This window comes from Mustela putorius, unplaced genomic scaffold (assembly GCF_011764305.1).
Source record: "Mustela putorius furo isolate JIRA1106 unplaced genomic scaffold, ASM1176430v1.1 tig00537301_pilon_pilon_pilon, whole genome shotgun sequence".
Lineage (NCBI taxonomy): Eukaryota > Metazoa > Chordata > Mammalia > Carnivora > Mustelidae > Mustela > Mustela putorius.
The window spans coordinates 481,180-625,358 of record NW_025422439.1 but is presented as its reverse complement, the minus strand read 5'-3'; the positions used below and the strand labels follow the sequence as shown (position 1 = coordinate 625,358).

General features: G+C 46.0%; 1 protein-coding gene across 9 annotated transcripts; it reads left to right on the top strand.

Moving 5' to 3' along the window:
• The first annotated feature begins 35,045 nt into the window (after nt 1-35,045).
• Nucleotides 35,046-127,913, top strand: TNC (tenascin C). 9 transcript variants are annotated; one of them, XM_004774059.3, is made up of 29 exons: nt 35,046-35,603; nt 63,128-63,721; nt 66,451-67,860; nt 69,136-69,399; nt 70,644-70,759; nt 71,439-71,595; nt 75,445-75,714; nt 76,945-77,130; nt 77,395-77,484; nt 79,135-79,398; nt 87,064-87,336; nt 87,904-88,176; nt 91,540-91,812; nt 94,167-94,436; nt 95,591-95,863; nt 98,333-98,608; nt 101,906-102,178; nt 103,762-104,034; nt 109,618-109,740; nt 110,847-110,990; nt 113,051-113,170; nt 114,923-115,066; nt 115,835-115,965; nt 119,381-119,513; nt 121,005-121,156; nt 122,073-122,169; nt 123,077-123,238; nt 125,124-125,287; nt 127,161-127,913. In XM_004774059.3, exons 2-29 carry the CDS (start codon nt 63,265-63,267, stop codon nt 127,269-127,271), a joined length of 6,879 nt encoding a protein of 2,292 aa, XP_004774116.1. In that variant the 5' UTR covers nt 35,046-35,603; nt 63,128-63,264; the 3' UTR covers nt 127,272-127,913. The 9 variants fall into 9 exon arrangements, with proteins under 9 accessions (XP_004774116.1, XP_004774117.1, XP_044929955.1 ...); XM_004774060.3 differs by lacking the exon at nt 91,540-91,812 and having other exon boundaries at nt 35,053-35,603; XM_045074020.1 differs by lacking the exons at nt 95,591-95,863; nt 98,333-98,608 and adding an exon at nt 88,791-89,063 and having other exon boundaries at nt 35,053-35,603.
• The last annotated feature ends 16,266 nt before the right edge of the window (nt 127,914-144,179 follow it).

The following is a 144,179-nucleotide window of genomic DNA, read 5'->3' as shown; positions in this document are numbered from 1 at the left end:
TATTATGCCCACACTTCTTTTTACTGACATGTTCTACTCAGATCTTTGATGTCTGCTAGGTGTCCCCAACAAATCCATTCTCTCTGGATTGCACATTATAAGCTTTCCCCCAACAGAACTTGAGTATTTCTTCTATAAACTGCAAGAAGTTTGGCTAAAACCTGAGGCCAACCTGGGACACCAGGCCAGCAGCTAGATCTTCTGTGTCTATCACGCCCTCCAAGTTACTGGTTATATTCAGTCTCCAGAGATGTCTGTGAGGATGGGTCTTAGTTGTTGTACCCTACTGGCAAATTCCTGAATATTTCCCTAAGAATCATCTCTCTTCAGTTCTTCCTCTAAGCATGGGCCTGGCACTAGATGTGCCTTCTTTGTGGCTTCTGCAAAAGCTCTAGATTACACTGCCCTCCACCTCAACAGATCCTCTCCCAGCTGAATCATCCCAGGAAACCAAGACACATCTCATTGTGTAAAATGGTCTTGGAGAAGACCTGGGCTCAAGCTCTACCACAGTAGATATAGAACAAAGAAAGGAGTGGCACATCAAGGAGGGGGTAGGAGTATAAAGACATCTTCCAGATCCTTGTGCACAGAGATGATGGTGTATAACCCAAGGCTAATAGGCAATCCATGGACTCAGATAACCAGGGCTTACATGTTGACTCCACCACTTAATAGCTATGACCTCGGAGAAGTTAACCTCACTTGGCCTCAGCTGCTTATCCAAAAAGTGGGGATTATAACAGTATCTACCTCATAGGTTATAGTAAGAGGATCAGTTAAGCCAACACTTGCAAAATGTTTTGCACATTGTCTGGTGCATCATAATTGCTCAGTAAATTCTAGCTGGCATTATTAAACTCTAAAGGTAGAGGTATATTGGTTGGTGTCTAGCATCAGAGCTGACAGTTGCTGTGGTCCTTTGGAACATGAAAAATGCATGCAAACAGACAACCAAGGAAAGCAATCAGGGAAGAGGGAAACATAATTTCAATAAAAATTAGATCAGTCAGAAGACAATCCTGAAGGCCAGATTGTTAACTCATAGGAAATGTCTCTGGCAGGGGACCAAGTAACCCAATTTGGAGAAATAATTAGACGGCAGACTGGAAACAAAAATGACTAAAAGGAAAAGGGGGTGAGCTCAGTGTCGTAGTTAAGAGCACTTCCTCATCACACAACGTGCTTTCCCTGGGATGAGCTCAGTTTGGGATTAAGAATTTGGTTCCATCCACAGAGATGCTGAACAGCTGCAATGCATTTTCAATTCCTGTCAAAGCAGTTGGACGCAGGAAACTGGGGCAGAAGTACAAGGATGTGACTCCGATAGAGGTTGTGTTCACCAGGGGGCCAAGAAAATGATGTAGATACAGAGGCATCCATGTTTTCCAGACTGAAATGTAAATTAGGAAATCTTCAATGTGGTAAGATGAGTGGCTCCAAATACGCATTTTCTCTGCTCCAACTTGGAAATGGGTAAGGTGCACCATGGTTGTGTTGGCTAGATTTGTGGGTCTGATCCCACAGCTGGGAGACTTCTACCCCCAGCTAACTTGCTAAGTGACCTTGAGTAAAAGCCTTCCCCTCTCTGGGCTTTCAGTTACCCAACTGTAAAGGGAGGGAGTTGGATCATTCCAAATCTTCTCCCAGCTTTATACGGACATGGTAAGTGACCATATAGAAACCAATAAATAAACCAATAAATAACTGACTCTTGTTGCAGTTTTAAGGAGCCCAATAAACAACACTCCATCCCTCTCTCCAACTCTTATTATAGTCTTTGGCTTAAAACCTAATTGGTCAGCACCCCCTGCATAATTGAAATTAGAGTTATATTTAAATAAGAGAATCCCAATGTCAGCTTTATTAGATAAATGTTTGGTTGGAGAACATGGTGTAGGTATGTGGCATTATTGGCTTCCTAACTCTGCACCTGAAATTAGCACATGGAAACCCTCAGTCATGGGCAACTCTGCTTAACTGCATGTCCTCCCCCAACCCCACTGACAGACTCGCTTTTTTAACCAACTAGTAGAAAGCAGACCAGAATATAGCTCCTCTGCAAGCAGGCAGAACCAAAGAGAGAAAGGAGAAATCAGCTAACCTGAGGTCCTCAAACTTGAGAGGGCATCACAGTCATTCCACGGGCAGGGAGCTGGTTAACTGACAGAGGGATGGGCCCCGCCAGCAGAGTTTCTGGTTCAAGAGTGGTTGTGGGGGTTGGAGCTGAGAATTTGTTTCTAGTATGTTTTCTAATGATATTGATGCCGCTGGTCCTGGGACCATATTGACCAACTCAAAGCTAAGTGTGATCAGCAGCCCTCTTCCAAGATCATCAATATGATCAGCTAGCTTCCCCACTGCACTGGGAGTCAGAGAGGAAGACAGTCCCTAGGAGCTCTAGTAGATATTTCCACATGCAGTGAGGGGCAAGTGCCCCCCAGTACTAACTCCTGAGTTTTTAATGAGAACTGTTCAAGTAGTACTTACTGATTTACTGACAAAAATAAAGAAAAAACAATGCTATTATAATTGTGCTTTATTATATTAACTATAGGAATTGACAATTCATTAGAAGACTGGTATACTTCCTAAGAATAATTATATTGCTCTTCCAATTAAAATTAAAGTTAAATAATTTTTAATGTGTTAGCCTACAATGGAACAGTAGAATAAACAGACAGACCAGGAGGAAAATTCATATAATTCTTGTCTTTGAAATTACTGCAGTGTTGAATTAGATATTGCCCTAGACCTTACACTTGTGTTATTGATTCAAAAGATTGCAATCTTTGGGGCACCTGGGTGGCTCAGTCAGTTAAGTGTCTGCCTTTGGCTCAGGTCATGATCCCAGAGTCCTGAGATTGAGCCCCCCATCAGGTTTCCCCCTTGTCAGGGAGTCTGCTTCTTCCTATGCCCCTCCCCTTGCTTGTGCTCACTCTCTGTGTCTCTCTTTCAAGTAAATAAATAGTAAAAAAAAAAAAAAAAAATAGAAAAAACACAAAAGGCTGCAATCTTTATTAAAGAAACATTAAAGTCTTATTATAATCTGGTATGCTGTGTGCAGGCAAAAATCATTGTACCAAAAATTACAAGATCAGGATTTACAGTACCACCTTGGTTAACTTTCTTAGTTGGGTGACCTTGGGCGTGTCACGTCTGCCTTCTGACTCTCTTCTTCATCTGTAAAAATCACAGATAATATCGGTAGACAACTGAAAGATATGCATACTGTTTACTTTGTTCAGCCTTGAGTGTTTTCTATTTTTGTATGATCAAATATGTAACTTCATTTGGTGATTGTTGATTGAGAGCCCTTAAAATCAAGCAACTCATCTCACTCAGTAAAGCAGGAAAAATTATAGCTGCTTAGAGAGTTAGCATGCTAGCAAAATGCAAGCTGCCAAGTTGGCCTTCTTTTCAGCCTAAATTGATTTGATTAAAGGAGAAGATAAGAGTTCTGTCACCCCCAGGTCTAGAGAAGAGCTCTTGATGCTGAAGAGGCAGCTGGAAGGAGTTTAAACATTCCCCCAGCTTTGGAATTTCTCTCAAGGTTGAAAATGTTAAATTAAATCAAAATGTGTCATCATCAAACATTCAAGAGGAATAATTTCCATCATGCAATTACTAGGAGAGCATGGTTTCTCTGCCTTCTTAAGGAAATATCTACAAGAGGATTTGGAAACAGGTAAAGAAGAACCAGTAGATGAATATTCTTACATCTAATGAGGCTGACATTGAGTTTCTCTTGCTTAAATATGACTCCAATTTCAATTATGCACTTGGTTCTGAATTTGGGGAGAGGGATAGGGTGTTGTTTATTGGGCCTTTTAAAACCACGATAGTCAGTTAGTTTTTTTGTCTCATCTCCATCTAAAGCTGGAAGGATATTTGGAGTGGTTTAATTCACTCACTCTACACTTGGGAGTATCTGAAGCCCAGGGAGGGGAGGGCATTTACTCAAGGTCACTTACCAAGTTAGCTGGAGGGAGAAAGCTCCAGTCCTGGAATAAAAATAAAGAGGTACATCAGGGTCACTTTGAAATCTCTTAATCAGATGAGAGTGTGGTTTGGCTACAGCTTAGGATTCTAGGCCCACAGAGAGGAGCTGACAATTAAGTCTCGGCAAAGCATAGAGGTGTGGAAATTTTTAGAACCAAAGCCCAGGCATGGATGACAAGCATGGTGGCAAACGAGGGTGGAGCTAGGGAGAGAAGAGTGCCAAAGACACACTCCATGGGAAACCAAAAATTTGAGAGAGAGAGAAGAAATGGTTAGCATTGTTTAAGCAGAAGAGCGGAGCAAGCCGATGCCAAAAGGAGATGTATGTTTCGGAAAGAACCAATTAGCATGATCCATTCAATGAAAAGTTCTAGTAAAATAAGAACCAGAAAGATGGACACTGGGCTTAGTAATACGAAAACTGGGTTGACCTCAGTGGGAGCTGACTCAGAGAAGGAGGGTGGGGGAGGAGGCTGATTAAAATGAATTAACAGGTGACTATGGGATGAGAAGAGGTAGTGGGTATAGACTCCACAGGGATAAGTTTAACAGAGCCTGATGCACAGTATGTGATCAGAAACAGGAGAAGAGAGAAGAAAGAGAAGGATACAAAAAGAAAGAAAGAAAGAAGAATGTCTACCCCAGGATGAGAAGAAAATGCCATGCCCAGCACAGCAGAGGGACAAAGGCTAAGGTTTCTATGTAACACTTTTAGGTTAATTGATAGTTATGTATTATTCAAAGACATGTATCCATGAGTTAAATTACAAGCCTGAAGAGAACAAAGAGAAGGTCTGTTCTCCCTCTGGACAGATTCTTTGCATCTTTGGCACATTTTCTATTCAGTCTAAATATTTATGGACACAGTTTTAGTTGGAGTTGCACCATCTCCTTTAAGGGATGTTAGCAACACGACCAAGAACCAGAGAGAGAGAGAGACGATCAACGTAGGATGCATGATGGGGGGCTTGGGGTTAGGAATACTGGGGCCAGGAATTGTGAGCTCTACATTTTCCAGAGAGATATTTTGATGGAATCTGACCTATGGTGGGAACATATGAGTCATAATCACAGGATGGGCATCGGAAGAACTCCTTTGCTATTAGCTTTACCTCTCTCTGTGTTAATGTCATGGCATTGTCAGTGATGCCTACCAAGAAGGAAAAGATTGGAAAGTCCTTTTCCATTTGACTGCCATCCATTTACCTATGACCTATATAGTCTCCGATCTGGTCCTTGCCTACATCTCTGTCCCCATCTCCTCGGACAGGAACTCTCATCAACTCCACTCTACCCATACTGGCTTTCCCTATTACTCAGATACAGCAAACTCCTCCTGACTCAAGACATCTGTCCTGTTTCTTCCCTCTGCTTGGGAAGCAGTTGTCAAAGGTAACTGAGGTTCTTCTCCATTAGTTCCCTGATCAAAAAACATCTCTTGAAGAGGCCTTCCCTGGCCACTTTTTTTTTTTTTAAGATTTTATTTATTTATTTGACAGACAGAAATCACAAGCAGGCAGAGAGGCAGATAGAGAGAGAGAGGGGGAAGCAGGCTCTCTACTGAGCAGAGGGCCTGATGCGGGCCTCAATCCCAAGACCCTGAGATCATGACCTGAGCCAAAGGCAGAGGCTTTAAACCACTGAGCCACCCAGGCGCCCCCTGGCCACTCTTTTTTAAAAGATATCCCCCAGCCCTGTATCATTCTCTAGACCTTTGCCTTATTATATTTTCCTCATTACTGCTACTTTGAATATTTCATTTATTTGTATGTCTCATTTCTCCCAGAAGACAGAAAAATATTTTGACTTTCTTAGTGCTGTATCCCCTAATATCTGGATGAAGACCTGATACAGAAGAGGTACCAAAAAATATTTGGTGAATAGGTGAAATCATTAATCAATTTAATTCATTAATCCTCCAAGAAACACCCCCCCCCGTTTCCCCTGAGGGAAAGGTGTCCCTCATCTCTGCTTCTATAACCCCAAGATGATGATATAATGTATTAAAATGAAATCTTCTCATGTCTGGCTCTCCCCCTCGTTAGTAAGTTCTTGAAGCTCACAGCTGATTTTTCTTTGCCTCCCGAGTGTATCCAACAGTGTTGCTGTCCACTGGACTAAAGAGGAAAGATTTTGTACGTTAAGTGCTGATAACCACCCAGAAAAAGAAACATGGGACAGAAGGTGGACTTTGGGGAGTTAGCAAGGACCTGCCTAGAAGGAGAGATTGTGCTGTCATGAATTACACCTTTTAAAAGACATCCAGCAAAATATATTAAGTACCCATTTAGACTGATGTGCCTGATCAGGAGAGAGATTTTGAACTGAGTCAGCCAGCTTCTATTCTGGCCGTGACCTTTATGTGAGGATGAGTAGGGATGATACACTTTCCCCTCTGTGCCCATTCCTGTCTCTACTGTGAGAAGATTAGACCTTGGGATGTCTAAAAGTGCTTCTCGTCTTGACGTTCCAGGAGTCTACATACCTAGGACAGCAAATATTGCAACCAAGTACGAAAAATATGTAGAATGCATAACACTGCCCTCACGAAAGGCGGCCATACGCCATTTTGGAGTCAGATACACTTGAGTTTGAACTCTGACTCTCAAATTTACAAACTTGTTTAAATATGACTCTAATTTCAATTCAATGAATTTAGGAAATTTGAAAAATCAGTCTAAACCTCTATAAAATTGAAATAGTAATTCCCAATTTATAGTCAGTAGACTGTATCTTTCTTTGTATTTCTTCATAGTTCCCATAACTAGTCTTTTTTTTTAATTTTTTATAAACATAACTAGTCTTTTAAGTGGAGATGATTTAAGAATCAGAGATTTTTTCAAATATAAATGCCATCCTGGCAGGTTGGGTATCTCCAACACTCCTACAGCTTCAGCTCACCCCAGCACTAGAGTAGACAACCTCCTTCATAAGGCCAAAATCTTCAAGGTATCCTTTGGGGCCTCTGAGCAGACTCGGTCTGTATACCCAGAAAGTTCCTTAAGCCATTTCTTTTGCTAGAATTCCATGGTAAATGTTCTTACAGATGATTTACCATCTGTCACAACACTGCAGCTCCCTTTCCAGAAGGAATTCCTACAGAATGAGGTCAATCACTTACTAACCATGACTTCCATTTTTTTTTTTTTTTTTTTTTTTTTTTCTCCTTTTGGTCTTGCTGTTAAGATGCTGAGCAACTCCTCTGGCTACATCAGTGGGTCTCTTCCAACAGCTGTGGGAGCAAAATGTTCTAGCAGTGTAAGACAGAGTGCAGAGAAACCAAAGAGACGAAGCACAGACTCTGGGTCTGCGAGGGGAAATTCCAAGTTAGTAGATCCAATAATTGTGAAGTAGAGTTAATGAGAAGTTCTTAGATATGCTTCTAGAGAATTTGGAAATGGGTAACATGTGAACGTATTTATCCTTCCATAGGCATTCTTCATTCATCAGTGGCCCCATATTGCCAGGGATGATGTTTCTTCTTACTATGCTTCAAAAATGTTGGAGACTCTTTAAAGAATTGAGCTAGGCACACTGTGGAGTACGTGGAACTTCTTTCTTGGCAGATGTCAGCAACGCCCTCTCCCCCCGGCATGTGGGAGCACAGGCCAGGGGCCTTCAGGTAAGCATCTTCCACTACTCTCTTTAAGAGGAGTGTGAATGTCTCAGGGAACATCAGAATGTGTGCACAGGCATATGCTCACCTCCATGCACTCATATTGCTGGATTATGAATAAATTTAATAAAATACTTTATCTTTCATCTCACATAGTTAATGCTAATGCTGATGGGTGCAGGAGTAAAGGTTGAATAGATTGAAATAAAGACTCTTGGCCAATCTAATTTAAGAAACTCCTATTTCTATCTCTAGTGGATAATTTCCCTATGACTTCTGATTAAAACAACATTTCAGAAGCAGCAATAGAGGAACTCAACTTCATTCAGTCATTCAACAGAACTTTACAGAGCCCCTAGAAAGCTCTGAAGCTGTGCTAAGTTGCATTTCGGCCCCAGCCTCTTGAGCAAGTTACTTAATCTGTCTGAGCCTCAGTTTTCTACATCATAAAATGGAAATAACAACAGAACCTGTTTCCTCGTCCAAAAGAGTGAGTGAGTCAATCACATAAAGTGGTGCTTGACATTGACTAGGACCTCTGCAGGGATTAGCTATAGTTTCTGGGAGTAGCAGTAGTAACATAGGAATAGTAGTTGCTAAGACACAAAGGCAGCAGAGAGCACTAGGTATTGAGGGCTTTAGCTTTCTCATGCGGTTGGAGGAAAGTGGATCTGTGTGGGTTTGAGTGGGGAGATAGCAAGGGGGGATTCAGAGATGAATTTCAGATGTCCCTCTGCTCCACCACTGGAAAGAATCCTGGAGGCAGAGGAAGAGGACCGGCCGTCAAGCCCAAACTCGGACAGTGACGCTTCAGGGAATCACATGTAGGTGGCCTCCTTTTCCTTGACCTTAGTTTTCTCGCCTCTCTAATGTGGGCTGTGTGCTAGACGGGGAATGAGATGGGAAGAACAAGGGTTCCAGAAGGGAAGAGCTATTGAAGAGGGACTCACAAAGTAGGGGTGCCCAGCAGGGAATGCTTTGCAGGCCACAATTCTCAGCCAGCCGGTAATCAAGAAACCATGAGCTCCCAAGAAAGAGGTTCTGTCTGATTTATACCATGTTTTTCATTCTCAGCACCATGTCTAACACGGAATAAATACTTAATAAGAATTTGTCAAATGGTTGCTTGAATGAACAAACAATGAATAAAGAACTCTTTGGAGGAAACTCCTACCTTTTTTAAGGGTTTCTATTATTTCAGATGACCATTTCATCTCCAAATACTGCAAGTACCTCTTTGGGGCTGACTTTTTCCAAAACATAGTCTCGAACGCTTTTTTCTAAGAAGTTTTCTGAAGATTTTAAGTTTCGGGGAACCAAACTGGGGACATGTGTTTAGCATTCTGTAGATGGGAGGGGAGAAAGGCAAATTCTGGGGAAACATCAAGCTGAGCCCAAGTGATAAGAGAAATGGCTAGAAAAGGAACAACATTAGAAGAAACTTTTTGAAATTATAAGGACATAAATCATCCCATTGCCATGCTGTCCTGATTAGAAGCCCAAAATAGAAAAAAAAATCATTTTCTTCTGTGCTAATATTTCATTATAACTGCCAGCTCAAAACCCCTGGGAGCCTGGAGTTTGTGGATCTTTGAGTCGGGAGCTGGAAGAACTGATCTCAGAACATTACCTTACAGCCAGCTCTCAGAAGAAACCACAGCACTGAGTGTGGGCTTCCAGAACACTTGTAGAGACCTCTCATTCCAGCACAGCGCTCCAGGGAGGAGACAGGGCTCCCTCAGGGGGGCTGGCCAACAAAAGAAACAGTTAAGGGATAAAGTCATACCAGGCATGATGCCAAACCCCAAGTAGCCCTGGGGGGGTCACTGGCTGAGGACCAGGCTGTTGGGGGCCTGCCAACAGGTCATTTATGCAGCACCCTCTGTGCCTACCACTGTACTTAGTCAACTGAGACCATAGTCTCTGCCCAACACTCAGGGGCATGGTGAGGAGAAAGAGAAGAGGCTCTGGAGATAGAAAGCTGTGCATTCAAATGTTGGTCCTACCATTAAGTATTACATACCAAACCTAAATATCCAAATGCTATCAATAGAGAGAAAGAAAGAGAGAGAGAGAGAAAGGCGGAGTGGAAGAAGGGAGGGAGGAAGAGAGACAGAGAGAGAAAGATAGAAAAATGATGTTATAAGAACTAAAGGGAATCACATATTTAAAGCATGATTCCTTGCACACATGACTTTTTAAAATATTAGTTCCCTTCCTCAAACTGACTCACTGTTAACATAAGGATCCCTTTGTTACTTAGCTCAGAGGTCCCAAATTTGTGTAAATTCACATAAATTAGCCCTACTATTGTCCCCAAATGAATATAGATCTCATAAACACTTAACTTGTTGGGAATTAGTCACTGTGGTGAGGGCAATGAGGAGTATCTTCTGCTGAACACATCATGTTCACCTGCAAATGTCTTCGATGATCATGTCCCCCATTGCTTGCAAAAGCCTTTTATATTTTTGACTTTAAACTCTCAAATATCAGAATCCTAGTGCCATTGAAGATAAGGCCATAGAAGTCAGGCCTAAATGAAAATCTCAGTTCTACTAATTACTAGTTGTGTGGTTCTAGAAGTGTTATTTCATCTCTGAGACCCAAAGTCCTTATTCCTAAATGAAAATATCGATACTGTATGAAGTTTAAATATTAAATGACATCACATATTTGACATTATCCAACACAGGATGTACTCATTAGCTTCATTCATTCATGAATGTATCATGAATGTATCAAGCACTTTGAATGGCCAAGAGGTACTCTGGGAACAGATGATACAGTCATGGACTGAACAATCGCTTGCCTTCTTGGAGCCTTCACTGTAGTAGGGGAGCAGGCAACAAAAAGATAAACAAATAGATTTCTCTCAGCTGGAGCAAGTACTATAGGAAAAAAAGCAGCAGAGTGATAGGATGAACAGTGATAAGACGGTGGTGCTCGAATAAACACTAGATTCTTTCCCCTTTTGCTGACATGGTTCTCTTTGTGAACCCCAAATTCTCCCACCCACTGAGCACGGGCCTCCAGGAAGGAAAAACAAGAGGTTATAGTCTATTCAATAGAGTCATCTGACATCCTTTAAGTAAAGTTGTGGACACCAATAGAAGAGTCTGTGGTCAACAGGATGGACAGATTGGGGGTCGCTTTGGAGACCCTTGGAGACTCGTAGCTGTCCTGTCTCTGGGCTTGTCATGGTTGACACTACAGAGGCCATTCTTGGGGAATAACGCTTCCCCCCAAAGGAGGCAGTCCTCAATAATGCCATCTTTGTTGCAGCGGAACATCAGTGACCTTGTTCTGAGCTGGGTCCAAGCTGAAGGGAGAGAAGGGAACGGCCAGCTGTGAAAAGATCAATTTGTTTCCAATCCACTCTTTCTTACCGTCAGAGCGGCTGGCTCCCCACATTGGCTGGGTCTGTCAGGGACAGATGCCAAGTAGGGCACAGACTGAAGAAATACCCCCTGTTCCCACTGAAGCAGGAGCATTCAGCCTTCTGAGCAGAGTCTATGGCATCAGCCATCACCCGGCTGTCTTGCTTTGGGGAGACCCAGGCTGCGGCGGCCAGGAGAGAGTCTTCAAAACTTTAACTGTCCAATTCCTCTTGTTCACATTTGAAAATACCTAGGGTTGGCTGTTTGTAAGAGAGTCAGCCCTCCCATATAGCATAGTTTGGTGTAACCTTCTCCATGTGACAATATCGATGGGAACTAAAACCTTTGTTGCAACCAGTCCACTTCTAGGAATTTATCCTTCAAATAAATTCACAGAAGTGCACCAAGATGAAGTCACAGGTATATTTACCACTGTTTTGTTTGTACTAGCAAAAACCTGGAATCAACTGAATGTTACCATACAGCTTAAAAAAAAAAAATGAGGCACATGTAGATTTATGTAGAAAGGAGACCAAAAGAAAAAAGAGTAAGGCAATATGGATGGTAAAATCCATTTGTTATATATGAAGTTAATCCCTCCATCCGTGTGTATGTCTCGTTGTATCTCTGCTTAGACTTCTGTCTAATCCCACTCCAGTTTTAGTATCTGATAATACTCAGGTGGCAAAAGGACTCATGTAGGGTGCTATGAGTGTGCAGGATGTTAGGGATGAGTGGAAACCATCTGTAGATGTAACAGCATAGTAAGAGGCCTCGCAGGCCTCTGCTAACTCCACTCTGTGCATCTGTTTTCCTGGACCGGGATGATGTCAAATCCATAGCCAGGTGAGTGGAGAATTGCTTATATGGTTTTGGCTTTTCCTGAGCTCTTTCTGGATAAGTAACTAAGACCACCCAGTATTTTCAGCATCCTCATAATGGTTGACCCATTTCCTTCTCTCAGCAAAGAGCACAGAGAACAAATGTGAAGGAACCTAAAAGCTCTCCCTAAAAGAAAGAAAAATCCATATTTGTACCAAAAGACTTTTCTCCCTTACAGCTTTAAAATATCTAAACACTTGCCAGTTGCAAATAAGACCAAACTCAGAATGAGCACCAAATGTTGAAGAACAAATAATCCTTCCCACCCTGCCACTAATCAGCTATGGAATTTTGATGGAGTTTCCTGCTCTCACTGGGCTTCAGTTCTCCCTGTGATCCCTATGATATGCCAGGCTTATACAGAGGACCCACGCCACTTCTAGCCCTGCTTCCAGGGCCAGAAGACAGACATGACTCATCAATCACAGCATTCTCTCCTTCAGATCCCAGAGGATTCCTCCCAATCCTTCCTAATATAGAACTCTAAATAGTCATAAACGATTAACACAAGCCAATATTAAAGATAACGTTTCATTGCCTTCTCCAGACTAGATGATCTTTAAACTTTATTCCAGATTTAACATACTGTTTCCATAATTGAAGGATTCATAGGACTCCAAGCTTGCTCATGAGGTCAAGCTGCATTGCAGAGACACAAGTGAGTTTTTCCCTCTTCTGAGTTATAGAATCTGGTCCATGTAAGGTCAATATGAACTTGACTTCTAGCGGCTTTACACTGTTATCTCCTTGTTATTACCTGTACAACCTTGCTGCCTGTCTGGGGATACTTAATTTCATTATTGAAAGGATATCTCATAACACAATTTTCAAACTCCAGTGCACTGTGCCCACAGAGGTACTCAAGGGTTTTCCGAGGTCCCCAGATGGCGGATAGTTTTAAGGGAATTTTTAGATTCTCAACTTTCATTTCCACTCTTTCTCAAGAATCTGAGGACAAGAATACTCTCCTTTTCATAAATGCCTTTCACCCACTTTAAAAAAGGAAGCCATACTTCTCACTCATCTTGACTTGCCTGGGGGTATAAATTTGTCTGAGAGACCAAACAAAGGTACTATTCAAAATTCTGTTGTAATTGTTGACAAAATGAATGACTGATAATCTAGTAACAAATAATTTTGCAAGTCAGATGACTCCCAATGCTTTGGTTACAACAAAACTAAAGGGGAACTTAATTAAAATGTCAGTTAAAATCCATTAAGAAGGCTTTTTAATGGTTATTCCTAACTGATTTTTGGCATACAACCTGTTAAAAGATTATTAACGCTGCTATAACAAAAGTCCTTCTTTTCTCATCTGTTTATTTCTGTGAATGGGTTTCTCAGGGCTTACAACCTAAACATGAAAACTAGGAATAGAATTTATATAATACCATCTCATCCTAGCAATAATGTATATTCCTTAACAGACATATGATCTAAGCGAAGAAAATCCATCTCATTCAGAAAGCACTTCCAGGGGCACCTGGGTGGCTCAGTCAGGTGAGTGTCAGATTTCAGCTCTGGTCACGATCTCAGGGTCATGGGATCAAGTTTTGTTTTGGGCTTCACACCAGGTGTGCAGCCTGCTTGGGATTCTTTCTCTCTCTCCCTCCTACCCTCCCCTGCTCCCTAAAAATAAATAAATACATAAATAAATAAAAAGAAAGGGGAGGGAAGGGGAGGAGAGGAAAGGAAGGAATTTCCCATAAAATCTTCTTCATGTCATAAATACTTATCAAAATTTTATTAAGTATATAGTGAATTTATCAATTGAATACTTCTTTTTTTTTCAATGGCTTTCAAATTTATTAGAGATCAAGTATGCATTTTATTATACTAAAAATATTTTAATTTCTATATACATTTTATCTTTTTTTTCCTTTTTTTCTTTTGAGTATAGGATTTCCTTTAAATTAGATTTTCCAGCGGCTGGTCCAAAATGAAACAAGATGGGATTGGGAGGGAGACAAACCATAAGTGACTCTTAATCTCACAATACAAACTGAGGGTTGATGGGGGGAGGGGGTTTGGGAGAAGGGGGTGGGATTATGGACATTGGGGAGGGTATGTGCTTTGGTGAGTGATGTGAAGTGTGTAAACCTGGTGATTCACAGACCTGTACCCCTGGGGATAAACATATATGTTTATAAAAAATAAAAAATTAAAAAAAAGTGCAGCAATTGAATACTTCTAATAACTGTTACTATATTCAATCTAGAAGAAATTATCTTGTGCTGGAACCCTATTCCTACAGAACATTAAAAAAATTAATATTAATTTATATACATCTTTTGTTTTAAAGGAGTAGGATAACAAAGAAAGACTTTCAAGTATAAAAATACCCTACATATGATAAACTCCTGTGGAGGAAATTGAACGGGAAAAGACATTTAAGGAGGAAAACAAACTATGTAAGTTTTCAACTGTTAAGAAAGATCTTATTCATGTATTTCTTAATGGATAAATAGTACCAAATCAGTATGGAATTTAGATTTTGTGAAATCTGTTTCAAAGAGTTGTATTCAAAAATGATTATTATATTTTAATATACTTGAAGTTACAGCCTTTGCAACTACTTAAACATACAGTAACAGCATTTGTCAACTTTAAAGGTAAATGGTTTTCTGAGATTATTTTGGAGGTACAAAGCAAACTCTTAAAGATTACTATATTCACCACCTGAAGATTTACTGTATTTACCACTACTGTATTTTGCCATCTCTTCGATCATTTTAACAGGGTAGATCAAATGGTAGGTATTTAAAGGGACCCTACGTGTTGATAAACTAATCTGTGTAAAGGTGGGGAGGATGACACATTTTCTAAGTATAAATGTTGCTTGTCAAGTTGGGCTGAGATTGGACTAGATCTGGTTCTCTTTGTCAATCTTAGTCCAGTGTTCCTACACCTGAACCCATGCTACCCTTTGTAACTGGTCAACACAGCTTACGTTAGGAAATGGAAAGATTTTCAGCTCTGGGCTTTGTTGAGAGATTTAAAAAAAAAAAAAAAAAGGAAAAAAACAAAAAAACTCTTCAATTACAAAATATAATGCTGGCACCTTGGAATCAATGCCTCATCTGGAGAACACAAGCAAAGCGATAAATATTTTTTTTAAGATTTTATTTATTTATTTATTTATTTATTTATTTATCAGCAAGAGAGAGCGAGAGTGAGCACAAGCAGGGGGAGTGGCAGGCAAAGGGAGAAGCAGGCTCCACACTGAGCAAGGAGCCCAATGGTGGGCTCAATCCCAAGACCCTGGGATCATGACCTGAGCTGAAGGCAGACGTCTAACCAACTGAGCCACACAGGTGTTCCACAATAAATATTTTTTAATCATTTTTTGGGATACCCTTTCCTTCTTTGGTCAATTCCAGATGCTTTCGCTTCTGGGAAGATTGCCAAACTGGGGTAAAGGCCAGTTAGGGGGGTAGTAGGAGGAAATGAAGCATATCATCTATCTACTGTTGCTTCAGTTTTAAGTGGGTTTATTCATCCATTGACTCACTCAGTAAGCCTTACCTAAACACCGGTCTGTGCCAACTGCTGGAACTTTCAAGTCCAAGAAGACACAGGTTCTGCCTTGAAGAGGTCACAGTTTACTAATAAGGGAATGATAAACTCATGGACAAAAAATTAAGATACTCTGTAGTAAGCATTTTATTAGAAGAACCATCAAGGTGCTATGAATCAGAGAAGGGTGGAGAGACCTATCCTGTAAGAGCTGGTGCTGTTTGGGCAGGTTTTAAATCAGCGAGAAGACAAAGCAGTTCCAGCAGGAGACCCAGCACATACTTTGACACGGCAGCAGATTCCATCATCACATTTGAAGAATGGAAAAGAGACTGTGGTTAATGCAGTGGGTGGAATCAGCGGGTCGGAAGTGGGGACAGGAGATACGCTCAGGAAGGAAGTTGGGGATAGGTCACAAAGAGCCGGGAAAACCTTACTGAAGCTTGATCCTTTGAGCAGTGGGAAGAAGCATGACTAGATCAGGATTCTAGGTTGATGATCCTGGATGCAAAGAGATTACTCTTAGCTGACCTCTCAACAATGTTTTCTCCCTCAAAAAAAGAAGGACTCTGAATCCATGGCCTTCAGTGTATCCAGTCTACATTTTATACTAAGAGGAGGAGGGAAGGAACCAAGAGGAAGATAGTGCCTCATTTGCTTTATCAGTATTTATCAGGTGCCTCCTCCCTTATATGTGCTTCTACACACTTTTTCCTCTCTACGATAAATTTATCAAGCAGGAACTATGATTCCCACCTTCCTAATGTCTACCTCGAGTTACAGATGGGCTGAGTAACTTGGCCAAGGTGACTCTGCTGTAAGAATTAAGACTATTTGCAAACCCCAGCAGCCTGGCTTACATGAACTATTTCACTGTTCAGGACCGTGACAATAAAAACACAGCAAACCAGTGAGGAGAGCCCTTCAAGGGATGAATTTGGTCTACCCTTGGCTCCATTGCAAGTGAGGGGTTCTATGTATATGAGCTCACAGGCCAAGTCTGGAGATGGATGGAACATGGACACTACATCCTTCTGAGGCCAGGGTCACAGAGGAATCTTTTCACAGCTATGGCTTCTGTTGCTGAGCTGGAACTGTCAGGTCCAAATGGTGGTCATCTCATTCTCCTAATCCCACTTTGGTAAATAACATCACTATCCTCTGGCCTTGCCTCCAGCATGCTGCTTTTTTCTATTTCATTCCCCACATCTGATCAATCACCAAACCCTAGCCAGCTTGTTCTTAAAATCGCTTAAACCATCCACTTCTTCCATTCCCACAGGTCCAGCCCTGGCCCAAACCACCATCCTCTGCTAAAATGACTCTGATGGCCTCTCAGTGGTCTCCCTGACTCTAGTTTGCCTTCTTCTGAACCCCACTTCATCCTGCAGTCAGGATGATATTTCTGTGGCTTGAATCTATCCTTGTCCCTGCCTTGTTGACATCCTGGAGTGGCCTCCCATCACCTAGCTGTAGGAGAGACTGAAATCCGTTACATGGCTTTCAAGGGCTGCAGGGGAACCTACCAACCTTGCCTTTCTCACCAGCCCAACTCCAGTGATCCCTCTGCCTCCCACCAGCCTTTCTAAAATGCAGGATGCTGTTTCCCATTTCCACATACCAAAAGGGCAAATATCCCTGCCCCTTTCCAACTCCTTTCCTTCTTTCCTGTCCCCTTCTCTGTAACCCAAAATCATGTCCAAGACACTGCTCAGGTGTAACACTCTCTAGCAAGCTTCCCCCAAACTGACTCCCACCCACATAGATCGTCTACCCACTCTACCATGGCACTCGTCACGTTGGATCACAACTGTGACTATACTTGTCTGTCTCCTCCCTGGGCTATAAGCCTCGTTAGGGCAACCCCTGTGGTTCATCTAAATAATGCTAAACATAGAACTAGTGATCAGAATATATGTATTAAATAAATAAATATCTTCATTGTCATCTTCGCCTCATAATGGACACTGTATGTTCTCATAGTAGATGCTGTATTTGCAAACAGAGTAATTGCAAAAGTTAAATGAGCTCGAACTTTGCCATTAACTCATTAGGGCCACCCCCAGCCTCCCTCTCCTGGGGATGGTAAAGATGCCTTTATCATCTCCATGAGACCATGTTCCCCTAGCAGGGGAACCAACTCATCCAGCTAATTGGAAACAGAGGCTAACAAATGCTTTCTCCACAGTTTTAAAAGTCTGAACAGGCCTTCTGACCATGGATGAGAACATAATAGCTTTTTCACACCTGCTTTTCCAAAAACAGAAAGGAATCCACTCCAAGCTCTGCAAAAGAAAGGCTCTTGTAACATTTCCTTTTTTGGGGAAATTTTCCAATACTGTAGGCCCCAGACTACTGAGTGGAAACTACTTCCTCACTTTTGCCTCCTTCCCAACACACACACACATACACACACACACACACACACATACAGAAAGAGAGAGACTGAAGCAGGTGTTTGAAGATTTCTCTTAACCGGGAATTGACCCTAGGAAGGGTTGTGTCCCGTAAGCTCTTTCAAGGGAAAGGCACACTGGGCTTGCTAAAGGTCAAGAAAGAAGATGAAAAAGGGAAGGACACAGGGGTGGTCCAGATGCCTAAGCCCTTTCCACACTGTGACACACAGCTGTTTCAGCAAAGTTTTGCAAATCTGATCCTAAAATATATCGCAACGTCACTGAACGTTGTCTGTATCATGACGAAGCGCAGAATAGATGTCCTGTGGTGTAAATGCCTGTGGCAGAAGCCCAAGGTTTACTGCTCTGACTCCTTGGTTACGCCACTGTTGAGCTTTCCTAGTATTTGTTTTCTAATATAAAGCAAGCCTTGAATGGATATTGTATTGCTTGGGGAGGGAAAAGAAAAATTCCAAAGATATTTGTTCCTATCATTAAAACAAATTTTTTTTAAGATTTTTATTTATTTACTTATTTGACAGAGATATCACAAGTAGGCAGAGAGGCAGGCAGAGAGAGAGGGGAAGCAGGCTCCCCGCTGAGCAGAGAGCCCGATGCGGGGCTCGATCCCAGGACCCTGAGATCATGACCTGAGCCGAAGGCAGAGGCTTAACCCACTGAGCCACCCAGGTGTCCCTGTTCCTATCATTTTTCGGAACTGTTGTTATGCCATACCGATGGACTGTGCAGAGCAAGATAAAGGTGTAGATTGTTAAACCCTCCAGGACTTAGCATCTAAGAACTTCTACCTACTCACTTTTAATATGGAACTAGTAACATCTGCCCACACTCAATCTGAGAAGATTCCATGAAAAAAAAAAAAGTGTCAAACAATTATCCCAGTGCGTGGCACATGCAGGCACATAATAAATGTTACCTTATTTTATAATCTCATGAGAGAGGCACATATGGAAGGAATTATTTATGATCCTGGCAAAGAGAGTAATCAAGGAACAGAGACACAAGTAAAATATAGAGAGGCGTTTGGAGCGGAATATCGAGGAATGACTTACAGAGCAGGTGGCACTCGGGCTGAGTGTTGGGAGATGAAATGGCATTTTAGATAAGATGACAAGGCTGTCTTCCCAGAAGTCTGTGTAACTGAAACTCAGCACTTGAGTGAGGAAAGAAACATTTCCTGGCTCAGCTAGTGACTATTGTGTCATTTGTTAACATTATCAAATCTTTTCCATGTGTTTCTGCTTCCTATCCAAAAATAGATTACAAACGAGAGACTGAGATTCTAGTTCCCAGCGCATCCTCTAATTTGTCTCTTTCATGAATGCCAATGACTACGGGGTGTTAAGTTGCTGTAGAGTGATGATATGATGACTCGATCTTTTTCTCTGGAGACTGGAAACAACTATCAGTCCCCTGGGGCTGGAAAGAGGGAGGACATCATTTTATTGGAGAGTCCTTGGAAAAACCAAGAGTGGTACCCAAGTGGGTAGAGAATCAATGCCGTCTGTTGCACACATTATTGCTATAAGAGGCTAGAAGGTGTAGCAGAGATTGTGTGTGGACAACAGCTCCAAGGGCAAAGCAACTAGAGGAAGTCCCTGACCTAGTGAGCTGCACGCACATGGTGAGCTGGCAGTGCCCCAGTCATTAGGGACAAGCAGCAAGTTCTCACCAGAGCCAGCCATGGGCAGTTCCCTTGTGTTTCATGAAACCCCCTATTTCACCTTGGACACTGTCCTTTCCAGAAGGTCAGAAAAGCTGAATAAATGCATCCTCCTCTGCCAGGCACACGGTAGTCATCATGATCTAGTCCAGCTGCATCTCTCCTTCATGGATCCTGTATCCATTCCTTCTGAATTATTCACTGCTCCAGAATGTTATTCTGTGACTCCTTGCCTTGCACATGATGTGCCTTTTATCAGAACATCCTTTCCCAATTGCTTTGCTCTGAAGATGTTTTAAGACTCAGTTATTTTTCTTTCCAGCCTAGGTTAAATGATCCTCATTTAGTTTGTGCCTACCTCTGCCACAAGGCTCATTCTACCCCATTCGTCATCTTTTCCACACTTGAATGGAAGCACCCCAAGGGCAGAGGCTGGATATTTAGGTCCCCACCACCTAGCATGCTCAAATGAATGTTTGTGGAATAAATGAGCCAATGAATTACTCACAATATGGCTACGCTCACATGGAACAGGAAGATAAGAGGCCCCACTGATCCTTCTTCCCAAAGAGTTCTATTTTCATCCTATAAATTGTTCCACCCCCCCGGGGAGTGTTGCTCACCATCTTGTCCCTGTTTCCACCCAGGAGGGAGGTCTTTACATAGACAGAATTAGTTGTCAACTCAAAGGTGAGCTCTGAGGGATACGGCCGGATCTCTTACCTACCAAAATTTCTTCCTGATCCCTGACCATCTCCTCCAAATTCAAGAACAAGTTCATTGATCCCCACTTTGGCAGGGATGGTCTATCTCTTCATCAAATTTGTTTCCTCACTTTCCTAAGTCTCCCAGATAAACTTGCAGTTGAGTGCGGTCCTGTGATTGGGTTCTAGCCCATAGAATGTCGCTGCTGCCTCTGCTCCGTGATCCCACCCTTGCAGTCCTCCATTTTCTTTCTACCGCTGGCTCACTGCAAGTAAGCATGATGTCCAAGGAAGTCATGGAATGGCTTCCATAGATGGAAGTATTCTGGTGTGACTGCTTGATGGAGAGTCAGCCCCCTCGTGGGGATCTTCATGGCCAAGATACAAATTTCCATTGTGTTAAGCCACAGAAATTGTGTAAGGATTTTTGTTTGTTTGTCTTTGTTTTTTCCTGTTACAAATTTTTACTTCCACCTACAGATGTGTCACGATTGAGCCAATGATGCTATTCATCAGATAAACCCAAGAGCAAGGACTCTGGGAGGATGGGCTACGAAGAGAGCAGAAAACACCCTAAGCTTGAGACAGAAGGCAGCAGCGGCATGGCCAGGTGAGAAACGTGTGCCCAGGGGGAGACCGGAGCCTTACAGACACCTGTTCTACCTGTTTGCTACAGGGCAATGCCAAGAGGAGTCCTAGATCCTTCCATCACTCCTCATGTAACTCCTCTTGGGTAAGCCATGCCTTCTGCACTAGTGGGAGGCATCTAGCTTGGTGAAGACCGAGGCCTTGAAGGAAGTGAGACCTAGGTTGAAATCCTGGCTTTGTCACTTAGTGGCTCTGTGCTCGTGGGTCAGCCAGCCTCACTCGTCCTGTATCCTGACAGCTCTCAAGGGGAGATGCTAATCGACACATCACTGTTTCAGTTACATGAAATAATAGTTGTTAGGCACATAATAGAATCTGGAATATTATAACCAGTAAGAATTAGTACTCATTCTTACCCTTTCCTAAGAAATAAAGCTTCTACAAGATCTCTATCACTCGTCCGTTTTTTTTCTTTCTTTCTTTCTTTTCTTTTTTTTTTTTTTGAATTACAGACTTCTTGCCACTGGTGTGGTAAGCGCAAGAAATACACACAGAGAAACACCCAGTCCCTGCCCTCCAAAGAGGATACCAGCATCCTTTGGCTTATTTCTGTTTCCCTCCTTTCTCTCCTTTGATAAAGCTGCAAACGAACACCTCTCCTTGCCTGTCTTGGGATCCGCTTGAGTTTGGAAGGTCATAGGCCAGCCCAGAGAGCACCAGGCCACTGTGGGTCTCTCAGAGCCAGAGCTGCTGTGGACATAATCCAATCTGACCACAGAGACTGTGACTAAGCGAAAGCCCATCTGCTGCGAGGCTTCCCATGTTCTCAGGAGGGACCAGAGCAGGATATGAGGCGGCGGCGGCGATCTCGAGGTGAGGGCTCTGTGCGGAAATGGTGAGATCCCCCACGTGTAATGTGTCTCACCGCAGGCCCGTGTGGGTCTCCCCAGCATGACCTCATCCCGGAGCTCAGCACGTCTTGGATCCACACACACTGTTCCCTCCATGTGCTCAGGGGACATGGGGGTGTGCATAAGTGTGAGCACGTCTGTGTGCAGTGCATGGTGTGCGTGTGTGCGTACACGTGTGTGAGGTGCTAGAGGGGATAAACCAGGGCTGCTCACTCTCAACACCATTGACGTATTCATGCTATCTAAGCCTTTGGTTTGGGGGTCGGGCAGAGGCCCATGCATTACAAGGGGCTCCACAGCATCCCTGGTCTCTGTCTGCTAGTTGCCAGAAGCGTTCCCACCCAGGCTGTGACAGCCAAAATTATCTCCAGTCGTTTCCAAATGCCCCCTCGGGAGGAAAACCCCTTCTCTCCCAGGTCCGAACCATGGGCATAAACCATATATCAAAGCAGAGAAAAATTCAAGAGGAAAGTAAAATGCAGTAAGTCCCCAGCTCTTCTAGTTTTAGAGATGAAGTAAAAGCTGGTAAGGAAGTTATGTTCAAGTTATATTAGTTCAATAAAGAGAAAAATCTAGAAGCAATAATAATTACCGGTTGTTTAGCATTTCATGTGTCCTGAGTATGATAGTAAGTGCTTCATCTCACTGACTTAAGAACGTGAATGTAGTGGTTTTTACGTCCATTTCATGGATGAAAACACAGAGGCCCAGGGAGGTGACCAGTCTTGCCCAGGAGCATGCAGTCTTGAAAGTAAGAGAGCTGGGATCTGAACCCGGGTCCCTGTGACTTAAACCCCAAGCTCAGAACCACTGGGTTCTCTTAGTGCGTTACTTTGGAGTGTGTATGCAACATCGCAAAAATGTCAAAGTCCGTGATTTAAACCAGTGAGTATTTAATGAGAACGTCTACATTCAGCCTCAGCCTAGACAGAGGTAGGTGGGTTTGAGTGGAGGAATCAGACTTCCTGTGCCTTTACGGAGACAAGACTAACCAACTCAAGTCTGTAAATCAACATGAGAGAGCGCGCATATAATTAACCCCTAAGGGGGTGGTACATTTTAAGGCATATAAAGTAAAGGGCAGGCTGAAGAGAAGGAGCATGTTTCAGGGACTGTGTTTCTAGTATTCTGCCCCAGAATGGGGCGGCCCCTATGCTGTAAGACTCCTAAGTGGTGACGTGGAGCTGAAGGCTTGTCCTTGGCGTTGGACGGTGCCAGGATCTAATTCCAGCTCTGACACTTACCAGCTGTGTGGCTGGGCAAAGCACTTCACAACGGGGAGCGTCGGCTAACTCTCCAGCAACAGAGAGATGGAAATGCTCAGTTCTCACGCCATTAGATGGGCACATCTAATGGCGTGAGAGTTCATTTGCTTTGGGAACTCCTCAAGGCGCAGCAGTGTAGTGGTGATAAGCAGGGATTCTGGGAGTCGAAGAGGCAGGATTTGAGTCCAGGCCCTGCCATTTACCAGTCGTACCGCCTGAGACATGTTATCTCACCTCTCTGAGTTCCTGAGCTATTTCCTTAACTGTGAAGTGGAAATAATAGTGATGAAAATAATATGTCTCCACTAGGTTAGGAGGATTAAATGAGTTTGCCACCTGGGACGCACTTAAGTCCATAGCACAAAATAAATATTATATAAATATGTTTTAAATGAGTCAAGTAAAAATTCACATTCCCATTCTGCAAACTGCAAAGGAAACCAGTATCATTAATAAAGAAAAATAGCTTATGTTATTCTTTTTCAATCAATAGCAAGGTATTTTTAAATGGCTAAGTATTTTCTGCAGATATCAGTTTTGTCTACAAGGAGTGACTTAATTATTTTTTAAAAAATACAAACTTTAAAAAATTCTCACTCCTCAGGATTGAACTAAGTTTGTCCAGGAAATGGGAACCAATGTAGAGCCTCTCACAGTGACTTGGTTCTTGTTTTACCACACTCATCACTGTTTTGTTTGTGAGTATATGCTTTTTGGTGTACTTATGTGTTTTGTGGTCACCTCACCATGAACCTGAAAGTTCAGTGAGAGTGGAGACTATGCCTTTTACTGACTGCCTCTCCAGCACCTGACTTAGTACATGGCACATAATAGATACTCATTTTGTGAGATGCTGAGCGAATAGAAAAGGTCAATGCACTCTTTCTGTGTTTTCTTGTTAAAATAGTGAATCTCCTAATACGGGAGGTGTTCGAGCAATGGGAAAAATTTGGTTCTCTGTACTTCTGTGTCCCTATCATAGCCTCATACAGGGACTTTCACTACAACACATATCACGTTGTTCTGCAGTCACCCATTTCAGGATCTGTGTTCTCCCATGAGGACTGTGAGCACCTGCAGAGCTGGATGGATCACCTTTTAATCCCTGTCACATGGTCCCATTACAGGTAGGTATCCAAGGTGGGATACACGTCTGAGTCCAGTAGATAAAATCTGTAACATGAAAACATTGACGTCTTAGAGGGAAGGCACTGTCGACCAAACCACAACTCAGACTAAATTACCAGTCTGATATCTTCCTCCTCAACTCATCAATACTAGGCTTCAGCAGTTCTAACTGCTGCCAACTCTGTTCATGCAACATCCCACAATGAGGAACAAAAGATTGCAGTCATTGTTTTTATTGCTGCAGGAAAAACATAGACAATCAACAATTCCATACTAAATTAAATTGGCTGTTTTTATAAAGAAAAAGCATGAGCCAGATTTTCACATCCAAGCTTCTGTTTCAAAGATGATGAGATTCAACCATTCATAAAACAAATATCTACAGAGTGCTTGCTCTAGGCCAGTCACTGTTCAAGGTGCTAGTTAAATATTGTTGGATCACTCAAGACCTAGAGAATGATTTTGCCATTGGGCGTTCTTCCAAGGTACCTAAAGGAAATTAGGTGTTTGGGATAGAGAGAACAAAAGGACTCAGAAGTCTGAGAGACAAACTCTCCATCCTCTGACCTCAGCACCTTTGGAGAAGGAAACAACCAATAGTTATTAAGTTAACTAATAACTAATAGTTATTAAGCCACAGACAATTCTTAGCCAGAGAGTAGCCTCCAAAGCAGATGTCTGGGCATTGAGAAGTCTGGCAGAATTCTAGGTCTCATCTCTCCAGCCATCATGTAACTAACTTCCCTTTAAAGCAACTTCTTTCATCACTTCATTTGTGATTGTTCTCCATGGGAAGAAAGAAGGATTTCTATGGCTGGCCATAAGCTGGTAGTTTTATGTCTATAGCCCTGGAGTAAATCTAATACTCTGCAACGTTGGAGCATAAGAAGCATAGCATTCCTTTATTCCTATTTATTCTTTATTTCTTTATTGCTTTGCTCTTTATTTCTCTTAACCCCGTCTTTCTGCTCTATGTGATCACTCAAGTAACTGGTAAAATGAAATAATAATAATAATAATAATCACCAACCATCCAGTAGAATTCAGTCTCAGCTCTGGTGGGGAGCTGTTCCTGGTTCATTCAGGCACTCAAGGATTTTACATGTCCTAGAATACCTGGGGACCACTGCTCTCCTCCTTTGGCTCTGGCCATGGCAGATAGCCTCACTGGGCAAGCCTGCATCCCTAGCAGTGAGCAGCTGTGCTCTGTGCACACGCAGCTGTGGTGCTGGGATCTCAGCAAGGCCTGAGATCACTAGTTGAACTAATATGTAAGTGCCAGCTTTGTAGGTCAAAGGTAGTCGAATACCAGCAGTTTCACATAAATCATCTGTGAGATTCACTGTGTGCAAACAAGACTGCAACTTGCTGAAGAACCAAAATACTTCCACTTCCTTTGAAAGCATGCATTCACTACTGAGTTCTGCTCATGGAGCCAGGCTCCCAGAAGATCTCTCATTGGCAACAGGATACTGACACAGAGGAGCTACTGGCAGAATGTGCTTCAAAGTGAGCCCCCCTCTGCTGGTCTACAATGCAGCTGTCGCACTGATTCATTCCGGCTCCACCCCCTCCTGCCCATGGGGATTAGCAAGGCTTCTCCGGAACTTCCTTATAAAGTGCTTACAGGGAGGAAGTCCCCTGTCATCTGCTTCAGACCGTGAATCACACATCTATACTTGCGCTAGCGCACCGCCCTCGCCCGTGTACCATCCTTCTGCGAGTCGGGTCCATTCCCGGCCTAGGCAGGTGTCAGAACAGGATTTAGGAAGCCTTTGAACTTCCCCTACAGAGGTGGGTCTCTGAGACGGGGTCTGAGAGCCTGGCTTGGCATCTCACTATGAGGCTCCTTTGGTCCCCAGATACCACAGCTCCAAGTGATGCGGTCACTGGGTGAGCTGGAAATCTGAGGGAAGTCCACGAGAGAGGACTTGTGGATTGTGCACAGAAGCCGGGAGGCAGAGCTGTGCCTGGCAAGTGACCCTCGCTCTTCTCAACCACCCTCTTACCTCTTTTCTTTCTAAGTAGAAGAAGCTCTGTGTGAGCGCCTGGGTGGCTCAGTGGGTGAAGCTTCTGCCTTCACTCAGGTTATGATCCCAGGGTTCTGGGATGAGTCCCGCATTGGGTTCCCTGCTCTGCAGGGAGTCTGCATCTCCCTCTTGTGTTCTCACTGTCCCTCAAGGAAACAAATAAAATCTTAAAAAGAAGAAGAAACAGCTCTGTAAAGGATTTTTTTTAAGCTTTTATTTATTTATTTGACAGACAGAGATCACAGGTAGACAGAGAGGCAGGCAGAGAGAGAGGAGGAAGCAGGCTCCCTACCAAGCAGAGAGCCCGATGCAGGGCTCGAAACCAGGACCCTGGGATCATGACCTGAGCCAAGGCAGAGGCTTTAACCCACTGAGCCACCCAGGCGCCCTGTGAAGGATTTTCTAAGAACTCAACTCCTCTGGCTTCTGCGAGTCTCACAGAAACTCGACAGGTCCCTTCCTCCCTATGATCCATTGCTTGAGAATCAGCAGCACTGGACTTTAGCCTCAGCTGACCACAATTCACAGTGTGTGGGCAGAGCAGGCCACGACTCCGAGCCTCCTTTTCTTATCTCTTCCTTGAGCACAGGGATCTCTTAGCTCTTTCAGCTTGACAAAGTGTGCGGCAGAGGGGTCTGAGCTCAGAGTTGCAGATGAGCGGCTGCCTAGATAAGTCTGACACTTATGAGGGCCAGGCTGCCCCTGGAATGATAAGGACGTGATGGGTAAGTCCAGCTTTTCCCCTGTCTCTGGACTAAATCACTCAACACTGCAAAACTCCCCCATCCAGAGGCCACTTCAAAACTGTCAGGCTCATGGGGGAGGTGGAGCTCCCTCCAGCTTCCATGCCTTTCCCCATCTTCCAGATGGTACCTAAAAAGTCATATCCAAGGAGCTGCAATAAGAAGATATTTGAGAATCTACTGATGTGGAATGACCAGTTTTAAGGCCTTGCTCTGCACGATGCAGAGACATCATCTCATTGAGTCCTTGTCTTCGTTTCCTATGGCTACAGCTACTATAAGAATCTGCACCAATTCAGGGGCTTAAAAGAAAAAGAATTGGGGCACCTGGGTGGCTCAGTGGGTTAAAACCTCTGCCTTTGGCTCAGGTCATGATCCCTGGGTCCTGGGATCGAGCCCCGCATCGGGCTCTCTGCTCAGTGGGGAGCCTGCTTCCTCCTCTCTCTCTGCCTGCCTCTCTGCCTACTTGTGATCTCTGTCTGTCACATAAATAAATAAAATATTGAAAAAAAAAAGAACAAGAATTTATTCCCTTGCCATTTTGGAGGGCAGAGTCTTAAAATGAGTTTTATTGGGCTAAAATCAAGTAGTCCATGGGGCCAGTTCCTTCTGGAGGCTCCCGGGGAGAATTGTTCTTTGCTTCATTCAGCTTCTGGTAGCGGCCAGCAATCCTTGGCATGTGGCCACAACCCTTCAATCCCTGTTCCCCAGTCACTCTGCCGTCTCTCCTGCAGTCACATCTCCCTCTGCCTCCCTTTTGTAAGGTCACTTTGTGATTGCATCTACAATAATCTCCTTAAGACACCACCCTTAATTTAATCACATCTGCAAAGTCCCTTTTGCCATAAAATACCTTTTAGAAGTTAAAATACCATTTAGAAGTTCTGGGGAATTAGGTCGTGGCCATCTTCCGGAGGGTTGGGGGTTGCTTATCGGCCTACTGTAGTCCTCGTGTCCACTGAACAGAGTGAATAGTCTCAACCCCCATTTTATAGGCAGCAACCCAGACGGAGCTCACAGCAGTGACGGCATTTGAAACATCACACACTATATAAATGACAGAACCCAGATGATACCCAAGTCTGTCCAGTTTCAAGCAATGGGCTTCTTCTGTTATGTCACCGTACCTCATAAAACTGAGGAAATAATACCCATATAGACAGCTTCCACAGTGCAAACCAAGGAGCCCAGTATTTTACGTGCGGAAAACCTCTGTCAACCTACACACTGGCTATGTGACTTTAAGTCCCTTGACCTCTCCTCACCTCAGTGTCCCCCCACCCCCTTAATGAAGGGGGAATGTAGGCATGAGAATAGAAGTAACATTAATGCTTTGTCATGTTATTAACAAATATAAGTGGTCTATTTGCTGCTACTCCTGCTGTTGGGAGACTGCGGCATAGGGAAAGATTAGAGGTGGGACCGCCCATCAGGACAAAGGCGAGCCCACGGTGCTCCCCTAGGAGGAGAGTGACCCCGTACCCCATACAGTCCATCCAAGGGAGCTTCCAGCTCTGAGGCAAGTGATACCTTCCAGCTGACTCCAAATAGGGGAGAATTTTCCAGCATCACTAAGGAAAGAGAATGCACAAAGGCTTGGAAAACTGTGGCAGGACAGAGACCTTAAAGCCCGCTACAGGAGGGATTGGAAAATGTATTCCACTACTCCAAGGAAGTTAATGCTACTTCTTCCAGATAAATCATCTCTCAAACCAACACTAAACATCCCTGTGGGAAAATACTCAGTGAGGTGCATGAGTATGCACGCATATGTGCATGCATGCCTGTGTGTGTGTGTGTGTGTGTGTGTGTGTATGTGTGTGTGTTTTGCACATGCTTAGCAGGATGGAAGGGAAATCTGTGTGGGCTATTTCAGTGAACTCAATTTGGCCAACCTGGGAATTTCAAGGTATGTCTCAATGTCTATACATTCTTTTTGTGAACATTTTTATTTTAGAACATGGCTCTGAGATGATCTTTTCTGTCATTTAAGATGAGAAATTAGAGGCACCTGGGTGGCTCAGTGGGTTAAAGCCTCTGCCTTTGGCTCAGGACATGGTCCCAGGGTCCTGGGATTGAGCCCCGCATCAGGCTTTCTGCTCAGTGGGGAGACTGCTTCCCCCTCTCTCTCTCTGCCTGCCTCTCTGCCTACTTGTGATTTCTATCTGATAATTAATAAAATCTTTAAAAAAAAAAAGATGAGAAAGTAAAGGCCCAGAGTAGAATAAATGACTTGTCTGTAAGAGTCAATGACCACCATTTTGAGATTACTCAGAGTGTGGCAAGCATAAACATTTGACTGGGTATATTTCCTTTATTCCTGAGAGCAACTCTAGGATGTATCGGTTCATACTGGGCCCATTTTACAAGTGGGGGACCTATAACACACAAGTTAAGTAATATGGCCCAGGTCCTCCTTCTTCTCATAACTGGTTAATGGTTGAATTAGGATGGGAACAAATCCATACCAGATCCATTCACAACTCTAGTATTAGCATGGACGGATGGGGACTTGTCACTGAGCTCTGTAGTTAGAGCACCCAGAAACACCTAACCAAAGCCCTTCTTTTTTTTTAGATTTTATGTATTTATTTATTTGAGAGAGTGAGCACGAGTCGGGGTAGGGAGAGGGGCAGAGGGAGAGGGACAAATAGGCTCCACACTTAGTGTGGAGCATGACTTCGGGTTTGATGTCACGATCCTGAGATCATGACCTGAGCCAAAATCAAGAGTTGGGTGCAGGCACCCCCACCAAAGCCCTTCTTGCCTCATTAGATTTTTATGCACAAACTCCAAAGTCTGTCCGGTTGGTCCATCTGGGTTCAAGCACGTCATCTTTGCCTCTGGGTAACTGTGAAATATGTAAGGAAGCACCCCCCAAAAACAAGAAGCCAAGGTTGGAGTTTACAGACTGAGTCTGGATCTTCTTCTTGCTGCCATTTGTTGCTCATGGGTCTGGCATGATGTACCTACTAACATCTCTGTACCTCACACTCCCCATCTGAAAGAGGGCAATAATAAGAGTGTCTACCTAGGAGGCTCATGGTAAACATCACAGAACTGAACACAAGCCAACAACTTAAAAGATGCCCTACATGACAGGGACCACTCAATAAATGTGAGCTACTGTTATCTACCATTGTCCACCAACAAAAATCTAAAAAAAAACCAAGGAGAAGGGACAAGTTAAACTTCCTCACGAGCATCTAACTCAGCTGCAACAAATCAGTCAAGATACCCAATCTGCATTAACTTCAAAGCTATGCATTCCCTCTGTGACCTGCATTAAGCCCCAAGATGGCTTGACTCACTCATATTTGTCATTGCAGCCTGGGCTCAGACTAGTAAACATGCCCCAGACCACTTCCCCAGCCATCTGGAGGGAATCCACAACTTCAGACCTTCCAACTTCTCATGGGCCAGTGTTAATCTTTTGAATCCTCCCTCTTCCCCTTGGGCCTCCAGCTAAGAAGCCTTCTTTGGAAAGTGTTAGAAGACAAGACAGCACCGGGTGGCTTCAACTCCCTTTTCTCCCCTGTTAAACCTGCAGAAGTATTTTAGACAGAACCTGGGATTCATGCTTCTCTAAGTGCAATTCAGTAATGCAAAGTGTGAGCATTTGACTGGAATTTTAGGGGGAAAAATCATTTATTATCCCCCAAATCTGTATAAATCATCACAATTTCTCTTCTACTCTCTTCCTTCATCTTTAAACCAATGTTTAGAGGTACTAGGGTTAGGAATTTTTATCTGTCTCACTAATGGGGAATCTGAGTTTCAAAGAAGGGACATGATTTCCTCAAGGTAATTCACCTTGTAGATGGTCAAGCTGATGAAACCCCAAACTACCAGTCTTATGCCTTTTCCATCATCTAGATAATCAGTTAGTCAGTCATTTCATGGGAACATTAACTGACTTCTCAGTGCTTTGGGATGGGAAGCAGAGTTCTTGTCTTAAAGGAGCTCTCATAGTCTCAATGAGGAAATAGATGAGGAAATCAGTGATAACAATGAAGACTCCAATCATCTAATAAATCATTCCAAGAAAGGGTTTTTTTGTTGTTGTTGTTTAGCTTCAGTATCTACTGTGGGTCTAAGCCATTCTAAGAACCATGATGTGTAGGAATGATATTCACAATAATTAGCAAGTGGCATAGCATAGGAACCAACCATGAACAGATCTGTTAATAAGCCAAGGAAAGGTATGGTGCCTACCCTCATGGTCTACTGAGGTAAAATATATAATGTGCTAAAAATGAAAAATGGAAATCTGGATGAGAATAGAAGAGGGGTCCTTCTCTCTTAGTGGAAGGCCATGGAAATGTTCTTGGAAGTATATAAAGTAAATCTTGAGAAATGACATAGGAACTTGCCATGCAGACAAAGAAGAAGGAAGGTTGTTCTAGGGACAGATCACTGAATGTGCAAAGTCTCAGAGCCCTCTAAATTATTTCTTTGATTATTTTACTTAAAATTTTTAAGTTGCTAAGATCCTTAGGGGTGACTTGTTTGGTAACCAGTACCCTGAAAACCAAGGCAAGGAAGGGATTTGCCCCCAAGTTACCCAGTAACTTGTCCCACTCTCAGGACTTGCCCCACTCTAAGCCAAAGCTCCATCCCTTCTGCGATGCTGACCAGTCTACCTATCGGTTGATTATGCAGCTGATTTACCCTATTCCATCAAGAAGGAAAGCTGTCCTCTAGCTTGCAGTTCATTCAATGACGCCTTGAGCTTTCTCGTCCTTTATTGTCTCAGGAAAAATGAGAAGAGATGGCAAAAAGCATCGAACAAAGACTTGTGGACCGCAAATTGGGGAACCTTGACTCCAAACAAATGCGTCTAATTGAATGACTAGCCCATTGTGTTGGGTCCGAGCTCCTTCGTTGCTCTGGGAGAGATTTCTGGTAATTGTAGAGTCATGTGGGATTTCTGGAGTTAGCACATTTCGGGAGTTAGCACACTAGATGAATCCCAAGAAGAGGAAGAGATTGGGAACAGTGAAGGAGTGGCTAAGCAGGGGGGAAGCAGGGGGTCCTGTGGGAAGGGGGTGCCAGACTTCTCAAGGAAATGAACGCCTGACTGCCTCAGATAGAGGTAGTCCTGACCGACATTCCACTCACTGGCTGATCCATCTGGAAAAACAAAAAGAGCATTGCATTTCACAGACCTTCAAGGAAATGAGAATGATCTCACCTGAGGCAAACCCTCATGCTCCCTCTGGCCTTCAAACCACAGCCTCCACCAGCAGCCAGTGAGGGAGGATTGCAAACAAGAAACAACAGGATCAGCCTTTGGCCCACTCTGTGCAGAGGTGTTTCCAAGCACTCACTCCATCCTCTCATGTGGAAGAAAGAGCTTACGGTACGAAGAAGGACAAGACCGTAAGAGATCGGATGCCAAGAGGTGTAGCCTCTGCCAAACAGGAGAGTGAGTGGTTATTAATTCTATAAGCATCCCCTGCTGTAATGTCTAGAGTGGAAAGCCCCCATGGTGGCTTTGAGCAAGTAATTTCTGCGAGTTCCCTTTCCTCATCTGTGCAATGGGTATGTTGGACACGATAATCTAGTTTCCCTCTCATACTCTATGAAAGAACAAGGACAATGTTTAATGATACAGCACAGCATGTCAAACATTCACTTGTTCCTCCATTACTGTATTCATCCATTAAACTCTATTTCCTGAGTTTCTGCAATGCCCAAGGCTCTGTGCTCGACACAGAAAAAGCAGGCGTGATCCCTGTACTCTGGAAGCCTAGAGTGTAAGGGGAAAAAACTAGACATCCATCTACCATGTACAGATAACGAATGTCCTAACGGAATTCCCACATACTAGGGTGCTTGGAAACACTTTTTGTGGATGAAATCTAGGAAGCTCTGTGGGGAATTTGGATCAGAACTGGACGATAAGGTGATGTGTGGAGGTGGAGGTGAGAGTTCTGGGTAGAGTACAGCATTAGCCAGGGTTCAGTTGTTGGAAAGTGTATCCAGACTCTAAATTTGCCTGGAACAGAGGCAGCAAAAGGCGCACAGATCGATGGAAAGAAGTCCTTGTCTGGACTACTCCTTACACAGAAGCCAGGGTGTGGTTCTCAAGATGCCACATGGGTTTTAGAGAAACTTCCTAAAATTCCTGTCTCTTCTAAAGATACATAAATAAAGCTAGCCATCTCTTTCATATGTTGCCAGAATATACTTCCATGATAGTAACTGAATGCTTACTCAGAGTCTCCTGTGTTTGCTCCATTGACTTATTCCTGCCTTGAGGACCAGTCTAGTGATATCTGGCTTTGTTTTCCCTCTGATTGTCCAAGCCACCTGTATTTGACCCCTAGTCTATCCTGTGGAAGACGGGGAGGACAGGAGCTGTCAGGTTTGGGATGTTCCCAGAAGTCATATTTATTACCCTGTTTTCTAGCATGCTTTTTTTTTTTTTTAAGATTTTATTTATTTATTTGACAGACAGAGATCACAAGTAGGCAGAGAGAGGGGGAAAACAGGCTCCCTGCTGAGCAGAGAGCTCAATGTGGGGCTCGATCCCAGGACCCTGAGATCATGACCTGAGCCAAAGGCAGAGGCTTAACCCACTGAGCCACCCAGGCGCCCTCTAGCATGCTTTCTTATTGCAGTTAAATACACACATAATCGCAAACGTATACTGATTACATGCTATATGTAAATGTAGCCTATACACCATGTGAAATGTAGTACATACTGTTCTAATGTTTTACTCCCTAACCCTGAGAGATAAACTTGGTCAAATCTGGGAAACCAAGAGGCCAGGAAGCATTCACTGCAAGTTGAAAGACACAGTCTCGTGCTACTGCAACATACTTTGGCTGAAACACAGAATTAAAAACTTCCAAAACAACCAACATTTGAATCAGCCAGAATGTTCAAAAGTTCAAATGAGCTGTTTATGACATGACTATTTATGGGCTTTCTTGCTGTCTGGGAGGGTCACTTAAGCAGAAGATCCTAGAATACAGAGCCATAGCAACCATGGGGATGACCTAACCTTGTCCCACTTTTTCCAGACAGAGAAACTGAGGCCCACAGCAATAATAATAAGTGTGGGAATTACATCATTCATTATTAAAAACATTCATTATTAGTAATGAATCAAAAAAACAAAAACAAAAACCAAGGATCTCCCCTTTAGCTCTTATGGAACAAAGAAATATATTTTCTATATTTAAATAGAGCAGTGATTTTTGTACAAGCAGTATTATGATTCAATAGGGCATAAAACATTTAAATATCATCTGACAATGTTCCTGGACAGTGGCGCACATTGGAAAGAACTATGGAGTCCCGTGTTGTCATCTAAATGCTTCCCAGGTGTATTCCCTAAGTGGACTGAATTACTTCCCTAAAACTTCCTTTCTTCATGTGTCAAAAGGGGTCGACACCTGCTTGGCTTGAGCAAGCCTGTAATGAAATAATATCCATGAAGTGCCTCGCAGAGCACCTACTATAGACTTAATAAGGGTGGGTCCAACCATCGCCACAGGTTCCATGGGCCTCATTTCCCTCCATGATCACAAAACTGCTGTGCGTTGTGACAAGCTGAAATGTGGGTGCTGTGCCCTCGAGGCTTCCCGACTGCCTCGCATGCCTGTGTGTGCCCTGCGGATCCTCAGTGCATGCTAACCACCGAGTGAACGGATGACTCAGAGCTTGGAAAGAATCCACAGCACGCTGGAGAGCAAAGGCGCAGTTTATGTCTCAAAAATTAAGTTGTTAACCTTTTTTTTTTTTCTTTGTGCTGGATACCTTTCTGCACTGAGAAGAAAACTTCAGAAAGGTTTTCCCCAGGAGGTGCTACTTAGAAGACGGGCCCATTCACGGAACATGGGCATTGTCCACAAAGCTGCCCCTCATGGGGGGGACTGGGGGGGCTGCTGGGAGGGTGAAGCCTCTGGGCAGCTGGGCAGGCTCCCTCGCCCAGAAGACCAGCGGGGCAGATCTGCTGTTCCCCGCACTGCCCTGCTGCTGACAGCTAATCCTGGGCTATCTCTCTGCTGGCCCAGAGAAACCCAACCGCCCCAGGCTTCTGCAGGGCTTTAGGTCCTCTTTCCAGGAACTGGGCTCAGCCCCTTTCCTTTTGGAGGTGCCATTGAGCAGCTGCGGAGCAGAGCCCCAGCGCGCCGCGAGCCCAGGGTAGAGGTGGCGTTTCCAGCCCGCCTGAGCAGCAGAGCCAGAGCTGCCGGTCCTGCGCCCTCTCATTCCCTGGGCTTCTGTCTCACAATGAGAAAATCCGTTTGGGGAGCCAAGCAAAAATCACACCTAGCTTACAGCTGCTCTGGGTCTGGGTTGGGGGTGGAGAAGGGGAGGAGGCAGAAGAGGGAAGCTGGAATTCCTACTTTTGCCATAAATTGTATGCAAATGGGTTCCTTTCCTGGCAGGGAGCAGGGAGTGAGTGCGTCTTTCATGAGCTAACCCTGTTCCGCTGGGAGGGCTGTTCCTTTAATTCACCAACTGAAAAAGTAGGAAAGGATGTCTGGAGGCGAGGCGTCCCATTACAGAGGCAGGAGCTGCTATATAAGCCAGCCAAAGCTGGCTGCGCTGGCCACAGCCTGCCTACTGTCACTGCTCTCCTGCGAGCGCAGACTCACGCCGGCCTCTCTTCGCACAAAGACTGTGTGGCTGCGGGTGACGCTGGGGGCAGCGCACGTGGGAGCCCCGCTGCTCACAGCCAGGCACTGACTCCATGGAGCTGGTTCATTCAAGGATCTAGGTCCTTCCCAACTCCGGAGAGGTAAGTGTGTTTAACCCGCATCACCAAAGATCGTTATGGCGCACTGTTTGCATTCTTGGTGTCAGAGGAGCAGTGGGCTCATCATTATAAAACGTCCTCCGTGTCTTCGCCGTTGGCAAAACGGTGTATTTGTTATGATCAGATGCACCTTGACTGTCTTCTGCTTACCCCTCCCAGACTTGGAGGTTTGGGGGGGGCGTTGTTTGAGTTTTATGAGCAGTCGCACGTGGAGGGAACTTTCTGTAAAGTTTTTAGCTCTGTGTCCTCCAGAGGAAAAGTGGGAATCTTCTCTTAACTCCCTGCCTGGCTGATTCACCTGTGATTATTTTGGTCTGCGGGGGAGACTGGTAGAATTTGAAGGTGGAGATCGTTTGTGGTCTTGCTCTGGGATAGGTTAAGGGAAGGCTGATAGAGGATGACAGAACAATAAAATTGTATATCTAAACGGCGCTCACCTTGCAGTGTACAAAAGTTTTGTATCCATCCCTCATTCCACCACATCCTCCCTGTGTTTAGATAGAGAGAGGGAGGAGGGCTGAAGAACAGAAGGGAGGAGGGAAGTCCTAGGGCCAGATGAGCAGCTAGAATACTAGGTGGGAGGGGGGACCCCAACTTCCATGCATACCCACAGGCAGGGGGACTCCCCCTGGGTATTTCCTGATTCACTGATCCTTGGGCTGGGTACCTGTGCATGTCTTGGGGTGCTTAGAGCCAGTGGTACCCTGCATCTTTCTAGAATCACCTCCCCCTCCTCACCCCTCATCACAGAAAGCCCTGAGAAACCCCTTGCCCCCTGGCTGGGAAGATCTACCTGGCAGACTCTGAGAAGGGCACAGGGGGTCCTCTCTCTCTTCAGTGCTACAAGGGGATTAGGAGCTTGGGTTTTGAAGCCAGGCGTCAGTCATTTTGGTGTCCCCACCACCACTATCATAGATGTTACCATGATGAGAATCTGCAACCTCCGTGGGCCTCAGTGTCCACTTACCTAAAATGGGGACAATAACTTCTGTTGTCATTATGAGAAGGAAATGGAGCATAAAGCATTGGGAGAGTGAGTGCTCAGTAACCAGAAGTTTGGAAAAATCACTGTCATTTGTCAAACACTGCCATCACCTTGGAAGTTAAAAGAGGCATTTAGGCAATCTTGGACTGTTTCTCATGTGTTCCTCACCCCCACCCCGAGCCCCCTTCTTTTCATCTCCCTATTCTGAGGGCTTCTCACTGGGCTGGCAGGTCGGAGACTTGGCTATATTTCACAAGCAGGAGGTTGTTTTGGCACAGGTTAGGGGAAAGGGAACAGCCCAGGGCTGGATGTAAATGTCAGGTTCTGACTCCAGAATGCACAAGGTTTTGAGTTTGGGCGTTTGCAGATTCGAAAGCTGTCAGTTATAAAGTAGGATGCTGCGGGGGGGTCTCCTTGGAAATGCTCTCCGTCCAGAGTGAGAGCAGGACAGGGAGGCCCACTTGAAGAATGAATGCCTCTTTTTCATGTTTTGTGGACTACCCCCTCGCCACTTTTTATGAAGCTTTCCCATATGTTCTTTAGAAATAAACCCTGCTGCCCACCCCCGCCAGCTTTCTGCTTTGCCCTTTGGATATGGTCAGCCCAATGGAGGACTGGGGGAGGTTTGTTCAGCACTAAAGAAATCTGGGGGAAATTTGCTGGCATTGTGTGCATCGGAGCCTATTGCAATGGAGGTGATTGTGCTTTGACCATACGTGTTTCAGGTGGATGACGACATTTAGGGGAAGAAATGCGTACACATTATGAATATTCTCTGGTTTGCTCAGAAAAGTGTGAATTGGATAAGGATTAAAAGGGGTATGACCAACGCTACAGTCTTTAAAGATTTTTTTTTTCTCTGTGCTTTGTTTGAAAAACCTAGCTTCCCTATCTCATCTTCTACTAACGGCTTGTCTCCTCCCCCCAAAGAAATTACTGATCTTCCAACCCTCAGTTTTGTTGTCCATATAAAGAGGGTGACGATCTGTATCTCTCTGGGCTTTTGTGACGTCCAAATGAGATAGTATATGGCAGATTCGGTGCTTGACACGTAGTAGGGGCTCAATAAATGGAGGTTTTTCTTAGTTTTCTTGCTTCTCAGTTTATAAGGACTTATCTGAAATCCATGTTCTCAGACAGTGGTTTTCAAACTTATATTTAGTTGTGGAAACATTCATTAAATGAAATTGATGGCAGAACTCCAGTACGGAGGTAAATGTGGAACTGCTTTGGCTGATGTGGGAGTGGAGGGTCTGAAACTCACCCCATTGTTCTCAGCCCTTTGGGACATTTCCCCAGAACCTTAAGTGACACAAAATGCAGTTAAAAATCATGAAACAAGGCAGTGCACATTCAGGCTGCTGTTTTGCATTGCAGTTCGCCCCTTCGGGTCCCCACCTGGAACAGGAATCCATACGATTCCCCGAGTAAGACAGTAGACAAGAATATGGGAAACATAAAAGGCTTAACATGGGATGCTGATTTTAATTTATTTTAATGATCATGGAGAGCCTACTCTATTCTGTGCCTCTCTTGTGCACATCATCTCACGAAACATCCACACGACGTCTCTGAGAAATGGATCATGCTTATTGGATAAAGACTAAGTTGAAGAGTAGAGAGGATGAATAATTTTTCCAGATCCTAGAATGCAGGGTCATGGAGCCACTTTTCAGACCCAGGTCCCGGTGACCCCCAAATCAGAAACACATTTCACCGTGTGCTTTCTGAATGCTGCTGCTTCTCGTGCTCGCTGTCTTTAGAAGGGAAAAAAACTTCCTTTCTGACTAAATCTACCCCTCCAGCCAGACTGTGGCCACCCATAAATACGCAGTAGCCTGATCATATAACCAGAATGGAATTTGGGAAGGGAATTCAAGCTGACAGGTTGAAAAACATGCCCTCCTTAATTCTCCCCCTTCTGATGCTCACGATGAACTAAAAACACCTATTCTGCTCTTCCCCTGGGCTTCTGTAGACACACAGCCACGTTTTCTTACAAGGAAAGCAAAGCTATCTAACAGGTATAAAGCACAAGTCTCTCCACACTGAAGTCACTTCAGTTTGGAAAGTACCAGACATTCAGCTCACCCCAGATACACAGTTCCTTGTGGTGAGGATAAAACACATACACACAGTAATTAACAATGAGGCTAACTGTGTGCTAGAATTAGTCGTTCCTTATCTAATTCTCAGTGTAACACTGCAAGTTATAAATCACTCCCTCTATTTTATGGACAGAGAGTGAAAACCCCAAGAAGTTAAGTGGTTCACATGAGGGTTTTCCATAAGTCAGGAGCGGAGTTGGCTTTGAACCCACACTCTCTAAAACTTTACTCTTCTTTCCACCGTGCTTTATTGCTTCCTGACGTCAGGCAGGGCTGACCCCTTATGGAACCTTGAATGATCTCTTTCAGTCATTGGCCAGATGGTAGAGAAGCCCCGGCTGACATTGGTATCTATTGACTTTACAGAATAGCCCTGCATATATCATTTTTCATGGTGCCCAGAAAAGGTCAGCTTATAGTGGTGCAGTTCTCTGCCTAGAAACAGAAAAGTTCGAATTTCAGCCCCGAGAGAGAGAATGACACTAAAGGTAGCAGTCGGGTCATTACTGTTGGTTTTCTTCCCAGGAAAGGAGGCACATACTTTGCTGTGCTCTGCAAGCTGGAGCCCTGCTTGGAGAAGCAGGACCGCACCTGCCCCACACCCTCTCTGAGAGCCAGCTAAGCCGAGCATCTGGTGTAAAAGGGCTGATGTGGGGACAGAGTGAGATCAGTGTGCCCAGCCTTGGGGCAGTGAATCTGAAGACGATTGGGAAATAAAGGGTTGTAGGCTCCAAGCCACAAATTTCCCTGAAGTCCTAGAGATGAGGGTGATGTTCAGTTATTTCTCGACTTGAGAAGATCAGAGGGGATTCCCGTGAATCTAAACCCGGCCAATCTGAACATCTCCAACATGTGGGAAACATGAGACGAAGGCTCCCTTCCAACAGGGAAAACCCCATCAAACTCCTGCCATCTCCAGGCAATAACCCCATCCCGACAAAAGGCCTTACTTATCATAAAGGGCTGCGTGTACCACGTGACTTCTTGGTAGAGGGGAATAGTCTGTGTGCCTACCTGTTTCCAACCCTGGTAACCAGACTTTTCTTTCAGTAATGCCTCAAGCCTAGAATTGTTTTTCTGTTTCTTTCTGCCTTGTGTCATATCTCTGGCCTCTACTTAGTCATAACCTCACTGAGCTCTGTCAGTGTATCCTTTGACCCTCCGTGAAGGATTACGAGCAAAATGCCCACACTGAACGCAAACTGTGCAAGGAAATGTCCTTCCACGTGCATTTCTAGTCTCTTTGTGAATGGAAGTGGAAAAAAAAAAATCATGCCAAGTTGTTTCAGATTTTTTGCAATTTCCTGAAATTCACAGGTTCTTAATTCTGTAGCCATGGTAACTTGAATAGGTTTGGCTGGTCCTTTGACACCCACTCCCATCCCCCAAACACCCTGTGTCAAGAGCAGGAGAGATTTTGTAAGCTCTGAAAGTTAACAGCTTTGCCTCAGAGCAAAGCAGTGGCTAGCTCTTGCCCTGGAGGAGGTGAGTTGGCTGCTATGAACTCCTGCGTGAACAGGTCCAGGAAGGGCTTCTAGCTGGGGTGTGGGGGTGATTGTAATAGCTAACATTTCCTAACAACTCTACAGGCATTTTGCCTTTGAGTCATCAACTATCCAGCCAGTGTAACCACCCCCTGTTCAAACATGGGGATCCTGAAGCTGAAAAAGTTTAAGTAGCTTCCACACAGATAGTAAATATCGGAGCCAGAACTCAAACCCAGCTCCGAGTCCTGAACACATACTTAAAACCATTAGGATAGGGGGCACCTGGGTGGCTCAGTGGGTTAAAGCCTCTGCCTTCTGCTCAGGTCATGATCCCAGGGTCCTGGGATGGAGCCCCACATCGGGCTCTCTGCTCAGCAGGGAGCCTGCTTCCCCCTCTCTCTCTCTGCCTGCCTCTCTGCCTACTATGATCTCTGTCTGTTAAATAAATTAAATAAATAAAATAAAACCATTAGGATATGCACGTCAAGCTTGACACCTTAATTCTTTTCATTTTCTGGTAACAGAGAGGGCTGGACACCCTCTCTAAGAGAGAATGAAAAGAGAATGAGAACCCCAGTGTTCTTCTCTTCAGCGGGGCAGCCACTGGCGGTATCTCTGACTTGCTCCTTCTGGTTTCACTTCCTGTGGAAACTGTAATGAAATAATTAGTGTATAATTCCTGATGCAATGTGTTTCTTCTACTGGACTCTAAGCAGCCCAGGGTGAAGATTGATCCACACCTGGGGCCCTTCACCAGCCCGAGACCTGAAGCAGGTGCACACACAGAAGCAAGTGCAGCTTCGTGAAGCCATGCCTAGCCTGGGCTGGCTCAGCTACCCCTCTCCTAGTTCCCTCAGAACTCTCTGCTTCCCCGACTGACCTCTGTGCATTGTAAATACTTTGATAATCCCCTCCCCTGCCCCACCTAACTGCACACCCCTGACATCAAGGTCATCAGAGAGGCAGCAACTGTGTCTTGCTCCTTTTCCCCAAAGCCTCGCCACCTGCTGACAGGTACCAGGCCCCCAGTAAGTTATTGTTGAAGAAACTCTCTGCCGTCCCAAAGGAAATGGAACAATAGCACAGCATTGCCTCGCTTCTGAACTATGTTCCATGGCTTTTGAAGCATTTTTCTCTGTTGGGTTAGTTTTTGACCAAATAGGATGCACATAAATTTATAAACATATAAAATGACTTTCCCATGCCTCACTCCTAGATTGTCCCAGCAACCATAGATAACCTTACAGGTAGGTAAACTGAGGCTAGAAGGGTTGTCATTTGCACAAAGTGGAGAGTGGAAAGCTCCCACAACTATACCTTCACTGTGCCCCTCAGCCCTCAGGTTTTCTTCCCTTTTTCAGAAAAGAAGGAAGTTAAAGACAGCAGGTTACTCTCCAGGAGAATATTTACATTTTTAAAGGGCTGTTCTGTAGAGAAAGCAATGCTTAACTGATAAGAGAATTGCCAGTGTTAGACTTCAGGCCAGGGGATCCTTGGGAGGAGGAGGAGAACTCAAATTTATCATCCAGGGTTATGTTCAGGGGCAAAACCATACTTGGCAGAAAGAGAGATGGAGGGGACTGAATACTGAGCGCAAGTCAGTATGTTTCTGTTCAGAGCTCTAAGCCTACATGTGCAGCATAAGGAACTCCTGGCTCGTGGCAGTGCACTGGGGAACTTTCTAGGCATGTGGTCCAGCAGGAACACGTGGCCTCCCTGCAGAAGTGACACACTACAGCCAGAACAAGGGAGCCCGAAGCAGTCCTGGGCTCTCAGCCAGCCAGAGCCTCTCCCAAACACTGCATCCAGTCTAGGCACCAGGATACAAAATAACAGCAACAACAGCAATACCAAGAAAGCATGGGGATACATCCAGACAAGAAAGCCACAACTTTCTGGTTAGGAAAGAAACAGTCTGGGAGAAGCAAGTACCCAAGGAGCGGGAGAGAACCCACCTGCTAGGGAACTCAGGGAAGTAAAAATCATCTCATGCTGGGCACCGGCACCTTTGGTGCTGCCCCCAAGGGAAGCGAGCTGCTCTCTGGGAAACTCCAGCCCTGGGTCCTGGGATGGTCACAAGGAGGTGGCTTGATGTAGATATGTCACAGTAGAGTGTTCTCACTTAGAGAGTGTTCTAAATCAGAGGTGGTTTGTTAAAAATTTTTTCCGGAGAACCTAAAGGATGTTGACATTAAAAGGGCTCATCGGCAGCCTCTAAGCCAGGGCTCCACCTCCAAGGTGATCTGGGGGCTGCCGTGGAGAGATGGGGAGGCCAAGCAGGGGCTCCATTCAATCTGATTTTAACTTAAGCCCTTCACTTTTATCTGTTTTGTACACAGAGCTTCCTCATGAAATGTAATTTGGTCAAAGAGTTCTGTGGCAAAATAATAATAATAATAATAATAATAATAATAAAGTTTCTGTAAATTGCTGGCCTGGTTTAACTCCGCTTATTTGGATGATAGTGAAACTGAGACTCAGAAGAGGGAAAAGTCTCTCTAAGATCTCACGCCAGCTGGCAACAGGGTCAGGTCTCAGTCTGAGGTCTTCTGACTCTTGCTTTTGGAAGCTAGGGACAATATTAAAAAAAAAAAATGTCAGATTTAATATATTATTTAAAAAGGGAAAATTATTGGATTCTTATTCTCTGAACAGCTTTAGCACATATGGGTTGAGGCAAGAGGCCACTAGATTTGTTATCTCTTGCTGCGTAATAAATTGCCATGAAGTTTGGTGGTTTAAAGTAACATCCATTTGTTATCTTAAAATTTCTTTAGGTCAGGAATGTGAGCATAGCTTACTTAGCTGGACATTTTACTTCATGGTCACTCTTGAGGCTACACTCACAGTGTTGGCCAGAATTGGGGTCTCATCTGAAGGGTCAACTGGGGAATTAGTAGCTTCCAGGCTCACTTGCATGGTTGTTGGCTATAGTCAGTTTCTTGAGGTCTTTTGGCTCAAGGCCACCCTGAGTTCCTTGCCACATGGACTTCTCCAACATGACCATTAGTTTCTTCAAAGCCAACGAGAGAGAGAGAGAGAGAAAGAAAGAAAAAGAGAGATGGGGAGAGACAGCCTGCAAACAAACAGACATCTTGTACAGCTTACCTGTGGAAGTGATACCCATCACCTTAGCCATATATTTTTTTGTAAGAAATAAGCCACCAGGCCATCCCACACTCAAGGGAAGAGAATTGCACAAAGATCTGAACAGGAGGAGCAGTATCACTGGGGCCCATCTCAGAGCTTCTCTGCCATTCCAGCACTCCAGTGTCACCTATTTCTGACAACTTCTTATTAATAACAAGTTCACCCAAGCCACCTGCACTTCTGATTGGCAGTCAACAATTATGACAGCCACTAGAGTGGACTGTGTCTTATTTATGCTTTCCCTCCATGTATAAGATGGAGCCAGGTGTTTTGCATTAGATGTCCTAGTTCACTGGGGAACCATCATTCCTCTTGAATATCTCAGGATAGGATCATCCAAGGCAGTGACTTCAAATATATTTCATTCGAAAGCAGGATATTTGAAGTGACAAAATCTGAAACTCATCCAATTTCTCCCCTTCCCAACCTATTCCCCTCTCAGCAGATATAATGAAGGCTAAAATTTGGGATTAATTCTTTCTCCCTTTCCACTTTTTCTTTCCTACACCACCATATTCCAAATCTTGTGGATTCTATTGCCTTAATGAGTAAATCAGTTCACTGACTCCCCAACCCCTCCCTCATCATCCTAGTTCAGGTCATGCATCTCACAGGTGGACCATAGCAATAGTTTTCCCAGCAGCTACCATCCCACCAGCCTTTCCTTTCAATCTGTCCCTCAACCTGGGTTGTAGGTAAACCTTCCCAGTCTTAAAGACTCCCAAACGATTCTCTTCTGGCCACAGAAAAAAATTTAGATCTTCAACCTAGAATTCAATTTCTTTCATGGACTGGCCTCCAACCTCCAAACACATCTTGTACTTCAGCTGTAATCCATGCTCTCAACACCAACTGTTTCATGATTTTTATGCCCTGGAAAATGCCACTCCCTCTTTCCTATAATATCCTTCCCTTGTTTTTTTTTTTTTTTTTTTTTTTTTTTACCTATTCATAATCTCCTTTCAAAATTCAGTTCAAAAACCACCTCTCTCCTCTGGGTAGAGGAGATATCCTTTTATTGTCATCCTATTCGACCCTGTATCTTTTTCTGTCATCACCCTTATCATTCTGGAACTGGCTGTCTGCTCATAGATCAACTGCTCCTGCCAGTATAGTTCTTGAAAGGAGAATTTGTATCTGGTTCATCTGAAATTGAGCACAATTGGAATAAAATTAACCTTCAAACACAGACAGGAGTTCTTACTGTGTCCCAGATTTGGACTTCTCTTTCCTCACTAGAGTTTATTTAGAAAGCCCAAAACTTGAGGTTGTTTTCATGTCTTGCCCCCTGGGCTTCCAACTGTGTAGACTACTGTCTACTGTCTACTACTGTCTACTACTACTGTGTAGTCAACTGTCGTGACTTATGACAGAAGGAAGCCAGCCCTGTTCTAGGACAGGAAACTATCTCAGGGCACAGACTTCAAGGAATGCCCTTGCTTTCAGAGGAAGCTTCTGGATCAAAGCATGCCCTGCCTGGGGTTTGGAAAAACCAGTACCAAGGACAGAGGAGGCCTGTCTGGGGATTTGAGGCTGAGTCACAGGAGATCCTGTTATCTGGAGGTTATAACAAGGATCAGTCTACAGCCAGTAGGAGGAAGGAAGGACTCAAGGGAGGGATGGAGACAAAGAGTTCTCTGTCTTAGGACATGGAGAAATTCATCTCACAGGAGAGGATCAGCTAATTGTTCAGAGTATGGCTTTGGCATTAGTTCTGGGTTCAAGGGCTTGCTCTTTTCTTATCAACATGATCTTGGCCAAGTTACTTAATTTCTCTTACCCTCATCTTCATCCATAGTAAAGGCAAAATAGTAGCACCTACTCCAAAAGGTTATTGTGATGATTAAATGGTGTAAGGGCGAGTGCATTGCTTAGTACAAAACTCAGTCGGGTATAAACATTTTATTGTCATATTTGCTACCTGTTGTTGAAATGGTCATGGGGAATAAAGCTCCATTAGACAAGCAGTTACCAAAACTGTGGCCCGTGGAGCAACATTCTCATGAGATGCAACTCTAAAAGTGTTTTGTGGACAAAGGGGTTTAGGGAATCCTTTCCACTGCGTCCTGTTCTTGGGAATTCTTTTCTTTTTTTTCTTTTTTAAGATTTATTTATTTATTTATTTGACAGACAGAGATCACAAGTAGGCAGAGAGGCAGGCAGAGTGAGAGGGGAGAAGCAGGCTCACTGCTGAGCAGAGAGCCCGATGTGGGGCTCAATCCCAGGACCCCGGGATCATGATCTGAGCTGAAGGCAGAGGCTTTAACACACTGAGCCACCCAGGCGCCCCAGGAATTCTTAGCTCACATTCTAGAGGTAGAGATAAAGTAGATAAGAGGATATGCAAGATTCTTTTAAGCTCCTTGTGGAGCTTACATTATGGAGGAAGAAGATAGATGATAATAAGGAATCAAATAAACGTTTGAGTACAATTTCAGGCAACTATTTGCTAAGAAGAAACAGAAAACATAGTAAGGGAACAGACAATGAGATGGTTTTGAGTGGGGTGTCCTTTTCAAAGGGTGAGACATGGAGATGACATTAGGCAGAGATCTGAATAAAACAGAGAAATGAGCTCTGTAGGTACTCTGCTGGGAGTTTAGATTTTATTCTAAGTGTGGTTAGAAGCCAGTGGGAGATTTTGGGGAGAAGAGTACATGATCTAAAAAATCCTGTAGCAGGAACCTACTCAGCTTTGTTTAACCCATGTCCCCCAAGTTACTTGACCACAAATGCCATTTTCCACAGGACATGTACCTAAAAACATTCTGGAATGTATTCTGGTAAATTCTGCACTAGAGCACAAGGCTTCATAGATTTTTAAAAGGACTATAAATTTGTTCTCACTCATCTAGACCTATGGTAAAAGCCCAGCAAACCACTCGGGCTGAAACAGGAATGCCCAGAGCAAGAAAACCTAACTCTAGAGGTAAAGAGAAGTGGGGTGTCACCCTAATTAGCAGTTCTTTTTGGCTGAGATGATCAATGAGCACAGCCAGGCTTCAGCAGACTCTGGAATCCCATCTCAGGCCAAAGGAAACTTGCCAACAACTGCCTAAAAACTAATAAGTGTTTGCAAACAGTACACCTTGGCTTAAGCATTCTCCAAAGGGGAAGTGTACAAAACTTGAGGTCCAGCCAGAGGCTCTGGGAGAAAGAGGTCAAATATTCCGGTGCTTACACACAGACAGCCACCAGATTGCTGCTAAAGATCTAGGAAATGGAAGGTGAGGTGTCTGCTTGGGCTCTGATCTCTCTCTTTACCGAGCAGCAGTAATTTAAATTTTCACCTTATAGCTCTGCCTATTTGTGATGTCTGTCAAATAAATAAATAAAACCTTTAAAAAAAGTTTTTTTTTTTCACCTTATATAAACAGGAAGTTGCTTGATGAATCAGCCTGGGTAGTAATTGAGAGCACGCATTTTAGAGTCACAAGGTAGGGTCCAAATGCCAGCTGTTCATTTAAACCAGTCACTGAATCTCCCTGAATCTCAATTTAACTTTCAGATGTGCATAATAATACCTGTCTCACCAGGTTGCCATGACAAATGACAAGATAAATGATTGCATGTATAAAAAGCTTCTAGCATAAGGCATGGCACAAAACAGATATATAGAAGGCTCTCAACAAAAGGTTAGTTTCCTTCTTGTCCAGTTCACTCTGTATCTGGTTTTACAACTATAGTCCAGCAACCATCAGGAAGCCACCAGGTGGCAGCCTATTTTTATAAATAAAGTTTTATTGGAACACAGCCATCCTCATTCCTTTATGCCATGACCATGGCTACTTTTTCTGCAGTTGTAGACTTGAGTCTTTGTGACATAGATCATCTAGCTGCAAAACCTAAAATATTTACTGTCTGGTCACTTAGAAATGATATGGACTCCTGCCAGTGTGCTAACTTTAGATACCTAATTTCCAATCACCACAACCTAGCAAGGTGTATATTATTATATTTACACATATGAAACAATTGAAACAGAAATAAAGGCTCACCTAGTAAGTCCCCCTTCCAAAAACATAATACTGAAAGAAACTTCGAAGAATGACAGAAGAGTTATTCATTTTTGTGATTCACCCTCGATTTCCCCTGGAACCTCCTCTGTCTTCTATCTCTCCCAGGCTAAATTTGTTGACTTGCCTGACATATGCTGAATTAAATGCTGTTGTCCAGAAAGGACTCCCCCATCTCTACAAATTTATTTATTTATTTATTTGTTTGTTTATAAAAGTCCATTCTTTTAAAAATGAAAGTTGTAATTTCTAGACCCTCTGCAAGACTCTCATGCCTTGACTGATTTCTTGGAAACAGTACTCTTTTTTTTTTTTTTGGTCATACATAGCATGAGGGCCAGTTTTCCAGAAAGGAGAGATTTGTTAAGCTCCTCTGTCTGCTACTTCTCACTTTATCTTCCTCTCACTTACTCACTTTCTCTCCAGGCCAGACTCAAAGAGAGTAGGCTGTTTCCAGGGGCTTTAAAGATTTGCCTGAGACATAGATATTATAGCACATTTGGCTCTGTGCCTCCCCTCAAGTTCGAAACTGTACATAAAATGGCCATATGCACTCTGGCTCCCCAGCCCCGCCCTCTTAAGGGGCCCCATTTTAGGGATCCAAAAATTCTACTTACTCATGTAAGTAGAATTGTGTATCCCTGTGATATTTCTTGCATAAATATTATTTAAACCTAAGATAAAGTGAATCTTACTTAAAAAGATAACTTGGTGTAGCAGAAAGAGTATAGGGTTTGGAATTATAAGACTGAGTTCTTAATTCTAAATAACATAATTACTGGCTGGGCAAGCTATTTCACCTTCTGACGCTTTCAGCTCTCATAACAATAAAAGATGAACAGCACTTCCTAACGGCTAAGGTTGCCATCACCATTAAAGGGCATCTGCTGGGACCCCTGAGTGGCGCAGTTGGTTAAGCATCTGACTCTTGGTTTTGGCTCAGGTTGTGATGTTAGGGTCATGAGGCTGAGGCCCACTCAGCACTGAGTCTGCTTGACATTCACTCTCCCTCTCCCTTTGCCTCTCCTGCTCATGGTCTCTTTCAAATAAATAAATAAATCTTAAAATAAAAAGGGCGTCTGTAAAGTTCCAGGCAGAGAATACGTGTGATACTGTCTGCCTTACTCACGGTTTACGTTGGTGGAAAGTTTCCATCCACAAGCCTTGCACTCAGAGACTGGCCATGATTGAATATCGTCATTACTCCCATCGAACGTGTAAGGAAATGGAAGGAGGAGGGTGTAGATTTGTTCCAAATCTGCACTTTCCCCATTGTGTGCCACCAAACCGAATCCCGTGACATACTTCAAACACAAAATAATCAAGTGGGTTTGGAAAACACTATAAACTCTCCCCCTCTTGGAGATTTCCGATGAACACAAACCCATTAAAGACCCTGGAAAACCCTGAAGTAAACAAAGCTGTAAAATTTGTTTGGTTTAAAATAACATTTGGTTTAAAATAGCATTTTCCAAACATGTTTAACTAGGAAATCTTTTTTTCCCTTGCATTAATACCTGCCAACATGTTGTAGATTACATTTTACAAAATGCCACCTAAAGTTATACAGCTAATTAAACCCAAGTCAGGGGTTAAAAATATCTATTTTTTCAGGCTCATGCGCAACTTCTCCAACTCTTTCTGGAAGTAAAGGTCTTTTATTGTCAGTAGTTACCCTGGACCCTGACCACTGGGTCGTTTTGAAGTTTGCCTTTTTGCTTTGCTGTGCAGACCACACTTTGACATCAGTCAAAGATGGCAGCAAAGCCGAGGGTTAGGAATGGGCTCTCTAACACCTGAGTCTGTCCCTCTGAATTAAATCCCTGCTGACCCTTTCTCGCACTGTGAGCTGGAGCGGTGTGAACCTCAGTTTCCTCATCCCTAAATGAAAAATAAATAAACAAACAAACAAAGAAAGGCAACTACTTCATAGGCCTTGGAGAGGATTCAACAAAATAACCCAAGTAAGACAGGCAGCACGATTCCTGGCACAGGTGTGTTCAGTCGGTATTAGCTCCTGTTGAAGCATAGAAATGGCCCCATTTGAGAAAGAGAGAAGAGACAATGAACGTATGTTCCCTTGTGTATCACACAGATTAATTGCCAGAGCAGTGCTAGTTTTCCCTGAGAGTCCAGTGTCCTGCTTCCAATTTTGGAAGCATAGTTTCATTTTGGGAGTCAACTTCTATCAAAATGCATCAAGTTTTATTGCACTTGATTCATACCGGCCTTTATATCATCAGACACTCCATCTGGTTCCCTCTGTCTCAGGTCTCAATCGGCATTCCATTCATTCAAATATCAGCACATCGGCTCAGAAAAGATTGCCAAAGCCATCTAGTCTTGCTATGCCAAATATTTGGCACACATATCAATGCTCTCTCACTTCACGACCCCTGGAGTTCATTATTAAGCCATTGCAGCACTTTTACCCACTGAGTCCAGACGAGGCCATGGCGCCAGGTGGCCATATCAGCTCACTGAGGTTGACAAGAAAGCTGAAACTCAGCTGCATCCCAAACCAGTTCAACCTCTCAGTCGATGTTTGAACCACCTCTATAATATTACTATTTTTTCTTATGTCTGATGCTGAGGAGCTCCCTAATAAGGGAAGCCACAGAGGAAGAGGAGAGAAAAGCAGAACAGATACTAACCCTTAGGTAGCATTCATAACTCTATTATTCTAGTCACTGTCTCCAACAGTCCTGGAAAGATCCTGATTTTATAGCTGAAGAAGCCACCATTCAGAAACGTTATAGGTTTTAGTCCAAGGCTCCCCAGCAGTTAAGCAGAGTTTGATCTCCAGCTTTTCTGCTCTAAAGGCTATATTCTTCCCTATCCCATCCCAGTGCCTCCTTAAGAATTTCCAAAGACTTACAAGGCTACATCTCTGGCATTGGGTGGCTAACAACAGTTTCACAGGGGTCATCATGTCCCAGAGCCCTTTTCAGAAGGTCTCTTATATAACGTTGAGGTATGAGTCAGTCTGTAACCCATCCCTTCTAGACAAAGCTCTAATCTCTTTGCTTTGGCTCAAGAGCTCAGGAACCTACTTCCAGTAGAGTCAACTAAATTTCCTGAAATTCTGGATAAAGGCCAGAGGAGGTCATTGTTCCATTAGGAAATGAACTGAAATTTACATTTGGAGCAATTTTCCAGAATTTTATAAGAACCTATATTGTTGCCACTTGGTCGGACCCACTTTTTATTTTCCTTTCTGTCTAGGCAAGAAAGAGGAGAGAGAAAGCAAGTGCTCTGCAAAATTTTTATTTCAGAAATTGAAACCAGACCACACCAGGGCAGTTTGTGGTCTGAATGTATCAATGGATCTAGTCATATTTCATCTGAGCTTTTCTTAGGTATACTAAACCACAAATATGAATCTCATTATTGTGTCTGGATGGAAATATTTTATGGATTAAGACTTGTGAGTTTAATTGGGTTGGTAAGGAAACTTCTGTTTGGGGGATGGGAAGAAGGAACCCACAAAGCACCACCAGTCCTTCAGCCAAACAACAAAAGAAAGAAACATTTTGTGGGGAGCAGAGGGCTGTACTTAATATTGGCTACTTGACATGGGTCTAAAATGAAGTCCGAATTTAAGTTCAGCAGAAATATTACCAAATTAGTAATGGATCACAGGTCCTTAGAACCAGAGTCAAGGACTGGGGATGCACACTCTTGCTTATTTGACAGGAGAGTGGATGGGACCTGCCCAAGGTCCCACAGTGAGTGGTTGGCAGGACTGTGCCTCAAAGCTCATTTTCTAGCCCTTTGATCTGCTGCACTCTCCACTATGTGGTCTTAGTAGAGCCTCAAATCTCTGGGAGCTGAAAAATAAGTAGTGAAAAGTCAAAATTCAAAAGAAGAAAGAGTGACCTAGTCTAACCAACAACAAATACTGCCTTGAAATGGAAAGAATTGCTGACTAATAACGAAGGAGGCTTCATTCCCATTGAAACCAGAATTTTACACTGAGTATATCAGAGGCCTGGTTGAGTTTGTCTCCTGCTAAAGGTCTAGTTGAGTTTACTTTGTTCCTGTGGAAGGTCTGTCTCAACACAGACAGTACCAGGCTCTCAAGAACCCTTGAGGTGTTGCCTGGAATCTCATGGGAAGAAGCCCAATGTATCTTGGTCTCCCTGTGCTTAGTGTAGTGTCTGGCACATAGTAGGTACCCAGTGAACAGCTGAGTGAATTAAAATGAAGTAATTCCTGGAGTGCAGCTATAGTCAATTCCTTGATACATCTTGTCTTAGAAGAGATCACGGGAGAACTAATTCTCTGAGAGCTATCAGGAAAATAAGAGTATTTGTTCATTCAGTCGTTCCATGCATAAGTACCCCTGCTATGTGTAAGTTCAAAGCAAGAAATATATTCAGCTTTATTTCATGTAAATATAAACATATTGTGCCTTCACTATGTTGTGGACACTGAGCTTGGTGTTGGGTAGTAGGAGATGAATGACTCAGATATAGTTCATGTCTACATGGAGCTGACAGATTCCATTCAATCTAACTCCTTATAGTCCAACATAAATACAAGATAGAATTGGCTTGTGCTCTAAAAGAGAAAGATATACATATGTAATAAGTCATCCAAAATCAATTTTAGAATGACACATGATGGAAATCATATCAAGTCAAGAACTCAAGAGAATTCAGAGGGAAAAAATTACCAAAAAAATTCTAACAATAGATGACTTTTTTTAGCTCTATCTTGAAGGACAAATAGATTTGTCCACTCAGAGATGGCAAGGGGGCTCTTGAGCAGTCTTCAAGACATCTGGTACCCTCTCTCATTGATAACTGGGCTTTGACAGCATCTCCAGAGATTTTCCCAGTTGAGCCAGGTGTTTGAAAGTTATGGAGACAGAGCTTGGGACTGGTCTTGAACCACAACCTTTTCCCCAGCCTTCCAGAACTAAAGGCTGTGGAAGACCGTGGTTTAGGGCACATATTTGGATTCAGATGGACTTGTGTTCAAGTCTTGACTCCACTACTTAATGCGTGTCTGAACTTGCATAAGCCACATAAATATTCTCTGCCTCAGTTTCCTCATCTTCAAAATGAGAATAAAGATACTGCCTCATACCATTTTGTAAGAATTTAAAATTGGAAACTTAAGATACTTACTAGCAAAATAAGCACACACGGAATGGTCGTAGATGACCATTTTTATGGCTTTCATTAGCATTTTTATTATTTCATACTCTTACCTTCAAGGCCTTTTCAATCAACATTTGGTGGTTCTGAGCATTTCCTCCTCCAGGAAGCCCTCTGGGAGCTTACCTGCTCAGACTGATACTTTCTTCAATTCCTTCTTCAGGCCAGCACTGCTACTGAACCTTGTGTATGTTCTAGTTTCTGAGATTTCTGGAAACAGAATAAGTCCTTCTTCTGCAGAGTCTCCCTAGCACTTAGCACAATGTGCAACCCATAGTAAGTAAATAGCAAGTGTCTCTTAAAAGAATCTTCTCACTTAGACTCTTGCTGTTAGCCTGAGAGTGTGCCATGTTCGCAAATTGCAATGACACTTAAGAATATCACAAATATTGGGGCGCCTGGGTGGCTCAGTGGATTAAGCCACTGCCTTCGGCTCAGGTCATCATCTCAGGGTCCTGGGATCGAGTCCTGCATCGGGCTCTATGCTCAGCAGGGAGCCTGCTTCCTCCTCTCTCTCTCTGCCTCTCTGCCTACTTGTGATCTCTATCTGTCAAATAAATAAAATAAAATCTTTTAAAAAAAGAATATCACAAATATTAAATCTGCAGTACATGGACTTAAAATCAAATAAATTTGTGGGCATCTGGATGGCTCAGACAGTAGAGCATCTGACTCTTGATATCTGCTCAGGTCATGATCTCAAAATTGTGAAATTGAGCCCCACGTCAGGTTCCCATTTGTCCATTGATGGGCATGGAGCCTGCTGGAGAGTCTCTCTCTCCCTCTGCCCCTCCCCAACCCCACACATGCATGCACGCTCTCTCTCCCTCCCTCTCTCTCTCTCTCTGAAAAGATAAAAAATAATAACTTTTAAAAAACACTGCATTTGTAAACTTTCAGGAGGAAATTATAAGCTTTATGATTAGAATATGCTGATCTTCCTCATTGTTGTATCCTTCATGGTTCACTCAAGGCCAGGCAGATGGTAGGTATTTAATAACTATGTACTGAAAAGATGGTTGGTTGGTTGGTTGGTTGGTTGGTTGGATGGATGATGGATGGATGGATGGGTGGATGGGATGGATGGATGGGTGGATGGATGGATGGAAAACTGAAGAAAACTTACAGGACCAATAAACCTGGAAATCTCATAACACAGAGTCTCTCCAAGACCCTATTGCTGATACTTCTTTCTGAAGTATCTTTACAAAGACCCCAGACTAAGAATTACTAGAAACCTCTCAGATGCTCTTATTTTTGAAGGGCTTTCCGTAGCTAGGGGGAAAAGATAAACCTCAATCAAATTCATTGACCAAGAGGGAGGATCTCTGAGTTTTAATATCAACTTTACCACTAATTAGCTACGGACCTTCTCTGAGGTTTCAGTTCAGTAATTCCCTTTCAAGGCCTGTACTACATCTCCTAATTCAGATGTATCTGCCTGGAGGGATGTATTCATACCAACTGGAAAGCAGGGCTCTGCGGAAATGGATAGGTGCTGATTAGCAATGCCTGCCACGTATACTAGAAGGATGTGTTTTGGTGATACAAATTTGCCACCCCCCTACTCCATGATCTTCTACAGTTGCTTTTAAGCCCCACTCAAATCTGATTTTCACTCATGTCTGTCTGTGTCTATGGAAAGTGCTGAGAAGCTGAGCCAAATGTTTCCCGTCAGGAGTAGTGTCTTAAAAGAGTCAACCGCAAGTAGCCTCTTCTGAAGAAATCCCTGGCAGAGCGGCATGGACAACCATCCCAGGAGGAGCACTGCCTCTTGGCCAGGGTACTGACCTCCCAGAAAAGAGCCCCACCCTAGGCTCACAGACTTGCCTTTCTTGCTACCGACTGAGAATAAATAAACCAGGAGAAGAACCAGGGCTGTGACCTCTAAGTCCTCATTCCACTGTGGATTTCAGAGTATCCCTATCCCTTGACAAACTGAAGCACTAACAATGGTACACTTCCAAGGAAAAAGGAATAGTGGGCAAGAGGGGGCTTCCCCGCCATCCCTTATAAATCTCCCATCCTTCAGAGACTAGCCTTCTAATAACTGCCTTTTCCAAATCAAGGATACAAATCATCACACAATAACAACACGCACAGATTTCTGAAATCTCTCCCCCCTTAGGCACTGTCCTAAATATTTTTCATATATTATCTCATTTAATCTCATTTTCTGCCTCTTGCAGTTAGTTGAGAGAATTTTATTCTGAGGTTGATACTAGTGTATCATTTTGCAAGCAAGAAAACTGAGTCTCAGAGAGGCAAAGTTACATATCGAAGGTTGTAGCTACTAGAAGGAACCATATGAAGTTACCTTCTATCCAACCATTTCTGACCTACAAAAATGGCAATTCCATAGGGGTCAAACTGAGAGCAAGTGGCAGAACCAGGGTTCAATAGTACTCGACTAATTCTAGAATAGATATTCTCAAACACTGCAGACGTTCCCTGGATAATGGTCCATTTTAGCATTTATCGTTCTTCCCTGTAATTATCTGTTGACATGTCTGTTTCCTTTACTGGACCATAAATTTAATGAGAGCAAGAATGATCCATCATGGGTCTCTCAGACACCTCACTATCCCTTGGGCTATCTTAGCACTCATTCAACTTATCTGTGTTAAATGCGAGAATGAATAATTTTTCAAATGAGTTAATTCTCAGCCCTCTGGGATGATTGCTGGCTCCAGTAGCATCCGAGTTGGGCACCGGTTAAGTCACCATGCGACATGAATGGATAAATGCTTTTTAGTGCTGGAATTCAAACACCTAGGGCTTGGAGGTGCTTTGGTTTGGCAGTCAGAGTTCTCTTAATTCTTTTAAGACAGGTTGTGCTGGCCTCACTAACTGTAAGGATCAGATGTCCTCGGAAAAATTCCACCCTCAAGGCTGTTTCCTGGCTCCTCTCTCTTCCTGACACATTCCAAGAAGGAATTTATGGATGTTGGGAAGGACAAGGGGTGAAGAATTTCTAGAACCTTTAAGAATGCCCATGTAAGCAACTCCATGCTTAAATGACTGTGTGCGATAAAATTCTCTTGCCTGTAAGCAAGAAGAAAAAATTTGGTGTGAGCTGCCTCATGCAACAGAAAGAGATTCATCGGCATTTCTAAACACTAGGAATCCTCCTCGCTGCCCCCAACCTAGGATATTTCATGTGCGTGCCTAAGTCAACAAGATAGATATATTCTGGGAACCACTGAAAATGAAGTCATAAGTAACTAATTCTGAAATATGATTCTAGCCAGTTGGAAGCTTTATCTAAAAATGAAATTGTTTATTTTCCAGCTGTGACCAGGGAAAAATTCAAAGATTGTTGATTCCTTTATCCAGCAATGGTCTTTGTCCTGTGGCAAGGTGCCTAAAAATAACGGATAGTTTATGTCACGCTGCTTCCAAAAGGTGAGGTACAAAGCAGCTCTTCTTAGAGATGGGGTGGGCGCAGATCTGATCACCAGATAAGAGGCACCTTAAAGTGTAAAATTATTAACCAGAAAGCCCTTGGGGTATGGCACCACAATACCGACCTGCTTTCCTCACCTGTTAAATGAAGTGTCACCTCAGAGTAATGTTCTGAATAAAAATCTGTGATGCCAAGATCTGGGAAATGATCCTTCAATGGTAACCTCTAATACCGGAGAAGGTGAACCAAGAATTAATTTTTATCTTGAAACAGCCATGAAGTCCTAACAGCTTAATGCCCTCCCCAACTTAAAAAAAAAAAAAAAAAAAAAAAAAAAGTCTTCAGGACCATTATTTCCATCTCTTTAAATCTGGAGGGTGCAACAGTAAATATGCCAGTATTTGGAGACCAGGGACTAAAGACAGAAGCCTGTGTTCTACTTAGTCCTCTTGACAGAGGACACTGAGCAATTAGACACTTATCCTTAGAGAGATACAATGTTGCTTACTGGGCTCAGTGCCAGCTTCACCTTGACCTTTCATATACTCCTATTCCTAACTCGGGTTCTACCAACTGTGTGTGCTCACTCCTTTCCACTCCCCTGCATGTCTTTGACCCCTGAGTAGAACTAACCTTCAGTTGTCCATCCACGTGACCCCCACCTCTGCCTCTAGCAGGAAGCCACAAAAGGACATGTTTGTCATCTTCTTTATTCTCCACATCAGCCATGGACTCCAAGTCCCTTGCCTTTTCTCTGTTCCCTTTCTAGACTTCCACAGGCTTTGAATTCTACCCACATGCTACAATTGTATCCATCCACTTTCCGAAACTGCCACCCATCAGTTCAGGCCCATCCCAGATGGCACATCTCTCAACATGTTTTTCTTAAGCCCCTCAAAAGAATGCGGCCTCCTTCCACTTCAGACATACATAGACTTGGGTTGACCAGTCTCTGTTATTACCTGTTACATTGTTATTATAATCATGATGTATCTCCCTGATTCTCCCATCTCTTCTAGATGCAAAGTTTCCTTTCTGGTCCATTCTTTATTTGACCAGTGTTACTATTGCTTCTGTTATTATTAGCCACCATATATAAACCACGTGCTGTATGCCACATGCCATGCTAGTAGCTTAACATATATCTCACTTCACTCCATTCTCCTGAAACACCATGAAATAGATGTAGAAATAGCCATGTAGGGGAGTCCAGGCAAGTGGGACTCAAGGGGTGAACCCATGGCCACAAGAAGCAGCTACTAAGTGGAAAAGCTGGATTCTAACATAGGTCTATTTCTTTCCAAAGATCAGGCTCTTTCTCTCACACCCAGCTACTTTATCAACAGAATGGTTTATATTGCTAAAGGGAAGGGACTGAGTCCTCTCAAAAACTCTGGAGCCAAGTAGTATATGGGTCAACAGAAAGAGAGCCATAAGTTATCTCTGACAGGTTCTACCAGCTTCCAAGAGAAGGGTGAGGCCAAGCAGGAAAAGATGTTAGGCAAACCCAGAGTGCTCCTGGAGTAGCTTATCTCTCTGCTATGATTTGAGGAGAAGAAACTCATAGAGAACTTGGGGCTCTGAAGTATGAAGAAAGAAAGAAAGTGAGAGAAAGAGAAGTGAAGGAGGGAAGATGGGTGGTAGGGAGGAGGGAAGGAAGGAAGGAGAGAGAAAATATTTCCTATCCCAAGAGTAGGATGGGGAGCAGGGTTCAGGAAGGATGCAGGTCTGGGGCAAGATGGATGTACCTTCAGATTTGAGGAGGACAATAGCCATAAAGACCATTTCTTACCTGTACCTGGATTATGTTTGGACATGTAAGGTCCAAAAACGTAACAGAAATTATACTGCACATACATATTTTCTAATGTTTCGCTGAGTTACCATACAGACACCATCTTCTTACATGAGTCTCCTGCCATATGTACCTGAGGTACTCCCCCATTTTCACGAGACAGGACACTAAGCAACATCATACAGATTCTCTCTGACCTCTCTGAACTTCAGTTTCCTTGTCTGGACCATGGATTTAATATCACTAAACAGTCCTCTCAACCAATCCTGCTCGGTAGAATTTCCTGCCATAATGGAACTGTTCTTTGGCTGCATTAATGTTCTAGTCACTGTGTGCCACTATAAAACACTTGAACTGTGAATATTACAACTAACGATGGAGATTTTCATTATATTTAACTTTAATTCATTTTCATTTTAACAACTGCTCATGCTGCTGGCTGCCATATTGGACACTACAGCTCTAGACCAGTGCAAAGTTTTCTGCCTCTTCTTGAACCTTCTATCTCATGGAGGAATGTTTATGGTTTTTTTTTCTCTTGATACTAATTATGTTTTGGGAAATTCATAGGAAAGGAGGGATCTAAAGAATCTCAAAAAAAAAAAAAGCACAGCAGTTCATTTGGATCTAAAAATTACTTTTGATAAAGATACAAAGCAGAGTCCGCTCTGCACTACTTTTCTGCACCCAGAATATATGCTGAGACAAGATAAAGAGCAGGGCAACATGCAAAGCTTGGAAATAGCCCCTTTGTCCTAAGCGTGTAACCCCAGCAGTCTATGTGTTGAGCCAATGCAAAACTGTGTCTCTTCCTGCTGTTCTCTTTTACAAACACTGATACTCAACTAGATCCTTTAATCTTATCATAAAATATAGGTAGACCTCGATCTGGATCTACATCCATATCTTCAAAAGTGTATTTGTCTGGGAATGAAAGAGGAGTCTCTACTTCACTATAGAACTTTTATCTTTGCTTTAAAAACAGATCTGTATATGCCAAGATTTCAAGAGTTGGGAGAAAGAAAATTCTAGAAAAAATACTAATTGAAGGTCATACGTTTCACTACAAAACCTTCCCTTTGATGAGCTCCCACTGCTGACAAAGGCCCTGCCATCTTTGCTACCCACATTGTCTCCTGCACTTTTCACAACAATCTTCTGAGAACCCTTGTATCACATTTTAATGATGATGTGACTCTGGCTTAGGAGATAGCATTTTACCCAAGAAAGAGAAAGTTGAACAGTGACTCAAACCCAAGACAGTGTGTCTACAGAAGTTGTGTTCTTCAACACAAGTCTACATTCCAGTGCCTTGGGTGGTGCTGTGTTCTCAAAGAAGCTCTTTCTATTGGAGAGTTCCAAGTAGAAAAATATTTCTTCTGTTGTGCTGAAATTTGCCTTCTTGTAACCATCCCTCCTCCCCACCCCAACATAAACATGCATTGGCCCTTGTTCTGTCCTTTGAGGACATAAGGGACTAGCCAGATCCCACTTCCCTAGAATTTATACGTGGTCATCCTGTCCCTCTCAACCCTAGCTTTTTCAAATAAAGGCTAAACACACACAATCCACACTCATTCCTCCTGCAAGATAGTTTCCAGACCTTCCATTGCCTGGTCTCTTCCTATAAAGATAAGAATCTGCTTGTGTTTTTTAAAAGTCTCTATAGGATAAGTTGTTCATTCTGAAATTTTAAAAGCCCTACTGTCAGAACATGACCCTTCACGTCTAACCTAAATTATCACAACTACAGTCTAAAGTAATTATCCTTAAGTCTATCCTCAAGGGAGACATTAACCAGCCAGTTGTCTGCATGAGAATATTTTACATTTTTAAAGGTTATTATTTGCTCCCTATCTTTTTCCTCTCTGGTGTAAATATTTCCAGTACTAGAAAATTTATCTTCATGAGGTTTACCTCCTTCCCCATCAGCAGTTTCTACAGGGCCTCTTTCATCTAAATCCAGGTTGCTACAGAGTTTAAGACAGGACTCAGTGCAGAGGTCAAGTTCAAGCTTAAGCAAAGGAAAAGCTATTGAGCTGGACTCACGGCTACGTTTTGTTCTTAGGAGTACAACAAAACAGTAGTTTCTTTAAAAAAAAAAGTTTTTTTTTTAAGATTTTATTTATTTATTTGACAGAGAGAACACAAGCAGGGAAAGCTACAGGCAGAGGGAGAGGGAGAAACAGGCTCCACACTGAGCAGGAAGCCCATTCAGGGCTCATCCCAGGATCCCGGGATCAGGACCCAAGCAAAGCTTAACCAACAGAGCCACCCAGGTGCCCCAGCAGCTCCTTTTAAATATGTGCCTACTATGGACCTGTCACCATGCTGGATGCTTTCTGGACAAACTTCTAATCCATAATTCCCTTTGGAAAGACTTCCACTCACATTTTACAAATAAGGTCATGGTGAGAGAGAAGTCCCTTGTCAAAGTCACAGAGCTAGTGAGTGGCATTGAACCCAGGTGTGTCTAATTTTTAAGCCAAGGCACTTTCCTCCACACCAAAGATGTAATGGGTCTTTTCCAAAGTACAAAAAATATCCACCTGCCCTCAGACCACTGTGAGCCAATGCAAAATACAAAACCCTCAAGAATCACATTTCCTTCCTCCAAACAATGCAGCATTTGGCTGTGCCAGTGTAAGTCTCTGACATACGACAGTGAAAAATCCTCACTCAACCCATACTCTGGTCATTATTACCCTAGACTCATTGCCTCAGAGTCTCAACCAGCAGCTTTAATAGCCTTTTTAGATGGAAATTTAAGTCATTTAGCAACACACAAAAAAGTGTTGGATGAAAGTCCAAAAGCATTTCAAGCTTGGCCCATGGCCCTTCCTCATAAAAAAAAAAGAAGAAGAAGAAGAAGAAAGAAAGAGAAAACTAAGAATTGTTGGGAAGAAAGTGGTGGAAGGAAGGACTTTGTGGAAGGCAAAGAGAGTTGAAGTGATTGCAATAGAGTGTGCAATTAATGAATATTCGTCCAGTAAACAAATAAGATGGGTTATGCTGGCTTAAAAGAAAAGAACTTGCCAAGTTTCTCTTCTTCATAATAATTTTTTTCAATGGGCTGGCCTACATCGGAGATCCACACATTCTTATTTAGGAAACTAATTTGAATAAGAAAGCATACTCAAAAGAAGTGTTTGTTTCCTTTTCGTTGTTGTTGTTGCTGTTGTTTGGGGGGTTTGTTTATTTTTGCCTAACCAGGGAGTAGATGCCCAAAGTAGCTGTTGCATAGATAGATGGTAAAATCTCAAGTATGAATATAATTAGGACGTAATGGAGATGTGTGGGTAGGAATTGATTAAATGCACAGCCAGTGCTTTCTAGTCCCCAGACCTGTGCTCAGTCCTACTGTTTCAGTTTTCCCTACCATCACCCTGCTCCAGATTTCACCAAGACTTCCTGTTGTCCTGCAGGAGGCAATCACGTGGAATCATGTTGATACATTCTATCATTGGGATAAGATCTTTCTGGAGGAAAAAAAAAAGTTGGAGGACCTCTGTAGAATAAGCATTCCAAATACTGCATCTAATTGACATACATGGTCATCTCTGAAGAAGCAAGTGTAAGAATAACATGGGCATAGAAAAATGCCAATTTGCAAAGTGACCAATTAAAAACCAAATACATCTCAACTATTTTCTTGAACTATATTCAGTAGTATTTTCCAATTAAATAGGAGAATGAATGTATATGTATATGTATATGTATATGTATATGTATATGTACATATCATTACCACATGCATCCAGAGCATACTTAGGTCAATTTATAACCATCTAAGGTTTAGCCATGTCTTCCTATCCACTCAAGAATTTCCCAACCACCTTTGACAACAGCCCTTGCTCCGGCTACCTTGCTTGTCCATACAGATAAATAGTCATAAGACAGATGAATAAGACAATTTAGCAAAGTTAGGAACTGCCTCTCAATGACATAATCTCCTCCATACTCTGTTGGTATCTTATCCTCTCTCTTTTTAAGGCTTAGTTTAGATTCTATCCTTTCCAACTACCATTCTTCGACAATTCTTTTCATTTGTTTCACACTCCATAAGCAGTAGTACCCTATACCACAAAATCAGTCATTTGCATTCCTTCCTACTTTGTTCCTTAAGTATTAAATGTGTGATTCCCTTTTATTTATAATTCTAATGTTAAGACCTCTGAGGGTAGCCACTTGGTCTTGTTTATTTCTACCTCCACAAAACTCTGACTATTGTGGAAAACACAATATGTTTATTAGTCTGTTCAGGCTATTATAGAAACATAACACAGACCATTATTTTGGCTTAAACAACAAAAATTTATTTTCTTACATATTCTACAGGATAACACTTCCAATTCAAGGTGCTGGAAAATTCAGTCTGGTGAGGCCTCTCTTCTTGGCTTGCAGATGGCTGCCTTCTCAGTCTGTCCTCACTCGACCTCTCCTGTGTGCACAGAGAGAAAGAAAGAGGGAGAGGGGGAGTTCTGTCACATTGGTGATCCTCCTCTACTAAGGACACTAGCACTAACAGATTAGGGATGTACTCTTATGACTTCTTTCAAACTTAATTACCTCTCTACAGACCCTATCACCAAATATAGTCCCATGAGAAGTTCAGGCTTCATTCAGTATATGAATTTGGGGAAAGGAGAGGACAGGATTTAGTCCATAACACTCAGTGAGAATAGTGTAAGTACTTGCAGATTGGAGAAGACATCAGAGACTCATGGACATTCTTTCTGAGCCATCTCCTGCCCTCAATCATAGTTTGGACAACTGCTTTAGAAACATTCTATCAGGTTCTCCAAAACACCTGACTTTTTAAGGTTTTAGAAATAGATCAAGGAGAAGAGAAATTGAGGCTCAAAAGGGCTGTTCCCATGGTGACATAACAATTAAGAAGCAGTGGGCTGGAATTAAAACTCGCCTTGCCTTCTAGCATGTTCATTGTTTGAACCTCTGCCTCCCAGGGTGGAGGGGAACCAGCAGATGCTGCTCTGCTAAATTGGGACTGGAGGACAAATAATAAGAGGCAGGAAATACTGAACATCTACTGTGATTATGGCCTCTTGGCACTACAATGACTCATTCAGTAGGCTCATTGAGGAAAGACTGAAAGGATTCGTAAATCTATGAAAGATTTCTACTTATCATATTGTTGCTTATATCATTATTTTAACTCTGACATTAGCCACTCACTGCACAGAAAGAGAAATAGGACAAAAGTTACATGACTTACCAGTTTGTATCAACACTATAGGCAATACTGGAGGAGTATCAGGAAAACTTCCAACGCAGGAGATAGAACATCAAAATTCACTCAGAATGACAATATTCAATAGAGTCAATTAGCAATGGATACTAACAAGCTTGTTGTTTTCCCTCATTTCCTTGTAGAAGAGAATTCCTTTGAGAAGATCAGGAACCCACTCATCTGGATTCTCCTCTGTGCTTCCACATCCGCACTTCTGCCTGAGACTGAGACAGCCTAGGAGCGAAAGCACAAAAACCCCCTAGCCAAACTCACCTCCACCATGGGGGCCATGACCCGGCTGTTGGCGGGCATCCTCCTAGCCTTGTTCACCCTCACAACTGAAGGTGGGGTCCTGAAGAAAGTCATCCGGCACAAGCGACAAAGCGGGGTCAATGTCACTCTGCCAGAGGAACAGCAGCCGGTAGTGTTTAACCACGTCTACAACATCAAGCTGCCTGTCGGTTCCCAGTGCTCAGTGGATCTGGAATCAGCCAGTGGGGAGAAGGACCTGGCCCCACCATCAGAGCCCACTGAGAGCTTCCAGGAGCACACGGTCGACGGGGAAAACCAGATCGTCTTTACACACCGCATCAACATCCCCCGCCGAGCCTGTGGTTGCGCGGCGGCTCCCGACGTCAAGGAGCTTCTGAACAGACTGGAGGAGCTGGAGACCCTGGTGTCTTCCCTGCGGGAGCAGTGCACCATGGGAGCCGGCTGCTGTCTCCAGCCTGCTGAAGGTACACCCAGCCCCTCGCCGTCCACAAGGGAGAAATGATGAGCACAGCCAGCTCCCTCACTTTGTTTCCAAAAAAGGTTCCCTGGGGAACTGGCCTCACAAAGTGTTCATTGAAAAGAGATTTTATGGTCAAATAAATGTGGAGAAAGTAGCCCTCTCTGTTCTGCTCTTGGAGAGTCTGGTTAACAAATGTTTCTCAGAGGAGTTTCTAGACCTCTGAGAAGTCTTGCGTGGAAAAACCTTGTTATATTTTAATGACCAGTTTCCAACATTTATTTAACTATGAAATCTACACATTCTGTACCCCAAAACCTAAGAATATATTATGAAATTCCTGACCAAAGATCACTCTCTGAAAGGTGCCAATATGGCCCCATCACCTCATTGTCCAGGCAGGAAAACCAAGGCGCAGAGGGAGGGTGGGATTTTCAGGCCTGCCACAAGTGATCAAGTTAGGGCTTGAACTCACAAAGACACAGTCCTGCCTGTGGTGGTACAAAGTCTGGGAACCGGAAAAAAGGTTCCAGTTTAATGGCAGCAACAACCATCATCACAGTATGCATTGAGCCCTCTCTTATGCATCAGGTACTGTAATTCATTACCTCATTAAACCCTTCCTAGAACTCTTTGAGATAATGTTTAATACTCCCATTCTACAGATCTAACAGCTGAAACTCAAAGTTAACTAACTGGCATAAAATGACACCAGAGTAATAAGAAAAACAAGTTCTGAGTGCAACTGTGGTCTCCAGAGCTCACGCCCCCATCCCCCCCATAATAGCCTGTATCCGGTTCTTCCTTTTCTCTGGGATTTTGCCATTTTAGAATTGTCTTCATCTTCACTGCCTAGACTTGACAGGGCTACAGGAATTTTGGCAGCTTCAAATCAGAGCTGAACACCTTTATTTCTGCCACCCCACCCCCCCCCCAAAAAATGAGAAAGCACTTTGATAAGTTATTACAAGAGTAGACCTAATCACCCTAAGTGGAGAGGACTATAGGATATACTCTAGGTTTCCAAGGTGGGTAAGTTTCCTTTAGGCACAAATGACTTTATCTTCCACTTCCATCAACTCCCTGGCAAAATGCAGATGGAAGTTACATAATAGGATTAATGCTAAAGAATGGGTTGAAATAATTGTTGAATGCAGTGCTGTCCGGGAGAAATATAACATGAACCAGATAGTCTTAATTTTTCCAGTAGTCACATTAAAAAAATGAAAAAGAAACAGGTGAAAATAGTTCTAATGAAAGTAGTTTTACTTAGTATAACCATATTATCCACTTTTCAGCATGGGATCAATACAAAACTTATTAGCGGGTGTTTTATATTCCTTTCTTTAAACTAAGCCTTTGAAATGCCATATGTATTTGACATTTATACCAAATCTCAATCCAGAGTAGCCACCATCCAATTGTTTAATAGCTACTGTGTCTCATGGCTGCCATACATGAAAACATATGATTCTCACCTTTTGAACTCGTTTTTCTTTTTTTTAAGATTTTATTTATTTATTTAACAGAAAGAGAGATCACAAGTAGGCAGAGAGGCAGGGAGAGAGAAGGGGAAGCAGACTCCCCACTGAGCAGAGACCCTGATGCGGGGCTTGATCCCAGGACCCCAGGATCAAGACCTGAGCTGAAGGCAGAGGCTTTAACCCACTGAGCCACCCAGGTGCCCCTCAAACTCATTGTTTTCATTGCCTTCTTCCCTGCTGTTAGGAAGGAGCTAAAACATATTAATACAACTGTATTTGGGTGCAGAGAAAATGGAGCGAGCTTTGTTTCTTCTCCCTGGCTCCATGGAGACTACACCAGCCACTCCTGCAAGCTGAGCCAAGACATGAGGCAGACTTCAAAGAGTTGGAGGCATGTCAGCCCTGACCATGTCTTCCTCAGATTCACCCACCACTGCAGGCTTTCGGATGGGAAGAAAAAGCTAGACACACATGAGCATTGTGGAGGCAGAGCCACATTAGAAGCTGTACCGACAGAATTAGAAAGCCATTCCTAGGCTGCCTCATTTCAGTAATGGAAAATCAGAAAGTTCAGTCACATAAATCAACATAGTGACTTGAGTCAACCCAAAAAACTCTGCAAGAGAAGATCACAATGAGAACAACAGTAGGTCTGTAATGTCCTCACTTAACCCTGATACACCCCAGGGAAGCAGGCTGTTGGTCCCATTGACTGATGAAGAAACTGATATCCAGAGCATCTAACTCGCTTTCCAAATGCAGCACCGCTATGGAGCCAGAATCAGAATTGAGTTCAGTTCAACAAATATTTCTTGGGTGAAACAATTATTCTCTTATGTGCCTGACCTTGACTAGGTGCAGGAGAAATTACATAGCCCAGCCTAATACATTCCACGAGGCAGTGATCTATAATCACCAGGGTCATGGGTATATTTGAAAATTCGATAAAAACTACAGATCCCCTCCCCGAGGGTGGAAAACACACACACACACACACATACACACACACACACATAAGTACACAGTCTTTCCCCAGGAGCCCCAGTTTCAGAAAGTACAGGTGAAGAATTCACGCCTCCTCTAAGGGGATGTCAGTTCCCTCTGATTTCACACCTGAGGCAACTAGTTTTCAAGCTAGATGGGACCTGAGGGTGCCACCATCTTCTGGCTGTGTTGGAATCGGGGTCCCGTGGTGGTAACAGAGTAAGCCACTGCTTGTGCTCAGCTGCGGGCCTCTGTTCTCTGGTTGCAGGCCGCCTGGACACGAGACCCTTCTGCAGCGGCCGAGGAAACTTCAGCGCGGAAGGCTGCGGCTGTGTGTGCGAGCCTGGATGGAAGGGCCCCAACTGCTCGGAGCCCGAATGTCCTGGCAACTGTCACCTGCGCGGCCAGTGCGTGGATGGACAGTGCGTGTGCGACGAGGGCTTCACGGGGGAGGACTGCAGCCAGCCGGCCTGCCCCGGTGACTGCAACGACCAGGGCAAGTGCGTGGGCGGGGTCTGCGTGTGTTTCGAAGGCTACGCGGGGGCCGACTGCAGCCGGGAGCTGTGCCCGATGGCGTGCAGCGAGGAGCACGGCCGCTGCGTGGACGGCCGCTGCGTGTGCCAGGACGGCTTCGCGGGCGACGACTGCAACGAGCCGCTCTGCCTCAACAACTGCCACGGCCGAGGGCGGTGCGTGGAGAACGAGTGCGTGTGCGACGAGGGCTTCACGGGGGAGGACTGCAGCGAGCTCATCTGCCCCAACGACTGCTTTGACCGCGGCCGCTGCGTCAACGGCACCTGCTACTGCGAGCAGGGCTTCACGGGCGAGGACTGCGGCCAGCTCAGCTGCCCGAACGCCTGCACCGGCCACGGCCGCTGCGAGCAGGGCCAGTGTGTGTGCGACCCAGGCTTCGCCGGGCCTGACTGCAGCGAGAAGAGGTGCCCCGCCGACTGCAACCAGCACGGCCGCTGCGTGGACGGCCAGTGTGAGTGTGACGCCGGCTTCACGGGAGCGGACTGTGGTGAGCTCCAGTGTCCCAATGGCTGCAGCGGTCACGGCCGCTGCGTCAACGGGCAGTGCGTGTGCGACGAGGGCCACACCGGGGAGGACTGTGGCCAGCTGCGGTGCCCCAACGACTGTCACAGCCGGGGCAGCTGCGTCTGGGGCAAGTGCGTGTGCGAGCCGGGCTTCCAGGGCTACGACTGCAGCGACATGAGCTGCCCTAACGACTGCCACCAGCACGGCCGCTGCGTGAACGGCATGTGTGTCTGCGACGACGGCTACACCGGGGAAGACTGCCGGGACCTGCGCTGCCCCCGGGACTGTAGCAGCCGCGGCCGCTGCGTGGATGGGCACTGCGAGTGTGAGCACGGCTTCACCGGCCCTGACTGCGCAGATCTCGCGTGCCCCGACGACTGCCACGGCCAAGGCCGCTGTGTGAATGGGCAGTGCGTGTGCCACGAGGGTTTCATGGGCGCCACGTGCCAGGAGCGGAGGTGTCCCGGCGACTGCCACGGCCACGGCCGCTGCGAGGACGGGCAGTGCGTCTGCCAGGAGGGCTTCGCGGGCCCCGACTGCGGGCGGCGCTCCTGCCCCAATGACTGCAGCGGCTGGGGCCAGTGCGTGGAGGGCCGCTGCATCTGCAGCGAGGGCTACTCCGGGGACGACTGCTCCGAGGGTGAGTCCCGGCGCTGAGCCACCTGCTGTTGGTTCGGAAGCGGCGCCGGTGCGGGTTGAAGAGCTATGTGTCCTGTTACACCTGCGCCCATGCCCGGGAGCACACACACACCATTGCAGGGGCCCGCGTTACTCACCTGTCACAGGGCTGCCTATTAGAAGGCTCGGAGGCTCATAGAATTTTTCCCAAACACTCTTATCTGGTACATTCTAGAACTGTTATTTGAGTCTACCTATCTAGTCTACACGGAGTGTAACACCCAGTGCCCTGTGGGGAGGTAGATGAAATGAAAACAGCCTTTTTGCCAAATATGAACCTTCTCATCTACTCCCCACTGACACTGAGCCAAAAATAACCTAAATCCCTCTATTTGGATGAGAGCAAAAATTCAGCTCAATTGAATGGACAGTGAGATTACATAAAACTGTTCTACACGCACACTCAACTAGTGAGTAAATGCTAATTAATCACTTGCGAGGTAGACCCATCTCTTAACTCCTTTTTTATGACTGTCTTCAATCCCAAGGATTATAAGCTCCTTCTAGGAGTGCCATCCTGACAGCAAAAGGCACGGTATACAGTAAGAGCTCAATAAACCCGACTTGAGTGAAAATACAACAAAGAATGATAATGCTTGTGTTCACTGAGGGTCTTCTTTGCACTCCTATTAGCCACCCAGACTATACTTGTTGTAACAGAGAATTTCTGTCCCAATTAAAGGTATCATTGATATGAATAAATAAATGTGTTTAATGGGCCCAAGGCAGGGAAGCCTGGTTGGAAAGAACACCAGGCTGGCAGGGAGGAGGTGTGAGTTCCCAATTTGCTGAGAGAAGCAAAGTTGGGCTAGTCCCTCTGCTTCACTCATACCTAGAAAATGAAAGAATTGGACCAAAGGAGCCCCAGAAACCCTTCCTGCGCTAAAGATGAATGACCTCGAGTTCAGAGCAGAGAGCCAAGCTCAGGCTGCATGTGCCCATGCCAACGGCCCTAATCTGAACTAAGGTCCAGAGAGTAGAGAAGTTGGAAGGGTCAGATCACAAAGAAACCTGAAGGACAGCCTGCAGACCCAGCACTGTAGCCTGAAAGTCACCAAAGGTTTTCAAAATGAATCACAGCAGGAGGCTCTTGATGAGGATTTCATATTAGGAAATGGAAGCTGGACATTGGGGCTCAGTGACTGGCAGTGGAAGGGACAAACACACCTAGAGAGAGAATCTATAGAGGACCGTACTAACACTACCTGACCCAGCTATCTTTTTGCCTTCCTGCCAGTGTCGCCTCCTAAAGACCTCATCGTGACAGAAGTGACTGAAGAGACTGTAAACCTGGCCTGGGACAACGAGATGCGGGTCACGGAGTACCTGGTCATGTACACGCCCACCCACGAGGACGGCCTGGAAATGCAGTTCCGCGTGCCCGGGGACCAGACATCCACCACTATCCGGGAGCTGGAGCCAGGCGTGGAGTACTTTATCCGCGTCTTCGCCATCCTGGAAAACAAGAAGAGCATTCCCGTCAGCGCCAGGGTGGCCACGTGTGAGTTCACAGAACCCACCCCCACCTCCAAGCCCCAGCAGCGTCTGCGGCCCTTGTCTTGCCCAGTGCATGACCCACCCCCCAAAAGTCACCGCTTCCCCTTCATGCCCGAAGCAGCAGAGCTGTCCTTTCATCATTGCACAGATTAAGACCCTGGGATCCAGTTAAGCCCACTGAATTTTTTTTTTTTTAAAGAAACCCCTTGCCTACCAATTCATTTAACTCACGATAACCCTATGAGATCAGGACAATTATTAACCCTTTCTATAGATGAGAAAACTGAGACTAAATGTTTACCATCTCCTCCCAAATCAGACTCTTTATAAGTGGCAGAGATGGGATTTAAACCCTGGAAGTCTGGTTGCAGGTTTATGCCCTTACCCATTCTATTCTACTGTTTCCTTTCTATGGAGCTCACTGTCCACATATTAAAAAAAAAAAAAATAGGGTTCAAGTTCTTCCTTTAAGAATGCAACATCAGGGGCGCCTGGGTGGCTCAGTGGTTAAGCCGCTGCCTTCGGCTCAGGTCATGATCTCAGGGTCCTGGGATCGAGTCCCGCATCGGGGTCTCTGCTCGGCAGGGAGCCTGCTTCTCTCTCTCTCTCTCTGCCTGCCTCTCCGTCTACTTGTGATTTCTCACTGTCAAATAAATAAATAAAATCTTAAAAAAAAAAAAAAAAAAAAAAAAAAAAAAATGCAACATCAGTATAATTCCCTTCATACCTAAAAAGAAAGGCTAGAAATTGGTCCTTATTTTTGCTAACTATAACATTGACTGCCACATATTGAAATGTGCTGTGCGCCAGGAACCATGCCCAGTGGTCGACATGCAACTATCACTCAGTCCTCAAAATGTTCCCAAGAACAGGCCCACTTACCTCTTCCTCCCAAATGAAGAAGGTGAGGCTTAGAGCACTTTCTGCAATTCGCCCCTTCGCGCACAACTTGTAATGCAGAGCCTAGATTTGAGCCCAAGTTTCTCGCATTCCAAACCCTGGGTTCATATGGCTTCACCATATGAAATTGCCAGGATTTAATCCTATGGTGGGTCCTAATGCTAATTGTCACGCTGCCTCACAGTAAACAGCATCCCACAAGTAGTCAGGAATAGAATCCAGCTCTGACAGGGGTGGGGCACCCACCGGTGGGGTTCAGGGAAATCACCGCTTTGTCCACCGCCAACCCCACCACCACCACCACCACCGCCAACATTCAGCCATCCTTCCCTCTGCTCTTCCTGACAGACCTGCCTGCGCCTGAAGGCCTAAAGTTCAAGTCCATCAAAGAGACATCTGTGGAAGTGGAGTGGGATCCTCTGGACATTGCTTTTGAAACGTGGGAGATCATCTTTCGGAATATGGTAAGGGGCACAGAGGAGCGGGCATATTTGACCTCGAGGATCAGAAAGATCATCTGGGAGCTCTACGGACTTTTTATATCAACGCTATTGCCTTCACTTCTGGTGGGAGACAGGGGTGTGCTTACTTAGTCCCTGCATGTCTGCAAATACATTCTAAGTGATTTTTAAGAAGTCAGTAAGCATAGCCCTGAGGGCTGTGAGCTCAAACAGATGCTGAGCTGTCCCCTTGCTCCTTATAGTCTGGAAAACATCTACTCAGAAGAGAATAAATAAGCTCTGTCTCCAGATGCATATCTGACCTGCAGTATCCCTTCTCTCTGGGAAGTGGGTCCTGAGTCTGAGCCCAGGCTCTGGCACTAACCAGCCATTGGGACAGCCCCACAACTTCTCTGTTGCTCGCTTCCCAGACTGTCAAAAGAAGGATTGAATCTGTGGCGCTGGACTGCTTTGGCTCTCACATTCTGGCCCTTGACTTGAGTGTCCAAGGAGTGAGTACAGAGGTTTACAAGAGGCAGAAGCCAACTCGAGAGGCGTCCTTATCCTCTGTGCATCCTCTGCCACGCTGATCTGCTGGCTAGGGAGAGCTCAGCAAAGGAGTGGATGCTGAAGGAGTGAGCCACAGAGGAGAAGAGGCTGGAACCTTCTTTAGGTCTTACCAAGACTCTCTCCTGTCTTTCAGAATAAAGAAGATGAGGGAGAGATCACCAAAAGCCTGAGGAGGCCAGAGACCACCTACCGGCAGACGGGCCTAGCTCCCGGGCAAGAATATGAGATCTCTCTGCACATCGTGAAAAACAATACGCGGGGCCCGGGCCTGAAGAGGGTGACCACCACCCGTGAGTATCACCTTTCATAGCACGGACCCTGTGATAAAGCTGACCATGCCCCACATTGCCTCCTCTGGATAACATTCCCTCTTACAGAGCTTCTGCATCAACTAGGTTTTGCTATGTAAAGAACAAGCCCCAAACTTAAGTGGTTTGAAACAACACATTGCTGATTTGGGGTTGGGCTCAGCTGGTCAATTCTGTTTTGGAGTGGGCTTGTTTCTGCATCTGTGTGGGCTAGGGGCTGGTTGGCCTCGAGTGGCCTCTGTAGGCCAACCTGGGCCTGCTCACACAGCAGCTGAGCCCTGTTTCACTTCATCAAAGCACATCTCAAGGCCATTCCAGATGTAAGGAGCGGGAAACAGATCCATCCCTTGATGAAAGGAGCCTCAGAGTGACATATCAAGGCAGGCACAGGTACAGGAGGATCAGTAAGAGAGACCATTATAAATAACCTACCACATCATCTAATCTGAAACACCGGTCTTGGGAAAGAGGTTGGGCAAGTATTATTGTTATTTTTTTTCAAGAGTAGAAACTAAGGCTTAGGGCTTCAAAATCAGTTTAACAAATGCCACATGGTGAACACTTGGGGGCCACCACAGGGTCAAAATTGTCAGTGAGGGTCAGTTTTATAACTCTCACCCCCTTTTCCACTGGCACTGATGAGGCGCTGGTCTACGTAGAATGTTTATCCCGTATCTCCAGTAGGAACACACGTTAAATGTCACTCAATAATAAAGATTTCAGAACTTGGAGGTAGAATAGAATTTGGTACTACTAGATCCTTTGGTGAGGAAGAAAAAGAAAATCTGGATTTGGAGTTGTTCTACCAAGAAGCCAAATGTTGAACACCAATAAATAAATAAATAAAATTATTTTGCATCACCATTTGGGAAACCTCACCATCTTCTTTGAGATAGCATCTGTACCAACTGTTTAAGGGATTGATTCTTTTTGGCAGGAGGTTATTGGAAAATTTAAACCTATTGACTAATGACAAGAAAGAACATCTTGCATTTAAATATTTGCACACTTTGCCTCACTCAGAGCCAACCCCTAGATTGTCTCCTCTATAGACAAGTGTTTTCCATCATTCTGACACCATCCCTCTGTGGTAGGTAGAGAGCAGGTATCGACAGGAAAAAATCATTAGATCACCAGAAAGGCGTAGAAAAGATCCAGCAAATGCTTGCCTGCTGTAGAGAGGGCACACCAAAACTCCAAAACACATTTATCTGCCCCTCGTTTTTTAATTTACTTCTGGGGATTAACTGCTTTATTCTTCTTGCAGGACAAACATCCGAACACCTAAATTCCCTAGTCTCACATAAATATCAGCACTGAGGGACAGATATTTCCGTGTTCATTTCACTGCTGGCTGAACTTTATCCAGGTTTAAAGGATCTCAAAGTTTGGGTGACAAAGCATTTTTGGCTCCTTCACACTGGTATCTGTATAAGGCTGTATTACAACCATTTCTGGCACCTAGACGCTTTTGAGAGACGTTCATATTTAGAGGAGCAAGCGTATGGGCTTTGGACCCAAACAGACCTGAATATGAATTCCAGCTTCGAGGCTCACATTACCTTGCGAAGTTCTACTTCTTGAAGCCTATGACCGGCCATCAGGAACATAGGTTTATAGTGTCCTTGCAGGGTTGTCAGGAGAGTTAAGACATACAAGACAGAGCGCTGGGCTTGGCATGTAGTAAACCACAGCAGTACTAGGTCCCTCTGTTCAAGGATCCAAATCTGGGAGATGCGGGGGTGATCAGTGAGCTCGACTCAATCCTGACTTCTTACGAAAGGGCTGCTAAGGACAGGAGCAGGTGTGGTCGGGGTGCTTGCTAACACCCATAAGAACACGGGACAGGCAGCTTCACTGTTGAATTGTAACTTTGCTTTCATTGCGCATTCTCTGGGTTCATTGTCTGTAGGCTGAGACTGATGGATGAAGGCTTAGAATTCAAAAGATAGACTCTGCAGGTTTCTCCCAGTCAGATAGGACTTATTCTTCCTCGTTCCCTATATAACACTGAAATTCCTTTCATTGGAAAGGAACTTTCCTAATTGTTTCCTAAACCAGTGCTAAAAACACAAACGTAGCTCTTTTTAAATTGAAGAAACAAGGAAATTTTGACTGGATGCCTTCATATTTTAATTTTAGGCATTTGCCAAATTTTCAGTTTTAATGTTTGCATTGAAATTGTTTATGTAATTAGAAAAAGAGAATTCAGACATAAAGGACAAAGTCCAACATATGCTGGGGATGAAAAGGAGGTCAAAGACCCACTTTCCAAATAAATTAATTTAGACCCTATCTACGTTGAATAATACATAAACTAGAAAAATATGTTACAGAACAGTGAAAAAAGTGTATTAGGATTCTCTTATTTATTTATTTTTTTGGATTCTCTTATTTTTTTTTCCTCTTATTTTTAATTGTGCTAAGACCACTTAGAATGTGATTTGCTCTCTTCATGAGTAGCATTCCCTCCGGTCCCTTTGTTGTTGGGCACATCCCTAGAACTTACCCGTCTTACATAAACTGAACCTTTGTACTTGCTGAGGAGGGTGTATGTGCTCACCTGATTACAAGGGTCAAAGAGGAATCTCGTTAGGAAGTGACAGGTTAAGTGGGGTTTTGAGGGATGACTAAGAGATTTTTCGAGGAGGAGGGGTGATCTCAGGAAGAACAAGTGCAGAGGCCAGGAGGGGAGAAACAGCATGCCGCACCTGCTGTCACAACACAACACACACGCACGTGAGAGCACAAGGCTGGGTGGGACAGGAGGAGTCTGAGGTGAAGGCACAAAGATGGTGAGGCTTGGGACAAGCCATGGCTTTCTGCCTGAATTCTTTCCTCACAAGTAACTCTCCATACCCGGGTAAGCCAGGGGTGGCCTCCCATTTGAGCTCCATAATTCTGATCAGCCATTCAGGGATTTTTGCTTATTTAAAAAGCCAGAGAGACTAAATAAATGTTTTTTTGTTTTTTTATTTTTTTAAATTTAAATTTAAATTCAATTAACCTGCTTACAGTACATCGATAGTTTCAGATGTAAATTAATGTTTTTTTAACTGAAAAAAGCCCTAAGCTTGTTTCTTTTTTATTTATTTATTTATTTATTTATTTATTTGACAGAGAGATTACATGTAGGCAGAGAGGCAGGCAGAGAGAGAGAAGGAAGCAGGCTCCCTGCTGAGCAGAGAACCCAATGTGGGACTCGATCCCAGGACTCTGGGATCATGACCTGAGCTGAAGGTAGCGGCTTAAACCACTGAGCCACCCAGGCGCCCTCTTTTTTTTTTTTTTAAGATTTTATTTATTTATTTATTTGACAGAGAGAAATCACAAGCAGGCAGAGAGGCAGGCAGAGAGAGAGAGAGAGAGGGAGGGAAGCAGCCTCCCTGCTGAGCAGAGAGCCTGATGCAGGACTCGATCCCAGGACCCTGAGATCATGACCTGAGCCGAAGGCAACGGCTTAACCCACTGAGCCACCCAGGTGCCCCCCTAAGCTCGTTTCTTAACTCATGAGCATGGAAATGATAATAGTAACAGGGCAACGACCACTTATCATGTGACTGCCATGCTCCAGGCTCTGCGCTCGGTGCTTTGCAAATATTATCTCCTTTCCTGTTCAAAATAACAACAAGCCCTGCAAGGTAGTTGTCATCCTGCCTATCTAAAGTTTGTCAAATGGGAAATGAAGACTCAGAAAGACAAAAGAAGGTAGAATGGTTAGTAGACACTGATCCGTCCATGCATGGAGCTGGATGGCTGCAAACCCCTCTCTGCTCAGCCCATGCCGCCGGCCCCAGTCTCTGAAACCACTCTGCTGTCTGCCTGTCACAGGTTTGGATGCCCCCAGCCAGATCGAGGTGAAAGATGTGACGGACACCACAGCCCTGATCACTTGGTTCAAGCCTCTGGCCGAGATCGATGGCATTGAGCTCTCCTACGGGATCAAAGATGTGCCTGGCGACCGCACCACCATTGATCTCACCCAGGATGAGAACCAGTACTCCATCGGTAACCTGAAGCCGGACACCGAGTATGAGGTGTCCCTCATCTCCCGCAGAGGTGACATGTCCAGCAACCCGGCCAAGGAGACCTTCACAACAGGTAGTGGGCCTTCTCCGGTGAACAGCCAGAAGGGAAAGTAGGGTTGTGAGACATCCATCCCACTCCACTGGGGTCCTTCCAGGCTCCTCGGACAGTGGAAATGGAAATAGACAGTAGAAAGGGAAATTTCATTCCTTTAAATATTTATTTTAAAATATTGTAGCAATTGATCAACTTTTTCAAGGAAAAAAAAAAACTCTATCCAAATAACTTTCTAAAACACACACACACACACACACACACACACACACACACAAAAGCATACTGGGAAAGTGCTGGTCTGACAATCTCAGGTAAAAGAAGTTCTGATTAAAATAAAATTCATGTAAATATTTCCATAATAAAACGCAGTTTATGGAAAGCATGAATAACAAAGATGCCTCTGGCATTCCTTTTTTTAAAAGATTTTATTATTTGAGAGAGAGAGCATGAGTGAGGGTAGGGGCAGAGGGAGAGGAGAGAGAAAACCCAGAAGCCGACTCCCAGCTGAGCATGGAGCCCAACATGTGGTTTCATCCAGGCCCTTGAGATCATGACCCGAGCTGAAAACGGAGACATACTGACTGAGCCAGCCAGTCACCCCTGTGGCATTTTCTTAGAAGTCCCAACAGATCCATCAATCATTGAGCCAATAAATATTTTTTCAAAGCTCAGTAACTTATGAATTATTAGAAATACAGCGATGGGCACGGCATACCAGTTCTTACACTCATTCAAACTTACCTTATTTGTAAGTTTCTGTGTATTTTTCTCTTTTTTTTTAAGATTTATTTATTTGGCAGACAGAGATCACAAGTTAGGCAGAGAGGCAGGCAGAGAGAGAGGAAGGGAAGCAGGCTCCCTGCTGAGCAGAGAGCCAGATGTGGGGTTCGATCCCAGGACCCTGGGATCATGACCTGAGCTGAAGGCAGAGCCTTTAACCCACTGAGCCACCCAGGCGCCTCTATGTGTAGTTTTTTTAAGCATAAAATCTGAGGAGCATGAAAATGACTAGAGTATCACACACATTAATAATGGGGAAAGGTAAACGAATAAATAAAATAAAATAAGGGCAAAAGAGGTGCCTGAGATGCAGTATTTGTTAGATCTGTCCGTTGGGTACTGAGTTGAGGGGGTGTTGCCATTTTTTCTCCAGGGGCATGTGTTGCATGTCTTAGCTTGAATTTTCAGACTCCCACTCTCCTAGCGCCTAGCATTTTCAATGCAAATGTCCCTTCCTCTTCCAAACAGGCCTGGATGCTCCTAGGAATCTCCGTCGCGTCTCCCAGACGGACAACAGCATCACCCTGGAATGGAAGAACGGCAAGGCGGCCCCTGACAGTTACAGAATTAAGTATGCACCCATCTCGGGAGGTGACCACGCCGAGGTCGAAGTCCCACGGAGCCAGCAAGCCACCACCAAAGCCACGCTCATAGGTGAGCTCTGCCTCCCCGACCCAGCCCACCCACACACTGGGTTGGGAGGGGTGGGGCATGTCCCCATTTTGCAGCCCCCCACAGAGAGAAAGAAGTGCAGTCCCAGCAGTTCTCTCACTTGGACTTCAGCGAGACAGGCTGTAGAACATACCAGACACTGAGAGATCATAGGGTGCAGTGACAGACAGCTCAGGACTGTCTTCATGATCCTCGGAAAGTTTTCCCAGTTTGGGGCTAAATATCCACCTGCACATTCTCCCTTAGGTTTGAGGCCAGGAACTGAATATGGGATTGGAGTGTCTGCTGTGAAGGCTGACAAGGAGAGCGACCCAGCCACCATCAATGCGGCCACAGGTAAGACAGTCGTTGGTCCCCACCACCTCCGGGCTGGCGCTGGCAGACACGCTGGGGCCCAGGAGGCAGAAAACCTATTTGGAAAGAAACAGTAGATGCACAGAGGAGAAAGCATCCCCTAGGATCATCTATCCCAGATGTCCAATTCAAAAGTAACATAACCACACCGCATCTTAATGATCCTAAAGGGGAATGAGATTTTTTTTTTATGAGAAATTGGAACCAGATTTTATAAGAAACCTGCCAACTTTTTTTAAAGTTCATAATCAGTTCTTTTTCTTTCTTCTTCTTCTTTTTTTTTTTTAAATAAACCACTGTCTGATCAAAACACATCTGGGAGGTTTTTTTTTTTTTTTAGGAAACACCTGACTTTTATACTATACCCTTGTCCTACAGACAGTAGGTAGCAGGAACATAGTTTCAGACAGACTGTGCTCTTACTTTCATCCTGAAGCTCCAGGCTCTGGCAGAGGGCGATGAGGAAGGAGCTGTATGATTTGAAGCCATTGACTCTTTGCTCAAGTCCCCCCCCCCCTGGAAAATTTGTTAAAAGAAAACTTTTCCCTCTAGTTCTCCACCAGCCTCCTCCATCCTCCCCCCAGTCACTGTGAAGAAAATGGGTCTGGTGTGCAAAGGGGATGAAGGTCATGCCTCATGGAGCTTCCCCATTATGCAGGACCCAATGCTGATCACTTGCACAAACACACTTTTTTTTTTAAGATTTTATTTATGTATTTGACACAGAGAGAGATCAGAAGTAGGCAGAGCGGCAGGGAGAGGGAGAAGCAGTCTCCCCAGTGAGCAGGGAGCTCGATGCAGGCTTCTATCCCAGGACCTTGGGATCATGACCTGAGCGGAAGGTAGTTGCTTAACTGACTGAGTCACCCAGTTGCCCCACACACTCTTTTTTATCTTTTTCTTTGGAGGTAATTGTCAATTCACATTCTGTTGTGAGAAATGATACAGAGGGATTCCCTCAGTTTCCCCCAATGGCTAACAATTGTGTAATCATTGAACAATATCACAACCAGGAAACTGACATTGACACAATCTATCAGCTTTATGTATATTTCACCGGACAGTACATGCAGCTCATTTTTGTTGGTGGGTGTACTTAGCCCTACACAGTTTTATCCTGAGCAGCTTTTTTCATCCATCGGTATGGTTAAGACACAGAATAGTTCCATCACTAGGGTCGCTTTTGTCCCTTTTTTTTTTGTCCCTTTTTTTTTTTATAGCCACGGGCAACTCCTTCCCTCCCTCCCCCTCTCCCTAGCCCTGGGCAATCCCCAGTCTTCATCTCTGTGCTGTTGTTATTTCAAGAATGCCACATAGAAGGAATCATACAGAGAATGCAACCTGCAGAGAGAGGCTTTTTCACTCCATGTAATTCTCTCAAGGTCCCAGGTCTATTCAAATTGATCCTTGTGTCAACAGTCAGTTCTTTTTAGATGCTTTTAACTGAGTAGTATTTCATGGTATGGACATATACCACTATATCCCTTTTAATCTTCCAAAACATGAAAACAGACCCAGATGAGGAAGTTGCCTGCAGCCACACAGCCCCTGTAGGGCAGAGCTGGGATGCTTAGCCCAAAGCAGCCCTGCCTCCCAGCCTAAGGCCTGGACATCTCTCTGCTTTCCTCCCAGACATGGACGCACCCAGGGACCTACGCGTTTCTGAAACCACAGAGACCAACCTGACCCTGCTCTGGAGGAGGCCTTTAGCCAAATTTGACCATTACCGCCTCAACTATAGCCTGCCCTCTGGCCAGCCGGTGGATGTGAAGCTTCCTAGAGACACCACGTCCTATGTCCTGAGAGGCCTGGAACCCGGGAAGGAATACAGCATCCTCCTCATCGCCGAGAAGGGCAGACAGAAGAGCAAACCCGCACGAGTAAAGGCATCTACAGGTGAGGTCAGCCTCTGAGCTCTCTCCAGACCCTCTGCTGATTCTGAGGTTTGCAGACCCAGAAGTCTGCCTGTCTCCCCAGGGGAAAACCAGGTGGGAAAACACACAACTTTCTCTACATAGTGCTTTGAAGGAGCTACTTAAATCTCTTTTCCTCTGTCAGCTGATTCAGCGAAGTCTTCTTGCTCGGAAATTACTATCATTTTTTAAGATATTTCTTCCTAGGAGAACTTAAGGCAGCGGGGTTTGTGTTTGTCTTGGGCTTTTTTAAATTTTATTTTATTTTGTGCATTTTACAGAGTTTTTTAAACCGTTTCTTATTTTTTTTTCCCCTCCTTTAGCCTAACAATTAATTTACTTCTCACTTTATTTTTTTCAAGATGACCAAGGTGTTGGTAATAATTTTTTTTCCCACTTAATGTTTTTTTTGTTTGTTTATTTATTTATTTATTTATTAGTAATTTCTACACCTAATGTGGGGCTCAAACTCATGATCCCAAAATCCGGAGTCACGTGTTCTACTGACTGAGCCAGCCAAGCACCCATCCCACTGAATGTCTTTATTTCAGGTCTTCTGCTTCCTTTCAAGGTTACCTGAAATGTTGCGTCTGATCCTTGGAGGCTAGCACAGTGCCCTCCGCATTTTCTCTTTTCTCCTAGTCTCTAAGAGGCAAACTTCTTTTTTCCATGACAGCTAAATCCTGAAGTGCGGTGTTCCTTCTAGCCCAATATCCTGTTCCTGGTACCTGCTGCCATAGTTCCTCAGTGGCTAAGTTGAAAAAATAATCAGGAAAAAAAATCCATTCTCCTGGTATTAAAAATATGTGCACGAATTGTGGCCCCAAACTATTCTAGAGGTATAGGTGGAAAATCTTAATTCTTCAGGGCTTGACAAGGAATGTCTTTAGTCTCAATTTAGTCTTTATTGAGAAAACCCACTCAATACATTGTAGTGTGCTGATATCGGAGGGGAAAGTGAGTCATGTACTTAGCATTGTTATTTTCACTCCTGTGCTCCTGCTCACTGTCTGTGGGGTGAAATTAGACAGTGGGAATATTAGATTGAACACCATCAAGGAAAGGGGGTGATTGGGAGAATCAGGGTCAGCTGGAGAAAGTGTCACAGCCGGGATGTTTGTCCAACTCAATCTCAATAAGCAGAAAAGAGGTCATAATGATGGGCAAATCTGGAAATGGCCTTGAAGAGTCTTCATCATTTATGAGTACCTTCCCTTGCAAATAACAGAGAACTCAAAAAACAGTCACTTCAGCAAAATGGAAGTTGGTTTTTCATAAGGTAAATCTGAAGCTAGGTGGTTCAGGTCTTGGGTAATAGTGCCAAGTTATCAGAGACTTGGTCTCCTTCTCTTTTTCTGTTCCACCATTCTTAGTCCTCAGCTCCATTCCCAAAGTCACCTCCATGTCACAATATGGCTGCCACAGTACAGCCTTCACATCTGTGTTCTAGGCATCCTGAAGGAGGAAGAACCAAAACCAAGGAGTACCTCCTAGATGAGTCTTTCTGGAAACTTCACCATTAACTACTACTCATATTTCATGGGCTACCCCATGCTATAAGCAAGTCTAGGAAAAGTAATCTTCTGGCTCAGCTTGTTGCTGCCCACATAAAATTGTCATTGTTTATCAGAGAGAGAGAAAAGGGATATTTGGTAGACAAAGAGCAGCCTCTTCACAGAATCTCAAGTGAGCTCAAGTGGTCACTTCTGTTGACTTTGCACTGCTTCCCACCCAGCTATGAAATGATCATCAAGGCGTTCTGGAGGGATGGTTCAATCCTAGGTAAGGAGGAGCAACATAGAATCCAGAATAAATAGATCTCTGGTAGAGATTTGAGTGTTTCAACTTTATAATCATGAGCTTGTCAGAAGGTGTCAAGGGACAGCAAATGAACCTGAAAAACAATAGAGAAGACATTTCTTTCTCTTTGTTCTTCCTACTTCCTCTCCTCCTCTTCCTTCTCTCTCTCTCTCTCTCTCTCTCTCTCTCTCTTTTCCCACTTTTCCCTGCATTTGACAAATGCTATATCAAAGATTTTCCTATCTCTACTCCATCCTTTTACTTTCTGGCTGTAGGTAGGTTAGCTCCTGTCTCCAGTGGAGAAGCCCCAGACCTCAGCAGCTCAGGAAGACAAAAGTTTTCAAGTGAACCACAGGCTGAGATTACTTTTAGACTCCAACTAAAAGCCCAGTTTTGGCATCCCAAAGACTCAGTGGTTTCATTTCCCCCACCACACATCCTTAATATGGTTTCCAAAAAATCACGTTGTCTATTTAAAGACATCTTTCATTTCAGGAAAAAAAAAATGTGCAGAGTTCCTTTTATTGGCTCTTCCCCCATGGTCTCCAGAATATTTTTCCATAGGGCTTTCTCCATAAGACAGTTTTATTTCATTAAAAGTGAGGTGGACATCTCTTTCCTTCTCTCGAATTCTGTCTTTTCAAGTCTTCTACATTACTTGACCAGTAATGTTTACAGCTGAGCTCTGTGCACTAAGTTCTAGGGATTCTAGATAAGTTAGGATTAGGATAGATGTGTGCTGCTGAGGAACTTGCTGATACACAGCCCAACAACACAACACTCCACTTGCTAAAGCTGGGGGTACAGAGAGTTCAACGGGAACGCAGGATGATTTTGGGGCATCAGGAAAGTCTTGAGATGGGCAGAAACTTTTTTTTATTTTTTAATTTCCTTTTTTTTAAAGATTTGTTTATTTATTTGAAGGAGAGGGCCTGAGCAGGAGGGGCAGAGGAAGACAGAGCAGGAGAAAGACTCTCAAGCAGACTCCATGCTGAGTGCAGAGCCTGATGCAGGGCTGGATCCCACAGTCTTCAGATCATGACTTGAGCTGAAACCAAGATTGGGCGCTCATACCACACAAGCAGCCCCATCACTGGATAAGAGCACAAGTCTGCAGAGGGGTCTTATAGAGAAGATGCAGAATTGGCTGTCCCCAGAGCAGTTTTTTTCCCAGGGAATTCTAGAGCTCTAACCATGGAATTGAGCCAAAGGGCAAACTTTTTCCTTGACGCAGAACCAAATTAAAAGTACGTGTAAGCCAGCTGCCCATCACACCTGAAATAAAATCCAGAGACCCTACCACAGCCTACATGGCCCTAAAGGATCTGTCTCTTCCAGTCTCTCTGACCTCACTCCCACCATTTTTCCCCTTGTTCATTTCACCCTGGTCACCCTGACCTTCCTGCTGTTCCTTGAGTATACCAAGCCTGCTCCTGCCTCAGGGCATTTGCACATGCCATTTCTACTGCCCAAATACCACTCCTCTCCCAGTTATTCATTGGCATCCCCCTCATTTTATTTAGCTCAAGTGATTTCTCAGCAGACTTCTCTGGCCACCAATCTGAAATGGTGTTTCCATCCTGACTGACTCCACCTTTATCCAGTGCTGCACCATCCCCAATGCCTTAGACAGGGCCAAGCATAAGACATGTGCTTCATGAGGCTTCATGAGGCTCTAGCTACACCAGAGTGGTAATGTTTCTGTTGACTCTCCTGGTCTTTTCCTTCTACCTCTGCATTAACAGCCCAAATTCCCCCTGTTCAGGATTAAGGGAAGGAATGTTACTCTGTTGTCTTCAGTTAAGCTTACTCTAGATAGAAAAGGAAGGAAAGAGAGGAGGGAAAGAGGGAGGATCGGGAGAGAGACGGAGGGAGAGAGAGAAGGAAAGAGAGAAAGGTAGAAGCCCATTAAAGTTGAGGAATATTAATGTGTGCCAGGCATCTCCCCCAGGCCCCACACCCTGCATTTATATTTTGATAAACTCAATGAAACCCCACTTAAAGTGAAGCCATGGATTTGCTGTGAGCAGGAGGGACATAGAGCAGAGAGAATATGAAAAACACAAGGCCAAGAAAGCATCTTTCCTTACCAGCATAAGAACTCATCTGTGATACCCCAGTAGTTCTCATGGGTTTGGAAAGCAGAACGGTGGCATTTTGCTTGTAGTCACAGCTGCAAGTAACAGGGAACATTCTGCTGAGATACCGTTTTGATTTATTCATGGAGCAAATGGAATTTATTCAAATATGTAACCCTCCAACAAATATTTATTACTTAACTGCTATGGGTCGGACAATGCTGGTGTCTCTGTAGAACAGGAAGGCACACCGTGAGGCACACTGCAGAGAGAAAGAAAGAACCAACACCAAAATTATAAGACTATAACTAGTCTGTTTTAGAGGGAAGTTGGGGAAGCTATGAGAGCAGAAACAAGGATCCATTCCAGACCTGAGCAAAGGGAAAGATGGATACCAGAGAAGGCCTTTTGGAAGACGTGACACTTGGCTGAGTCCTCAAAGAGGAAAGGAAGTGAGGAAGGGGGTAATGACATTTCCAGCAGGAGGAACAGCATGTGAGAAGGCACGAGACACTTCCTACTAGTGAAACACAGGCTTTCCAGTCCTGCCCTAAGATAGAGTAGGAGAACAGCAAGGTATGGGGTTCGAGACATCATCAGAGACTGTCTTTGAAGGGCAGCGAATATCGTGCTAAGGGGCTTGGACTCCATTCTTGACAGTGATAAAGAGTCACTGAAAAGTTTTAAGGCAGGCAAGGCATTTAATTTTAATTACCTTGACTTTGCAAGGTGAGATCAAAGCAATTAACTCCACCCTTTGGGTCCTCAGGTTTGAATTCGGCCATCTACCTGCTTTGGGAGAATCACTTTCTCCCGTCAGTGAACACCGCAAGTGAATTCCTAATTAGCTAGAACTTAGTAATCACCATCTACAAGATGGTGGAAGATTTAAAGTTGGCACATCTGAAGGTTTAAAGTTGGCACAGCCGGAAATTCCTCCAGGCCAGCTGGTCAACCCACCCTGAGCATAGAAATGGGATTTCGACCTTCTGATTTCCCAGGCCCACTGACATTGTTCAGAGGGTAGATGCCAGTGCACAGCTGTAAGGAAAAAGACAACAGCCTTTTCATAAAGAAATGCCAAGAAATGCAGCGTGGAATGACAGAGCGGAAACACTGGGCTCCGGGGACAGTAAGGCCACCAATGTGTCATTTGCTGTTGAAATGTAGAGTTTGCATTTATGTGAAACTTCTTAGTCCCCACCTCAGCTATTGTCCACTGTGTTTTTGTTTGCAGCATTCCCTCTAATTTCATAATTATCCCTTCAATTTATCTCAATTCTATTCACTGAAGTTACACCTTTTACTTATCTGACTAGCATTTGTTTAGGGAGAAAGGGTGGGGATGGGGGACGCCGATAGCACCCATGGCAGAAACAGTCAGAGCCCGGCTCGCTAAAGATAAACTGATACTCTTCCTTGATCTGCTTGTTAAAAAAAGAAAAAAAAAAAAAAAGTAGAAGAATAGTCAAATGTTTCGGTGGAAATATTACCCTGATTATTAATATTTACTGAGCAACATGGTGTTATGTGGAAGTCATTTGTCAGCTGTAAGAACGGAGGGAGCAGGACGTGAGGGGTGTCATGTAATAGTGCCAGTGGCATAAAAAAGCCATTCTAGAGAGAAGAGAAGGTTCTCCTCAGGAAGAGACAGTTGCCACTGCGCATCCTCTCCCGTCCTTTCTGCATCCGTCTTTACTGCAAGAGCTTTCCAAAACCATTCCTGACCTCCTCCTCCCCGCCCCAGTTAGGTACCTCGCCTCACCTTCCCGGCAACAATGGTTCTTGACATTGTTTTCATGGGAAAAAATAAAAAAGGCTTTATGTCTGAATTAGAAAGACAGCTTTAAAAGCAGTTAGCTGAGAAGGAGAGATGGTGACTTAATTCACATAAAGAGGAAAATTGTCAGTGCCATCCAAGCTCCTGACGAGCAGTTTTGACAGCAGGAGAAAAGGAGAGGAAAGTGGGATGAGTCACAGGGGGGCATTTGTGGATGATAGGGTTAATCTCCCTACCCTTGAAGTGTGGCTTCGATTGGTTTTTGTCCTATATCTCTTCATGCGTGAGGACTACTAGAATATTTGAAAAGGACACACTCTTGATTTTAGTTGTGCTTAAATCCCAAGGTCGAGGAGACAACTGTTATATCGGTAGCAGTGCTTTTGGCCTCACAAGGGCCAGTGGGTTTAAGGATGGCTGACTTTCCCTTTCTTTCCCCCAAATGATCTTTCTGATCAATATCACATTTGTGTGGTTAAGAACTGCTTCAGGTGAACTTCAGGGCATGAATTTGCATTATATGAGGAGCCTGTAGAATGGAGTTCAAGAAGAGGCATGGCCAACATTTTCTGTAGAGGGCCAGAGAGTAAATATTTTAGACTTTTCAGGCTGGAAGGTTTCTGTCACAACTATTCAAGGATCCCTGTAGCAGAAAAGCAGCCATCAACAATACATGAATGAACAAGCATGGCTGTTCCAATAAAACTTTATATATAGACCAAAATTTGAATTTCATTTGTATTTTCATATATCATGAAATATTCTTCTTTTTGGATTTTTGACCCCAACCATTGAAAACTATAAAAAAAACTGTTGTTAACAGTTCATTACCAAAGTAGGCAATAGGCCAGACTTGGCCCTCAGATCATAGTTTGCAGACCCCTGTTCAGATCAAATAAGATTTGCTGGAGTACAGGCTTTGTCAATGTGAAACACTAAGGAAGAACTTTTCCCAGAGCTTGGAAAAGTCTGAATTAAATAGATTCTTGAAAAGAAAGATTTTTTCCCTCAGAAAGGATGTCTTCCATCCAGTCAAGCTAGGATTTTCAGGTTAGAGGTGTCCTTTAATGGGCACATAGGGCTCTTTTGAAACTAGCAGCCAATGGAAAAACAATTTGTTCTTTTAAATGAGCTCGAGGCAGTTCTTGCTCTATTGTTTACAGGATCCATTTCTAGAAGAAGTCCTTTATTCCTAGGTCACGCAAAGCCCACTTAAGCTCCGCCCTGGGCGAATTGTTACCGGGAAGGCATATTCAGACAGGTGTGTTATTGCTGTACTTTGTGTGTACAGGAGATGATTAAAGATCACCTTTGCTTTTAATTGAGCTTAATAACCTCGGTTTGTCCCAGGCCTCAGTCTTTCTCTCCAGTAAGGGACTGTTTTGTAAAGACTCGTCCCATTCCTCAGTACAACCTTACTTGGACCATGTTCATCTATCTCTGATCTTCCTGAAGTGGTTTTATATAAACTGACTTGAGCCCCCAGAACTGACAAAAAATCCCAGCATAGAGACTATAAAACAGATCCTCTAGATGAGACTAAGGAAACAAGATCCAATTCTCTCAAAATGCAGAAGGCTGAGCAGCTTAGACCCAGCAACCTAGGAATGCCTGGAAGCTGTTCCTTATGGTCTTGTCCTTACAATGACAGACACTTTCCATGATGGAAACCAAAGCCTAGAACACTACAAACATGGATGTGTAGAGTTTTCTAGATCCACAGGACGCTGGTCAGGAGGAAAATGCCATTTCCAAAAGACACAGGCAAAGAGGCAACAGGGAAAAATAAGTATTATATTGAGTTTTCTGTTGATGTTTTGATGGCGGCCATAGCACTGGGGCTTACACTGAGAGAAACATGGCAATCGGCCCCACCCCAGCTCCCACAGCAGGCCTTTTCAGCGTTGGCAATGGCTTTGCCATTTCTGGGTTCCCAGAAGGAGAGGAATTTGAGGAAGGGTTTAACTGACCCATCTCTGTCATTATTCAGGCCATGCCCCTGAACTGGAAAACCTCACCGTGACCGAGGTTGGCTGGGATGGCCTCCAACTCAACTGGACCGCAACTGACCAGGCCTATGAGCACTTTGTCATTCAGGTGCAGGAGGCCAACGGGGTGGAAGCAGCTCAGAACCTCACGGTACCCGGCAGCCTGCGGGCTGTGGACATCCCAGGCCTCAAGGCCACCACCCCGTATAGAGTCACCATCTACGGGGTGATCGGGGGCTATAGGACACCGGTGCTCTCTGCTGAGGCCTCCACAGGTACCTCTCTCTCATGCTTCCATTTCTAGCTCCTGCTGTCCCTAACAGGAAATCACCCACGGCTCATCAGACACGACTCACTCCTGACTGGACTTGGCCTGCCCCAGGTCATAGCGCTGTGGTGTCTCATAAAGGGGAGCCATCAGGCTGTACAACTCTGAGGGCACCTTTGACAGCGCACCCCATGTGAACAACACCCTTTGGGGTTGCGCAGAGCCCTGCCTGGGGACGATACCCACAGCCCCAGCGGCGGGGTCATGAGCTTCATGGACTCCCTCTTGGGAAGGGATGTGAAGGCATTATATTTAAGAGAAAAAAAAAAATCAGAACATTAATCTCCCTGTGCACTGAGGGTTGGGGTAACTCTTTAATGAACTAAGATGACAAATATTTTCCTAGCCCGCATGCTCTTTGCTCACTTTCTCAAATTCAGGAAGTTGCACGATGCATGTTTGTCTAGAGAAAGTCCTATATTTTTCAGTAATATGAAGTCTACTCGGGTGTTCAAGGTTACCTGGATCTTGCTGTGTGATTTGATCATGAAACTCATTCTTTGTCCTTCTGCAGGGGCAACTCCCGGTCTGGGAGAGGTCGCTGTGTCGGAGGTACGCTGGGATGCCCTCAGGCTCAACTGGACTGCTCCGGAAGGAGCCTATGAACAGTTTTTCATTCAGGTGCAGGAGACTGATGCGGTCGAGGCGGCCCAGAACCTCACAGTCCCGGGAGGACTGAGGTCCGTGGACCTGCCTGGGCTCAAAGCAGCCACTCACTATAGCGTCACCATCCGTGGGGTCACGCGGGACTTCAGCACGACTCCTCTCTCTGTTGAAGTCTTGACAGGTATTCTAAACCAGTCCATTAATCTGCTTCCTCCCCTTGTCTCTGCTCAGGGGACATCCAAGCTCTTCCTGCTGTAAGCTGGGCTCAGCCGTGCCCCCCTCCCCTCGGGGAACACCAGTGAATCATCCCCACTTCCCTCCAAATGTCCTAGCCCTTATTTGGGCATGTCCTGGTCCAGCATGGTAGCCAATTCCATGGAAAATTCCACCTACTCTTCCCTTACAAAAGTGAGAGGTGACTTTTCTTTCAAAGCAAGTTTCAATCATAATAGCTAAGGAGTTGGAAAGCACACTTTGCAAGTGGAAAAGGAAAAAAAACTGGTGTGAGCTCATTTTAAGAACACACTAAAAGATTCCCTAAAGCCCCATTTATATGTTAAGCATGGAAGTTATGAACAATTCCTAGAACTGTCTTTCATTCCCGGAGACCAAAGAGAAAAACTCTGGCTTTAGTGCTCGCAGTTAGAGCATGCTCCACACCTGCCGTAAATCACGCATCTGTAATCAACACTCACCAGACGACTCCGCCTAGCCTCGGCTGGAGGGTCATCTTACCCGAATCCTTGCATGCCGTTCCTGTTTTTAGTAACTCGGCAACTCTGTGTCCTCATGCAGAAGAGGTTCCAGATCTGGGAAACCTCACAGTGACCAAGGTCGGCTGGCATGGCCTCAGTCTGGACTGGATGGCCCCTGATGGGATCTATGAGCAGTTTATCATAGAGATCCAGGAGGCTGACCGGGCCGAGGAAGCTCACAGTCTCACGGTTCCCGGGAGCCTGCGCTCCGTGGAAATCCCAGGTCTCAGGGCCGGGACTCCTTACACGATCACCCTGCATGGCGAGGTCAGAGGCCGCAGCACTCTGCCGCTTGTTGTGGAGGTCGTCACAGGTATAGGACCCTCCTCCCATGCCAGGGACTTGACTGAGCCAACCTCCCTTTGGGATAGAGAACATTCCCCAAGCGTCATAGTTTCATCTCCATGTTCCTGACAGGCAGTGAGAATGCAAGTTCTAACTTAGGAAGGTCTGGGTTGGAAGTCCACTTTCCTGGCTGAATGCTCTTGGGTCTGTCGTTTGACATGTCTGAGCCTTCTTTCCTCGCCTTCAGTTCAGAGATAATACCCCACCTCGGAACATTGTCCTGCGCAGTGAATGAAACCATGACCGAAAGTGCTTAGTGAAGCTCACATCCTGTAGGAAATACTGAACAGCAAATAGGTTAATACATCAGGCAGCAACATATCGTAATGAAAATAGCAGAAATAGTAGGGCTGTGGCACAAGAATAAGGTCAAAAGTTTCTAGAGAAATCTTATCATGAGTGGCCTCAGAGTCACTGACTGCCGTCCAACGGGTAGTCATGTGTCCATGGAATAACCTTTGAAATGATCTGGCCATCTTCAGCTGAAACTGTCCGAGTCTCTCATTCTCTCCTTAACAGACACTCAGGACAGCCAGCACATTTCCAAAAGAGAGCAGCAGTCACATTTGACTCCAATGTTTTTCATTCAGTGTGGAGAGGAAAAACAATTTATCTCAATCTGTCCCCTGGAGATATGCTGCTGCATCTGTTATAGGAAAATTCTGTGCTGTTTGTGAGGTTTTTAGAAATAGCTTGAAAGGGGGAAAATGAGCCAAATTTTTGGAGGGTTTTTATGCTGGGCCCTCAGCCCATGCCCTTTGCTATACATCCTGTGTTTTGATAATACCACCCATATAACCTCTTTCAAATAATTTGTTCTTCTTGTTCACATATACCAAATAAATTTGGTCCTCGGTAGAAGGATTCCAAAAATGAGAAAGGTGATGTCCCAATCCACCAAAGCTGGCCAGGTTATATGGTCCTGTGCTGCTTGAAATATCTTCAGACCAAATGAGCAAAAGGGGCTTTTGAGGCCCGTGTGGTCTGGATACAGGATGCTAGCGGTCGGTCTCTGTTGCATGTAAACTTTTGTTTTGAGCAACAGAACTCCTTTTGCACATGAAATCTCACCAGGAACCCCACTCCACAACAGATAAATGGACAGCTCTTCTCAGTGAGCGAGGGAGGCAGAGGGCACTTCCTGCACAGACAGCGTCCCAAAGCATCACGGTCACGTGGTACCGCTTGAATCAGCCCCTCTAACAGGTTGAGTGTGCTCGGGCTCACCACTGAGATATTCTTACATCTAAGAATAAGAACTTCAGGGGCACCTCTTGTGGCTCAAATTCCTACAGATAATTCCTTTTCTAACTTCGAATCCATGGCCCCTTCAGCCTTTAAAAGGAGAAGAGCCTGGGCATTTAATCCTCAAAGGTGTTCCCCTCGGCAGTGGGCTTTGCCATGTTCAGAATCCAGACTTCCTAAATCAGCAATGAGAACTACATTAACTGTCCTTCCTACGTGGTGGAAAGATAGATAGTGGGCCCTGCTCTGCACCATTTACCAAGCAAAACATAATCACTTTTAATTAAAAGTGAGCCCTCATTTCGCACCAATGGCTTTGCTTCATAGTGCAGACATTCCTCATCCAGGCACAAAGTACTCGCGGAAGGTGGGAGGGAGAGAACCGAGCCAAGAATCCAGCACAGAACATTTGATCCCTGAAAGCTGAGTAAAACAGCAGACTTGTCCAGACCAAGACAGCGGACACTTTATAAAGCCAGCCCGATAGCAGGTGGCCAGCAATTGGACAGTCTCTCCTACGTGAAGTCATGAAACGAGGCAGACAGTTGTTTCCAGTACCGCTGAGAAGCTCCAAGGTGAAACAACTGAACAGTGATGTGTTTGTTGGGCTGCCTCTTATGGGGCACTCACTGTGGGTCAGATATGACCCTCAGGGGGGTTGTAAATGGTCTTTAAGCATCACACAGTCCAATGACAGGGCACTGTCCGCTCCCTCTGTAGATGAAGAGAGTGAGACTCAGGGACAAGCTGCGTGATAGGTCCAAGACTCGCCGGTGGTTAAATATCATTGTTGGAGTTCCAACCAAGGCCCAGCTGCCTGCAGAGCCTTCGCTTTTAACCATCCCTCCCCTTCTTACCCTGACCCGCAGTCCCACTTTGCCAGCTGCTCTGTGGGTTCTGGCCCTGCACGCCGAGAGCCCTCCCAGGTGGGTTGTTCAGTGGTCTGCTGGACAGCATTGCTCTCTCAGTGAGCCGTGCGGGTCTTCCCCTTTTTGGCCATTTGCAACTCCTAAAGAAAGCTGTGGCCAGGTTACGGGTGTTCAAGCTAGAAATAAATGCCCAGAGACCAAAAAGGACCACACATGCCCAGGAATACTCTCCCACCTCTTTCTGTCTTCCGTAGACCTGGGCTGTGGGACGTTTGGTTTCTTCCTTTTGTGCTTCGCAGAACTGACTGATGCCTCTCTGTCCTTCTTCAGAGGAGCTCCCCCAGCTTGGGGACTTAGCCGTGACCGAGGTTGGCTGGGATGGCCTCCAACTCAACTGGACCACAACTGACCAGGCCTATGAGCACTTTGTCATTCAGGTGCAGGAGGCCAATGGGGTGGAGGCAGCTCAGAACCTCACGGTGCCCGGCAGCCTGCGGGCTGTGGACGTCCCAGGCCTCAAGGCCGCCACCCCGTATAGAGTCACCATCTACGGGGTGATCGGGGGCTATAGGACACCGGTGCTCTCTGCCGAGGCCTCCACAGGTACCTTCCTTCCCACTGCCGATGCCCCTCCCCAAGGCGCCTGCTTCTTCTCCAAGAGACTCTGCAGAAAGTCAGCTTCTCTCCCTGAGTCCTTTCCTTCTGCCTCTTAGCGGCTGCTCATGCGTGCTGCGCGACAGCCCTGTGACCTGTGCCTCGGTCTACAAGCCCCGGCCATTTCGAGAATGAATGATACAGCCATTGCTTTTTCTGACCTCCAGCCTCTAGCCTCTCCCAGCCTTTACCTAGTCCTACCACTCCCTCTCTTTCCAAATGATGGCATTCTGTTTCAGGAGACAGCCTGATGGTTTTAATTCTCTTCTCCAGGGCTAGAATAGAACTAAAAGCCGCCCCTCCCCTCACCATGTGTAAGTTCTGGTAGAGCACAGATTATTTACTTTAGAGAGTCCTTTTGCAAGTTGGAAACCGGTACTTTACTATCCCAGACCCCTCAAGGGTATGGGCACTGTGGTTCTTGCATTTAAAAGAAATGTTTTAATTTAAATGTTTCTTTAAAATGCACTGAGTATAATAAGAGAACTGAATTACCCTCCTCCGGGCACTTCTCTCAGATACTGAGTCATTGTTAGGACACCAAATTAGCAAATAGCTAGACCAAAAAGGGAAGGAAAAAAAAAATCACACAATTATGACTAGAGACAGTACCAAAGAAAAAGCCATTCATTAGGAGAAGTCCACACAGCAGCATTCAAAGCAAGGAATGTCCCGGGCTATGAATGTCAAAGATCTGATGCCCCTTTTTGCTCTTTTAATCAAGAGGTGCTCCCTGGAGTGTTGGCCTCAGCGTGGCACACCCCCAGGGCCCACCCAGGAGGGTGTGTTAAACTCTGCTCATCACGGCGGCTCCAGCTGGCAAGGTGGCAAGGCATTCAGTGCCCCCCAGGAGCCTGCCGCAGTGAGCAGACTTCCCAAGCACTGTTCTCCTATGCTCCTCTTCCTCCAGGCCTCCACTGCGTAGAAGCTCAGCAGAGGCCATCGTGTTTGGTTCTGCAGGTGCCTGCCCCATTTTTAGATAGTTACGGCAACTAAACTTCCGTGCAAACCCATACGATCTCCCTGATTCCAGCAAAAGCATCGCTCTGCATTTTAGCCTCAATCGTGTCAATAATCCTCGCTGAGGCAAACGTAATACAGACAGCCACTGTGTGAATGATGACCTTGAAACGCCCAGGAATTGCAACTGAGGCTACCCAGCATGGACCCAGGGCCCTTTGATCTGACATCGGGATCATAAATCATCCCTCCCCAGAAAGCAAGAGAAATCACTTGCCATTTCTGATCTTTCCTGCAGACCTTGTGGTTTGGGTGCCCATAGTACTTTTATGTGTGGGGGGTTTTTTCCCCCTTTTTAATGATATCAACAGTCTTGTTTCTGATGAATTGGTAGGAGGGCAGAAGGGCCGTAATTCCATCTGATCTGTGTCTCACTACATCTGATGAGATGGAAAGGCCTTCTTCTTCCCTGTTAGAGAAGCAATATCAGCTCTTACCACCTTGCTTCTGCTTTGCCCTCTGCCTAGTTTATTCCTGCCGCATGACAAAACATCGGTGAGGCAGTCTCCCAGACAAAATGCTATTTCTTGGCCGAATAGGGCGGCCTGAATGCCTTGCCTCGGCTCAGCTCTCCTGGTTGGCAACACACTAGTAGCTTTCTTGGCCCATGCAGAAGCCGTTAAGAGAGGACGAGCTTTTCCAACAGAATATGAAAACAGCCAGCCCTTGTCAGGGGTATATACAGTGACAATACCAAGAACCACGCTGACGAGTTGCCAGTTCCCTTTAAGTCACAAAAGCAGAAGCCTCCAGGTACCACCTTGAGAGGGTAACGGCATCAGAGTTACTCAGTCTTCATTTAACTAGATGGGAGCTCCTTCAAAGCAAAAGATACCCCCAGGAGGGTGCCAAGCAACTTTTGGTCTCCTGAGTGCAATTCAAGAGACTAAGAGCTGCCAGCACACCTATCTTTTGAGCGATGGCCAGCATCCCCGCCGTGGGAATCCCCGAAACATCTGAGTTCGCAGTTCCCGCTGACATCATCTAGATGACTTCTCCCACTCAGGATCTCAGCCTGATCCTGAGTAAGCCTGATCGCGTAAGGCAGCTCCAGAGCAGAAAAATCTAACTGCCCAACCCTCCTCTTGGTCTTCCCTTGTTAACAAATCCCCTGTGTCGCTCCCGCCGGCTCCGCCAGGTAACACCTGCCGCCTCTCAACCGTAACCTTGAACTAGCAGATCCTTCTGCCCAGCCCTGGTTCTATTAACAACCTCAGTCTTAAAACACAAGCCTGATCAGTAACCCCCCATTTTTTTTTCTTCTCTCCTGCCCCCTTTTTCAGCCGCAGGACCTGAACTTGGAAACCTAACTGTTTCTGACATAACTCCTGAGAGCTTCAATCTCTCCTGGACAGCCACCGACGGGGCCTTCGAGACCTTTACCATTGAAATTGTTGATTCCAATAGGTTCTTGGAGACGATGAAATACAATATCTCTGGTGCTGAACGAACCGCCCACATCTCAGGGCTACCCCCTAATAATCACTTTGTTATCTACCTCTCGGGACTCGCTCCCAGTGCCCGGACTCAGATCGTCACCTCGGCCACCACAGGTACATCCGCTCTCTCCCATATCTGACTCCCTCTCTCTAGGTCTCTGGAGTCTTCTCGGCAAGGGGAAGCTGCTCCTTCTCACCTGCTGAGGCCACAGCTCATGAACTTCTCTAGGAGGCAGGGCTGGTTAACCTAACTCTCTTCCCACAGCGGCCCCAATGGTGCATTTCCATGAAGTCCCCTGCCTGATCTATTACTGACCAGGACACATGCAGCCTTAAGCGTAGTCTGGTCCAGATTGTTGAATGGAATCTGGAGAAAAGCATTCTGCCCTTCCATACCTAAAAATCCAGAGTTGTCCTTGATTTGGAAAGACATCTGCATCAATCAAAGAGGTCTTAAAAATTATATTTTGTGTTATCCTAGTTGACCTCCTAATACCCAAGTATCCCAATGATTTAATGAAACTGGTGCTATTTGTTTTGTTTCAACTGGGAAAATGTCCAAAAGAAGAAAAAAAAAAAAAAGAGCAGGTTACTAATCAGATGGGGGCACGAGGAAGCTGTGCCATCCAGAATGCCCCAATTCTATCACCAGCTCTAGGAGCAAAGACCCGAGCATGCTGTCTTGCCCCCAGAGAGTGAATGGTTGATTTCAAAAATAGAAGTAGTCATGTTTCAATAAGGAACTTGGTCAACCAAAGCATACACTGCTCTACTTAAATTTGTACTGTCTGTGGTAGACATACTATGTGAGATGTTCTCTGGGATGCAGCAAAAGGGCATTCTCTATCTGAATTCAGACAGGAGAGGCTTATCCACTCAAAATAGCATTCTTAGCCCATTTGGGGCAGTGAATCAGTAAATCAGAAAAGAGTTCACATCACAGCATCAAAATCGTCTATCACAGAAGTTACCCATGGCCGAGGGAGGGTCTGTCCTCATTTTACGTGAGACTACAAATTGTCACCGGGGTGGTGGAGAGGTAGTCCTGGCCAGATTCAACTACACTGAGACCTAGGGAAGAAAACCACCCAACCCCACCTCTTCTTTTCCCATGGCGCAAACTGGGTTTCAACAAAGGACCTGTGTCTTTATCCAAGGGTGAGGTCTAAAACTTTATGGATTTAGTCTTATGTGTTTTGGTTTTTGACTCTGTAACCGTGTTTTAAACTGACACACTTTCATATCTCTTTGTTTTCTGCTTACTTTAGTAGCCGAACCTCTCCTTAGCCACCTCACTGTCTCAAATGTGACCTGGGCCAGTGTGTCTCTGTCGTGGAAAGCCCAGGAGGCTACCTTTGATAGCTTTCTTATAGAAATTAGGAATTCTGACCCCCGCCAGGAAACAGTGGTACACTCTCTGCCCGCAGCATCTCGCAGCTCTGTCATCGCCAACCTCAATGCTTCTTCTAATTACACTGCCCACCTTCATGGGCTGATTGGCGGGCACCGTGTTCAGACTCTGACGGCCCAGGCAACCACAGGTACTTGCCACAATGGCTTCTTCTCTCTCCGTTGAACTTCCTCTGAGGGTGAAAAAAAAAAATCACTCATTACCCATTTTTCATCCTCCTCATTCCTCCAGATCATTCTCAGATTTGATAGGGCCACCCAAATCAGAGCTTCAAAACTTGAAAGAAAGAAAGAAAGAAAGAAAGAAAGAAAGAAAGAAAGAAAAGAAAAACTCTCACCCCAAATTAAGGAACTTTGGCATCACCCTCTTTTTCCTAAATAGGCACTCACATCTGGAGTTGCTCTGTGTGTTTGTATAGAATTAACCTGACTTGCCTTGGTTAAATTTCTAAATCATCCTTCCATTTGATCTTGAATAATCGTTTCTAGTTTCATCCCCTTTATCATCTGCCTGTGGTCTAATCAAAGTTTACCTCTGTTGTATTCAAAGAGGTGCATGCATGCCAGTTTTGGTCCCCTGATCAGAATGTTCTACATCCTCTTTCTCTCCCTCCAAGATTCTGAAAAGTGGTGCCCAGAGCATGCAGAGAAAAGACCCTAACGCACGTGAGAGGAACCAGCCGTCTCATCGTGTTCTTGAGACTTCTGTTTGCTTGCCTTCCCTACAAACAGACTATTCCCTTTTGACATTTACCCTATGAAGCATGCTTTGTCATTTACTGACAACTGTCACAAATTGTTAGTCTTCTTTCATCTGTCATCGTGTCCAAATCTTGGTGCATGTGGTGAACATTCAGAGCATTAAATTTCTGAAAAGATCCGTGTTTCTTGGAAGCAGACAGCATGCCCAGGAATTGTCTGAAGGATCAGAAGCAGGAACGGAAAGACGTCCCAGCTTGCATGGAGCACTGACCCTGCCTTCCCTCTCTATCTCTGAGGTCCTTCTTGCATTTCCCTTTTCAGCTTGGCCACCCCCTTTGGGAGCCAGCTGGAGGCCAAGCTGCCAGGAGAACCTCGGTCTTACTCTGCATGGTGAATGTGTTCGCACTGCCGGTCTCTGTCTGGTGGCATGAGAAGAGTCCTAACATGCATCCTTACTTGGAGAGATGGCTTCCACAGCAAAATACAAGGAAGGAACAAACAGAGGCCTCTTGGGGGGGGGGGGTGTTCTACCTTCAGTGTGGTTGAAGTAATTTGCCAGGGTTGTGGCTAAAAATTAGAGCATCATTCGCTTCTCAAACGAATCGCCGAGGAGGAGATCCTGTGCCATCCCTTACGGCCGTGTTCTGCTTCTGAGCCAAATCCTTGTTACCCTTGGAGACTTTCTGGCATCGCATTAAGCTGTGCAGTTGTCCAGTTAAGGTTTCTCCAGGTGCACCCCTTCTTTCCTCTTAACACCGGAGCTGCAGCCACACAACTCCCAAGTCCCTGGAGGAAATCGTCTGCTTCTCTCCCTAACTCTAAAAGGTTGGCCCCAGTACCTCAAACTTCTAGAACTGCTGCCTCATTCTAACACAGAGTTGGAGTTGAACTTATTTTCATGGTAGTATTACTTGATAAGTGTGCATTGAGGAGGTCAGACCATCTACATCCCAGCTGAAACCAGTGATACAGGCCCCCTACATCAACAATGAGTCCCTTCATCCCTGATCTCCTAGTCCTTAAGGGACAAGAGAAACCTAACATCCAGGGGAGCCAGCTGTCCTTGCAAATTATCCAGTAAGTGGATCTTCTAGGCAGAAAATGCAACACCTAGCTAAATTTTCTTTTAACTTCTGGATACACCAGGAAGGATTTCGTGAAAGCCATTTTACCTTTGCGGTACGTAGGGTAGGGTGCAGATCTCCCTATGGTGTATAGGAAACTTAGGTTTCTAAATACTATGAAGAATTTCTCTTGTGTGGATATTAGCCTTTAATTTGTACAATCCTAACAGATCAAAACAAGATGAAATAAGGAAATTTCAAAGTAGCATTTTCTAAGCTGTGCTCAGTGGACTGCCAACTCCTTGAGATGTTCAAAGACTATTTTTCCGAATGCATATCCACTCATCAGTCAAGTTTATGAAATTCTGGGCTAAGCAAAATTAAGCAGGTTTCTTTATAGAACGAGCATTGCAAAGGCTATAACATGCTTTGTGAGTCTCTAGGTGAGAGAGAATATCTGTAAATACTTCACTATAAAGCTGTTTTTCTTAGAACAGCTACAGAGCGTGTGCCCCACTGCAAACCTTAGAAATGCACCCTTAATATTCCACTACTCCTGTCTACCATTCTAATGACCTGTTCGCTCGTCTTTGTACATGGCCAGAAAATGGTCATGTCTGTCCTTAAAAAGAATGTGCATCCAGGCCCGCCAAGAAAGCAGTGTATTCTCTAGCGTTATAGTAGATTCAGGTGTAGCCACGGGTGGATAGACTACCTTTCTGCAAATATTTGGAGGGATTGGCACTTTCATGTCCTATGGCCACATTCTGGAAAGATCCGTCGCTTCCTCTAATAATGTCTCTCTCTCTTTCGCCCATGTCCCTTTCCCTTCAGAGCCAGAGCCACAGTTGGGCACGCTAATCCTTAGCAATATTACTCCTGACAGCTTCAACGTGTCCTGGACCGCTCGAGCCGGGCCTTTTGCAAAGATTGTTGTCAATGTTAGCGATTCTCACTCGCTGTATGAGCCCCAGCAGCTGACAGTCTCAGGAGACACACAGCACGCTCACGTCACGGGCTTGGTGGAGAACACAAGCTATGTCGTTAGTGTGGCGGGGACCACCTGGGCCGGGGACCCCACCAAGCCCCTCACGGCCTTTGTCACGACAGGTACTCATTCAGAGGTTGTTGCTTGTCTGCCGAGAATTTGGAGGTGGGAGCGGGAGAAAGGTGAGAGGCGTTCTGCAGGCACTCAACCCCAAATCCAGTCTTTGCTCCAGGTGTACACAGCTAAGGGAAGAGGGAGCAGATCCTGTAGCAAAGAGGGGTATTTTGCCACCATTTGTGGGAAATGGAGACCGTGTATTCGACAGCTGTGTCAAGTTTCCAGGGATTTTCCTTGCCTAGCTTTATGGGCTGATCCATATTTTAGCGATTCTGGCTGAAGAGTGAGTTCTAAGGTAGTAACAGCCAAGAACAGGAATTTTGTCCATAAATCATGCTATGCTAAGGCCATTTATAAACCACCTGCCCCAGAAATGCAGTAATTTATCTTTTTTCTTTAAAAAAAAAAAAAAAAAACTTCGTCTTAAATCAACATCTACAACAGATTTCTGAAGGTTTGACCTAGCACAGCAGATAAATCCAAACTTCATTAAAGCTTAACCATATATTGAACTTGACCTCTAACCTCTCTTGGAATTACCTTAAGAATTGCTTAAAGATATGGCTTTCCATTTTCTTGCCTGAGATTATCTCAGATCAATGGCAAAGGCTGCAAATGGTGTGGATTTACCATATCCCTAGCCTGACAAACCTCAGGAAGTCTTTAGAAGTCTCTGGCCTTCCACTAATGATAATTTTCAGGAGACTTTACCTTCTGATTCTCACATTAAACCAGGCCTCTCCCAGCATCTCAACTGCTGCCAAGAAGATATGTTAATGCGTTCAATTAAATATTTAATTGGAGGCAGCCGTGATGACCTCGAAGCATGAGGGTTTTGATATCAGGCCTGAGTGGTTTCTGATCTTCTTAGCTGCGTAACCTTGGCTGCTGTTTAACTGCTCTGAATTCCAATTTCATTATGAATGAAGACGGGACGCCCACAGCTACTTGGGGCAGCCCCTGTCTCAGGAATTAAATGGATACAATGAACTTTAAGGGTCTGGTTTCCAGCAAGTGCCTTACAGATTCTGGGTTCTTTCCATTTCCTAGCAATAGGAAGAGAGCAGTGTTCTGAAAAATAAGCCGCAAGTCTAGATAGAAACTCGGCAACTATTGTTGTGAAATCATGACTTTCCTGTGATTTTTAAGAGAACACGGGACGTGGTTTTAACAGGAGATCAGAAAGTGTTTATATTTTCTGTCCCGTTGCCTACTGTGAATTCAGTCGTTCAGACAAGTCTTCAAATACAGAACATGCTCTTTTCTCAGTGGGGTGGGGGAGGGAGCGGTGGGGACTTCCATATTCTCACATCCCAAAGCCATGAGATGAGCTGGAGGGGAGGAATGGCCAGTCACCCAGCCAGGTCAGTCAGGCCCTTACTTGTCGCCTCGCCTCCTGCAGGACCTCCCACAGAACAGGGAGAAGAAAGGCAGGCTGGGAGTGCTGGTCTTGGGAATCCTAGATCTGGTTACAGCATTGTCTCAGCTAATCCCTGAAGTGAAAAGACCCTGAGTTTTAAAAGAAGCATATTTTTAAAAAAGAGAAAGGATAAAAAAAAAATCTGAACATGAATGACTATAAGTAACAGGCCCTGATTGACTGACTAATTATCCTGAACGCCCTTCTTTTCGTTGGACTCTGCCGCTTTCATGGGGTGGAGATGCAAAGCGGCTAGCTACCAAAGAGGCCCCATTTATCTAAACAAAACTCAGCAATGGAACTTGAGAGCCATGTCTTGCACACAGAGAAGCCTCTTTGCACAGCGTATGAAATTTCATCTCTGCCTTTGATAGAGTTATGATTTGAGGTAGATCCTTAAATGGTAAAAACAAAATAAAATAAAATAAAAATAAACCGTCAAAACAAAGAGCAAGTGTGTTAAAAAAAAAAAAAAAAAAAGAAAGAAAGAAAGTACAAGTCCAAACCACAACAAAATTTAAATTACTGCTTCAGGAATGAAACATTCATTCACTTGTTCATTCAATCACCAAAATCTTTAAACATTTTTCTTTACATCCCGTGGATTAGACCCTGGGTGTTCATGTAAGGTCATTTATTTCTTTGAACGTTTCTATTTAGAAGCAATGGAAAATGTGCCTCCAAATGAGGGGGAGCTAAAGCAGCCTTGGTCATGGAGTTCCCAGCCCCACGCCCCCTCCAGTGAAAACCAACATTCACCAAGACCATGCTTTGTTTTGCTAGAGGCACTGGACCTTCTCCACCGATCCTACTTACATCTCCAGACTTGCCAGCCCTGATGGGGTCACTAATTAGATGTTGGCCCAGGCTGTGGGAAGAACGTTGAGCTTGGAATCAGATGGCCTGGGTGGGAGGCCAGCTTAGCCCCTCAGTAGATGTGTGATCCTGGATAAGTCATTGACCTCTGTTTCCTTAGATGTCATGGGGGTGAAGGGACAGGTAGCAATAGCCACTTCACAGTGTCATTGTGAGGTTCGAATAGGAGAACAGATGTGGAGCCTGATCAGTTGGGACATAATGGCACCTAGGAACTTAAGTGATATAAGCTCAGTCCTTTTGGAAACCCCCCTGTGTAAAAACCTCACAGCACCTGGGACACAGATGTTTGGTGAATGAATGAACAGATGACAATAGAAATTACTAAAGATCCAATATGTCTTTATCTCCTGACTTTATCCAGGAAAACAAACAGCCAAAGAAGTAACGAATCCTAGTATTCCTTAACTGGGCTGCAGTCATGATCTGCTAATTCTGACACATGAAAAACCTTACCCCCCTCCCTCTAGTTCAGGTTATGAGGATGTATGTCACTAATAGGTCTCATCCACTTGATTCAAAGTGAACTAGAAGTGGACTAGAAGCATGAAGTATACCAAAAAGGAAGTATGTATTTAGGGGGGGAGAGGGGGGATTGATTTCCTTAAAGACCTTCAGAAGACAGAGGGAAACAGAGAAAGGGATCCAAAACCAACAAAAGTCATCCAATTTTATAGGGAAAAAATCATGGCCTTCAGAGTGGGACCCCGCTAAAAACTTCGCTCTGTCACATCCTTGCTCTGTGACTTTGGTCAAGCAGATCGACCTCTTTGAAACTCAAGGTTTTTTGCCTGCATAATGGGAATAATGTCTATCTCATAGCCTGTTGAGAGATTGGCATGAGATAACATCATCTGTCCCCTAATAAGCTCTTACTAAATATTCATTTTCTGAGAATTTAACGCATTTAGTGATTGGGTATCTGTCGCTATTTGTGGAGACATGTGCTATCTCAGCAGGGTCAGCGCCGCTAACCTGAGTTGTTTTCACTCCTCCCTTCTTTCAGAGGCCTTGCCCCTTCTGGAAAACCTAACCATTTCCGACATTAATCCCTACGGGTTCACAGTTTCCTGGATGGCATCGGAGAATGCCTTTGACAGCTTCCTAGTAACGGTGGTGGATTCTGGGAAGCTGCTGGACCCCCAGGAATTCACACTTTCAGGAAACCAGAGGAAGCTGGAGCTTAGAGGCCTCATAACTGGCATTGGCTATGAGGTTACGGTCTCTGGCTTCACCCAAGGGCACCAAACCAAGCCCTTGAGGGCTGAGATTTTTACAGGTATTTGGATTCAAGTGAGCCATTTTCTCCCTTCCTTGGTTCTCTTCCATGTAATCCATCTACCACATCACCATCTACCACAACACCAACGTCCTCGTCCATTTTCTTTACGTAATCCATAGATGTGGCCTGCTCTTTTGTGTTTCCCCCCACACTCTTCCTTGTCTTGTGTCTCTACTGAGCACTCCTCTTCTCCCACTCCAGAAATGGGAAGGTCAAAATGTTTGTTTGCCCCTTGGCATCCCAAATCTTGTAGACTGTGTCTTGTCCAAGTTCTTGTGTGCTTACTCCACATCACCCTCTTCTGTGTACATCCTGGCTGGTCCTCAGCTATGTTTCAGCCTTCTCAAAAGAAATATACCAATGAGGATATTTCAAAAACTTATTTACAACATTTGCCATCTCAACATCTCAACTATGATCTTGATAAACTTACTGGGTGGGCTGGTTATTGGAAACCTAACTGCGAACTTATTTTATTGGCAAACACTAATGTCATAGAGATTCTTTGACACAGACTAAATCCATAATTTTCTCAAGACTAATAATAATTCCTAGATACATAAAACATTAACAACTTTTAACAGTCAAAAATCTGTGTTTCCCAAAGTCTTTCCAGATTTTACTAGCTCCATAGGCTATTCAAAGGTCCTGCTTGATGAAGAAGTTCCATGTACAAATAAGTTTTGGAAACATAGTTTAATAGGATCCTTGACAACAGGGCTTTCCAGAATAGCCCAATGTGCATGTGTCTTTTCCAAGAGGGACTTACCCAAGTAGTATTTCCCAAACTTATTTGACATCGAATGCCTTTTAAGGAAGAGGAGCAAACAAGAATGGTTTGTTCTGAGTACACTTTGGGAAACTCAGCTCTAAATTTACCTTGACAATGAGTTTTGTCTAGTGAAGGCAATCCAAGATCATACCTTGAGTCCAAAGTATGGAGTACAAGAGGTTCCAAGCCTCAGTTCTATCCTCTGAATGCCTGTCTAATGGTTTAAAAAGTAAGCACCAAGAGTAGGAGCCTTCTTGAGTACAACAATTCCAAGAAAAATGCAAAAGGACCATAACATAACATTTTAAAAGTCATTTTGCTCAGGATCAAGGGAAATATAATCAGCAGTATCATCATGGGCAACTCTACAGATCGTTAATACTGGTTTATTTGTCTTTTAAAAAAGAAAAAGACAAAGGTCTCACAGAGGATGGGCACTCAGCCATTGGAAGACAGAGAGCAAATGTAAACAAGTTACTGGCTTTGAACTTGTTTAATAATGCATGGGAGGGGCCAAAGCAGAGTCTAGATGTGGACTGATAGAATTGCTTTTAGACAAAACTCACATATGCAAGCATCCACTTGGCTTGTATTGGATGTATGAACTGCATCTTCCCCTTCTCCTAGACCTACTTGTTTGTGTTGAATGATTTTATTTTCGGGAACTCAGGACACTTCTGTCCCTGAGAGCCAGGGCCAGTGCATACTAATAACCCTCCCTCACCAACCCCCCATCCCGCAGAAGAAGGCTGCATGGGCTGGTAAATGATGTTTTCTCTCCTCCTCTCCCCATGTTCTCCTCCTCTAGAAGCCGAGCCAGAGGTGGATAATCTTCTGGTTTCAGATGCCACCCCAGATGGTTTCCGTCTGTCCTGGACAGCTGATGAAGGGGTCTTCGACAGTTTTGTTCTCAAAATCAGAGATACCAAAAAGCAGTCTGAGCCACTGGAAATAACCCTACTTGCCCCTGAACGAACCAGGGACATAACTGGTCTCAGAGAGGCCACCGAGTATGAGATTGAGCTCTATGGAATAAGCAGTGGAAGGCGATCCCAACCAGTCCGTGCCTTAGCAACCACAGGTACCGTACCTCCACAGGAGAGAACGGAGAAAAGTCGTTAACGCGGGGGTCTACTTTCACAGGGTTGGGAAACTGCAAGAGCTTTGAACGCAGCCAACTCTTTCAATTACAGACGGTGCGAGTGTGGAAAATTTGGCTGAGCCTTCGTGCAAGAGGAGCAGGATGCCATTTATTTAATGGGGTTGTTGAGGATTGAATGAGATAATTCATGGCAAGCCCACAGCAGAGGGTCTGGTGCATAGCAAGGGCTCTGCAAATTAAAGCTATCTGGAGTTGCATTATTTTCATTAATACATCATCATTATGACAATTATTGCAGTTTTTAAATTCCAAAGACCCTTCTTCCAGCTGATTTTTTTTTTTTTCTTGGATGCAGAGGTACCTCTGGGCAAATGTTTGACGTTACAGTGTGCAGGGGATAATGGAGAAGTGGTACCTCCACCTATAAAGATGAATATTTACCAGATGCAATGTGTAAATAATCCATTGCGTGCTCAGGAAGGATCAAAAGAGGGAGCTGACAAGGTCGACAGGCTGCTCTTCGTGACGTTCATGATTTTATAGGATAGATACTCCATAGCAGCTCTAAAAAGCACTAGAGGGGAAAATGCAAACTTTTTCCCGATGAGTTGTTTCAGGGAGGAAAAAGGAAGTTGATTGGTAACAGGACCCTTTAGAAGGAAAGACCTATAACAGGTGTGGTGAATTCCTTCCTGAAACTAAGGGACAAGGAGAAACCAGCATTCCCGAGAGAGACTGCTTCAAGAGGAATCAGAAGAAAGAATCACAAAAGCACAGGGAGAGGTAAAAGGGACCAAGGAAGGGGGGTAGCCCAGCCTCTCCTGCTCAGGGAGAAAGATGCGATTTGCCTCACGTCACATGGCCAGGTTTGGTGTAGAACCCAAACGCAGCTATTTTAATACTATTTTATTATTGTATTTCGATACTTACTTTAATACTATTAAATGTAAGCAGGCTGGATGACAGAGAACCACTGAGTGTACATACTTGCCGTCTCAGAAAAGCAGCGCGTTAGCCAAAAACTCTGTGCGCAGAGGTGGGTGCATTACCGTGGCAAGGTGCAGGACCCATGGAGCTCAAAGAAGCCACCTACAGAAACCGTAATCCTTATCTGTGGGTGTGGAGGAAACGCTAAAGTGCAGACAGCAGTCCAGGCGGAGGAAAAACCGTTTCTTAGTAGCTTGGACAGTCTGTCCATGGGATGCGGGTCCATGTCTCCTCTCTGTGGCTGCACATAAAACAACCTCAGATCACAGACCGAGCCTGATTTTGACCTCGGTTTGTAAACACTGCCTTTCGATATTTACTTCTGATCACTGATTTTGTTTTGCCAATCTTTTTTGCTAGAGGCCCTGCAGTTCTAAAGCCAAAAAAGAAGGAATAATCAAGAGGTGTTTTTTTTTTTTTTTTTTTTCTTTTTGTAAGAACCAAAAAAAAGAAAGAAAGACCCTGTTCTTTCGGGAAAGCTTTTCTTTGATTTCTTATTTTGGGGATTTGTATTTCAAAGCCAATGAGAAGTAAGAGTATGTGTGTGTGTGTGTGTGTGTGCACGCGCGCGCCCACATGTGCCTGCATCCCTTGCTCTGTACTTGGAAAGGACAGGACAGGTGACTCCATTAGACAGAATATGTCTTATTCCATTGTAACCTCATGTGTTTTATGAAGTTTCCCTCTTGTATCTCCATCCTCCTCCTTCTTTCCTTCCCTGCGTAGTTGTAAACCCTTCTCTGGGATGTTCTGTTCCTCTTTATCCTCACCAAAGCTGCTGCAGGCTCTCCGCTCACTCCCAGAGCACCAGCTGCCAGCCCCGAGTGCCCAGTGGTCAGGGGCAGGGGCGGCACATACAGCGATGTGGCCTAGAGCCTCTGGGGAGAGTCCCTGGAGCCTAATCCTTGCTCTACCAGCTGTGCAGTCTTGGCCAAGTCTCCTTTCCCCTCTGAGCCTCAGTGTCCCCATCTGGCAATAGAATTTAACTCAGAATTCAGCTATGAGATTTTTCTTTCTTTCTTTGTTTTTAAGGATTTTATTTATTTACAGAGATCACAAGTAGGCATAGAGGCAGGCAGAGAGAGAGGGAGAAGCAGGCTCCCCACTAAGCAGAGAGCCTGATGTGGGGCTCGATCCCAGGACCCTGGGATCATGACCTGAGCAGAGGGCAGAGGCTTAACCCACTGAGCCACCCAGGAGCCCCTCAGTCATGAGGTTTAAGGAAGATCATGAATGTCAAATATTTTGTTTCCTTGCCCTTTGTAACAATATTAACTGTTTCTATGTTTGGATGATTTCATGTAAATTTAATTTTTTAAAGGGATGCTTGGTTCAAAGTTCAAAAATTTAGAAAGGATCTATAGCAAAGTCTCTCTGCACCTCCGTCCCTGCTCCCTAGCTGCTCGAAATACTGGCATTCAATATTGCCACTTCCTTGTCTGTAGAAATAGACAAAATTAGACATAAATCTATTCTCTTTTTAAAAAGATTTGCAGAAAACCACTCTTCTACAGTCTGGTATATGTGGGTTTCTTGCTTACTGGATCAGAGAGATAATCCCATACGCCTTCTTTGCTTCCCCAGACCTTACTGATGGATTCGTAGGTTGATCCCTGTATTTGCAATGGCAAATGGAAGTTTGTGCCACTTCCTCCCAACAGCCGTGGTCCCTCTTTGAAAAGTCCTGAGTTGCCAGGAGCATTTTTGGTCTCTGGGGAGCTAAACACCAGTGTGCCTCCGTGCACCAAATGGTAGGGCTCCGGAACAGACAGAAAATAGTTAAAATCCCAGCCACGGAGTGTGATAGCTTTGTCTTCCTCTTCTGGAGATTAGAGTGCTTAGTGAGGAGCCTGAGATGATTCCTTCACCTGTCCCCCTCACTGCCCCCAAACACATACCCTCCGCACTCCCTTCCACCCCAGAGGCCATGGGGGTAGTCAGTGCCCCTTCTCCCAATTCCCAGAAACCAGCCCCCTTTCCCAGCCAGTTAACCTCACAACTCCTCTGCCCAGCTCTAATTCAGATGCACTTGAAACCACGCACCACCAAGTGACAATGACGTTGTGTCCGGGGGGCCTGACCCAGCAGGCCTGCAGAGACCCGCTCCTGTGTGAACCAGGCTCTTCATGCTCCATCCCTCGGGCTCTGACTCCCATGAGGCATAGAGACTGTAACCACCAATTACAAGGCATGTCCTCCATGCCACACGGACAGGGCAACGGACACTTATCTCCACGAATCACCGTGACACAGCCAGACCAAGGGAGAGCCACATTCAACCCACTTCACAGTTGGGGAAACTGAGACTAAGGGGGTAAGGTGTTTTTACCTAGGAAAGGCAGAACAGAATTCAAACCCAGGTCAGTCTAACCCCCAAATCCTTGCTCTTAAACCATACTGGTTCCAGTAGCTATCCTCGCAGCTTAATACGGGACGTATTAAGTATTTGGTAAAAACATGTTGAAGGGAGAATAAAATTTTTTTTTAAATGACTTTTCATGGCCACCTCATTAAAGCAATGGACATTTGCTCCAGATTTGGGCATGGCAACTTTTTAGGCAAATTGCAGATAGAAGCCCTCTTCTACCTCCTTGGGAGTTTTTAGCAACTCCAAATGTTTCCCTAATGGAGTTTTTGTTGAAAACCAAGCATCCACTTGGGAGAAGAGAGGCATCGCTTTGCTTCTGTCTCCCAACTCTTCAACAGAATGATTCAGTTGCTGTGGGAGGCTCTGTCTTCAGGTTCCTGTTGACCATCTCCTCTCCTGTGGTGCTGGAGGCTTATGGGCGCTATTTATGACAGAAGGAGATAGGCTAAAATAACTCATAGTCTTTAACACGGAGAAAGGCCTAACATCCAAAAATAGCACAGCACTGAGCCTGGATTCCCATCACTCCCAGGCCATTCCATCAAGATATTAAGCAAAGCTATTTCCCTGCTGCCAGTCTGATGGAGCACCGCCCTCAGGTGTGCATGCTGTATGACGCAATGAATTCTGAAGTCTTCTAAGACAGAGCAGATAATATTGCCCTGTAGATGAGAAAACCTGGCATCTAGAGATATAGACCATGGCCACAGAGATCCATCTAAAATGTGCTGAGGCTTGCAGTCAGAGCGAAGGGCCACCTGGACCAGGCTAGCCACAGGAGATTCCCGGTGCCTGCTTTCACACACCTCACTGGGTTTTATTTTCAGCCAACCTTATCCAGATCTTTCCTGGGAATTGCTTCAAAATCAGGGTAGCCCATGGGTAAAAGAATTATATGGGGAAGAAAATAAAGAGAGAACAATCACTTTTACTGAATTCTTACTCTCTGCCAGATTCTGTTAGGGGTTTTACACCCATTAGCTCTGTTAATCCTGAAAAATATTCCCGTAGGTGGGCATGACTTCTCCCACTGGACAGATGGAGCAACTGGTGCTCACAGAAGTGAAGGGAACCGCCCCAGGTTGCCAGGGCCCTCCGTGGTATTTGGACAATCAAGATCTTCCAGGCTCCAGAGCCCTTGTGGTTTCAAAGCTTGGTTCCAAGGAAAGGGCAGAACCCCAGGCAGCCACAGAGTCTGACTACCAGGAGGAAAGGTCACAGGAGAAAGCCAAAAGAGGAGAGAAACAGAAATGGAGAGGGGGAAAAACATCTCCCCCACGTGGGCTGTGGGTTTTAAAACTTAATGATCAATGTGGGTTGGAGAGGGAAAAGATGAGGAAATGAGCTCCCCGGAGACCTGAAAATTGTTTCCTGATCTCTCTGATTAAATATGGTCAGCTGAAGAGGGCAAAGAGCTAAGCCAAAAAATACATAGAAAAAGCCAGCAGAAACTGGGTTTTGGGGGGAGGTATTTATGTAGCAGAAACTGACCCATGGGCAAGGCTCTCCCCGCAGGTAGACCTGTGTGCAGGAGGTATTGTGTTTACTTTGCTTGCTCTCCAGGCTCTGGACCTCCATCCAGTTCTGGGAATGGGTTTGTCGAGGTCAGTTTCCATGTCAATGTTATTTCCAGGATCCCCGGGCTGCGCCAGCTCTGCTGCCCAGTCCTGGGCCCAGAAAGGTCACACCACAACAACATGCGTCGGTGAACCAAGCCTCAGTTTCCTCCTCTGTAAAATGTCTACAACCACACCTTCTTCTCAGAGGTGTCTAAATGAGGAGTAATCCTTATCAGTTACAAAGCACCACATAATTGTCAAGTCTTGGAATCATTTAATAAAAGGAACTAGAAAGCAAAGGTTTGGGGGAAAAAATTGCTACAACTGAAAAATTATAGGATGGCATATTCCAAGCTGTGAAACCACCCAGCCTCACTCCCTCAGGTATCAGTTGTGGTGTTAACATTCTACTTGAACAAAACCTAATGCCAGCTCTATGGCGCTGGGCCCTGGGCCTGAATGAGAGACCAGTTGTCTTTGTCTCAAGTCACAACTTGACCACAGATCACCGCGTTTTCCATCCTCAAGGCTTGGCTCAGACACTAACTCTAGAGGCTGAGTCTTCTTAGATAAGGAATCCAGAAAGAATCATCGACGAGCTAGAGAGTTGACTGTTTCTGGGTTTCTCATGTGCTTTCTCCTTGACAGCCATGGGCTCTCCGAAGGAGATCAGTTTTTCAGACATCACTGAAGATTCGGCTACTGTCAGCTGGATGGCGCCCTCTGCCCAGGTGGAGAGCTTCCGGGTTACCTACGTGCCCATTGCAGGAGGTAGGGCCCTGGAAAGGGGGTGGGGGGAGGAGCAGCCCCTGGAGGGTTTGAGTGGGATAATGAAGTGACTCTCATAACTCCCAGCCTCCCAAATAGGACCAAAGAAAATTACTTTCTTCTGTTGGAGACCATCTCTGTAGATTTCATTTGTAAAGGGCTGTAAGTAAGATCCTTGGAGGAAGTGCCTTGCGAAGGGTCATTTTATGAAGACCCTCTCCGGCCTTGAAACCCCTCTATGAGAAATGGACCCCAATGTTGTTTCCACACAATGGCAGAGACTCTAAATACACTGGTCCTTTTCTCTTTGAGCACACTCATCTGAAAAGCTGATCCTGACCTGCATGTATGTGAGGTTTTACCCTTTGGTCCTCAGATGTGTCTGTCTCAGTGCAGATGGGGAGTTGTGGCCTTGCTAGTGGAACTAGGAGTTCTAGTTCAACGCACAAAGGCCACAACAAAGACCGTGGTTGGGGCAGGGGGGATGCTCCATCAGATCTGTGCAAAGACATTCTGGCAGGTGGTAGTGTGTCCAGAAAGCATGGCTGATACCTCTTCAGAGTGAGGCTGTAACAGCTCTATAGAAGTTTGGCTTGCTGGTATATAAGCTCTTTACCAGCCCTGAAATTCTAAGAAACAGAAATTGAGGCCTTCTTCACAGTCTTGACTGTGACCAGCTTCTTTCTTTAAAAGAGTAGGCTGTCTGCTGGGAAGGGAGTCTGTATACTCCAAAGCTAAGACAATGGGTTAAATAGATGAGATATACATTACATACTGAGCTTTTCATATTCTTTGTGGGGGAAAATAAATAAATAAAAACACGCCAGCTCTCTACTGAACGGAAACTTGCCATTTTTAGCACATTGTGACTTCATGTTTTTTCCCCTCCTGGCTGGGTTTTTGGCATCTGCACGGATGGAAAAAAAGCATTATACAAAAAGTAAGACGTCTTCTCTTATGCCAGAGGGCAGGAGTAAATGAGAGGAAGTCAAAAAAATGGTACTGGATCAAAATATAGTTTCATTTCAAATCAGATACACCCGTTCTTGGGGCAATAGTAAGTTTTGATGAGGTTCACCATTCCTGATCTTGCTTTTGCCATGTTCCAGGGACACCGTCAGTGGTAACCGTGGATGGAACCAAGACTCGGACCAGGCTAGTGAGGCTCTTACCGGGAGCAGAGTACCTTGTCAGTGTTGTCGCCATGAAGGGCTTCGAGGAAAGCGAACCAGTCTCGGGATCCTTCGCCACAGGTGTTTTTCTCACCTTATGCACGATTGCTTGTGACTCAGAAGCTGGAAAAACTTCTTTTATTTGGGGAAATCCTAGTGCGATGTGGAATGAATGTGGAGCACCAGAGACCTCATTTCTGGTCCCTTGCCTCTTACAGGCAGGGTAACCTTGATTTCATCCTTTACCATCCTGGGCCTTCATTTCTTGGGTTAGCGTGGAAGAAAGAACACAGTTTGGGAGTCTTACTGACCTACATTGAAATGTCAAGTCTACCACTTAGAGATATGTGAGCTGTCAGTTAATTTCTCCAGGATCTAGTTTCCTGCTTTGTAAAATGGGTACAACACTGCTTCCTTTGCAGGGTGCCATAATTTATGACATGATCTATTTAAAACAACCTGTAGATATAAATGTGCACATGAAGCCACTGGGAATCCTTTCAAGCAGGTGCCTCGCACAGACAGAGAACGGGGATTGCTTTAAAGTAACCGTTCCTGATTGGGCAGCTCCTGCATGCCAGGCACTGGTACTAAACCCTTTGCATTTAAACCATGAAAATGCCTTCTATCATTCCCATTTTACAGAGGGAAAAAACTGAGATCCAGGGAAAAGAAATACCTTGGCCAAGGCCACCAAACTACTAAATGCTGGAGCAAATTTGAACTTAGGTCAGTCTCACTCCAAACCCCATGTTCTTCTAAAATAGAGGATTATTTTCCTATTATAACCTGATTTGTACAACGTACTGTAAGGAAGGGGAAATAATGAATTGCATTGAGGGAGAATGAAGTGGAAAATTTCTCTTCAGACAGCCATGTCTCTGAACAATTTATCCTTTGATAGAAGAGCAATTATCCAGTCTAATCCATTAAGGGATCCAAAGAGCGGGCCTCATAGGAAATTTTAAAAATACCCTAATAGTCGAAAAGAGTTGATTATATGCAATTATAACATCCCATCTGAACCCAGAGTCCTCTCTGCTCTCCACACAGGCCCGTATTTCCCCCATAGAAATCTTTCATTCACGGGCTCTCCGGTTACAGACGGTGGGTGCACTCCCTCCCGAGGCCCACTGTCCTGGACATTTAAAGGAGATCCTGTACAGACAGGCTGAAGCAGGAAGGAGCTCGGAGCAGACCATGTGGGCTCCTGAAAGTACCCTGACTCCGCCTGCTTCTCAGGCTGGTCATCACATCTCTTGGGTCTCAGGAGCCTTGTTTCTGAAATGAGCTGCTGACAGCTGCCCTCCAGCCTCCCAGGGCCATTGTCCTGGGATAATTGAGTCATAAATGCAAATGCAAGAAGATCATAGTCCTATTTACATTAACTTCTGAGAAAGGGATGCTGGGCCATCGCAGGAGTCGGTTAAACGGGCCAGCGTCCTCTGTCAGTACAAGTCATTTGGGAATCACGTCAAAGACGCCAGTGATGTTAACAGCCGCGTTACTAATAGCAGCGGCCATGAGCGAGCGTTGCCCCAGAACGTTTCACACATGCAGTGCCTCGTTCATCCTTCTAGCAGCTGCCCTGGGACACCTGAGGAAATGAGGTTTGGAGAAGGACACACAGATGCTAGGCAGAGAAGGCACACTAGAACCGGGGACTGCCAGCTTCTGGGGCTCCACGGTGCCCCCCAGCCCCCTTACTGGTGCTCTCACTCAAAGCCCAGAAAAGCCTCTGGCAGCCCTGACTCTGGGAGGCTCCCCGTTTTGTAAGATCTTGCCCTGGGAACAGTGATGAACCACAGCGATAACCCCCATGATGTTTATACCGCTCCTTTCCACCTCCACTATCGTGTGAGTCCCAGAGTATCCCTGAGGATAAAACCAGATAGAATGAGGATGCCCCTTGCACAAGTGGGGACACCAAGACCCAAGAGAGCCCAGGCAGCAAGGGAAGGCCTCATGACTCAAACCCAGGGCGTCCCCGCTCCAGACTCAGGATGCGGAACTCTGCGCACACCAGACGCCGCGTCCCAACCCCAGGAGTCCAGGAGCAGTGAGAGAGCGGAGCAGCTGTGGGCTGATGTCTGACCCCACCACGGCCTAGCTCTCCAACATACCATCCTCTTTCTTTGCAGCTCTGGATGGCCCATCTGGCCTGGTGACATCCAACATCACCGACACGGAAGCCCTGGCCATGTGGCAGCCAGCCCTCGCCCCCGTGGATAGTTACGTCATCTCCTACACAGGGGAGAGAGGTAAGGCCATGTCTACAACCCTCCTCACCAGGAGGAGTGTCTGTTGTGTCGTTCTCCCTCCTCCCTGTCATGTTTGGCCCCGGATGGCAAAAATACATGGGTAAATAGACTCATGGGCTGAAGCCAGGGCTGGACAGGCCAGTGCGGAGGGCCTGACCAGAGGGAAGCAAGGGAGGCCTCACCCATCCTCCCCTGCTTGTTGACAAGTGAAGGGCATCAATGTATGGTTACACCAAGGAAGGCCAGTAGGCCATTTGGAAGAAAACTAAGGGCACATCTCCAGCATGCATGTGTTCCCCCAGCCTGTCCCCCTCTCCTGTTAGTCTTCCTGCCTGTCACCATGAGCCTTCCTCTCCAGGCAGCCGCTCCCATCTCTTACAAAGAATAAGTTCAGAATCCATAGTCATAAACAGGCTATTTCAGGGGACACTGGGGAGCCTGGGCCTCTTAGAGGCGACAGAGGAGGTAACAGATGCAATGGAGAAATCAGAAATTTTTTGTCCTCATGTTTGCAGACATCTGTGCTAATTAATTTGCTTAGTTGGCCGACTCAACACTTGTTTGGGGCACCAACACATCACGGCCACCAAAACATAAGCTCAAATACAAGGAAGAGAGAGGAGAAAGAGATTGTTTTTCAGAGAATGAATTCATGCTTTTGTAATGAACTACTCTAGAAAAAGACTTCACTATCTGAATCCCAAGCCATATGTAAGTTTCCTATTTTTCAGTTCAGGGGTGTTTTACATGCAGTGACAACATGGAGGGACGCCGTGACCCATGCCTGGGGCCTCTGAAAGTCTGCATTCACTCCTGGGTCACTACCTAAGAGAGGTCTTTATGGGCACAGAGCAAGTGGGAGAGTGTGGGAAGAGAGATTTGGGGGGTTGTTCTTTTTATTCTTCTGTTCATTCACTCATTCATCTCTTCAATTCTTAAATATTCCCAATGAGCGAACTCTGAGTCAGGGCAGCCGGTGATGTACCTACAGTGAACGAGAGCATTGTTTAGAGGGAAGATGGAATTAGTAGAGGCAGACCTAGAAAAGGGCCTGGTCCACAAGAGGGGGTTTCGTGGGTGAGAAACAAGACAATCAACTCATCCCAGGTTACCCAGGACTTCCCCAGTTCCAGTACTGAAAGTCCCATGCCCTGGGAAATCTCTCAGGTGGTCAGTCACCTGTGATCAGGAAATAAACACATCCACCTGGCACCATGCTTTGGTTTCCCCACTGGACTTGACCCAATGGGTCTGAGATGCAGTAACGAGGCTTTCGTACATCTGCAGCTGCCCGATTTTTGTGGTTCTCCAGCCTCGTGATTTAACAACGTTTGTCAGATTATAAAAGCACATGAGAGTAAGTTGAAAAAGAGGGGAAAGCAAGTAGCATTAAATCTGGGCAGCCTGAGGCTTGGAGACGTTAGCTGCAGCTCTCCTCCAGCTGGTTCCTGAGCCTCCGCTGCAAAGCTCCCCCAGACAGCGCCACATGGCAACACTTCCTGACCCCCAGGTCCCCTTCCTCCCGATTTGATGCATGGAAAAATCCAGTCTCCATGTGATAAATCCTTTGTGTATGAAGTGAGCGATCAAGAAAGAAAACAGGGCGTGAGTCATTTCAGAAATCAGACCTGCTTTTCCACAGGGTCGTTGAAAGTTTCTGCTAGAAGTAGGTGTGCGCACCATGTGCCAAGTGCGCTGATGGCTCGCACGGGGAGCGGTAACCGCCTTGGTGTGTGTGTATTTCATGTTTAGTGCCAGAAATTACGCGCACAGTGTCCGGGAACACGGTGGAGTACACTCTGACCGACCTCGAGCCTGCCACGGAGTACACACTGAGGATCTTTGCAGAGAAAGGACCCCAGAAGAGCTCCGTCATCACTGCCAAGTTCACAACAGGTACAGAGATGCCGGGAGCTGGAAGCAGCCCACCCACAGCCTCCATCTTAAACGGCCATGCTCTCCAACCCCTTCTTTCTTAAGTCAGATCCTTGCAATGTGATGACATCAGCATCAGCTAAATTCACCGGCGCCCCCTCACTCGGGACCTTAAGAAACGCATCATTTCCTTTTGAACTGAAATGACCACGTTCTCCCCATGGACTAGGAAATGGTTTTAAGACGAGGGCTTTTTTAAAGTGTAAAACCAGTCCCCATTGGGCCTCAACCCAGTATTTAATGATCCTTGTTCTAGGCAGGGAAATATTTTTAAGAGAAGGATTTTTCAGGCATGTTTTCCTAAATGTCCATTGGGTTTTTATATAGTGAGATCTTTTTGCGAACTGCAGCAGGCAGGGAAAGTGAAGAGGCATCCTTTTGTGGTAGGGGTAAATGCCAATATTAGCATTCATCTGCCTGCTTGCTTATTCAGGACCCAGAGGGGTTGGGAATCATGTTCCCAGCTGTGTCTTTCTCCCCAAATCCATCCAAGGCCAATCTAGAGTGTGTTGGGCTCAGGAACATCTGGCCTTTAGGATGAAACGAACCACAGAGAATTCTGTCTTTAGAGATCACATGACTCAGCCTCCTCATTACAGATGGGGAAGGTTCCACCCAAGGTCATGTAGATGAACGGTAGGGAAAGCCAGCCTTCCTAATAACCCAGCCAAGGGAGTTTTGTCCTAGAGTTGCTGACATATTTGCTAACAAATGACTTACCTTCTGCAGACCTTGATTCTCCAAGGGACTTGACTGCTACTGAAGTTCTGTCGGAAACCGCCCTCCTCACCTGGAGAGCCCCCCGGGCGTCAGTCACCGGTTACCTACTGGTGTATGAATCTGTCGATGGCACAGTCAAGGTATCTTGCAGTATATAAACTCCCCACTGCCATTTGAAACATGGATGTGATCCTCAGTGGAGAGAAGAATCACCCCAGGGCTGTTTCTGCATCTCAGTGCAGCTAGGGAGCTGAAAACAAAACAAAACAAAAAAATTAACAGGGATTGGATGCCATGCCAGACCTTCTCAATCATATCTCCAGCTTCCCTGTCTCCCTTTAACCAGAGTCCAGTTTTGATAGGTCAAGAACCACTGCTCACAAGACTTGTGGACGTTCTAGGAGCTGGGTGCATGGTCTTTTAATGTTTTATTGAACAAAAGCCAAGGGTTTCTTTAGCATCTTTGCCATAGATGGCGTCATTCCATTATATATTGAAACATACGTCACCACGTTCTTTAGACAACAATTATTAATACTATTTACAGCAAATGTTATTTATATTCTCTGCCCCTTAACATCTTTTCTTTTACCTTCCAATGTGAAATAACTTTAGCCCTTCCTTTCATGCAAGTGAACTTGATCTCTAAACTTTATTTTCTGAACTCATTATTGAACTTTTCATTTTGGTCATCACACTCTACATTTCCACAATCTTTTCCTTATTCCAGGCTCATCTGTCTTTCTCTAGTCTATTGTTTGTATTCCGCCTATCCTCTCCTCTCTATCTCTAAGAGTATATGTTACTGGTGGGTTTTTAAAAAATATTTTATTTATTTATTTGACACACAGAGAGACATCACTAGTAGGCAGAGAGGCAGGCAGAGAGAGGGGGGATAGCAGGCTTCCTGCTGAGCAGAGAGCCCGATGCGGGGCTCGATTCCAGGACCCTGGGATCATGACCTGAGCAGAAGGCAGAGGCTTTAACCCACTGAGCCACCCAGGTGCCCTGTTACTGGTGTTTTATTCTACAACCTGCATAGTGTCTCTTCCAAGCTCTGTTCGTTCATTCATTCTTTCTTTCTTTTTCTCTTCACTGCTGTTGTTTGGTTTGGGTCTTCATCATTCATGTTGGAGACTTCAGCCCAGTGTCTGATGGTCCTTTGGTACTTGAGTCAAGAACAAAACAGCTCATTGGGAGTTCTGACTGCAGACATGGGGCTTGCCAACTAACGGGGCTACGGGGCTCACCACAGAGTAAGCAAGTACCCAGCGATTTTGTTGGGGGACTCGAAAGTAACAGCTCTGTAAGCCTTTTCTCTTGAGCTAATCCACCTCCCTAGAGGATCCTCCAAATCCTTCAAGCCAAGCGGCCAGGAGTGGAGTTGGAGGAGGAGCCTGGGCCCCCGCGGTGCACACACCTTTAATTCTGTTCCCAGATAGCTCCGCTGGGCCTGGCGGACTGGAATCCAGAGCCTTCCTTCTGGCTCAGTGTCTCCAGAGAGTACATCTCAGCCTCTCATCTGGACTGGGAAGGGCAGCCGTCCAGACTGGGGTGGGCAGGGTGGGCTGGGTGGGTGGGGACATGGGGAGAGCTTGGAATCGGATCTGTTCCTCATTTAAGCTGTTAAACAAACTTTTGTTCAGCCATGCCCCACACTGGCCTTCAAAGGCATCTTTGCTTTTGTACACATTCCGTTCCTGAACTTGCTGGGCCCTGTGGCATTCCCCCACCCCCACTCGGCCAGCTCTCCCCGCAGCCTGCTGGGCTCCGTCCCCTCGCTCGGTACCCCACCACAGCCCCTCCCATCCATCAGGATTCTGTGGACATGGCATGCCTCTGTCTGTCTCATCTGTCATCCGCTTCATCCTCATAGACTTGTACTTTCTGTCCCTTCACTCTCATTCTAAAGAGCTAAACTGGTATGTCCAATCCGCCATGTTTGACTAGACGTGGACACACATTTCTAGTTACTCCCGTGGCCCTTCTTTAACTTGACAGAACAACAGACTGACTCACTGTGTGCGTGGAGGCAGGTCCCTCAACTTTTCTGGGTGTCGCGTTCCCATCTGTAAAATGAGTGCAGTGGACTCACCAGCACCCTTTCTAGAACTGAGCTTACCTCAAGTCCTGGGCCTCATTTCAATCTACCCTGATTGCCTAGAAAAGGACTTTGCACAGCCGCTGAGAGAGCTGAGTTGTAATTTTATCCCCAAGTAATTCAATGAACCCAGCTTAATAGCTGATCCTTCCCCAGGGACCAGACCTGAGGGCCACGTAAAAGTCACTGGGTCACCTGTGTCAGCCTACTGAATTACCTTCCTGCGTGTCTAGTCCCCATCACTGTATGTTTCACTCAAGAAAATCAACCTGGTACAGGAGGAGAGAGTCCTAGGTAGGTTGTGGGGAGACAGAAGGTAAGACTGGCCCCTGCCCCCACCACTTACAGAGTGAGAGCGGGTCCCTCAGATTCTCTGGAAGTCAGTCCCCCACCCACCTCCCCCATGGAAGACTCAGGAGAGCCCACCTGCCCAGCATGAAGAAGCGAGAGAACCTTGCAGGACCTCTGCACTGACTCGGTATTGTCTACACCTCACCGGCCGTGTTTGCAGGTGACAGCACAGCTGGACTGGGTTTGCTAGCAGTGTAGATTGAATTCCAATACCAGACACCAAGGTCGTCTGCTAAAAAGTGAATTCACTGGCATTGGAAGCTGGAAAGAGGATTTGAAAAGGAGGAAGACTTCCTGAAAGCTGAAACAAATGCTCTCCAGACAGCAGCGCCGAGAGCAGTCACAAACTACAGGGGGGAGTGCGAAGAGGTCTGGTGGTCATGCCTCTCCTGGATATCTCATTCTAGAAGGAGACATGCTGGGTCGGCTCAGGCCTTTGCCCTTGCCTGCTGAGCTCCCGCAGTCATCCCTTGACTCGAGATCCCCATGCTGACTGCATCTGAACAGCTCAGGGAGCTTCTTCAGTATGTGCCTGGAAGAGCCCCACTTCCGACTCTTAGGATGCAGCCAGTCCGGGATGGAGCCCAGGCTTTGTATTATTTTCAAGCTTCCCGAAGGACTGTGAAAAAGAGCCTTATTAGGAACCACTGATATAACTGGTCTGAGAATCTAAACCCTTTGCCCTTTGTGTGATTTATCTTGCTTCCAAGTTAAGCTGGGTTCACGTCATTCACTTGTTCAAAAACTTTTTGGGAATCCACATTCCTTATCATGATAAGCTTCAAGTTCCATAGCTTGGCACTTTAAGGCCCTTTATAATCAGGCCTTTGCCCACTTCTTCCACCACTCCAGCACCCAGCACGAAGTGTGGTTCACCTAGGTCATTACTTCCTCCTCTGTACCTTCTGGCCTCAGGACCTTTGCTCATGCTGCCTTCCCCTGTCTCTCATGTCCAAAAGTGAGCATGGAGCCTGACATCGAGTGAGACTCCGTGGATCCTTTTGAGTGAAGAAATGAATGGATGGGGGAATGAATGAATGTATCATCTGTACCCTGAGGATTTATGTGGCAAAGGACTATTACATTCTTTCTTCTACCCCTAGGAAGTCATTCTGGGTCCAGAAACCACCTCCTATAGCCTGGCGGAGCTGAGCCCCTCCACCCACTACACGGCCAAGATCCAGGCACTGAACGGGCCTCTGAGGAGCAAGTTGGTCCAGACTGTCTTTACCACAAGTAAGGAGCTCCGGGCGCTGCTGGGCTTTGAGATCGAACTTTGTGAGACAAGACCAACCCTCCACTTCTCCTCTGACTATGACTGAGTTTTTCCCTCAAATCTCTTAAAAGGATCAGTGCCTGCCTCTCCCTGCAAGCCCGAGGAATGTGGGTGCAGGAGGTTAAGGACCTCGTGGTGAGAGGGAAGGAGGGCCAGTAGTGAGAGCTCTGGACACAAGCCCCATCTCCACCACTTGCTCTGGGTGATCTAGGAAAGTTACTGCCATTCTGCAAGCCTCAGTTTCTTCATCTATGGGATTCACAAGTATCCCTTCCTCACAAGACCCCTGTGCTCTCTGAGCTCCTAGCCCAGTGTGCGCGCAGGCGCTGGGCTCACTACAAGCTGAGGCCTTTTTTTCCTTCAGCGTGCGGGCCATTACAAAACCCGCCCATGATCAAAATCAAAACCAGTCCTCCCACCAAGCTGGTAGGATCCTCAGGTCCCGTTTTCTGCAGGGGAAGCAGAAGATCCCAGAGATGAAATGACTGTAGGTTCTAGCATGAGTGAGAGGGAGATCTGGGCTCGGGGGTTCCGGGCCCCAGAAAGCTGCCCCATACCTGGCCACCAGGTGTGGTCTGCAGACGGCAAACATGCAAGGCATTTCTCTGGTGAATTCAGAGGACGTGCTCATTCCTGAGAGGGGGAGAGGGGCCCTCTGGAAAGCCCAGAGCACGGGGTACCCAGAGGGCATCCCAGTGCCTCCTGCCCTTCGCACACGGCTCCAGTTACTCTGCGCACCCCTGCTGACGTTGCTGCAGAAGCCAGGGTCCCCTTTGCCAGAGGGGTCAGGTCAGAACAGCCAACTCTCTGTCCCACCTGCTCAGCACAGCCCCCAAGACTGCATTTCTGTCAAGTTGGACGTTGCTTTGCATCACATTAAAGCACTTGGAGGTTTCCCAGGCATTCATGTTTGGTCCCTCCCAGACTCAGAGCAGTTAAATGACTTCTCCGGTGTCCTGAGGCAAAGGAGTGCAAGTTCAAGACTAGAACCCTTGTCTTTGGCTCTCAAATCCTCTGAAGAATTTAGAAAGCATGCTTGTTAGATGCCCCGTAGAATGCCCTGATCCACAGCAAGCCACCGCATAGAGCTAGATACCCAGCCATCCTGCCAGGACCTGGGTCTGCTTGAGGTAGATCAAGGTCAGCCTGATACTTGTTCCTCAGAGCAGCTCTGTTCTCCACCCCCGCACTGGCACCCCACTGACATCACTGGTGACCTCCATGAATAGAAGGGACGGAGCTGGGTGCCTTATATCTATAATCTTTAAACCCTCATCGAACCGCTGCAAAAGAGGATTTATCCCCAACTTGCACACAAGAGAACGGAGCTGGAGAGAGGTCAAGCTGCTTGCCTTTAGATACCCAGGCGGCGTGCAGTGGGGCTGCAGTCTGAAAGCTCCTACCCCAATCCTCCTGCTCTAAGAGGCCCACTCTTCCTTCTCATCCTGCAGCTGGGCTCCTGTACCCATTCCCCCGGGACTGCTCCCAAGCGATGCTGAATGGGGACACCACCTCTGGTCTCTACACCATTTACCTGAATGGTGATAAGGCTCAGGCTCTGGAAGTCTTCTGTGACATGACCTCTGATGGGGGTGGATGGATCGTGAGTATCCCCAGTCTTCAGCCCTGGGGCCTGGGGGCAGAGGGCACAGCAGGGGCGGCGGGGGGGGGGTTGGCGGCACGTCCACTCACATACTCAGACACCGATGTTTGGAGGTTTTGCGAGATCGTGCCTGTCATCCAGAGACGCTCGGGAGCTGTCTCTAAAAAAAGGAATGGGGAAGAAGCTGGGTGGGGGGGAAACAAGAGAAAATAATTTTTTTGTAATTTATCTGATCTGATCCTCAAACAACTCTCTGATGCATAAAAATGAGGATGGTCATGGAACCCATTATGTGGCTTAATTAGCATTTTCTTTCGACCACTGTGCTAAGAGTTTGATGTGAATTATTTCAATCCCAATACTGTTTGAGCTGGGTAGTATTTTTTTTAATTAATAATTTTTTTTTTTTAATTTGAGAGAGAGAGAGCAAGAGCAGGGAGGAGGGCAGAGGGAAAAGAAGAAGCAGATTCCCTGCTGAGCAGGGAGCCTGAGGCAGGGCTCCATCCCAGGACCAGGAGATCATGACCTGAGCCAAAGGCAGATGTTTAATTGACTGAGCCACCCAGGGGCCCCATAAACTTTATTTTTTAAAGCAAAGTGAGCATAAAGTACAGAGCGCGCCCACATTCCCCCGTCCCATGTGCATGGCCTCTCCCCATATCAGGGTCCTACCCAGAGTGTTGCATTTAGACCAAGTGATGAGCTAATCTTGACCCATCGTGATCACCCAAAGCTGGGTGATATTTTTAATCCCTGTTTTTCAGGTGGAGGTGGCCTGCCCAGAGTCACACAGCAAGTTAGTGACAGATAGAGCTGGGGACTGGTGCTTTTCCCACAGCTCCAATGCCCTTCCTCTCAGAGAGATGCCTTCTATTTCTTCTGAGAGCTAACGTGCACCCTGATTCATATGTTCCAGGTGTTCCTGAGACGCAAGAATGGACGTGAGGATTTCTATCGCAACTGGAAAGCCTATGCTGCTGGATTTGGGGACCGCAGAGAAGAGTTCTGGCTTGGTAATGTACCCCTGCCTGTGTGCGTCCCAAGTGCCCATTTCTGCCCTCCTTGTCACTGTTCCTAAGCCACAGCAACCCATGGGAGAGAAAGAGCCTAAGAGGAAACAGTAGCTCTGGTGGTAGACACAGGATACCAGCTCTTCCTTGTAAAAGACTTTAAGTTCTCTAGGTCATTAAAAATAAAAATCTGGTCCAGGAAGAGCCAACAACCAGACGTGAAGGATAGCCTAGACTAAAGTCATTCACTGAACCACATCAGACTCATCTTCACTGATATTATTAACTGTTTCCATCCTGGGCTCCAGGTGCTGGGATGGGCCTTATAGCCATAACCTGGAACACCCAGCACCTGCGCAAGCTACAAAATTCCCGGATTGCACGTGGGAAAAGAGGAATGAAGTCATATGCTCACAAGAATCTAGCCAATAAGCTGTAGAGCTGCCACTTGAAATCTCCCCAAACACCACCACGAAGCCACCCTCCATCCGTCCATCCATCCATTCACGCAGCACGCACTTTCCCACAATCTCCCTGCAGGGGGCACTGTTCCGCGCTCCGGCACCCTCACTGGGAAATGTCCATCCCCTTAGTGTCCACTGCCTTCCCCCTGCAAGGGGCTTTGGAGGTTAAAAGTGCTTTCTCCACCTTATCTCCTGGATCTCCACGATGCCCTAGGAGGTGGGCAGGGCAGAGATGCCACCTTGAATTTCCCTGAGGCTCAGAAACACCCTAGATTTCACCTGGCGTTGTGCCAGCGAGGAGCAGACCAGACCAAACCTCAAGGCCCGGTCTGTGGGAGGCAGAACCTCTTTGTAGAGCCCAACCGCTGCTCCTACAGGGTGATGGAGTAGAAGCAATGGCCTCAGTCACTCGGGCTTCCTCTGTAACCCTCGCCTGTCCTCCACAGGGCTGGACAACCTCCACAAAATCACAGCCCAAGGGCAGTACGAGCTCCGGGTGGACCTGCGTGACCACGGGAAGACCGCGTACGCCGTCTACGACAAGTTCAGCGTGGGGGATGCCAAGACTCGCTACAAGCTGAGGGTGGAGGGCTACAGCGGGACCGCAGGTAGGGGACAGCCACAAGCCCCGCCTCCGGAACCACAGAAGCCTTCCTTAGGCTTTTAGCTCATTCCTCCCTCATCCCTTCCTTCACGAATCCATCCATTGATCAGGTCAACAAATATCGGAATCCTTACTAGGTACTAGACCAGAACATCAACTGGGCAGAGTAGAGTAGATACTTTGGTCACCAAAGCAGAGTAGGGTTGGGAATCAGAACAATATGTCTTTTTCTTACCCATTTTTAGATATCAACTGAGCCTGGAGACTCACCTAACCCTGCATCTAAATGTATTTATTTATTAAAATTTCTTGTACATACGACCCCCCAGGGATCCCATTAATGAGCGGGTGTGGACACACTGAGGTTCTGTGTTTCCTATGGGTTTCCTGGCACTGCCACTGTTGGGGATGCTGCTGGTCTGTGGACCCCACTCTGGGTTGCAGGCATTGACTCCTTCCCCAGCTGCTTGCATCCTTTCGAGGGGTATCCTCTGCCACACGGTCATCTAGCCACAACCCCCAGACCTCATGACCAGAAGCTCACTGCCTGCCAAATGGTCCTTGTGGATCTTGTCCGGTGCCTAAGCTAGCTCAGATCGTGCAGATGTCATGGACTTGGCATGGTCCCTGTGTGCTTTACCAGCTCCACATTAGTGGAGAGGTTAGTAAGGAAGCCACACACATTCAGACTTACGAGGGAGCCTCTCCTCTTTGCAGCTGTTCCGGAAGCATTACCTCCTTCCGATTCTCAGGGACACTGGTCCAGGAAGATGTCCCTGTGACACAGATGAGGAAACTTTGACCCAGAAAAGCTGCGTGATTTGCCTGAGGTGGACCCAGGGGTGGGCTTGTTGGCAGACAGGTGTGCTTGGTAACGAGGAGGGGTCGGGTCTGACAGTACACCCACCCTTCCCTGCTCTGGGGTGGCATCGGGTTATGTCCATGAAAACAGAAAAGGCAGACGCTGTGGTACCTCCCCAGCCTCTCTGAGCCCTGAGAGGAAACATCCATAATGGGGAGAGTCTCCAGAGAAAGATTTGCTATCTAAGGAGAGGCCAAGTGCTTGCGAGATCAGCATGGCAGTAGTGAATACAGAGAGCCAGGGGCCGAGATGGTGTTCATTCTTGTGTCCCTCAAAGAGGTCTGACATTTTATCACCTGGCAATAAATATCTGTTTGAGTGAAGTGGCTTCAGGCAAGAAGGATATTGTCACCGGGCAGGGGTCACTGAGCAGCGGGAATGCAGCTACACCCGCCTCTCTCTGCCTTCGTCTCCAAAGCCCCCTCAGGAAGGGACCGCGGTAGAGCTGCTCCTGGTGGCAGCCCACGCTCCACAGAAGGGCACCTCATTTCCTCCATACCTACCTGCTCCTGGTCGCTTCCTCCTTAACCAGGCATCTGAGGCCCTTTGAACCTTGCTTCAAAAGACCAGTCCTGTCTTTCCCTCTCTGAGCTCCATTATGTAAAGGAATGCAAAACAAAATGATCAAAGTAGCGAAAATCACAGCTGCTACACGTACCCCTCTACCTTCATATCCACTGACTGTCCCACCTCACGCTGAGGTGGGCGGAATCAATGCGCTGGTTCCGTTTTCAAGAAGAGAACACTGAGGCTCAGCTGGAGGCCTGACGTGGGCCAGGTCACACTGTGGAGTGAGAGCCGGACCCTCCAAAGCCATCACAGGCCTCTTTCTGGCACATTATGCAGCTTCCAACCGCCATGAACCCTCGGGGGTTCCCCTCCAGTCCTGTGCTCGACACTAATTCTCGGCCTGAGGTTCAAGGGCAGTGACCCCAGGATCTTTCAGCTGCCACCCCGGTTCTGCCCTTCCAAGCCCCTGAGGAAAACCTGTTCTGGGACTCCTCAGACCCATATCTCCTCTCCACAGGTGACTCCATGGCTTACCACAACGGCAGATCCTTCTCCACCTTCGACAAGGACACGGACTCAGCCATCACCAACTGCGCCCTGTCCTACAAGGGGGCTTTCTGGTATAAGAACTGTCACCGTGTCAACCTGATGGGGAGGTACGGGGACAACAACCACAGTCAGGTGAGCCAACTGTGAGGGTCGGGGACAGGTGACAGGGGGGCACCCCAGCCCCTCGGTCCCAGCCGAGACTAGGGGGCAGCAACCTCTGGGACATGGTGTCACCTCTGTTCCCGCAAGGAGGAACCTCGGGGACACAGGAGGTTGGATGAAATCCTCGAGACAGCACCTGTTAACCCGTGAAGATCCCGGGGAGACCACTGGTCAGTGGATTCCAAAACAGAGAGCTCTCAGCAGACAGAGCCAGAGTCTGAACTCCAGAAGGAAAGCAGACTAAAGGGGAGGTGTCTAGGTGATGCGGGGGCATAAGTGGGGTATTCTTTCCACCTTACGATGTTGCCCCAGGATACTTTCACTCTAGAATTATTGTACTACCTTTCTTTTCTCATTCCCTGCCTCCACAGTGACACAACGTCCTTCTGGAAACAAAAACAAAAACAAAAACGCATGCCCGAAAGGAAACTTCTTTTTCCATCCTCCCCCACCTCCAGTGTGGGCTGACGTGAAAGGCCACGAAGGAGTTAGGGGCGCCCCGTCCCAGCTCTGGCTCTGCTCTGGCAGCCGTGTGGGCTCGGTGACCTCACTTTCCTTCTCTGGCCTCAGTCCCCAGCATAGAACAAGGAGGGCTTGCATCCCACTCGGCACCTCTGTCCGAGGGACGATGGAGGGCAGAGGAAGGCAGGCCAAGTAGTTCACCAGAACTGAGTGGTTACAGACACATTTGCCCATGGGGCGAGCCAGCCATTCTCACACCCGACCTGCCAGTCGGATTCAGAGACCGTCTGCAGTCAGTGAATGCCAAACAGAATCCCATGAAGTATCTCTATTTTCTTGCCTCATTTTACCAGCCATTAACTTCTCCAGGTCTCCTCAAAGCCCCATGCCGCTAAAGAGAAGAGAGGTCAGAGAATGAGGTAGTGGCTGCCTAGAGGCAGAGGGTTGGACCGTCCCCAATCCCCCAACCACACTGTGGGGCAAGGGGCATTGTGGGTTTCGACAGGCAGATTCTGCTATCTTTAGACTCTGTGGGAGAGTTAACATGGAATTAGGAGGCCCAGACACAAATATAATCTTTTCTTGAGGAAAAAAAAAAAATCTCTAGCCAAATTTCTAAGGATGATTTTCCCTGTTGGAGATGAGAGAAGTCATATTTACTTCGTACCTACAATGTGCCCAGCGCTATGATCGCTCCCTCACAAACTCATTTAACCCTCATAGCATTCTTCCAAGGTTGTCACTTCAGACCCAAAAGGGGTTGGGGGGTGGGGGGGAAGATGGTGAAACTAAAGCCCAGAAAGTTCTGATGACTGGTTCAAGACCATTTATGTCTCAAGTAAGAGCCTTAAGGTTTAACCCTATATGTCAGGTTGTAAAATTTGTGCTCTGCCTGTGTTCTTCCTGCCATTCCAGACAAACCTCTATTAAAACAGTCCACAGGAATCCTGGGAACTAGAGACTTCCCTGCATATAGCTAGTCAATTCTGTAACCTCCAAGCATGACCTGAATTCCTTCAGCACCTACTCCTACTGATGGGAGGTTTCACCAGCCACCATTTTGTTTCATGAACCACCATTTTATTTCACAAGCCACCATTTTGTTTCACCAGCTACCATTTTGTTTCACTATGGGAGCTCAAAGCTCAATGCAAATGCAGGTAGCTTCTGACAGACATTTGAAAAACTGAGTCAGATTCAGCCAGCTCCTTTTGCAAGTTCACAGTAGATGGATCAATACACAGATAGGCAGTAGACAGCTGTGAGATACCAAATGGTCAGGTTCAGACAGAACTCCCCTTGTTCCCGTCGACCAAGCAGCAGCGGTCGGTGAACACCTTGTCTAGTGGAAACCCATCTGGAGGCCTTCTCTTTTTCACAGGGCGTCAACTGGTTCCATTGGAAGGGCCACGAATATTCCATCCAGTTTGCTGAGATGAAGCTGAGACCCAGCAACTTCCGAAATCTCGAAGGCAGGCGCAAGCGGGCGTAAATTCCAGGAAAAACTAACTGGGTGGGAGAGGAGCAGGGCCCAGAGGAAGAAGCAAATTTTACCAAAGTCTCAATACAACCTGTCCAACCATCAAGCCACACCCGGGTATTTGGCAGGAGATAAAGGTGACCGTGGATCATGGGGGCCGATGACAAGAGCACTGGCCTCCCCTTCTCTGCGAGGACTTCCTTCGCACCAAAGACAACAGTCTCCACAGGTGTCTGTTTCATTGTTTGAATCAGCAAACATCTTCCATTGACAGCATCAAGGTGGTTGTCTTGGGTGGCTCTGGGAATGGGAGAGGGGTCGGCTGTACCGTGGTAGTTTGTGTTAGAACTGGCTGTATTTTACACAAAGCTGTATAAGTATCATTATTGTTGTTCGCAGTGATTCGGTGTGTGTCATGGGAGGCCGTTCCCCCCTCCCCGCCTTTTTTTTTTTTTTTTTTTTTTTTTTTACATTTCATGCAACAAAAACCAGAAAAGCAATACTGTTTGGAATTTAAGGATATGATTAATATTATTAATATAATAATAATGATGAAAACTAAGAATTTTTAAAGAGATCTTCCTTTCCAAAACACATCTGGACAGTACCTGATTGTATTTTTTTTTTTTTAATAAAAGCACAAGTACTTTTAAATTCAGCTGTTGTTGCCTTTCGTTGTTCAGCCTGAATTCCACCAAAGCCAACGTACTTGAACAGAGGAAGGAATGCAGGAAAGGGACAGAAAGGAACAGCTAGGAAGAAGGGAAGAAGAGAGGGGGCCTACAGACTGGGAGAGAAGAAAGCACTTTTTTGAACAGAGTTGAACGAGGTTGAAGAAAGGTTACCACTTGAGACTCAGCTTCTTGCTCAATATTTTCAAGACTAAGAGTGTGTGGTTTCAAAGATGCTTTTATACCCATCTTCTAGAAATTCCATGATGTAGATGAGGAGATAGCTGTTAACCCAGCAAGGATCAACATGCCCAGCGGCAAACTAGCTGAGTTCAAATCTTGGCTCCACCATTCCTTAGTTCCCTAATCTCTCTGTGCCTCAGTTTCCCAATCAATACTCACACTTCTTTTTTTTTTTTTTTCTTTCCTTTCTTTTTATTGTATCTATATGAAAAGACGGATGTTAGCTGAACCTTCTGTGGTGATCATTTCACAATTATGTAACAGAACCCACCATGTTATAATGCTTCAAACATATACAGTGATATATGTCAACTGTTTCTCAGTAAAAACTGCCCAAAAAATTTATATAGAAAAAAATCACATCAGTTGACTAAAAACCTGATCTAAACCAAAACTCAAACTGAGGTACTCAAAGAGCAACTAATGAAAGAAAGTAACATCATGAATTTATTTAATACTCACACTTCTTAACTATGTAGCATTTCTGTGGAAAAAATAAACACCAGCCAGATGAGCCCCTGAATGTGGTGCCTGGTGTGGAGGAGGTGCCAGTAAGAGTCATTTGTCTTTATGATCACTTTATATATGACGGGCTGGGGGTCATGGAAGGGCAATGACTCGCCCACAGGCTACCCACCCAAATAGTCATAGGACTGGATTTCAGCTCAGGGCTCTGGCCCCTGTGTTCTTGCTCTCCCTCAGGACCCCAATGAAAATCTTTCCTTTCCCGAGGAAATGTGTGCTCTGAGTTGCGGAATGGTGGAGTACAAAGAAGCTCAGCAGATCATTCCTATAACCCCAAGATCTTGGAAAGAGAAAGAATGTCTGTTGGGAAGATCTCCCCCCTCCCTACTCAGGACCACCCCCACCCTGTGTCCCCCAGCCCCGGCCTGAATGCGTCTAGGAGTGGAGGAAACTCACTGCCCAGCACAGCGGATCTGCTTGTACTCGGGCAATATCAAATATGGGGTCGGAACCCCACCTTACACATTCGTCTTTGAAAACGGGGTGGGTTGGGGGGTGGGGAGAAATTCCCAGTTCATTCTCTTGGGGATTTTCAGCAAAGGGACTTATTTAATGAAAATGTTTGGGCTTGATAGGCCTCATTCAAATGGAATGTGGTGGCTCAGACTTGAGGACCAGAAAAATTTATGGCTCAGGCCAGATCCTTCGCGGCTGGGTTTATCTTGCTTTAATAAATGCTGTCACGTTATATACACAATGGGCTGCTCCAGATCATAAGACTCGTTGCCTGCCATTCCGCTATAGCAACACTCGCCTTGCTGTGTAAACCTGAACAACCAGGCCTCGAGTGGGAGACTTAACTCTCTGCTGGCAGCTCCCTGGGGAGACTCTGAGATGTAAGGAAGCGGGTGAGGTACTTCCCAGAAGCCACACCAGAATCCAATTCCCCATCAAACAGGAGTCCTTAACCTGGGCGCTGGGTCCTTAACCTGGTTGCAGAAGCCCCCAGAGGGGGGATGGGCAGGCAGAAGGGCCCAAGCCAAGACGCGCAGAGCTGCCCACGTCCTGGTTAAAGCATGAGCTTGCCACTCCTCAAATATGTCCTCAGTCCCCGACTCTGGGTTCCTTTAAGCAACGCCTCCCTCCTGGAAGGGGTCCTGAGACTCCACCTTCCGGGAACGCTCTCAGCTGGGAATGAATTTCCAGGGAGTCTGGCCTTCCTTTTGCCCTTCCTCCAAATGCTTCTCTCCCTTCCCCCTGCTTGTACCCTTCAAGGCCACCCTGCATGGATTATGTCAAGGGACCTCTGTGCCCTCAAGTTTCTGGTTGGCTATCAGAATGAGAAGTGCTGGGACACTGCCGGGAGAGGGGAGGGTGTTCAGGGTCCTTAATTCCAGCACCACCTCTGTAGCATCACAGGGGGCTGACAGTTTCTCTCCTAGCAGAGGCACAGCTCCAGTCCATGGGCCGTCCCCGCTCAGCTCTCTCTCCAGCTGGCAGGAAACTGTCCCCTCTCAAGTCCCTTCAGGCCTGAGGATGGTCCCACACCTCAGCCACTGCCAGCCCTGGGATGGTGTGACCCCCTGCGGCTCTCCTCTTTGTCTGCACCACTGGAGACAGTCCCTCTTCTCCTGCCTCTCCTGGGGACCCTGACAGACAGGCCCCTTCTCCGGGACACTGGGCGCCACTGTTGTCTCTGGCTGCTGTCCCTACACCATTCTTTCCACTCCCGCCTCCCACCGTGGAAGCCACAGGGGAAAATACTCTCTCCCACTCCCCGCAGGAGCTGGGGCATGTAACTTGAACTCTGTCCACTGGATACCTGTGGAGGGACTTCTAGCCTTGAACAAGGAATGCAAATCAAAGAGCCTAGGAGGCTGGTTTCCCCACAACCACCACAGTGTCTGCCCACATATCCCCATCCATTGGGACAACCCATCCTACCTTCTCCCTTTCTCGGCCTGCTCCTCCCAGGCCATGCTTCTTCCCACCGTTCCCTGCCAACTCCAAGTACGGGACAGGTGAGGGGGGTGTCCCATGGGCTGTGATGATCGGCTCTCTTCTCCCCAAGGATTCTCTTTTCCTCTTTCTATTTCAAAGTCAGTACAGAATAACGCCCCCATCAGTCCAGCACTGGGTGAACAACATAACCATGGGCCCTGGTCTCTCAGGAGCTTCCATGCCGGGGGAGGCTGGCAACAGCCACGCACCAGATAAGCAAACCAAGGGTATGCTTGGGAAGCAAAGCCGAGACACTACAGGAATATCTAACGAGGACCTGACCCTGACCGGGAAGGGTTCCCTGAGAAAGGACATCTGAATCGTGACCTAAACGATAAGTAGGAGTCAATCAGGGAGGAAGGCAGGGGAAGTAGAGGGCAGGATATCTCTAGAGGCCCTGAGACAGCCAGACTGTGCAGAAAGCCAGCCAGGAATCCTGTCTTGATGGTTCTTTCCCTCCAGGATAAGGATTTCAATCTTTTTTTCTTAAGTGCAATGGGAAACTGCTAAGGAATTCTAAGCAAGGGAGGGTTAGGACCCTATCTTTTCTCCAGGCCATCTTTGGGACGGGAAGTGCCACAGGGGCCCATGGGAAAGGTGGTGGAGTTTGAGTAGGCATGTTGTCCTGGAGATGGGGCATACTGTTCTGAGAGATGTTTAGAAGGAAAAACCCACAGGACATGGGGTCCCATAGAGCTGCTCCTCGTCCACACCCCAGTTCCAGAACTTCTCTCAGTTCCTGCAGGGGCATCTTCTAGAATCATCTCCAGTGTCTCCTTAGGGGTGTGTGGAGCTGGAGTCAAGGCCCCCTGAGCCCCCAAAACCAAGGCTGGCTGCGGGGTCCCATAGTACCAGGCCTGGCTCCTTGGACTTTGGATTTGGGGAAGGGGGGTGCCAATCAGGGAAGCTCCTTGGAGGTTACTGTTAGAATGGCATTATTGCCATAAGGTGAGGCTGTGGCGGAACACAAAGTGTGGAGGGGTGGGGGGCCTGCCCGGAAGGATTTATGTCCTGTGAGCACAGCTGAGAGTTGCTGATGGTGTTTAAGGCAGGAGAGACAACGTCAGCGTTGCTCTCACTCTCATGCTAGAAAGGCATTTGCTCCTGCCACCCTGTCCTCTGGCCTCAGTGGGGTCCTGGACATCCTCATAGGTTACCCCACCACCACCACCTGGATTCCAGTGGGTGTGGAATCCTTGTGGCCAGCAGAGGGCTCCCTCCCCTCGTCCTCCTCCCTCCACAGCCAGGCCCACAAGTGAATTTAAAGCTCAGGAAGGAAGCTGGAAAAGGCTCTCCTCTTGAGAATCACTCCAACCTCGCCGAGACTGGAGAACAGATTTCCGTGTGTTGCAGAAACACACACACACACACACACACACACACACACACACACACACGAGTCTATACGAGCAGCTCCCATTAGCCCAGTACATGTGCAGCTGCAGATAAAGGAACTGTTTCAGAGCAGTGAAATGGCTTCTCTGACGTTCACTTGACCTTGAAGTGCCAGAGCCAGGACTGAAATCTTGGATCTTCTGACTCCTTAGGCCAAGTGCCTGGAGAAGCATCGGTCGGCGTACTTACTCCTTTCTCTGTTCTTCCATTTGGCACACAAGGAACCCCCATCATAAGCTGGTTCCCTCATAACACTTGACAGTTTGCAAAGCCAGTGTGATTGTAATTGTTGAAAGTCATCTTTGCAGTTAGAGCTGAGCTTGAATTCCGTTTTCCAATTACACAAAGATCTTGGTCGAGCAGCTTAATTTTTCTGAGTATCCCGAAACATTAGAATGAAGACGATATACACTGATGAGAAGCTGTGATGCTTTGAAAGAGAAAAGATAGACAGCTGCCTGACCTGGAGAAAATGCCAACCACACACTTCCCTCTCTGACGTGGATAGACCCTTGCTCAAAGCTGAGCATCAGGGTAATTACTCAAGTCAGCCAGCAGATGGCAGTCTCCCCTGGCTTTCGGAGAGCACCCCATGAGGCACTCCTAGCTGATGTGTTCAGGTGGCTGGAGACCTTGGCTCCCACAGACACCTCCAAGGAAACACCTCCACCTTCACTCCAATCACCTGCTCCATAAGAGGTTCAAATCCCGCCCAGGGGCAGCAGGGCTTGGCAGGCTGTCTCTTCTGTTTTTGTCTTTCCCTCGGCTACACAAAACCTTATGTCAACAACCACAAACCTTGCTTACCACCTTTTACATCAGGCTGTGTGGGGAGAGGAATGTGGGGGTCAGGGAGGGCAGGCTTCTGGCCCACATGTCCAGCATGTTCAACAGCTCCGCTGTAGTGATGTCTCCTCACTAACTTACTTTCCGTTACGAAACCCTTACCGTTGGGAGGGAGGGGCAAGCCCCCACAATTTCGTCCGTCCTATGCTGGCTCCCCTGGCTTTCCCCTGGCCCTTCAGCCTTACGACTTCTCCTTTGCTACAGCGTACATAATGCTCCAGCACAGAGCAAAGCCCTTTGGGAAATGGGACCTACTTCTTATTATCATTGCTACTGTTTGACTTTCTCTCCTCAAAATCCTGGCTTAGACGGTGACCCCCTGGATTGCCCAGAGTAGCTTGGACATCGGAAACACAGCCAAGGGCCCTGCGTCCTCAACGCTTGGCTCCTTGAGTCAGTCTATACTCCCAACGAGGTGTAGAGCGATCCTTTCAAAATGCTGAGTCACATCATCTCGTTCCGCTGCTCCAAACCCTACAAGCTTGCCTTCTGGCTCAGAGCAAAGCCTGAGACATGACAGTGGCCTTGGAAGCCCAGAGAGATCTGTCGATACTGCTTGGAACGCCAGCCGCCGTGTATGATGATCCGGGGACATGGGCTTGTCTGCTGTTCTTCAGAGCCAGCACTCTCCCACGGCAATGCCTTCCCCTGGAAGGCTCTTGCCCTCACACCACACATGCATGTGCATGCGCGCGCACACACACACGCACACACACACACCATTTTCTCACCTCCTTCAGGCAACCTCCCAACGTCATCTGCTCCATGAGACTCTCCCTCACTGCTCCACCTAAACACACATGTGCACGACCCACGTGCAAACCTGTGCACACGCACACCAGCCCCGCCCCCAGCCCCCACACTCTTCTCTTTCTCCAGGGCTCCTATTTCTAACCTGACTCACTGCTACTTTACCTACTTACATGTATGATTTCTAGAAATTAAGCTCCGGGATAGCAGGGACTTCATGCGTGTTTGCCTCCTGCTGTCCCACCAGCACCTGGCACGGAGCCGGTTCTGTGGTCTCCCGGTCCTTACCTGTTGACCAAATACAGGGCCAGACCTAGGAAGACAGGCAAGCAGGCCCTATCCGCCTCACCTTTTTTTCTATTTAATTCATAGAGTATCCACTCTGTCCCCAAATCATCATTTTCAGCAGAAACAAACTCAGAGAAGTGATTTCTCTCTCAGAGTCTTCATGCGACCAGAATGGATTCCAATCCAGTTTCTGCTTGCCCAAGCTGTTACCACAGTGGGTCAGAACCTGACTCGTGATTTAAAGAAACAGCAGAAGAATTGCTCTATAGAAAGCCCCAGACAGGGGCGCCTGGGTGGCTCAGTGGATTGGGCCGCTGCCTTCGGCTCAGGCCATGATCTCAGTGTCCTGGGATCGAGTCCCGCATCGGGCTCTCTGCTCGGCGGGGAGCCTGCTTCCCCCTCTGTCTCTGCCTGCCTCTCTGCCTACTTGTGATCTCTCTCTCTGTCAAATAAAATAAATAAAATCTTTAAAAAAAAAAAAAAAAAGAAAAAGAAAGCCCCAGACAGCAGCCACTCCTAGGGAGGGATGGGCTAGGGGCTGGGACTGTCTCACAGCCAAGGAGGGAGAAATCCAGCAGGATAGTAGAATGGAAAGCACCATAAATATCAGGGATTTGAAAGGCAAGCATGGTGCGTATCCAGCCGAAGTTGCTTGTCCAGGGACTTTCCACACACGAGGTCCACACGTACTGTCCAAGGGTAGCCTCCCAATTTTGGACCTTCCAATTTCTGCCCTCCCCTGCTCCCCCAACACACACACTGAGAACCATCATTTTGCAAGTGTGGATGGGAATGAGTAAAATTAGTGACCTGTCAATCCTTTTATTTACAAGAATTAGCTTTAAAAATTTACTGAAACAATAGGGAGAGAGAAAGGGAGGGAGAAACAAAGACAAAGAAAGAGACAGAAATAGAGACAGAGGCCGAGACACAGAGAGAATTTTCCAGGGATGGTAGAAGCCTCATAAACTAAATTTGCCTAGTTGTGGGTTCAAGAGCTTCTCCAAAAAGAAGTATATCTCTTTCCTGACAACCACATCCTTCTAAGCCATGAGCCCAGGAGATGGTGGAGCAGGCCCCAGGTGGGTGAGAGGGGTTTGGTCTACACAGCAGACCTCACTCAGCAAAGGCCGAGGACGGCCCTCCTCCTGGACCCCCTTCAGGGGAGCATCAGAGTTGGGTTTGAAAAAGCATCCACCTCCACCCAAAAGCCCAGTCCTAAGGCAGCAGAGAACTCTCTTCTGAGTGCAGCATAAGCCTAGTTCTGACTCCACGCTGCTGGGGAGCCTGGCCTGGGGGGCTGTGTCGCCATCACACCCACAGTGTGGAGCACGGGAGCGGCACCATTGAGGTCTCTGTATTACGGTATGAATTCACAGTAACTGCCGGTGAGTTCTCAGGAAGGGATCTCAGGGCCTAACCAGGGCCAGCATGAAAGAGAGTTGTCCTCACTTAAGAGATGTCGTCTTTATCTAGTTGTCATCCTCAGAATGGCGCTCACGTAGACAATCGGGGATTGAAGGGATTGGAAACACCCTCTTTCTAGAGAACTAGGTGAGATGACCAGCAGGGACATCACTTCGGTCTCAGAATCTCCGCAGGCACGTTCTGGACGACAGAAGGCAGACTCGTCCTGGTGGGTGACCAAAGGAAGAACTAGGGTCCCCCGGTAGACTCTACATGGGGACAAATGGCACCCAAGCGAGGAAAGAGCTTGTCGCGACCACAGCCCTCCAGGGGACAGACGAGCCATCGGAAAAGCAGAAAGCTCCTGGCCCTGGAGGGGTCCTAGGGCTTGAGGTTCACGTATTCAACAAAGCGGCCTTGTCATGTCCCTTCCAGCCCCAGAATGGACCCATTCTCCCCTCCGGCTCAGCTAGTTGGGTCATCCAATCTGTTGAAACGCTTCTGCTCTGGGTTTTCAGCCTCCAGCCTGAATCTCAAATGCAGCCAAGGAAATCCATCATGACAGAGTTAAGAGACCACGAAACACAGATTTATTGAAAGAAGACAGCCCCTTCGGGAGACAGGACATAAACCCAGTGCTCACTGCTCCCTCAAAGCCCTTCCTCCAGGGAACGCGCCGGGAAGGAGCCACCCCTGCAAGGTGGCAAAACCCTAAATCTCCTAAAAATTGTAGGTTTAATGAGTTTCTTAGAAGCCAGCTCCTTACAGAAAAAGAAACCTGCAACCCCAACCGTGGCCCACCGCCCAAGACTTTCAATGCCTCTTGGGCAGGGGTATTGGCTGTGAGAAAATACTCAGGATCAGGGTCCCCGTCCTAACGTCACTCAGGAATCCTGGTAGGTTTGCACAAAGCTGCAGTCTCTGGAAAGGAGATCTTAAGTGTAAACAGGGATGTCATGTTATCATTTGGCCCCCAATCTCATTCACACCTTAACCCTTTCTTCCCACTAATGTAAATGCCGAGAGCATTCAAGGGGAGCGTGAATGACTTCATGGGCATCCTACAATGCATGCGTTGGATGGTAAGGCTGGAGGTTGGTTCTAACGAGAACGCTAGACACGGACCCAAGAGAGTGCCCACCTGACGAGACTCTGGGTGTACTGGAGGCGGGAATCTCTTCTTAGCAAACTCTGGATCCACAGCCCCTGGTGAGGAAGATAGCTCTATGCCAAAATCAGTGAATGAATCAATCCATCCATGGATGGTTTCACGCTTTGGCTCTGCTAGGAACTAGCGATGTGATCTCGGCAGAGTTGTACAACTTCTTGGAGCTTAAAATGTGTTCATCCATAAATCAGAAATGATTTGTATGATTTCAATAAAAAACTGCGTATACAGTGTCCCAGAAGGGGCACCTGGGTGGCTCAGTTGGTGAAGCGTCTGCCTTTGGTTCAGGTCATGATCTCAGGGTCCTGGGATCCAGCTCCACGTCGGGGTCCCTGCTTAGCGGGGAGCCTGCTTCCCCCTCTCCTCCCCACTTACATTCTCTCGCTATCTCTGTCTCTCTCTCAGATGAATAAATAAAATATTTTAAAATAAATAAATAAATAAATAAAGTGTCCCAGAAAACTAACTGAAGAGGAAACCTGCAGAAGTGGAAGTGGGTTGGGGGGTGGGGTAAGCAGGTGAAGGGCGTTACGGAGGGCACATGATGTGATGAGCCCTGGCTGTTACATGCAACTGATGAATCCTTAAACACTACATCAGAAACTAATGATGTACTCTATGTTGGCTGATGGAATTTATATTTTAAAAAATCATTAAAGGTAAATAAAATAAAATAAATTAAGTGTCCCAGAAAGTGACTGGCATATGGTAGGTGCTCAGCAAACCAGCACACCCCTTCTACTTCCTAGGACCATCCTTCACACAAAGGAGATCTGTGTGACAAAAACATTGCCTGACTGATCCATACTTGGAACTGATATGAATGAGCTCAGTTAACTGAGGAGGAAGCAGAGGCAGGTGAGGTCATGTGCCTTGGGTCATGTGGCTGCCCCACGGCAGGGTTTGGGGCAGAAGGAGAGAAGGGAATCCACGTGGATTTGTCTTTCATTTACACTGTGATTTCCTCTTAGACATTCGGCTGCTAAAGGCAAAGTCCCCAGATCTTCTGGAGGATTCACCAAAGAGTCATGCCTTTAGCAGCTTCTCATTAGTAAAGCCGGACATACAGACACGGCAAACAGCACTCAAAGCCATTTATCCTTAAAGGACCCACATAATAAATTCTTACTGCATTCCCTTCCCTCTTTCTGCTCCCAAGAATTTATTTCTGCACGTGAGTGTGTATTTGATGCTGCCGTCGGGAAGCGAATTGCACGTCACCCAATGTGTCCCCTCACTGCCTTAGCTACAAGGATAGTAGGGGCAACCTCATTGCCCCCTTACTCCAGTCATCATGGCTCAGGTCTGTGGCAAGTCTATTCCTTCCAGTTTCTTCCACTGGTTTCTGTTCTCTTTTTCATCCGAACGGTCTGACTTTGCCTTCTGTTTAATCCACAGGTCTTTCTCGGGGAAAGAAAAAGAAGGTAAGCAAGAAGAACATCAACGATAAAAAGGCTCACAGATTCCCAGTTTGGACTTTCCTAGTCTGAAAACAGTACCTGAAATCCTGCGAGGTAAGGGATATCTCTGTACCCGTTACACAGACGAGAAAACTGAGGCAAGGGAAGGTTAGAGAATGTCAAAACCACATTGTTGTGCTCTATTTAAGGTGATCAGAATAAAAACGGAACGTCTCATTGAGAACCTCGTGATCCAGGACCAGGAAGATGACTGAGTGTCCTGAGTACACTACAGGCTCTGGAGAGGAAGTCAGCCCACGCAGCACAAGCACCAACCGCCGTGATCAGGAAAAATTCCATGTTCCATCCACCTTCCACATTCCACTGTCAGGAACAGCAGAACCTGACGGCGGCAACAATGTAAGCCAAGAGGTTATTTATTGCTGTAACTGGGTTGGAAGGAGAAAAGACACGTTAAGGTAAAAGGGCACACACCCTAATGGTTTCTCTGCCTGCAAGGCAGACACAGCACTCCACCAGCTCCCTCTGACCCAGTGCCTCTCCCGAAGTGCGGAGAACGGAGACGGGGGTGGGGAGGAGGGAAAACCTGCAGCCCCGGCTCCTGCCCACAGGCTGGAGGGTGACTCATGCTGTGCAGGCGAGCTGGTCCTGCTGAGCTCCTCTCAAAGAGAAGTGGCTGCTCCCACCTGTGGCTCGGAAACCATGGTCTGCAGAAGGTACTGCCCAGCTGGTCTGCATTCCAGAGTCTCCAGAATCCCAGGGGCCACAGCAGGCTGCGCTGCCTGTGCACCAAAACCCCAAAGAGCCTCCTTCCCAGTCCCCAGATTCCCATCGCCCTCAGGGTTTTGGCATGAGCGACAGCCGGTGGAAATGCAACTTCGTGGCGGTGTGCATGGAGGTTACCACTTCTCCCAAACATCGGTGTGGCCACCATGGGAGTGGAACTCACATACACGGCAGTTCCCTTGAAATGGCCAAGCAGGACCAGGAGGGGAGCCTTGTCTGCTCCCAGGAGAGCATGCCGCCAGCCCAATGCTATTTGCGGAGATCACTGGGGACCTGCTGCGCCCTCCTGAGCACCCACGTCCTGCTGCCTGGTTCACTCCCCTTGTTGTCTGCCTTCTCTGCTGTGTCTGACTCTGACACCTTTACCCCGACACCTGACAGGCAATCCAAGCTTTAGCTCGCCTTTGGTGCCAGCTTCCTGGACAGGTGTCGACATTTGACCTTCTTTCTCTGTAATGAACCCAGCCCAGATCCAGGATGGGTCTGTCCGAACAGATCCCAACGCCAGGATGTAGGCACGAGCTGGGAGGCTTTAAGCTAGCCTGGCCAGGCTACCAGAGAAGGTTCACAGAAAGGAACATGTCACGGGATCACGGGAAGGAGTGACACAGGGAGGCTCCTTCAGATAGGAAGGTGACAGTGGCACCTCACCCTTTGGTATGGCACAGGGCTGTCAATTCAAAGAGGCGGGGAGTGGGAAACAGCTTGCTGAGGGACATGGCCTCTGCAGACATTCCAGGGTCTTCCCTGGTCCCTGACATCAGCACAACTGCAGGGTCATGGGCTGTCCTGCAAGCTCGCCTCTCCGCCTCTCCCCTTCTCTGCCTCGGGCCTTTCTTCAGAGCCTGGGAAGCCACTCCCATCTCACCCAAAGACACTTTCCAAGTGGGAGGTGGGCCAGGCGTGGGGACCCTCCACCGCGGAAGGACAGGCATGAATGACTGGACGAATGCCCCAGGTCCCTCTCCTTTCACAGAAGGAGGCACATTCCGCAGGCCTTCCCACGGCCTTCCCACGGAGGGGTCCCAAGGGGACGAAGCTGTAGTCGCCCGTGCAGGAACCGAACAGCAAAGCCCACGTTGGCCGTCCTTCCTCCCTGGCTCACCCTGCCCTCGCGCTCACTCCCGCATCGGGGGGTCGTCTCCCGGGCTCCTGCCTCAGTCTCTGCTGTAGGCCTGATGGGCTGAGCGGGATGCTCGTCATAGTTGCAGTGAGAGTCAGGAGGGCTGTATGAGATCATGCCAAGGAGGTTAAGATGAGCCAGAGGGCGAGCAGGCCACGGAAAAGCTTGAGATTTCAGACTCCCTTGCCTGGGCGGTCAAGGGGCCTGGGAAGCCTGCCAGTGGGCCTGTGGCTGGCGGTGGTGGCGGGCGGGGTCTGGCCTCACCAGGGCTAGATGGAGGTTTGAGGCCTCCACTAAGCCGGCGCAGGGAAAGGATTGGGATGGGCAGGGACAGTGACCCAAAGGGCCACTCACCTAAATGGGGCCACCAGGGAAGCCACAAGGTGAAGGTCTGACTCAACCTTTCTGCCAGGGCCCAGAACTAGCACACTGGATTTGGCATGAAAATAACCGCAGCTTTCCTGAGCGCTGCCTCTTTTCAACCTGCTAAGCAGTTTTCATAATGAGCTCATTTTGTTCTTAAAACAACCGTAGAAGTCATTCTCCCCATTTTATAGATGGGGAAGGTGAGCTCATTAGGCCCTCAAACCAAGACTCGAATCCAGAGTTCTTGGATTGCAAACTGTGGGCCCCAGCCCACCAACTACCCACCCGAGATCCAATGGGGCTGCATGCAGTCCAGGCTCAAGGTCAGCAAGTGACCCTGCAGATGGAAGCTTGAGGACGGCAGGAGGGAAGAAGTGAAAGAGGTATCAGAACGCAGGCGTAGCCTGGATTCACTGGCCTCGCCCGGGGAGAGACGCTGCCGGTGCCTGAGACTCACAGCGACAGTGACCGTGTCCTCTGTGGTCACGTGGAAAATGTCCTTCCATTCGTGCACAGTGTTTCTCAGACATGTCATCTGCTTTCAAGGCCCAAAGGGAAAGGACTCCAGGTTGGGGTGGACAGGATGCTTACTTTGTTGTGTCATTTAGAAAAAAACATAGAGCCATGCTTATCTCTGCAGTCCACACTCCCATTTATAAAACATATTCTAGTCCTCAAAATCATGACACCGAGGCTGGGGAGAGCAGAATGTATGACTCGAGTTCCAGAGAGGAGCAAACAGGATCAGCAGGGTTGAGAAGCAGGACAGTGTGGTCGAAATACCAGCCCCTGGCCTCGGAGTCGGGAATGCCTTCTCTAACCTGAGATCTGTCCCTGACTGGCCTCATCTCCCCACTGGTTCCCAATTCACCTTGGACCTGACTTTGCAGGCTGGGTATTGGAGAGGCAATAGTGCAAAGGTGGAAGGAGCCTGATTCCCAGAACAAGCCCACAGAGCAGAGATCAAATCCACCAGTGGCAGTGTTCCGTGACATGAGCAGGCAATGCATTTCTATAGCCTTCTGCTCATGGACTCATTTATTACAGCAAGTAGCTAACCTTGGCTCATGGAGTCCCTGTGCACTTAAGGCGGTTTCCTCTGACCTCAGTCCAGTGGATTCAGCATCATTCGAAGCCTCCATCTGGAGCTCTCCAAGCTGGACTTCACTGACTGCACATTCCTGTTCCTGGCCCCAGTCCTTGCCCACTGCCCTTAAAATCAGTGAGGCCACAAAGCCCAGCACCACTCAGCTCTCCTCTCTGGTGGAGAAGTGCCAGCCTCATCAGATAATCCAAAAGCCAGATCAAAGGGCACCAGACCCAGTCACAGAAGACCTGGTACTGACCTCAGCTGGATTTCTAATTTGCTAATTTTCTAATTTGCTACTTGCTATATACCTTGAGCATATTTCCTCAGTTTTTGGTCATGCTTTCCCACCTCGAGAACTATGGGGCTGCCCTCAAGGACACCAAAGCCACTGCTCACACTTTAGGATTCTAACAGGTACCTTCAAGGCCTGAAAGAGAAAAACAGGGTTAATTACTCAAAGCTATGGGATAATTAAAGACAGTGGCTTCCCCAGAGTCTAAGGGAACAAAGATTTCTTTAGGCAGATATCATCTTTGTGAAGGAAAAAGAGCAGACTGCTTCCATTACGAGCCCATCCCATTGTTTGCAAGATGGCCACAAGGAATGGAGAGGCAACAGGTTCTCACCTGGAAAGACCTCATTCAAATCTTGCCTTTACCCCTAATGACTGTGCTGGCGGGAACTTACCTCTCCAAGCCTCCATGTCATCACTGGCAAAGCAGCATCTCTGCACAAAGTTGTGGTAATTAAATGAGACAATGGTAGCAGCACACACTGTAAGCTGTGGCAGGGAGTTCCCTTTATTGTCATCAAGCTAGGGCAAGGGGGAAGCTGGTCTGGGAAAGCAGGGGGAGGGATGGAGACATTTCTTTCATTCATGCATCGAATCATTTATCTCAACACGGGGTGTCAGGGGCTGAGATGAATAAAACATAGCCCTTGACCTCAAGAAATTCAACGTCTGGGTGGAAAGTCAGATGCATACACAAGTTACTGATCCCCTAGTGTGATAACTGCCTCATACATGTGTAAGGAAGCCAGCACCACCCCTTCTAGATCATGCTCCAGAGAGACGTCCACGGATGCCCATGGAAACGTGTACAACAGAGATGCCTGTTGAAATGTTGGTTACAAATTTAAGAGGTAGAAAAAAAGTTAAAAGTCCATCAGTAAGAGAGCAGGTAAAATGCAGCACATAAATCATTAACGTGGAGTCTCATGAAGGTTGAGTGGAAAATGTAGTTATCAGATTATATATACATTTGGGTATCCTTTGGCTGGATTTTAAGACCACACACCAAATATTCTGTATTTTTCACGGATGTGTGCAATTGGGTGTATAAAAGTATTTTTTTTTAATGGACTAGAAGAATCCACATCAACGTCATGAACCTGGTAGCTTCTGGGGAAAGTAGGAAGGAAATGGGCCTGGGGTAAAGGTCAAGGGGACAGTAATTTCATCTGTAATGTTTTGCTCATGTTTAAAAAAAAAAAAAAAAACAGAAACAAATATGATAAACCTTAGCATTTGTCTGGTTCTTTGGAGAGTGTTAATACATGTGATATTATTCTTTATACCTTTCTGTATTTTTTAAATTTGTCAAGATAAAAGTCATCAGAATATAGAAGTGGGTCGTACAAAGAATGATGAGAATGTCTTTCCCTCAGTTATTCTAAGCTGACCTTAGAGTAAGTCCACGCTAGAAGGGGGGTGGCCAGAAGACAAGATCAAGGCCAATAGGGGTTGCCAGTGGTCGCAAAGGCTCATAGAGCATATCAATTGATCACGGTGACATTGCCTGGGGATCAGCATGAAACTTTGCTTTGGAGAAATGAAGAGCTAGCTTTCCTGAATTTTCCACTCACTAATATAACAAGGTTGTAATCACACATCAGTTCTGAAATCTATCGCCATCTCTCATGAAGCTAGTTCCTCATGCTAGTTAACAGATAAAAGGTGCACTTTAAATTCTATATAGTTTCCATTTCAGCCAATGGTTTAAACAGGCTCTTTGGGAACTTCCCAGTCTCTCTGGGAGAAAAAGATCCAATCCCTAAGTCATAGTTTTCCGCCTACCATCCCCAACTCCTCTCCAAGATGGCGCCCGGGCGTGGTTTATGCAACCTCATAATGGGAGTGCAACCCTGGGGCTCACAGACAGAAAGCCAGGTCAGTGCTGGTGTCAAAAGCAACAGCCATGATCCACCTAATTGCAGACTGACCTGCTAGAGCTGGCATCTGAAGTCTGCAACCAGTGAAACTTGAGGTCTGCTGTGTGTGTGTGTGTGTATCTCTCTCTGTTGGGCAAAGTCTGGATGCTGCCTGGCTGATTCAGAACCATAGAGCTTTATGAGGCTTGGCAGTGAATACATTCAGGTTCAGCCCAAATGGTTATTTCCGTAGCCTTCTATACAGAACCACCTTGGTCCTACTATGATAGACCATCTACCCGGCACCCAGCTGTCTGCAGCACACAGGAACCAAAGGCAGCTGGAGAGGGCTAACCCTCTAAGCCTCCCTGGGCCTCACAGACATGACACTGCCATGGTTATTTTGAGGTGACTGCCCTGATGGTACCAGGTCCTGTGAGGTTGCTCTACTAAGTGGCTCCCTAAGCAGAGAGTGGAAGCAAGAACCATCCTGTGTTCTGGATGTTTTTCTCATTTATCTAAAGTGCTTTTCTTGGCCAAATGCCCCCGTAGAATGTTTCAGTCCTCTCTCTTTTCCCCTCCCAGTCTTCTCTCCATAAAACCCTTAGCTGGTGTGATAATTAATTGTCTGGGTAAGTGTGGCTTGACCACAGTACTAAGATATTTGATCAAAGACACCCAGATGTTGCTGTGAAGGTACTTCTTAGATAAGGTTAACATTTAGACTTTCATTAAAGCAGACCGCTCTC

Bases quoted from the DNA above. Each gene is read 5' to 3' on its own strand.
- TNC (XM_004774059.3), top strand. From the start codon at position 63,265: ATGGGGGCCATGACCCGGCTGTTGGCGGGCATCCTCCTAGCCTTGTTC. The intron at 71,596-75,444 runs GTGAGTATCACC...TGCCTGTCACAG, and splicing joins GAAGAGGGTGACCACCACCC to GTTTGGATGCCCCCAGCCAG. The intron at 110,991-113,050 runs GTGTTTTTCTCA...CTTTCTTTGCAG, and splicing joins CTCGGGATCCTTCGCCACAG to CTCTGGATGGCCCATCTGGC.